At 46.6% G+C, this 144,179-nt stretch overlaps 3 protein-coding genes and 3 pseudogenes across 3 annotated transcripts; 1 reads left to right on the top strand and 5 right to left on the bottom strand.

Moving 5' to 3' along the window:
- Positions 1-875, top strand: part of LOC133747040 (NTPase KAP family P-loop domain-containing protein 1-like) — a 4,528-nt pseudogene extending 3,653 nt beyond the window's left edge.
- Positions 876-46,514: 45,639 nt separating this feature from the next.
- Positions 46,515-48,270, bottom strand: LOC133747041 (zinc finger protein OZF-like). Its single transcript, XM_062175174.1, has 3 exons — positions 47,176-48,270; positions 47,022-47,095; positions 46,515-46,857 (listed from the first exon to the last, which is right to left on the bottom strand). Exons 1-3 carry the CDS (start codon positions 48,268-48,270, stop codon positions 46,515-46,517), a joined length of 1,512 nt encoding a protein of 503 aa, XP_062031158.1.
- A 504-nt stretch (positions 48,271-48,774) lies between these two features.
- LOC133747042 (aldehyde dehydrogenase family 3 member A2-like) lies at positions 48,775-70,127 on the bottom strand. The gene is made up of 9 exons (XM_062175175.1): positions 70,073-70,127; positions 69,789-69,950; positions 68,925-69,156; positions 67,946-68,031; positions 65,826-66,034; positions 64,612-64,729; positions 51,720-51,846; positions 51,384-51,476; positions 48,775-48,974 (listed from the first exon to the last, which is right to left on the bottom strand). Exons 2-9 carry the CDS (start codon positions 69,939-69,941, stop codon positions 48,775-48,777), a joined length of 1,218 nt encoding a protein of 405 aa, XP_062031159.1. The 5' UTR covers positions 69,942-69,950; positions 70,073-70,127.
- Positions 70,128-81,227: 11,100 nt separating this feature from the next.
- LOC133747043 (leucine-rich repeat-containing protein 37A3-like) lies at positions 81,228-86,981 on the bottom strand (annotated as a pseudogene).
- A 2,126-nt stretch (positions 86,982-89,107) lies between these two features.
- On the bottom strand, positions 89,108-90,579 carry LOC133747044 (rap guanine nucleotide exchange factor 1-like; annotated as a pseudogene).
- A 33,077-nt stretch (positions 90,580-123,656) lies between these two features.
- LOC133747045 (developmentally-regulated GTP-binding protein 2-like) lies at positions 123,657-139,130 on the bottom strand. Its single transcript, XM_062175176.1, has 13 exons — positions 139,011-139,130; positions 134,837-134,997; positions 131,971-132,060; positions 131,614-131,674; positions 131,147-131,231; positions 130,707-130,779; positions 130,511-130,601; positions 129,395-129,492; positions 129,228-129,304; positions 128,161-128,249; positions 127,824-127,882; positions 123,877-123,999; positions 123,657-123,794 (listed from the first exon to the last, which is right to left on the bottom strand). The coding sequence occupies exons 1-13, from the start codon at positions 139,072-139,074 to the stop codon at positions 123,657-123,659; spliced, it is 1,209 nt and encodes a 402-aa protein (XP_062031160.1). The 5' UTR covers positions 139,075-139,130.
- Between the last annotated feature and the right edge of the window lie 5,049 nt (positions 139,131-144,179).

Consider the following 144,179-nt stretch of genomic DNA (forward strand, 5'->3'; position numbering starts at 1 on the left):
ACGGCCCCCCACCCCCACCCCGTCTCGGCAGAGCGCCCCGCCCCCTCAGGCACCGCCCCCTCCCCCCGCATTGCTGATGCAGCAGGAGGGGGCACAGCGGGAGGCCAAGGAGCTGTAGCACATGCGGTGGTGGCCCCTGGCCATGGGCGGCCAGGGCTTCCCGCGGCTGCTGTGGTACCTGGTGTTCCTGCAGCCCGCGATCACTGAGCTGCACCTGAGGCGCAAGAACGTGCAGTTCCTCTTCATCCGCTTCAGCACCTGGCAGTACGCGGGCATCGACAAGCTCTGGGCCGGCCTGGGGACCACGCTGTGCGAGGGCATCCACCGCCACTAGGGCACGCTGCCCTTCAGCGTGTACTGGGTGCTGGGCAACAAGCCGGCCAGCGCTGGGCCTCTGCAAGCGCGAGTGGCACTGCCGGCGCTGCTGGCCGCGCTCAGCCTGGGCGTGGGGCTGCTCTACCTGTCGCTGGGCGGCCACGGCGCCGCGGGCGGCAGCGTGCTCAAGGTGTTCTGCGGCGCAGCCACCACGCTGTCTGGCTCGGGGCTGCTCATGGCCGTGTACCCGGTGGGCAAGCACCTGTTCGTGAGCCAGCGCAAGAATATCGAGCGAGAAGTTCGGCAGCCAGCTGGGCTTCATGTGCCAGGTGAAGGAGGAGGTGGAGCTGCTCACCGACTTCCTGTGCTTCCTGGAGACCTACCAGCGGCACCGGCTGTGCTTGGTGGTCAGAGTCACCGGGCTGGACACCTGCTACCCGGAGCGCGTGGTGGGCGTGCTCAACGCCATCAGCACGCTGCTTTCCAACAGCCACGCGCCCTTCATCTTCATCCTGGACCCCAGCATCCTGGCCGCGTGCCTCGAGAGCGCGGAACAGTGATTTTTTTTTCTATTTACTATTTACTGAATTCTAAGGTACAGGGTTAAGCTTGGGATTAAAACATAAACTGAAAGCATATCATGGTAAAATTTAAAAGAAAAATAAGAAAGGAAGGAGGGAAAGAGGTTGGAAGCATGGGTAGGAGAGAGATTAGGGTGGGATGTATCACTATGCTCCTAAACCTATATATATGAAAATCATGAAATTTGTTCACCCTATTTAAATAAAATACTTTAAAATTAAAAATGAAAAGAAATAAACAGATCAATTGGATTTTCAATAACCTCAAAAGGAATACAGTGTTTAGCACTAAACTTAACCAAGGAAATAAAATATTTAAACACTGAAACTATAAAGGATTACTGACAGGAATTAATGATCACACAAATAAATGGAAGTATTACCTGTGTTCATGGATTACAAAATGTGTATAAGAAATCAACATGTTCCTAAGTGATCTATAGTTTCAAATCTTTCTTTTTAACACCCCTATAGTTTGTTTTAGCAGAAAATATTAACAACTATACAGAAAACTCATATGGAAAGTCAAAAGATCCAAACACCCAAAATATAGTTGAAAATAAGTTCAAAATTAGAGGACTCAGATTTCTTTAATTCAATAGGAAGAGTAATCAAAATGTATAGTGTTAACATAAAAACAGAGACACAGAACAAAGGCATGGCATGGAGAGGCTAGGGTGGGCATTTGGCCTCTCAGTTAAGATGCCCATTAAAGCTGCCCGCATTCCATATTACAGTGTTTTGAGTTCAATCCTCAGTTCTGGTTCGTGACTCTAGCTCCCTGTCAATGAAGAACATGGGAGACAGTAGTGATTGGACAAGTGATTGTGGTCCCTACACCCACAATGGAAGCCAGGGCTGTGTTTTTGGCTTTTGGCTCTGGTTCCACTTCCAGGCCAGACCTGGTCATGGCAGATATCTGGTCAGTGAACCAGAAGATAGCAGCTCACTCTCTCTTTCTGTCTCTAAAATAAAAAAAAGCTTAATGATCAATATTTAATACAATAACGTAGGATAACAAAATATCAAGATTTGATAATGTCATCGATAAAACAAAATTGACTAAATTCAGTTCATGATTAATCCCTAAACAAAATTAGTTGAAGAGAATTTCCACCACAGGAAGGGCACCTATGGAAAATCTACAGTAAACTCCTATGCGGTGTGAACAAGGCAGATACTTTCATCATTGTAATTGAGAGTGTAGTGGAAGATTCTGCTAAAGAAATCACCTAAAGGAGAAAAATCTCCAGATTGCAAACAAAAGAGCAATGCAAACAAAGTCATGTTTATGACTTGTAATGCCTAAGACATAATCTTGTAAGTAAAAGACTTCCAAAGAATTCATTAAGAACTCAATGTAAAATTCAGTAATTTTGCAGAATATAAAATAAAGTTATAAGTATCCATTATATTTCTGTATAGTAGCAACGGACGTGATGAAAATAAATTAACATTCAAGGTAGAATCAAAGTGAAAATACCACTAAGAAATTTAAGAGAAAAATCTTGGATTTTGTATCAAAAAATACAAAAGATAAGATCAAGCACATGATTTTAAAAATGAAGCAGTGATTTCCGTAAGACATTTTGATATTTCAAAAAGGATATGATTAATAACAGTCATTGTGGAAATGCTAATGAAAACCTCAGGAAAATAACACTTCACACTCAGTGAAATGACCGATTCAACCATAGATAAACACTGACAGAGTCATGGAGATCATGGGATCCTCACACAATTCCAGTAACTACTGCAGCCACTGTGAGAGGTAATTTAGCAGTTTCTCGGCAAGTTCTACGTGGGACTGTTTGTTGCCTCCGCAATTATCCCACAAGGGGACACAAAAAGGTTCATGACAAATTAGATTAGCAGATCATGTGAATTTTCCATAAACTTTTAAATGTCTCCTCACATATCAAAGCATAGGGTTGCAGACCTTGAAGATATAAAAATTTTGTTAACTAATATCCAATATTCATGAAATATTATCCTATATTAAAATATAAATTAAAAATAGCGGAATCTAGGCTTGTATCTACATGATTGGGAAGGTTATCCTATAACAGAAACAATATTTAAAATCCTCATAAATGTGACTAGCTAAAATTTGTACTTTTAAAATTCAAAGACAAATGACAGTCTGTCGACCAAGTACCAAATTACAGTGTCCTCCTGTTCCCCCACAACTTGGACAGAATCCCTGAGCCACATAAAACTGTTTAGTCTTTAACTTACCTAGTCCACAACACTGCTGTTGGCATCAGAAAATGAGCTCAGAACCCCCAGAAAGAGCTAATGTTGAGAGGTCAGGGTCCATGATCTGAGACCCTGCTTCCGACACATTCATGAAACGGGGTCGGGTAACCCTGGGGAGAAAGGAGGCACCGAGGACCCCAGAAACGACAGTGCCTCATCTGCACGAATGCCATTTGCACAGCCCGGATTGTCCCCAGAGATTACCGGGTCCCCGCTGCACAATGGAGGAAGACGCGAGGCTGCCGCCACACAGCTGCCCAGAGAAGGCTCCTGGGCTCCCAGGCCGAGTCCCTGCCTGGAAGGGGCAGGACTCCTGGAGTCCTGGGTGCCAGTCCAGCCGCACACTGTGGACTGGAGGGAGCCCAAGGACGTGCCGGCCGTCGGCAGCGAGATGGGGCCGCAGATTCCAGAGACCTCTGGGAGGCTGCTTCCCGCCAGCCTGTTTCACCGCCAACACCGCCTCCCCATCCCTGCAGCCCGCCCTACACTCACCTCCCAAGGCCTCTGAGGTGTGCGGAATCCTGTGGGAAAAGGCGGTCAGAGGAGAGTAGACGAATTATTCCTTCAGAATCTCCAGCACCAGGTCCTCTTTGGACCTCTCCCCGCAGAACTGGAGGAGGATTGTGGCGTCACGATTCCCTGTGATTATGAGGCACTAACGCCGCCGCTCCTGACTGGACAGTTTAGCTGGCCGTGAGAACTTCCTCCACTGCGCTGACGCATCTCTTCGTGTCTTCCAGATAGGAAAATATAAGAGGCCAGTCCTGGGTGCTGTACCAAAACTGCATTCTCCAGGTGCCACCATCCCTGGGGCAGGAGGGCTGTTCACCCCTGGTGCTGCCCGCTGCTGGGCTCCCTCCTGCCTCCCCGGTTCCTGCTCCTGAGAGGATCCTACCTGCACAGTGCCCTAACCTGCTTCAGGTCAGTTATGACTCAATGGCTGTTTACTGGCTTCAGAGCCTTACATTTTCACCAGATATGTGATGTATTTTTCTGTTGAGTCATTTGTGTTTTTTTAATATTGATTTTAAAATGTTAAAATGTTAAAAGATATCACATAATGTAATCAGTACTCTTGCCATTTTTTTCTCATCTGCCTATTGCCCCTAAATATTTCCTATTTGTTTCTTGCTAGTATGTAGTGATATACATTTAATATTGACCCTTCTGATAATCTCATTTATCACTTGTATTTGTTTTTACAGATCACAGATATCTTGGTAAATATGTGTGTGGACAGAGAAAAGGAAATATACATTTGTTTAGTTGCCTAATTTCTTCTAAATGACTTATTTAAAAGGCAGAGTTACAGAGAGGGACACAAAGAGCAAGACCTACAGGCCAGTGCTGCAGCTCATTAGGCTAATCATCCCCCTGCAGTGCTGGCACCCCAGGTTCTATTCCCAGTTGGGGCGCTGATTCTGTCCTGGTTGCTCCTCTTCCAGTCCAGCTCTCTGCTGTGGCCGAGGAAGGCAGCGGAGGATGGCCCAAGTGCTTGGGCCCTGCACCCTCATGGGAGACCAAGAGGAAGAACTGGCTCCTGGCTTCAGATCAGTGCAGTGCACCAGCTGTAGCAGCCATTTGCGGAGTAAACCAATGGATGGAAGACCTTTCTCTCTGTCTCTCTCTCTCACTGTCTAACTCTGCCTGTAAAAATAAAAAAATAAATAAATAAAATAAAAAAAGAGCAAGACCTACCATTTGCTGGCTCACCCAAAAGTGGCCACAATAGTGAGGAGCTAAGTCAGACCTAAGCCAGACCTTTCATCTGGGTCTTCCACGTAGATGACTGGGGCCCAAACACATAATGCATCTTTTCCCAATTTCTTGGGCACGTTATCAGGGGACTGGATTGGAAGTGGAGCAGCCAGGACTCAAGTTGGTGTTCAAACAAGATACGAGCATCACAGGCAGTGGCTTAACCTGCTGTGCCACAATGCTGGCCCATATTCTTTTATTTCTTTAAATTATATATGATTTAAAGCAAAACTATCACATCATGTCATATATTCATAAGTTGATTGCATATGTATACACACACATATAGGATGGAATTTAAGTGGTCATACATAAAATTATTCTGAAAATTCTCCTTATTATATGTCTTCCAATAGTACCTAAATTATGCTGTGATACAGATAAACATATATTTATGTTTTATATATTTTATCTTTTTTAAGAAATATTTTATTTATTTATTTGAGAGTTAGGTTATAGACAGTGAGAAGTAGAGACAGAGAGAAAGGTCTTCCATCCACTGGTTCACTCCCCAAATGGCCGCAATGGCCAGAGCTGTGCTGATCCGAAGCCAGCAGCCAGAAGCTTCCTCTGGTCTCCCATATGGGTGCAGGGGCCCAAGGACTGGGCCATTTGCTACTGCTTTCCCAGGTCACAGCAGAAAGCTGGATTGGAAGAAGGGCAGCCAGGACTAGAGCCAGCACCCATATGGGATGCCAGCGCCACAGGCAGAGGATTAACCTAGTGCGCCATGGTGCAGGCCCCTTATATATTTTGTCTTAGGGGAAATTGCTACACAATGGATTACGCTGTCACTTGGGAGCTCTGCATCCCATTTTGAGTGCCAGTTTGAGTCCTGGTGCCTCTTATGATCCAGTTTTCTTCTGATGCACATCCTAGGAAGCAGCAGGTGATGGCTCAAGTTGTTAGGCTTTTGCAACCCATGTGTTAGACCTACACTGATACCCAGGCTTCTGTCTTTAAACAGGGCCAGTCCCAGATTTTGTGGCATTTGGGGAGTGAACCAGCATTTCTGGTGTGGCTATGAAAGCATAGAACCAATATAGAAATTAGTACTGAATATCCTAGAAAACAGAAACCAAATTACCACACTATCCAGAATTTATCGTAAATTCTCGCCCTAGAAATTCACCTGAAGGAGGTAAAATAGGTGCTGGAAGACATATTCATACATCCATATTCATAACAGTTTTACTTACAATAAATAAAAGGCTGAAGCAACCCAAGCTTCCAGGAAGGGATGCGTGGATAAACAAATGGGTATTTATATATGCATTATTTTCTCTTTTCCCAATACCACCATGTAAGACACTGAGCAAGTTAAAGAGAGAAGAGGTGTATTCTGGCTCACAGTTCTGGCTGAAGCATATGGAGCTTCATCTGTTGATGGCCTCCTCCTTGCTTGCAGATCCTCAAAGCAGTGCATGGCACTGCATGGCAAGAGACAGGGAGCATACAAGTGTCTCCTTAGTCTCTGTCTTTTCTCTAAACCCAAGTACTCAATCATGGGAGATTTCCTTGATTACCTACCTAATTCCAATAATCCCCCAAAGGAACCACCTCTAAACTCTATAAAGTTTCAACCCTCTCACTATTCCATAATAGGAATTAAACCTCTGTAAATTATTTTCAAACCATAGTAATGCTGATGGTAGCAATGCAGTCCCCCAGCCCAGGGAAAGAGTGGTGTCTGTTGGTTTGTTGGTCAGGTCCTGGGGCTCCTGTTCCTACACTGTCACAGGAACATCTGGGAATGACTATGATATAATGGCTCAGACAATCATTCGTGGGCTCTCAGTTCCAGGTGCCCCACAGCCCATTGCATGACTCTTCTTTGCAGAATATACAAGCCAGAACTATCCAGCCACAGTCCATGGTGCCCTGCTGAGTGGGCTAAAAGAATTGCAGGCCAGTTCTTAGGGGCCATGTACAAATCATCTCACCAGGCTACACTAGGCATGCCTGCTCAGCAGTGCCCAAGTATATGAGAGACATGCCCCAAGGGCAGAGACTCTGGTGCCAGTCATTTGTTGCATCAGCAAACCTCTTCTAGCAATACCAGATTCCACCAAGAACCCCTCACACTGGAATCTGGGATAGTGATTAGCCAGTGGAGGGAGCTTCTGGTTTCACAAAAGGAAGCTGCCTCCTGTGAGTGGCTTGGAGCAGAGCGAGGAAATTGCCCTTTAGTTTGGGGTTGTGTTGTTCACAAAGACTGAAGCGAGCAACTTTTATGAGATAATATCCCAGTTTCATGGCGAAAAAACTGATTTTTAAAAAGAAAATCTGGACAAATTCTCCAAATAAATGAACCTGGTAGACATTATGCTACATTAAATAAGCCAATAATAAGAAAAAATATTGTATGACTTGGCTTATATGAGGCACTAACATAGACAAATACATAGATACTGAAAGCAGAGCAGGAGCTGATGCTGTGGTGTAGCAGGAAAAGCCATAGCCTGCCGTGCCAGCATCACATATAGGTGCCGGTTTGAGTGAGTCCCAGCTGCCACACTTCTTATCCAGTTCTCTGCTGTGGCCTGGGAAAGCGGTGGAAGATTGACCAAGTCCTTGGGCCCCTGCAGCTGTGTGGGAGACCCAGAAGAAGCTCCTGGCTTCTGGTTTCAGATTGGCACAGCTCCAGCCATTGTGGCCAATTTGGGAGTGAACCAGTGGATGGAAAACCTCTCTCTCTATCTCTCTATGCCTGCCCTTCTCTCTCTGTGTAACTTTGATTTTCAAGTAGATAAATAAATCTTTAAAAAAGAAACTAGAGCAGTTATTGGTTAGATATATTGTTGAGGGGTGGGGACAGGGAATTACTGACTGATGGTTAAAAACTTCTTTGGGGGATGGTGCTGATGTTGCAAAACAATGTTATGTATTTCTTGCCACTTAATCATGCACTTAAAATGGACTGTTAGATTTTAGTATATATCCCTATAGAAAACAATAAAAACTTTGTTATCTACAGCCATTCTAGTACATAATCATAGTTATGATTAATACATATATTCATTGCCCCATGCCCATGTAGAAATGACCAGATGATTGTAGGATAATTTTTATAGTTAAGAAGCTTTCCAAGAGGGGGGTGATGTGGTACACTCAGTAAAGCCTCTGCCTGTGATGCCAGCATCTCACATGAGCTCTGGTTCATGACCCAGCTGCTTCGTTTCTGGGCCAGCTCCCTGCCAATTTCCTGGTAAAATGACTGGAGGATAGCCCAAGTGTTTGAGTCCCTGTTACTCACATGATGGATAAGATGAAGCTCCTGGCTCCTGGCTTCGGCTTGGCCCAGCACTGGTTGTTGTTGCCATCTGGTGAGTAAAATAGTGTATGGAAGATACCTCTCTGTCTCTTCTTTTCTCTGTGTAATTTTGACTTTCAAATAAATAAATGCAGCATAAAATGTTTTTACACATGAATCCTTTCTGATGGTTTGTGTGTTTATAATACAAGCTCAATTTGCAATTATTACCCATTCTCCTAACATCATAGTTGTATTCCACAATGTGCAAAGAATGATGTAATTCTGCTATGCTGATATAAAGAATTTCTTCATTAATATGGTAATGTGCTATTTACTAATGATGCTACATTTTAATGAGTAATTTTTGATACCAAAATTGAAATAAACACATTTTCATCATTTAAAAAAAGTTTCAAAGTAAAGTTTACTGGTTTGGCAACTTTCATCTATTTCATACTGTTGCAACCCAAAAGCACAGGACAAAAAGCAAAAATAGACAAATGTGAGCAAATCAAACTAATAAACTTCTGCATCATGAAGAAAGCAACAAATAGAAAACTGACAGAATTGGAGAAAATATCTGCAATCTGCATCTGGTAAATGATTAACATCCAGAATAAATTATGAGCTCAAGAAAGATAACAGCAGCAAAACTGACAATCTAATAAAGAGGTGGGCACAGCTGTGAATGGACATTTTTCAGAGGAGGAAATACAAGTGACCAACAGACACATGAAAAAATCTTCAGGTACCCTAGCCATCAGGGAAGTGCAATAAAAATATAACAAGATATCATCTCACTATCATTAAAATGGGTATCTATCCTCCAAAAATCAAATAATTACACATGCTGGTGATGTTGTAGAGAAGAGGATACCATAATACATTGAGATGTGGCTGCAAATTAGTATAACCATTAGGTAAAACATTATTAAGACTCCCCCAATAGGGAGAAATAGATCTACCATAGGATTCAGCTATCCTGTTTCTGGGAATATATAGATAGGAAATAGAGTCAGGGTACAAAACACATACCTATGCTCCCATATTTATAACACCCCCAATTCACAATGGAGAAGATACAGAATCAAACTAGATGTCCATTAACTGATAATGGATAATTAAAATTTGGTATATATACACATATGTGCATGCACATATACACATGTATGTGATGGAATATTATTCATAAATATAATTAAACTCTGATATGTGTATCAACATGGATGGAAATGGAGATAATTATGTTAATGAAGTAAAAAAGATGCAAAACATAAATATCATGTTTTCTTCTTTGTAGAAATTAATATAGAGTATAAAATTGTGTGATGGCATGTTATTTGGTATATACATAGTTATAAATTTGGCCTTCACTGAATTATACCATCTATATATACCTTTCTTTTCACTTTACAATAATTTAATGAATACTAAATTATATAACATTAATATTTCAATTTTAACACAAAAATGGTATGCATGGATGCATATATAATATTTTCAGATGAAATGAAAATGACAAAATGTTAAAAATATTGAATCCACAAATAAATTTACAAAAATGCTTCTAGGATCATGAAGAGAAAAATAAATGTCACAATGTACCCCATACATGTGTTTCATTGTTATTAATAAAATATTAAAAAATAAAAAAATTAAAATGAAGGAGGACTTTATTCATAGAATGGAGGAATGGCTCAACATATAAAAATAAATGTATGAGAGGGCTGGCGCTGTGGCACAGTGGGTTAAAGCCATGGCCTGAAGCACCAGCATCCCATATGGGAGCCAGTTCTAGTCCCGGCTGCTCCACTTTCAATCCAGCTCTCTGCTATGGCCTGGGAAAGCTGTAGAAGATGGCCCAAGTCCTTGGACCCCTGCACCTGAGTGGGATACTAGGAAGAAGCTCCTGGCTTCTGGCTTCAGGTTGGAGCAGCTCCAGTCATTGTAGCTATCTACAATGAACCAGCAGAAGGAAGACCTCTCTCTCTGTCTCTACCTCTCTCTATAACTCTGTCTTTCAAATAAATAAAATAAATTAAAAAAAAATGTATGCATCATGCCCATAGAATCAAGAGGAAAGCACATACATTACCATATCAATTGATGCAGGAAGAAAATTTATAAACTGTATCATCCATTCCTGAAATAAACTGGAAATTTCTTCAAACAAATAAAAGAATGTAGAAAATAACTATAGTTAACATCATACTTCTTCTTAAATAGTGAAGTTTTACTGTTAAGATTAAAATCAATAAAAATATTTGTTTTCCTTGTTTGCTATCAACATTTCAGTATTATGGCCAGAGCTAGTAAAACAAAAATGTTCCTGTACAAAACAAACAAAAAAATTCAGTGTCTTCACAGATGGAATGGTATTGTTTGTAGAAAAGCCCAATTTATTGATCACAAGATAGTTAGACCTCACAATTCATTCAGAAAAATTCATGAAGGAAAGGAACATGAAAAATCAGGTATATTCTTATTCATTAATATATAATGAACAATCTTAAAGTAAAATAAATAAAATAATTTCATTTAAAATGACACCAAATATATATGATACTTAGAAATTAATTTAACCAAAGAGATTAAAGATTTGTTCATTGACAACTATAAAACTAGGTTGAAAAAAATTAAACATCAATAAATAGAAAGATATCCCACATCCATGCATTGGAAAATTAACTATTGTTAAGATAGTAATACTACCCAATATAATGTACAGATACAAAGTGGCTGTCAAAATTCCAACTGAATTTTGAAAGAAGGGAAAAGCTCATTCTACAATTCATATAGAATTTCAGTTTGCCTGGGCTTCAGCAGAAGTCAGCTTGTGAAGAGCCCTGGCAGCTCTGCCAAGAGTTGGATCACTGGAAATGGACCTGCCCTGGAGTCGAAGGATGCCCAGGTCAGAGCTACAGATCTTATTGGCTCTAAGCTGAAAAGCCCTTCACTCAGCCCAACTTCCAAATTGACCATTGCAGCTGAGGGTATGGTCAAGTAGGGTCAGCAACATTGCAGGCAGAACTGTAAATTTCTTGTTAGAGATGCCCCCTGCCTTTACCTGGCCAGCTCTCCTCCCAGGCCAGCCAAGTAATGAAAGTCAACAGAGTGCCTTCCCCCAGGAGGTTCACACCTCCCTTAGGATATACCCCATGTGAAGAGATAGATAGGCCTGTGTCTCTGAATTTACAAGGCCTAAAGCCCACCAGATTATTATCAAGCCCCTTCTATCAGGTTCTATTTGCCTCTCAATCAGAAAAATTACTTGTAGCTTAGACAGCACCTTTCTTAGCTCCTCTAATAATGACTCTGTCCTTTGTTCTAGACCCTGTCTAGCGTACTTGGGCCTCATTCCTTTGTAATCATAACCTCTACTCTACCTCCAATGGCTCTACTCCCAATCTGTGTGTACTGATGGTCCTCTTCCCCACTTAATGCTGTATAATTGTTCAAACCTGGTAAATGCCACTCTTAGGATCATTGGTTACTATCCTCACTCTGTCTTTTATGACCTTGTCTAAATATGATCAGAGTCAGCAAACTTGGAAGGCTTCCATAGCCTTGGCAACTCATGACGACAGCCTAGGATGGTTACTCGTGCCATATACTAGAGTGTCAATTTGTTGGGTCAACAACAGGAGCCACTGTGCACTTGCTCCTGATGTGGGATCTCTGTCCTTAATGTACTGTACATTTTGATTTAATGCTATAACTAGTACTCAAACAGTATGTTTCACTTTGTGTTTCTATGTGGGTGCAAACTGTTGAAATCTTTATACTAAATTGATCTTCTGTATATAAAGAGAATTGAAAATGAATCTTGATGCAAATGGAAGGGGAGAGGGAGCGGGAGAGGGGAGGGTTGCGGGTGGGAGGGTAGCTATGGGAGGGAGAAGCCATTGTAATCCATGAGCTGTACACTGGAAATTTATATTCATTAAATAAAAGTTAAAAAAAAAGTAAAAAAAAATATCAAGGGAAATTGAAAGGAAAAAAAATAAAAGAAAATGAAATATCATTTTTAAACTGAAAAAAAAAAGATAGTAAGAACCAAAAAAAATTTTAAAATTGAGGTCCTATCTATCCAACACTCCCAACGTGGTAAAGAAGGCACTAAATAGTGGCGTTGGGAAAGAGAAGAAAGAAACAGCCCTGCTTTGTTTTCCGTAAGACAATTTTTTCTAATGTCCTAATGGAAGCAGCAAGGAAGTGTCAAAGTGACTGAGACGTCAAAGAAATAATCTCACAAAAGAAATGCTGCACTTGAAGCAAGAAGCCACTTCCCATTAATGTCTGCCCGCTAGCAATGGTGGGGTCAGGTGCACACACATTCTCCAAAAGCGCTTTCAGTGGGAAGCCAGGGATTCACAAAGAACGGGAGCGCAAACAAGTTACATAACTATGCGGAGCAGTCACTGAAATGTTTAAACTAAAACGATCTCAGGGGTAATTCATCTGGAGAATAAATGTTTCGGGCTTGAAAAAGAACATGGAGTTGAGGTTCTTTTATTGCGAACGACAGGAAGGACTTAACCGGAGGATAGCTAATGACATCAGTGGCCTGCGGGAACACTGCCTGTGGAGTCGAGGGAGTGACGCTTTAAAACGGCCAGGGAGAAAGGCTGCGGAAAAAATGAGGGGCTGCTGTGGAGGGGGCTTCTACAGACGTGGGCGAGCACTGCCGCCTCGGAGCACAGCCGGCACTGGACTGAGCCTCTGGCCGCGACGCCAGGCTCTTTGGGAAATATTTGTTCCCTGCTCATTCCTTTTAATATTCTCCTCGATTTCTATTAAGTGTAAGCAAGCCTTCCCCAAGAAAGCTAAGCCATCAGACAAGTGAAATGCCTTTGGTGACTTGGGGTAATCAGAGGCTCTTTGTTATCTGGGTAGCGGAATCTTAGAGCAGCAGAAGCCCCCTTTGCCCTCCATGCTGCACTGTCTCTCCCTGAGCAAGGATGTGCAGGCTGGCCTTGCTCTCTGGGGGCTCCACACTCTCTCCACACTTAATTCAATAAATGTTTGTTCAGAGTGAGGCTTCATGTTAGATCCGAAAGGATAAACAGCTAGCGGGGAAGTGTCTGGCTAGTTGTCAAAAAGCAACTGCTGCAGCCCTTCTTGCCCAACCGAAATCAGGCAAATATTTAATGCTCCTAAGCTTTCCTCTCAGGATTGTGGTAACCATGAAATATGGTGATTGCTTTGTAGCTTGCAAAGCAAAATGTAAAGGAAAAATGTTAGTACTTATTAGAATCCTGTCCTCTAGTAGCTAACAATCTAGCAAAGTGATTCTTAGATAAGAGTAGCAATACACTTTATTTACACAAACCACTTAGTTTTTAAGAGTAAAATTATGGGGCAAGCATTTGGCACAGCACTGAAGATCATGCTTGGGGTGCCTGCATCCTATATCAAAGTGCCTGGGTTTGAGTCCTTGTTCTACTCCTGTTTCCAGCTTCCTGCTAATGTGTACACTAGAAGGCAGCAGGTGATGGCTCGGGTGTTTGGATCGCTGCCACCTACACAGGAGACCTTTACTGAATTCCTGGCTATTGACTTGGGACTGACCTGGCCTCTGCCTTTGCCAGGCATTTGAAGACTGAGCCAACCAATTAAAAAATCTCTGTCTATTTGTGTCTCTCTGCTTTTCAAATAAATATCTTTAAAAAAAAGAATTTCAGTTTGATCTAAATAATCAAAAACAATCTTGAAAATGAATAAAATTAGAGTACTGTTTATTTTCCAGTTTTACAAAATGAAGGGGTAGACATTATGGCACACTGGATTAGCCTAGTACTTTCCGTGTCTACATCCTACATAGGAGTGACTGGTTCAAGTCTTGACTACTCCGATTCTGATTTAGTTTTCTGCTAATGTGTCAGGGAAAACGTCAGATGATGGCTTATGTACTTACATCCCTGCAACTTGTGGGAGACCTAGATGGGATTTTCTCAGTGCAGGTAAAAGGACACTGAATTTTAAACCAAAGACATATAAATATAGAAATTTCACCAGGAAAGATAAATAAAAAGATATAAACATCAGTATTATTGAAATTTTGGTTTCTAACTCCATTTTCATTCTTCTGGGTTATAAAATTTAAATCATAAAATATTATAAATCTATATTAATAAGTATATGGTATACAAAGAAATAATCTGTGATATTAAGAACAAACATTAATGATGTAACATTAATTATCATAAATAACAAACTACTAAGGACTGGAATATTTGCATGGATCTGAAGTTAAGTTGGTATCAGTTTAACATGAATCATTACAACTTTAGAACAATATGAATAATCCCCATAATAACCATAAAATATTTTTATGTATAAAAAGAAAATGAAAAAGTAATAAAAATCAACTAAACATAAAGTAAACCAATAATGTAGGCAACACAGAAAAAGAAAATATAAGACTTAGAGACATCAGAAAACAAAATAGCAAAACTAAGCACTTTATTATCATAATTAATTTGCCAGTACATGGATAAAATTTATCAATAAGAAAGGTATCCTGAATGTATAACTGACAGAAGCAAACTATATAGTGTCTATAAGAGACTCACTTCAGGGGCCGGCACTGTGGTGTAGTGGGTAAAGCTGCTGCCTGCAGTGCTGGCATCCCATATGGGGGCAAGTTTGAGTCCCAACTGCTCTACTTCCCATGCAGCTCTCTGTTATGGCCTGGGGAAACAGTGGAAGATGGCCCAAGTCCTTGGACCCCTACACCCACATGGGAAACTCAAAAGAAGCACCTGTCTTCTGACTTCAGATTGGTGCAGTTCTGACCATGACAGCCATTTGAGGAGTGAAAAAGCTGATAGAAGACCTCTCCTCCCTCCCTCCCTCCCTCCCTCTCTCTCTCTCTCCTTCTTCTTCTCTCTCTGTGTAACTCTGACTTTCATAAATAAATATATCATTTAAAAAGGGACTCACTTCAGATTTAAACATATTCATATTTTGAAACTTCAAGGATGGAGGAAAGCTATTTTATGAAATTAGCAATCAAAAAACAGAAGAGATTTTATCATTATTAGAAAAGTAGGATTGGTGCCAGTGCTGTGGCATAGCAGGTAAAGTCACCATCTGCAGTGCTGGTATCCCAAATGGGTGCTGGTTCAAGTCCTGCCAGCTCCACTTACCATCCAGCTCTCTGCTATGGCCTGGGAAAACAGTGGAAGATGACCCAAGTCCTTAGGCCCTTGCACATGCTTATGAGACCCAGAAGAGAATCCTGGTTCTTGGCTTTGGATTGGTGCAGTTCCAGCCACGGCAGCCATCTGGGGAGTGAACCAGCACTCCCTCTCTCTCTGCCTCTGCCTCTCTGTAACTCTGCCTTTCAAATAAATTTAAAAAAAAAACTTTAAAATTGAAGAAATAGGAAAAATAAAAGCAGGATTTATGACAAAAACTGCTACAAGAGATAAAGATAAAATATGACAAAATGGTCAATCCAGTAATAGCTATAACAGTTGTAAAGTTATATAATATTTGCACCTCTAAGTACAGAAATCAGGCATGGATGAAGATAGAGTGAATACATCCTATATTCAATAGTAAATATAACAGAGAGTAGTTCAATAAGGAAAAACAGTACTAGAATACTACTTTAGACTAAGTGGAACATATATGTAGATATACTCATGTGTGTATTCCACATAGGAACAGCAGAATAACAATTGGTAGAAGTGCAATACAAAACATTTTCTAGAACAGAGCATGTTAGGATACAATACTAGTGTTGATAAATTAAAAAGCCTGTAGTCATTGTTTAGGGTCGCCTCGAGCAAAATAAACCAAAAGCAATGGAAGTGGGAAAATTTGTTATAAATATATGTATATTAACTAGTGGATTAACAAAAAACAATCATGAAGGAAACTAGGAAATGTCCTGAGAAAAAGGAAACATGGTGTACCTAAACCAATGGGATCCTGCAAAAGCAAAGCAGAAAGGAGAAATATATAGCTCTATCATGCAAAAAAAAGAAACAAAATTTGCAAATAAAATACCTTTTACCTTATGCAGTAGAAAAAGAACCCAGTGAACTTAAAGATACCAGAAGGAAGAAAATAATATAGTTTAGAGCAGAGATACACAGCACAGAGAAAAGAAAAACAGTCCCTGCGCTGTGGCTCAACAGGCTAATCCTCCGCCTTGCAGCACCGGCACACCGGGTTCTAGTCCCGGTCGGGGCCAGCCCTCTGCTATGGCCAGGGAGTGCAGTGGAGGATGGCCCAAGTGCTTGGGCCCTGCACCTGCATGGGAGACCAGGAGAAGCACCTGGCTCCTGGCTTCAGATCAGCGCGGTGTGCCGGCTGCAGTGGCCATTGGAGGGTGAACCAACGGCAAAGGAAGAGGGTGAACCAATGGCAAAGGAAAACCTTTCTCTCTGTCTCTCTCTCTCACTGTCCACTCTGCCTGTAAAAAAAAAAGATAAAAAGAAAAGAAAATACAGAAAACCAATTAAACTAAGATTTGATTCTTCAAAATAGTGAACAGAAGGTAAATGTTAGCATAGCACTTAATACATCACTTGGGGAAGCATATCACACATCTGAGTGCCTGGTTTGGACCTATCTCTTCTGCTTCTATCACATATCTAAGTGCCTGGTTTGGACCTATCTCCTCTGCTTCTGATCCATGTTCTTACTAAGTCACGTCTTGCACACCTGTGAGGCAGTAGATGATGACTCAACTGCTTGCATTGCTTCCACCTATATTGAGTTCTGTGCTCCTGGCAAGAACTGACCCAGTGATAGCTGCTGACGGCACTTGGGGAGTTAACCAGGATACCACATCTCTCTCTCTCTCTCTCTCTCTCTCTCTCTCTCTCTCTCTCTCTCTCTCTCCCTCTCTCTCTCTCTCTCTCTCTCCCTTTCAAATAAAAATGAAAGTGGTTTTAATGTAAATAATTTTTAAAAATGAGCATAATTTATAGCATGCAGGAGAATTAAGAAAAAAGGGAAAACAAATAGCAAAAATTAAAAAAATCAAGTGACTAAATAAGTAAAAAAGGGGGCATTGCTATACTTTTACACAAATAAAAAGAATTATGAGAATTATGAGAGTAGCCAGGACTCTGACTGATGCCCATATGGGATGATGGTACTGCAGGCAGTGGCTTTACCCACTATGAAACAGTGCCAGCCCCATAGAAGCACAGTCTTTCAAAAATATGTTACAAAGAAACTGAAAATTTCAAATGAATCATAATTAATGATAAAATTGAAAGGCGATATTAGATTATAAGAGATATTAAATAGACATTAATCAATATTAAAATGACAGAATAAGGACAAATCAAAGGACAAAATGCCTTTATTGGTGAATTATAAAAAAAAAGTGCAATGCTCTAGCCATTGGGGCCAGCGGGGGAGTGAACCACTAGATGGAAGACCCTTCTTTTTCTCTGGCTCTCTCTGCCTTTCCTTCTGTCTCTGTGTAACTCTGACTTTCAAATAAATACATACTCAAAGGGTATTTTTCACTTTGTGTTTCTATGTGGGTGCAAACTGTTGAAATCTTTACTTAATATATGCTAAAGTGATCTTCTGTATATAAAGAGAATTGAAAATGAATCTTGATGTGAATGGAAGGGGAGAGGGAGTGGGAAAGGGGAGGGTTGTGGGTGGGAGGGAAGTTATGGGGGGAAGCCATTGTAACCCATAAGCTGTACATTTGAAATTTATATTCATTAAATAAAAGTAAAAAAAAATAAAATAAACAAATCATTAAAATTACAAAATAATTAATAATTTCTAACTGATTATTATGAGACAAGCAATACCCTGATAAGAAAGTCTGGTAAAGCTGCTAGAAGAAATGGGAAACCAATAATCAATACTTCCTATGAATATTGATACAAAATGCCTGTACAAAACAATACCAAAATAAATAGAACAGTTTGTTTAAAAGATTTTACACAAAAGCTTTATTCTCGGAAAGCAAGGTTAGTTAAACATGTGGAAATGTATCATTGTAATAATGCCACATTATCAGAATGAAGAGAAAAACATGACCATTTAAACTGATACAGAAAAAGATTTGTCATAACACCCCTTCATGATAAAGAGATTCAAAAAATTAGTACTAGAGGGAAAGTATCGCAACATAATAAAGGCCATTATATGAAAAAAATTATCATCAACAATAATGAAGTAAATTTTTCTAAGATCAGGCACAAGGTAAAAATACTCTCTTTTTCTTAGAGGAAAGGTTTATTGTCAGGTAGGGGATGCTCAATGGACAGGAGACAGAGAGTGAGAGGGTAAGAAAGAGTAGGAGAGCTGAAGAGAGAGAGCACGTGTTTGGGAACAGCTACTGGTAAACCTTTGCTGGGGGTTGGGCAGGGAGGTATCAGTGAATCCCATTAGTGTGGGGGTGGAGCTGACATCTGAGGTTGGACCATGTGGTCACCTGGCTTCCAGCAATGGCAGCAGGGGTCTAGAGCATAGGATCGTGTCTGGGGCATAGATTGCACCAAAGGTAAGACTGCACCATATTACTAACATTCCTCCTTTTTGATTTGTATTAAGCAAGAGCTGTATGGGATTACATCAGTCCTAAAGTCCAGGAGGGGTGGAGGAACAATGATCTGCCTTTAGAGCTACTTCCTGCTGACATGTGGCAATGAGTTACTCTCTGCTAGCACAGGGCAATGTCTAAAGCCACTGTCTCCTGGGTGGGGAGCTACGTATATCCCTTTAGCAGCATTTGGTTAACCACCTGGTTAGTGAAGGCTTTGGTTCATTCCATTATCACCACCTCTAAACACTTAAACAGACACAAAAGGTACTCACTTTCAACATTTGTAATCTTCATAGTCCTGGGAGACCTGACCAGAGCAGTTAGTCAAGAAAGAACACATTCAAACTGAAAAGGAAGGGGCTGGCACCGTGGCTCACTTGGTTAATCCTCCGCCTGTGGTGCCAGCATCCTATATGGGTGCCAGGTTCTAGTCTTGCTTGCTCCTCTTCCAGTCCAGCCCTCTGCTGTAGCCCGGGAGGGCAGTGGAGAATTGCCCAGGTGCTTGGGCCCCTGTACCTACATGGGAGACCAGGAAGAAGCACCTGGCTCCTGGTTTCAGATTGGCATGGCGCCGGCCGTAGTAGCCATTTAGGGAGTAAGCCAATGGAAGGAAGACTTTTCTCTCTGTCTCTTTCTCTCACTGTCTATAATTCTACCTGTCAAATAAATAAAAAAATTAAAAATAAATAAATAAAAAAACTGAAAAGGAAGATGCTTTTATCTACATATGCATGCACACATATATTTGCATGCCCACATATATTTGCATGCCTATATTTATTAATCTGGAAATTAATAAGTGATTAACATGTTCATTAGAGTGTGCAGAGTGCCTTGGATCCCATGGGGATTGTGTGGAAAGACCTGGGCTGAGGCTGTGGTGTCAGCCTCATGGGCTATGGAGAAAAATGGCACCTGGTGGTGTGGATGTCAGGCTGTGTGTAGTGGCAAGGAGGACGTGCACATATGCATGGAAAATTTTCTGAGTGAGGTACGTGAGACAGACCTAGAGGACTTGTTCTATAAATAGGCTGTATCCAGGGGACCAAGTTCAAGAACTCACACTCCCTGTACCCTTCCTCTTCATGAGCTTTGAGGACCCCCAGGATGCAGAACACACAATTTATGGGAGGAATGATTGAGATTCTGGTCAGTGTCAGATTCAGCAGCAGTTCCTCTGCTTGCCGATATCAGGGTGGGTGGCCCCATTGTGAGAGGAATGGGCTGTTTCTAAGATCTGATGAGTTCTTGATTTAGGAATATCAGGCAGTTAGGACCAGAAGGATGAAATGCAAGAAGAGGAGCAGTCTGTTATGCAGATGTTCAGAAGGCTGGACTGGGGATGATTAAATGTCTTAGAAAAGAACAAACACAGAATATGTCCTGGGTAAAATGGACAACACTAAATTCTGTCTCATGAGTGTGTAACTTCCTGCATCTGAGTTGATGCTGAAAGAATGGCTACTCACTGTCTCATTCTGGGACAAGGGGCTGTAACTCTCCATACAAAAGCAGGCATCCCTCACAGTATTTCTCTCCTTTAAGGCTCTACCGAAATAGGGTATTTTATAGTTTTTAGGTGAACTGAATTGCTTTGTGTTCTGAATGTACATTCCAGGTTGATGATTTAGTGTTGTATGATTTTTTTAGCATTTTAAGGAAATAAATCAGACCTGCAAAATCTCTACAAGGGCTGTATTGGCAGTGAAATAAACTTGCAGAAATTGTGGTTTTAATTCAGAAACAAGTTGTATGTTATTCACTCACAATTACAAGGGAACCTAATCAGTGCTATGTATTTTGTGGGTTGCTCTGCTAAGGCTAATCAATATTGCTGTGACTGAGTTGGCACCATCTTTCCCCATATTTCTACCTTTTTTATTTCACCAGGTTTTCAAGGCATTTTTGGTCTTACAAATTCTCACTATTTAATTTGGATATTTTCCTCATACTTCATACTTTTCTTTCTTACTGTTGTACTATACATTCCCTAATATATAATTTAAATAATCTGTGACCACTTGCTCAGGTGTATTTTCTTCAAAGCATGTAACCACCTAAAAATAACTGAATGCAGAATTTCTCTGGAAAAATAAATATTGATAAAAGGAAAGGTTAGAGGGGATTCAAAGATGAATAGGAAAAGGAGGTGCTGATCCTGACCATGGGAATATAGCAGAAGAAAAGTGGAGGAAGTGTATTCCCAGAGGAGTGTTGGAGAGAAATGTGCAGTGGAAATTGAGTAGAAAGAAGAAGAATGCTATGGAGCAGCATGGAAACTTCAGATGTGCAGCAGCAAGCAGGACACCACACACGAACCCCAGAGTCATTGGCTGGAAGAGACATCAGATTCTCAGAGCAAGGGGAGGGCAAACTGTGGTAGCCTGTGCCACAGGTGATACTTCATGAGGGAGAACCTTGTCCATTCTTGAGCCCTAGCAAGGGACAGGGCACTCACCTAATCCAGGGAAGGAAAAGCACATTGTTCTCTCCCCATCCCACACAAAGGTACTGACAACCATTGGGGAGAAAGTGCCATTGTGACAACAGTAAAGACTGTGGTGGATCTCTTGGGGATTTTTTATTTTATTTAATTTTATTTAATTACCAGGGGATTTTGCCAGAGGGGAAAAGCTGTATTACCTGCTGACTTTGGGCAGGCTGACGGGGTGGGCATGACTTAGGATTGAGAGGTACCCCCAAAATCTCAACCTACCACATGCTCATGTGCTCAAAATGCCAAGAGGAAGTGCCCACAGGAAGGTGGCTCTGGAAAGACTCTGCTCTTTCCATGGACAGGGAAGGCTCACATGGCAGAGTGGGGATCCTCTGCATCCCATGACTGTGGGAATCATGTGACTGCAAAATGTGGAATGGGGCCTAGCTGGCTTGTTGGGCAATCACTGGGTCTGGCCTAAGAGGCTGAGTTCTTTGACTGCCTGGCCTGGTTTCATGCTGACTGAGCTCCCTAGCCTTACTCAGTACACACATCTGAGTATTCAATGAAGGAGCAGACACCCCACTAAACCACATAGGCATAGGTTGAAGATAAAGAATATCAGTGGAGAAAACCAACAAGTGTTTTCACAAGTGACTAAAATAATTACAAAAATACAAAAAACAAGAACAATAAAGGCAATGTGACTCCCCCAAAGGAACACAAAAACACTCCAATATTAAAATGTGAAGAAAAGGGCTGGTGCTGTGGCTTAACAGGCTAATCCTCCGCCTTGCAGCGCCAGCACACCGGGTTCTAGTCCCAGTTGGGGCGCCGGATTCTATCCCGGTTGCCCCTCTTCCAGGCCAGCTCTCTGATATGGCCCGGGAAGGCAGTGGAGGATGGCCCAAGTCCTTGGGCCCTGCACCTGCATGGGAGACCAGGAGAAGCACCTGGCTCCTGGCTTCGGATCGGCATGATGTGCCGGCTGCAGCAGCCACTGGATGGTGAACCAACAGCAAAAAGGAAGACCTTTCTGTCTGTCTCTCTCTCTCACTATCCACTCTGCCTGTTAAAAAAAATGTGAAGACAAAGAGATCAATGACATACCTGAAAAGGAATTCAAATGAATGATAATAGGATTACTTAGAAGCAATGAGAAGCAAAATCGTGAATTAAAGAAATCCATACGTAATATGGATGAAAAAAATTTCCCCATGATATAGACACTTTTAAGAGAAATTATACTCAAATGTTAGAAATGAATAAATCAATATGTCAAATAAAAATACAGTGGAAAGCCTTAACAACAGACATAGTGAGGCAGGAGAAAGACTATCTAAGCTAGAAAACAAGTCTGGAAATACTTCAGGACAAAAAATAACAGATAACAAAAATTAAAAACAATGTTCAAGATTTAGATAATACCACCAAATAACATCACATACAAGTTTTAGAATTTCCTGAAGGCATGGAAAGAGAGAATAGATTAGAAAGCTTATTCAGTGAAATCATTACAGAAGACTACCTTAATTAGGAGAAAGAAAAGGGCAGCCAAATACAGTACACGATACTGCTGATAGACACAAGCAGAAAGGATCTTCACAACACATTCTAGCCAAACTTTGAACAATAATGCTAAAATGTTCAGGAGAAAAACACCAGGTTACCTTCAAAGGATTTTCAATTAGACTGACTGCCAATTTCTTTTTCTTTTTTTTGTTTTTTGACAGGCAGAGTTAGGGAGAGAGAGAGACAGAGAGAAAGGTCTTCCTTCTGTTGGTTCACCCCCCAAATGGCCACTACAGCCAGCGTGTTGTGTGGATCTGAAGCCAGGAGCCAGGTGCTTCCTCCTAGTCTCCCATGTGGGTGCAGGGACCAAGCATTTGGGCCATCCTCCACTGCCTTCCCAGGCCACAGCAGAGAGCTGGACTGGAAGAACAGCAGCTGGGACAGAATCTGGCACCCCAACCGGGACTAGAACCTGGAGTATTGGTGCCACAGGTGGAAAATTAGCCTAGTGAGCCATGGTGCTGGCCTGACAGCCAATTTCTAATCAGAAACTCTACAGGTTGCAAGAGAATGGAGAGACATGGTCTTAAAAGAACCTGTTGGGGGAGATAACAAGATGCCAGGTTAAGGAATGACACACTGTGCTAGGCCAGGTATAATTAGTTAAAAAAAGTGTAAGAAATGCACTCTTTGGGAGAATTAGAGAGAAAACCCATTGGAAATTCTACAAAAGTTAGAAGAACATCCTGGAAGGTGTGGACATAAACACAACACACAACTGCAGCCAAGAACCAGAATGGGCTGCAGCAACCCGTGGTGCTATAGCCTGAGGGAGAACATGGCGTAGGTCCAGATTGCAGCCCTAGGAGTTAGCAGTTACTGCCATTCACCCATAGATACAGTAGAATTAAAAGGGGTACGTTTATCTCAACACAACTTCTCTGTAACAGTGCCCACTGCCCAGCTGAGAAAGGGTGGGTAGCATTTTGGGTTTGGGCAGCAGCTACTGAAGCCTTTGTACATGTTCTCAGAAACTGGCTGAGACAGAACACCATCTTCTCAGCAGTACTGGTGACAGTGATCGGGAGAGAGAAACATTTGGCCAGGGGCTTATGGCTTATGTGTGCATGTGTGATCCAGAGATGCAGTCAGAGGGAAAAATCCACAGTCCCCACTGACTTTTAGCCTGACTGGGACTGTGAGGTTCCTGAAGCCTCCCAATATACCACAGGCTCAGGGGTTCAAGCTTCTTAGGTGGAGCTGGCTTGGCAAACATCTGCCTGCCTATTAACTGGACAGGCTGGCAGGGCAGAGCAAAACCTCTATGCCCAGTGACTGGGAGACTTGTGTGCCGAGACCATGGTGACTTGAAGGCTACATGAAGAGGTGGAAGGTGTATCTGGTTCTATTTGCAATCACTGGGTGTGGCTCCACATACTCCTAGCTCCTTGGTTGCTTGGGGTGGTTCTTTTCAGTGAAAACTACAGTGAGGACAGTGCAGATCATTTGTGCAGTTCATTTGGTGGCACAGATGGGTGTTGAACACAATGGGGGCTAACACTGGAGCATTTCTCAGCCTTGAGAAGAGGAGGTGAGGGGGTAATCATACCAACAGAGGTGAACATCCCCTCCTTCTGTTAAGAAGAGGGGCTCTACCATGCCCAACTTGGGTGTTACCCTGGATACTCACCCACACTGCAGCACTGTCCAGAGAACCCTTCCCACACCCAGCACACACCTCTAGGAATTTATTGGAAGTGCAGACATTCCAATAATCCACAGAAACATAGTTTAGAGATAAAAGCCCATCAGAAGAGAAAACCATGAGTAACTCCACAAATGCCTAAAAATAAATGCAGAAATACAAGAAATAAGAATAAGGAAGATACCATGACACCCCAGAGAAACATAATAACATTTGAATATTAGAATATTAGAAGATGAAGAGATAGATGAAATGCTGGGAATGGAATTCAAAAGATTAATCAATAACTCAAGAATCTCTAGATGCTATGCAAACACATGGAGACTGCACAACATGTACATGAGTGAACTATGGGTAATACAAGAAATTAAAAGTGAAAACAAAAAATATCTGGAAACAAATGAAGATGACAATACATAATATCAAAACTTAAGGGATACAGCAAGAGCAGTGCTAAGAACAAAATTTATAGCAATTGCGGCCTAAATGAAAAAATGTCAAGGATTAGAACAACAACAACAAACCAAACCCCAAATTAGTAGAAAAAATGAAATAATTAAAATTAGAGAAAAACCAAACAAATTGAAACAAAAAATCCATTTAAGTGAAATGAAGAGCAAGTTTTTTGAAAATATAAATAAAATTGGTAGACATTGGCTCAAATAACCAAAGAGGGAGAAGACCCAAATCAATAAATTCAGAGATGAAAAAGGAAATGTACCAATAGATACAGAAATAAAAAGTCATCAGGAATTGCTACAAAGAGCTGTATGCCAACAAATTGGGAAACTAGAAGAAATGGGCAGATCCTGGATACGTACAATCAGCAAAAATTGAGTCATGAATACACATAACACTTAAATAGAATAATAACCAAAACAGAGATTGAATCAGTAATAAAAACCTTCCCTACAAAGAAAAATCCAGGACTGGATGGTTTAACTGCTGAATTCTACCAGACATTTTCAAAAGAAATAATTCCAATTTTTCTCCAGCTTTTCAAAACACTTGAAAGAGAGGGTAGCCTCCCAAACTCCTTCTGTAAAGTCAGCATTACATTAATTCCTAAACCTGAAACAGAAACACCAGCGAAAGAGAACTATAGAACTTATTCCCTGATAAAAATAGATGTAAAAACACTCAACAAAATTCGTGGCAATCAAATCTAACAACACATCAGAAAGATCATTCATCTGGGCCAAGTGGGATTTCATCCCTGGTAGGCACATTTGTTTCAATATGGGCAAAACAATAAATGTGATACATAACATTAACAAACAAAATTTGATGTTACCTCAGTATATGGAGAGAAAGCATTTGAGAAAATACAACACCGTTTTATGATAAAAACCTTAAGCAAATTGGGTTTAGAAGGAACATTCCTCAACACAATCGAGCCAATTAATAAAAACCCATGGCCAGCATCTAATGAATGAGGAAAGGCTGATACACCATTGACCCAAGTAATCAAAAAATATAACACTCAAATCTATAAAATCAAGAATAAAATGAATCATCCATATTTAATATAAATAGCTATATGCCAACAAATTGGAAAATCTAGAAGATATGTACATATTCCTGGACACATAAAATCTATGAATGCTGAGGCATTAAGACAGTGAAAATCTAAACTGACCAACAAACAAGATAGAGATTCACCTGGTAATAAAGACCCTTTGAATAAAAAGGTCCAGGACAGGATGGAACCACTGCTGAGTCTTATAAGACTTCTAAAGAAGACCTAATTCCCATTGCTCTGATTCTATTGAAAGTAATCAAAATGAAGGGGGATCCTTCAAAACTCCTAAATGGTGGCCAGCATCACCTGAATTTCAAAATCAGAAAAAGGTACAAGAATGAGAACTATAGACTGATATCACTGATGAACATGTGATGGGTTTTCAAAAAAGGAGACAAAACACAAGAGCCTCCATCAGAAGAGAGTGCTGCTTGATAACCCTTGGTCAGCACTTTTTATTAGAAGGTATAGACAATTTTACAAGATAGCAAGCCTATAGGTACAGCAATTCATTAACCGAAGCTCACTGTATGAACAGAAAAAAATTAAACCTTATATTCCGGAACAAGGGACAGCAAGGTGATCCATATCATGAAGTATATCATGAAAAATGTCAAAAGGACGCAGAATCTTATTTACAATCCTGAATTCTCAAAACCAATATTCATCATTAACTACAGATTACACACCCTGCTGCCTTCTGACACCACATTCTATTGGGAGGGTGTGCCATCATCCAAACTGCATATGCAGAGACAAAACTGCTGCCATGCCCTATCTCAAGGGGATGTGCTCCCCTGAGAACATTTTGGCAGTATCCTCTACAAACATAGATGCAAAATCTTCAACACGATACTGGCTAGCAATTGGGGCCTACAAAATGCTAATCGAATCCAACAATACTTCAAAAAAATCATACACTTGGACTTAGTGGGCTTTATCCCTGATATGCAGAGAAGGTTGAACATTCGCAAATCAGTAAATGTCATACATCACATTAATAAACTAAATAACAAATAATTATCTCAACAGATGCAGTGAGTACATTTGATAAATTACAATGTCCTTTCTTTCTTTCTTTTTTGACAGGCAGAGTTAGACAGTGAGAGAGAGAAACAGAGAGAAAGGTCTTCCTTCCATTGATTCACCCCCTATATGGCCACCGTGGCTGGTGTGCTGTGCCGATCTGAAGCCAGGAGCCAGGTGCTTCCTCCTGGTCTCCCATGAGGGTGCAGGGCCCAAGCACTTGGGCCATCCTCCACTGCCTTCCTGGCCACAGCAGAGAGCTGGACTGGAAGAGGAGCAACTAGGACAAAATCTGGTACCCCAACCAGGACTAGAAGCCGGGGTGCCAGCGCCGCAGGCAAAGGATTAGCCAAGTGAGCCGTGGAACCTGCCAATTACAATATCCCTTCATGATTAAGACCATAAGCAAATTGGGTACAGATGGAACATCCCTCAGCACAATCAAAGCAATATATGACAAAACCACAGCCAGCCTCATACTGAATGGAGAGAGGTTGGGAGCATTTCCATTATGATCAGAACTAGCACCACTGTCATTAAATATAGTCCTAGAAGATTCATCCAGAGCCATTAAGGAAGAAAAATAAGTCAAAATGATACAAATTGGAAAAGACAAATTATCCCTTTAATGCAGATGATGTTTCTATATACAGGGAAACCAAAAGATTCCACTGAGAGACTATTGGAACTCATTACAGAGTTTGGTAGTTTCAGCACATAAAATTAACACATAGAAATCAGCTTTTGATTGCAGAGGCAATGTCATGCCTGAAAAACATCTTGTAAAATCAGTCCCATTCATTCTAACTATAAAAACTTGGGATAAATATAACTGAGGAGGTAAAATGTCTCTGAGAAAAAAATGTATAAAATATTTAGAAAGAAAAAGAAGAAACAAAAAAATGGAAAAATCTGTGTATGTGGATTGGAAGAATTAATATCAAAATGTCCAAACTACCAAAATAATTTACAGGTTTAATGCAATTTCAGTGAAAATAACAATGATATTCTACTCTGATCCAGAAAAAAAAATGCAAAAATTCACATGTAAACACAAATACCCCCAAAGAGCTAAAGCAATATTAAACAACACAAATAAAGCTAGGGTATCACAATGTCAGATTTTAAGACATGCTGCAGGTCAGTAATAATCAAAGTATCTGGCACAAAAATAGACATAAATGTAGACCAATGGAATGGAATCAAATCCTCAGAATTCAATCCATGCAATCTACAAGGAACTTATTTTTGACATAGAAGCTAAAATCCATCCCTGGAGAAAAGAATGTCTTTTCAAAAAGTGGTGATTATAATTGGATATCTATGTCCAAAAATTTGCAACTTATACAAAAATCAACTCAAAGTGGATCAAGGATCTAAATCTATGACCTGATATCATAAATCTGGAGTAGAACATTGAGAACAATCTGCAAGACATTGGCATTGGCAAAGGCATCTTGGGAGAGACCCCATAAATACGGGCAATCAAAGCCAATACTGAAAATGTGATTTCATCAAATTAATAAGGTTCTGCACATCAAAGAAAACACTTAACAAAATTAAGAGGCAACCAACAGACTGGAAGAAAATATTTGCAAACTATGCAACTGACACAGAACTAGTATCTATACTCTATAAAGAGCTCAAGAAACAAACAGAAAAAAAAACAATCAATCAAGTTAGGAAAGGATGTGCAATGTCATTTTTCAAAAGAGGAAATTCAAATGGCCAACTGATACATGAAAAAATGCTGAAGATCACTTGCCATCAGGGAAATGCAAATTAAAAAACAAAGTGAGGTTTCACCTAATCCCAGTTAGAATGTTTCTCAAACTGAAATTTTAAAAAATGCTGTTGAGGATGTGGGGGGAAAGTTTCCTAGTCCATTGTTGTTGGGAATGCAAGCTAGTATAGCCATTGTGGAAGTCAGTATGGAGAAATTCAGAAACCTGAAAATAGATCTACTATATGACCCAGCCATATCATTTTTGAGATTTTACACAAATGAAACAAAATATGCAAATAAGCATATGAATGTGTTGTCTGTACCCCCATGTTTATTGCAACTCAATTCATAATGTCTAGGATTTGGAATCAACCCAGATCAGATGTCCATCAACAGATGATTAGATAAAGAATTTGAGATATATCTGTGTATGATATATATATATATATATATATATATATATATACATAAATACTATGGTATACTACTCAGTTGTAAAAAAAAAAGGAATCCTGTCTTTCACAACAAAATAAATCCAACTGCAAATCATAATATATAGTGAAATAGATTAAAACCATAAATTTCCCCTGATCTAAGGTAGCTAATGTAAAAAATGTAATTTAATTATTTGCATTGCAATCTGCATAAAAATATTCCTGAGCATAGACTGAGAAGAAATGGCTTACAGTCTATAGAGCAAACTTAATTATTATCATGTAAGCACATAGGAAATAATTAGATGTTACATTTTCACTGGTTCTATTTCATTGAATGAAACTGTGAATGACTAGCTGACAAAAGTGCATATGGTCATTTTTCCATTCAATTATTGTTTAAAACCTTTGTGTATATTCCCATTAAATTAGAGTCTTTCCTTTGTTACTTGATAAACTTATTTAGTGAAGTATTGAGCCATTTTACTGTAATGTAAACTTAAAATGTACTATCTCAAAAACTAAAATGAAAGAAATATTGATTCTATTAGTAATTAACTAAAATTAAAATGAAAGGTGGCTAGCTCTGTGGTGCAGCAGGTTAAAGCCCTGGCCTGAAGCGCTGGCATCCCATATGGGAGCTGGTTCTAGTCCCAGCTGCTCCTCTTCTGATCCAGCTCTCTGCTATGGCCTAGGAAAGCAATGGAAAGTGGCCCAAGTCCCTGGGCACGTGCACACACGTGGGAGACCCAGAAGAAGCTCCTGGCTCCTGGCTTCAGACTGGCGCAGCTCTGGCCATTTGGGGAGTGAACCAGCAGAGGAAGACCATTTTTTCTGTATCTCCCTCTCACTGTCTGTAAACTCTACCTCTCAAATAAATGAATAAAATCTTTTAAAAAAGAAAAGAAAAAAGATAGGCTGATACTAGAAATTCAAACTCCAAACTGACAATATTTTATAATAAGAAACTAAATCACATTTAAGACAACTACATAATATACATGTTCATGCCTTTAATGGCTTGATTCTGACTTAATTTAGATAAAATAATGACTTTACTTTTATATATGGTATATGGAAGTGACAACATATAAAGCAATAAGGATAACATAGGCTGCTTTTCCTGGAGATCTAAAGCATGATGGTCATTCATGTCAATATCATTCACATTTCTCACACAATTATTTAATTTTCATGACATTCTATATCAGAGTGAATGTTTTTCTAATGAATCATTTTTTCATAATGAATAATTTTTTTCATAGTCTTTTAAACAATTTCTGAAGCAAAACTAGGTGCAACTGTACTCTACAGGAGTTGCATCAGCTATTGTTGGTGAAAATCAAAATGTAAAAATAACAAATGATTTATATTGACACAGGGAGTCAGTATAAATAGGCAACCATCACAATAAAGAATCACCAAATGGATGGAACTAACCAAATTATGGGCCTCAAATGGAATCTCAAGCTTCAGAAGAAAATATATTTTACCAAAGTCAGCAGCTAAGAAGAAAAATACAAACATTTTTTTATTCCCTTCAAACATCAAAATTGACTAAATGGTGAGGCACATGACTGCAAAAGAACTGTGCTCTGAGTTAAATTCAGCTGTTTCCTGAGTTATACATGAGCTAAGATTTAAAGCTAGATAGATGTTCGATAATAGGAGGCATTCCAGGCTGGCACTGTGGCTCAACAGGCTAATCCTCCGCCTTGCGGCGCCAGCACACCGGGTTCTAGTCCCGGTTGGGGCACCGGATTCTGTCCCGGTTGCCCCTCTTCCAGGCCAGCTCTCTGCTGTGGCCAGGGAGTGCAGTGGAGGATGGCCCAAGTGCTTGGGTCCTGCACCCTATGGGAGACCAGGAGAAGCACCTGGCTCCTGCCATTGGATCAGCGTGGTGCGCTGGCCGCAGCGCGCCGACCGCAGCGGCCATTGGAGGGTGAACCAACGGCAAAGGAAGACCTTTCTCTCTGTCTCTCACTCTCTCACTGTCCACTCTGCCTGTCAAAAATAAAAAAAAAAAATAGGAGGCATTCCAGAAATGAAAACAGTGAGAAGAATTATACAGGGTACAAATCAAATTTTGCAAATATGCATCCACAGTCTCTTCAAAATAAGTCCAGTTTATAGTTGTACTTAAACTATAGCCAGTTGATTCTGTTGATTGAAGTCAGATGCCATGCCGAATGAGCAAGATGCGGAGGATACCTGGCAAATGGCACTGGGTAAAAGAAATTGAGAAAATCTACACACTGACCCCAAAATAAACTTGAGTCCTCAGATCCAAGAACAAAGTTATTCAAATAGCCGTACTATATATAAGACACATTATTGGGGGCCAGCACTGTGGTATAGCAGGTAAAGCCACTGCCTGCAGTGCCAGCATCCCATATGGGTGCCAGTTCAAGTCTTGCTAGCTCCACTTCTGATCCAGCTCTCTATTATTCCCTGGGGAAGCAGTAAAAGATGGACCAACTTCTTGGGCCCCTGCACCCACGTGGGAGACTGGGAGGAAGCTCCTTTATCCTGGCTTTGGATTAGCTCAGTTCCAGCCATTGGAACCATCTGGAAAGTGAACCAGCAGATGAAAGAACTCTCTCTCTCTCTCTCTCCCTCTCTCTCTCATTGTGTCTGCCTCTCTGTAGCTCTGCCTTTTAAATAAATACATTTTTTAAAAAACACAAATTTTTTTTTATTTTTGACAGGCAGAGTGGACAGTGAGAAAGAGAGAGAGACAGAGAGAAAGGTCTTCCTTTTGCCATTGGTTTACCCTCCACTGGCTGCTGCAGCCTGCATGCTGTGGCCGGTGCACCGCACTGATCTGAAGGCAGGAGCCAGGTGCTTCTCCTGGTCTCCCATGGGGTGCAGGGCCCAAGGACTTGGGCCATCCTCCACTGCACTCCTGGGCCATAGCAGAGAGCTGGCCTGGAACAGGGGCAACTGGGACAGAATTTGGAGCCCCGACTGGGACTAGAACCCGGTGTGCCGGCACCACAAGGTGATGGATTAGCCTGTTGAGCCACAGCGCCGGCCACAAATATTATTTTTTGCTAAAGCACAAGTACATTTCCCCAATAAATAATATATTCCTACTTTTCATATTCAAAGAAGAGGACGGTATTCTCAAAAATATTGTACGTACTTTTCTAAGTAAAACTTAAACCATATGGTGACTGTGATAATGCATACCTCTCATATATCAAGAATAATAAAAAGAATCCAAAAAATTTAGAAATAGAACAAAATACAGTGCCAGAAAAGAACTATCAAACTGATATAATTGGGTATTAGCCACTACTAATGAGAAAGCTACCAAAAACATCTAGAGAGAATTTTGAGAAACTTTGCCATGTAAAAGTAAAAATCTGAGCATGATATTTTACTTTCAGTGAAAGGATTTTTTTTTTATTTTTTGACAGGCAGAGTGGACAGTGAGAGAGGGAGAGACAGAGAGAAAGGTCTTCCTTTGCCGTTGGTTCACCCTCCAATGGCCGCCGCGGTCGGCGCGCAGCGGCCGGCGCACCGCGCTGTTCCGATGGCAGGAGCCAGGTGCTTCTCCTGGTCTCCCAAGGGGTGCAGAGCCCAAGCACTTGGGCCATCCTCCACTGCACTCCCTGGCCACAGCAGAGAGCTGGCCTGGAAGAGGGGCAACCGGGACAGGATCGGTGCCCCGACCGGGACTAGAACCCGGTGTGCCGGCGCCGCAAGGCGGAGGATTAGCCTGTTGAGCCACAGCGCCGGTGAAAGGATTTTTTGATGAAAGATTAAATTTTTGTGAGAGATAAAAACTCTACAGATAGGGAGAGGAAAAATATAAGGTAAATGATGCACAAATTTCTGCAAAAATGACACTTACATGAAATAGAAAAAGCTGGTATAGAGGAGCTCATTTTCACATTAACCCAGAAGAGCTTCCCAGTGACCTGTACTGCTACCATCATGGGAAGATGTGGCTACATAACACAAGATGCTATATATCCCCATTAGGTACTAAAAATGGTGATCTATGTATTTCCTGTATAATCAGCCTCCTGGGAATAGAGTGATTGCAGCAGAACTCAGGTCTACATATATGACACCCGTGAGGGATTCTGATTATTTATTAATTGCTGGTTTGATCAGTTTGTGTTTTTAAAAACTGTGCTATAATGGATAAATTGAAATTCAAGGACATCTGCAGCTTTATTTTTTAATTCTTCTGAGTGCATTGTGGTTATAGAACCCACATTTACTCATGACATACTTTAGGAGGGTAAAAACCAAAAGGACTCCATTTGAAAATATTTTAAAAACTAATATTTGTTTGGGAGCTCCTGTATGATTATTTAAAATGATGCTTGATCCCATTAACTAAAATAACTTGTTAGCCATAAATGAATAATATTCTACATATAGGCAAAGTATTCTAGTGGAATTATTCACATAATATACCTGGGTAATAAGGTGTGTGTTTTCCAAAATCATTCTGCAAATTTAAATTTGCACTGTCTGGTATTTGCTTATCTAGAAAGTTTTTAAATCCATGTGATCATCTTTCCACCTGTTCCTCTGTCCATACATCTAAGAAAAAATTAATTACATTTATAAGATCTGGACTGAAACTTTATTTTCCCCTTGCTGGTTTCTGCCATGAACTAAGTAGAGGTGAACTCAAGGGTTTCATAAAGCTTCTGCTCTTACTCTTGTTCCTATCAAATGAGGGTGGACATCGATTCTGTAATCAGGTTGATGCAAACTTGTGTGGTAATATCATGGGGAAGCTGATTCTTGGCCCATAGGTGATCTCACATTTACTCTCTGCAAAAGGTATGAATTGACCAGCTCCTTTAGGTTTTCAGCTTCTGTAATTGTCCATCAATGACATTCAAGAGACTTCCCAGCCCAAGTGCCTTTATTTCAGACCACAGAAGTAATTGTACCACCAATACTTAGGTCTCAGGGCCTATAAATTTAAATAATAAATGAAATTGTAGTGATCAAACAACTAGATTAACATCAAGGAATTATGAATACTCATCTCCTTTCCCAAGAATTGTTTTTTCTTGTAGTGGTGGTCACATACCTCTGCCATGATGATTTGTTCATTTTGCAATTGTAGATATATATTCCATGGAGAAACTTTGAGAGGAGAAAGCTTAACTCTCAGGCACTCACCATTATAAAGAATGGTCAATAGAATCTGCTTTTATGAAAAGACATACCTTATTCAGCTTTGAAATCTGTTTTTAAGGGTAAACTGGGCAATCTATAATCATCTTTTAAACTTTTATTATTCATATAAAATATTCATATTTATAGTACAGAGTGATTATTTCTTATCAGTGAAATCTTACTTTCAATGAGTGTAAGGTATTATTTACTAGTACACATTTATCAGCACCCACATAACCATACTTCTGATGATCCCTCCTTTCTTTGTCATATTCATGTTGCTTGACATGTACCAAAAGTAATTCATAGTTATTATGTTTTAATAGTCCAAAGAAAATGGTAAACCTCAGGTAGCTGCTTTTGCAGAAGTACTAAATAAAGCAAATATTTGGTAACCAAGATGTCTTCTGTTAACATATCCAAGAAGAGGAACCTCCTGAGAATTTAGATGGAAGCACTCAATGCCTAGTGTTGGCTAACAGATTCTACTTTTCTATCTCACTATCCTTTCTCCATTGTTTGATTGGAATACATGTTTTAATGGGTAGTGATCAGGCTTCTCGGATCATACCATAACCATGATGACGTGTGGTTAGCTTTTGGGATTTCCATGACCCCACTACCTGGAATGAGTCCCAGTCAAATAGGCCTTTTCTTAATAGCTGTCATGCCTCTCCTTATATACTTTCTTTTGCTTGTCCCAAATCACAGCAATGAATCTGGAAATTAGAAATAAATTATTAATGTCCAACTTTTCACCAAAATTTAGGTTACCGGATATTTAAAAATGCATATCCATAAGTATTTAATGTGTTGAAATAGTTCCTACACTCCTATCCTGATGTATTCCATTGTCATGGCATTGACACTTATATACATTTACTTCTTGAAGAAGTATTGTATTGGTGATGTGGAAAATAATTGACACTATTTTTTAAATATTATTATCTTGTCTGCCTCTAGAATTCTGCAGTGTACAGGCAAATTTACTTTAAAAACCTGTATTCTATTTGTCTTATTGTTGTACAAATATGTTGTAGTATTTTAACACAGTCACTTTTTCATTAAATCTTTGTGATTTGGTTAATAAGAAATTCCATTTTGTAATCAAGTGGATTGACCAAGACATGAGCTATGAGGTGAATGTATATATTTCCTTTTGGGTGGAATATTCCACACTGTGTTTAGTAAATTCTTTTTGGTTCTTCAAAAAAGAGTAGGTTTTTGCAAGCCAACCTTATAAAAGAATACTGGAAACTTCTAGTCAGTTTCCTCTACTTGGTGTGTGTGTGTGTGTGTGTGTAGATAATAGATATTTATATTACATGTATTTATACATATATATATATATATAGCATGTAAAGATTTATTTATTTATTTGAAAATCAGAGTTACACAGAGAGAGAAGAGGCAGAGAGAGAGAGAGAGAGAGAGAGGTCTTCCATCTGCTGGTTCACTCCCCAATTGTCTGCAACAGCCAGAGCTTTGCTGATCTGAAGCCAGGTGCCAGGAGACTTTTTGGGGTCTCCCACTTGATTGCAGGGGCCCAAGGAACCTGGGTGATCTTCTACTTCTTTCCCAGGCCATAGCAGAGAGCTAGACTGGAAGTGGAGCAGCCAGGTCTTGAACCAGCTCACTTATGGGATGCTGGCACTGCAAGGACCATCTTTACCCACTATGCCACAGTGCCGGCCCCTTGGTATATTTATAATGGACCAGCACAAAGCTATTGTTCTCCCAATTACTGCTTATCTCCCAAGGTCTTTAGTGCCTAGTTTACTTATGTCACTGAAACTCTGAAAACTGAAGAATCTCTTCCACTGTCCATCTTAGGCTTCATGATTGAAAATTTCTGTTGGTGAGTAGAAAATAATCATGAATACATAAACTGTGCAGATGATGGAACTGTTGAAAGTTCCTTAGAAAGCCAGTGGTATACCATTGGAGACTGTACACAGGAGGCTTCTTCTCTAGCACTGTATTATCTCATCCTAGAAATGAGCCAAAGTAGTCTTCTAACCAGATGATAGCATATATATATTACTGATTTTCCTCATCCTATTAAAAGTTCATAAAATGAACAAATTCAAGATTTAAACAGCCACAGAAATACTTTCATAATACTTGATTTGTAAATATTTTGGATAAAGTGTTCTGAAATAATATGAAAAGCTTCCTGTTGAATTGATCCCTTCATCATTATATAGTGCCCCTCTTTGTCTCTCTTAACAGTTTTTTTTTGTGTTAAAGTTTATTTTCTCTGATATTAAGATGGCTACACCAGTTCTTTTTTTTTTGGGTTTCTGTTGGCATGGAATATCTTTTTCCAACCTTTCACTTTCAGTCTCTATGCACTTTTGTTGGAAAGATGTGTTTCTTGTAAGCAGCAAATAGATGGGTTTTGTTTTTTAATCCATTCAGCCAGTCCAAGTGTTTTAACTGGAGAGTTGAGGCCATTTACATTCAATGTGACTATTGGTAAGTAGTGATTTTGCCCTGCCATTTTTTCCAGATATTTCTAATATATACTTTGAACTTCCTGTGATCTTTTACTGAGAGATTTTCTTCCTTTACCTTCTTTTTGTATTGATGACCATGTTTCTGTGAACTATGAAGTGAAGTTGTTTCTGTGAAACAACTAGGAAGCCAGTATCACCTTAATTCCTAAATATGAAAAGCATACAACAGGGAAAGAAAACTATAGAACAATAACCCTGATGAACATAGATACAAAAATCCTCCCCAAATACTAGCTAATCGATTCCAACAACACATCAGAAAGATCATTCTCCTAGACTATGTGGGATTTAGTTCTGTAATACAGGGATGGTTCAACATTCACAAATCAATCAGTGTGATTTGTCACATCAACGTACTGAAGGAGAAAACCATATAGTTAGTCAATAAAGCATTTGATAAAATGTAATACCCTTTCATGATAACAACCTTAAACAAACGAGGTATATAAGGAATATTCCTAAACACAATCAGGGTAATTTATGACAAGTTCACGGCCAGTATCTTATTGAATGGAGGAAAAGTTGGAAGCATTACCACTAAAATCCAGAACCAGACAAGGATGCCCACTCTCACAATTGTTATTCAATATAGTCCAGGAAATTTCAGCCATAGCCATAAAGCAAAAAAGGAAAAAAAAAACAGATCAAAAGGATGAATATTGGAAAAGAGATATTCCATCTATCTGTATTTGTGGACAGCATGATTCTATATATAGGAGATCTGAAAGACTCCACTTAGAGATTTTTGGAACTCATAAAACTCTTTGGTAACGTGGCAGGATGTAAAATCAACACAAGAAAAAAACCAAAAGTCTTTGTATACGCAGACAATGACATGTATAGAAAGATCTTCTAAGATTAATCCCATTCACAATAGCTACAGTTACTTTGGAATAAATTCAACCAAGGATGTAAAAGAGCTCTATGATGAAATTAAAAGACATTAAATAAAGAAATAGAAGACACAAAAAATAGAAGAATGTTCCATGTTCATGGATTGAAAGAATATTATTAAAATGTCCATACTACTAAAAGCAATTCAGATTTCCAAATCAAAATACCAATGACATTTTTCTCATACATAGAACAAAATTATGCTAAAATTCAGATGGAAACACAAGAGACCTCAAATAGCTAAGCTCTTTTATACGACACAAACTAAGCCAGAGGTATCAAAATACCAAATGTTAAGGCGTACACAAGGTAGTTACCATCAAAACAGCCTGATATTGGCAGAAAAACAGACCAATGGAACAGAGTATTATCTACATAATTCAATCCATTCATCCACAATAAACTTATCTTTGACAAAGAAGCTAAAAAAATCTCTTGAAAAAGGAAAAAAAGTTCTTTAAAAAATGGTTCCAGGAAAATTGGATCTCCTTGTGGAAAAGTATGAAGCTACTTTACAACTTACACAAAAATCCACTCAAAATGGATCAGACATCAATATACAACCCAATACCTCTAAGTCATTGGGAAATCTCTGTAAAATATTGGAAGAGGCAAACACTTCTTGAGAAAGACCCCCCAAAACACAGGCAATCAAAATCAAAGTTGACAAATGGAATTACATCAAGCTGAGATGCTTCTGATTGGCAAAAGAAACACTCAGCAAAGTGAAGAGGCAACAGAATAGAAGGAAATATTTTCAAATTATGTAAGTGATAAAGGGTTAATATCTAGAATCTATAAATATATCAAGAAATTCAACAACAATACAAACAATACAATTAAGAAATGGGCAATGGACTTGAATGGACATTTTTGAAAAAAATTCAAATGTCCAACACACAGTTAAAAAATGTTCAGGACAGGATCACTAACCATTTTGGAAATGCCAATCAAATCCCTAAAGAGGGCCCCTCACCCCAGTTAGAATGGCTCACATACAGAAATCAACAAACATCAAATGCTGGCAAGGATGCAGAGAAAAATGTATCCTAATCCATTGTTGGTAGGAATGCAAAAGGTCCAGCCACTAAGGAAGACAGGAAGATACCTCAGAAATTGAATAAAAACCTAAAATAGGATCCAGCCAACTCACTCCTTGGAATTTCCAAAAATCAGAAGAAATCAGCATATGAAAGAGTTATATGTATCCCCATGTTCACTGAAGCTCACTTAACTATAGATAACATATGGAATCAACCCTGATGCACATCAGTTGAAAACTGGATAAAGAAATTACGGTATATATACATTATGGAGCACTACCTAGTAGTAAAAAAAAATGAAATCCTGTATTTTGCAATAAGATGAATGCAACTGGAAACCATTATACTTAGTGAAATCAAGCAGTCCCAAAAAGACAGGTATCATACATCTTCCATGATCAGTGATAACTACAATAAAATGTATTTGAGTAAAATGGAAATTTTGAGATTTTTTGATTTGTTAAAGCCCTTGTATGCATTGTTAAACAGCAACATATTTTTTCTTCATACGATTTGCTGAGCTTTTATTCAGTGTAGGGTTAAATGATTTAGTATAACAACCTTTATGAGTGAGTATAAAGTAAACTGAAAAATGATCTTTGTAAAAATTAAGTGTGGGAATAGGTGAGGGAGGAGGAAGAGTTGGAGCAGGAGCAGGAGGGAGGGTAGGATGGAAGTGTCACTATTTTTCTTATTTCTATCTCTCTCTACATATATATGAAATACATGAAACTTGTACAAATTAAATAAAATTTTAAAAATTGTTTGGAAATTTAAAGGGTACAATCACATGACCCAACTTATGGGTCTTAGGAGTTCTAGAAGGAGTGGAGAGAATGGTTTAGAAAGCATTTCCATAAAATAATTACAGAAAAATGCTCCAATTTGGAGAAAGAAAAGAATGTCCTAGTACAGGAAGCATACAGAACTCCTAATAGTCATGACCAGAAAAGATCTTCACCGCAGTGCATTGCAGTCAAACATTCAACAATAAAACATAAAGAAAAGTTGCTAAGTTGTGCATGAGAGAAATGCCAGATTATTTTCAGAGACATTCCAACTAGACCCACCGCTGACTTCTCATCAGAATCTCTATTGGCTAAGGAAGAATGCAGATACATAGTCCAATTATAAGGTACCTGGTAATTTAAAATAATTTAAAAAGAAATATTAATGAGTTCAAAGAGAAGCAAAGACTACATTAGTAATGGAGGACTTTGACAAGCCACTTTCATTAATGGACAGATCTACTGACAGAAAATCAACAAAGAAATGACAGTTAATTGACACCAGGGACCAAATGAATCTAACTGAAATCTGCAAATTTTTCATTCCTTAGTTAAAGAATACTCATTCTTTTCATCAGTCTATGGGACTTTCTCTAGAATAGATCATATGCTAGGCAATAAAGCATATCTCAACAATACCATACATTATCTCATACCACAAAGGAATGGAGTTGGAAATCAAGAACTCAAGAAACTCCAGAACATATGTGAATACATGGACAATGTGTAGTATGCTCATGAATGAATAGTAGGTAACAGAAGAAATTTTAAAAATCAAAAAAATCCAGTAACAAATGAAGATGATAATATATCAAAACTTATGAGATGTAACAAAAGCAGGGTTAAGAGAGAAATTTATAGCAATTGGTGCTTACATCAATGAATTGGAAACATACCAAATAAATAAGCTATCAATGCATCTCAAGGACCTAGTAAAGCAACAACAAAACAAACTCCACATCATTAGGAGGAAATAAATAATTAATATTAGGGAAAAATAAACATGATTGAAACCAAAAATACAAAAGATCAGTGAGATGAAATAAAAACAGCCTGGTATTGGTAAAAAAAAAAGGGAGATAGAGAGAGAGAGAGAGAGAGAGAGAGAGAGAGAGAGAGATGTGTAGACCAATGGAAGGAGTAGAAACTTCAGAAATCATCCATGCATCTACAACTAACTGATCATTGACAAAGGAGCTAAAATAAATCCTTGAATCAAGAGCAGTCTCTTCAACAAATGATGCCGGGAAAACTGGATCTCCACATACAGAAGTATGAAACAAGACCCCTACTTTACACCTTACACAAAAATCCATCCAACATGGATCAAAGACCTAAATCTATGATATGACAAAATACTATCAAATTACTAGAGTATACATTGGAGGAACTCTGCAACACATTGGCAGAGGAAGAATCTTATTGAAAAAGATCCCAAAAGCACAATCAAAGCCAAAATTGACAAATGGGATTACACCAAGTGGAGAAGCTTCTGCCCTGCAAAGAAAAAACTCAGCCAAATGAAGAGGCAACTGACAGAATGGGAGAAAACATTTGCAAACTAGTAATCAGAATACACAAAATGTCAAGAAATATAACAAGAAGAAAACAAATAATCTGGTTAAAAAGGGGACTAAAGACTTGGACAGCCTTTGTTTCAAGAGAGGAAATTCAAATGGCAATAAACACATGAAAAAATGTTCAGGATCACCAGCCATTAGAGATGCAGATCAAGCTACAATGATGTTTCACCTCACTGCAGTTACAATAGCTCCAATACAGAAATCAGAAACAACAAATTCTGGCCAGGATGAAGGAAAAAAAAATCGTAATCTATCCTAATCCATTGTTGATGGGGATGTAAACTGGTGCAGTTACATTAAAACAAATCAGTATATGAAAAATTTATCTGTACCCCCATGTTCAATGCAACTCAATCCTCAAGAGCTAAGATATCTACCCAGATGTCCATCAATTGAAATCTAGATAAACAAAATGTGGTATATATACACCAAGGAATACTACACATTGTTAAAAAAGTGATATCTTGCTGTCTGAAAAAAAGGATGCAACTGGAAATCATTATACTTAGTGAAATAAGCCAGTCCCCAAAAGAAAAATATATATTATTTCCGATCTGTGGTAAGTAATAGAGTAACTAAAAAGTAATCTATAGGAATGAAGTTGACATTTTGAATTCAGTGATTTTTCTTCAAGAATTGTTTTATTTATATGAAAGACAGATTTAGAGAGATAGAGCCAGAGAGAGAGGTCTTCTATTCCACTGGTTCACTCTCAAAATGACCTCAATGGGCAGAGCTGAGCTGATCCAAAGTCAGGAGCCAGGAGCCTCTTCCAGTTCTCCCATGCAGGTACAGTGGTCCACGGACTTGGGCCATCTTCTACTGTTTTTCCAGGCCACCAGCAGAGGGCTGGATCAGAAGAGGAGCAGCTGGGACTCGAACTGGTGCCCATTTGCAATACTGGCACTGAAGTCTAGGGCTTTAACCCGCTGTGCCACAGTGCCAGCCCCTTGCAGTAATTTTTAAGTCTTTGTCTCTACTGTTCAGGTTCAGTGTTCTTTTGTGTTTTTTCTTCATACTATTTGTTGAACTCTTTACTTAGAGGATGGTTATTTTCATGAGTATAACAAATTGAAAATAGATGTTTGTAAAAAAAATAATAATGGGATGGGGGGAGGGAAAGGTTGGGCACATGTGCTTATGGAGGGCAGGGTGGAAAGTATCACTATGTTCCTGAATCTATATATATGAAGTACAGCAATTTGTATATTTTAAATAAAACATTTAAAGACTTCTATATGTGATCCTCATTTTTACTCTCATGATAAAATATTTTATGCACATAGAAACTTAGAGAACACGGTATAAGTCTATACTAGTATTCAAGCCCCTCAAATATCCCAAATGGATTAGTCCAAATCTGATGTGAAAATTTGATGGGTTAAATTGTTATATATCCTTTTGAAAATTCTGTATTTATCCAATATCTAGTCCCTGGATTTATGGTTGTACAATGCCATTCCTGAGAATCCATGGTTGACCCCTCCCAGAGAATCTTCTCTGTTGGGCCCTCAGAACTGCCCACCCGGGGCAGACACATAAGAAATCATGGACTGATATTTTATCTTAATGGGATAGGAATTAATAAACTTATGTAACCATCTGGTTTTTGTAAAGTTTACTTATTCATTTGAAAGAGTTACAGAGAAGGACAAGGCAGAGAGACAGAGGGAGCTAGAGGTCTTCCATCTGCTGGCTCATACCCAAATGATTTTAATCGCTGGAACCGAACTGTTCTGAAACCAGGAGCCGGGAGCTTTCTTTGGAGTCTCCCACATGGATGCAGGGTCCAAGCACTTGGGCCATATTCTGCTGTTTTCCTAGGCATATTATAGAGTGCTAGATCAGAAGTGGAGCAGCTGGGACTAGATTCAGCACCACTTAAAGTCAGGAGGCTAGAACTCAATGTGGTCTTCCACAAGATCCAAATATTTAAACCATCACCTGGTACCTCCAAGTATATGCAGTATCAGGCAACTAGAATCAGAAGTGAAGCTGAATCTAGGTATTCAGACACCCCAAGTGCTTTATTAAACACTACACCAAAGATCTTTCTCCAAATCAACTAATTTTAAACTTGAATCCATAATATAATGTTTGTTCACAACATTTCATTCCTCCAGTCTTGTGGCTGTGTTTCTGTTAAGTGGCCCTGTATGACCTGTTCTTCATCACCAGGCACTTTTTGCTATAACAAACGCACAAAGCTTTCATTCATCTAGATTGACTATGCCAGGCTTTCTTAAAGCTCACTCAAGTTAACAGGGCTATAAAAAGTTCAAAGACAATATCCAGTATACATAATGGCCTCAGACTCCAAATCTTAGGACATCAGTTGATAGCAAATTCTTGGCTGGATACAGTTCAAAGTGATATGGAGACCAGCTGGCTCACCTTAGCTACCAATTCACCTGCATTTCTTCTGTAAACTTGCTTCCCCTTCTCACATTTTCTATGCCCTCACTCTTCATCTGGCATGAGGTTCCAAATAAGACCCTCATGTATACTCCTATCTCAGCCTTGTTTTGAAGGAAAACAAAACTAAGATGGAAAGAAATCCAAGGAGGTCAAAATATCTCCCACCCTGATCAAGTCATAGATAATGAAACAAAGCCCATAGGGAAGAAGACTCCTTAAGTATAGAGGAAAGCAAGACTCCAAGCCAGAAAATGTGCAATTAATTGACATAAGAAATTATTCCATCATCAGTCAGCAAACTAACCAGTGCCTCTGTCAATAGAACCTATAACACATGTAGGAAATGAACTCCAAAACAAAAATTCAAAGAAATTAGTGGATTTCTGACAATAAAAGTCCTCTCCCTGTCCCTGAGGATTATTTGTAAATAACATATATCACAATGAACTTTAGAAGAAAGAAATTTATTGAGGCATCAGTGATTAGAAACATTGGAAAAGCAAAAATGACACAAAACAAATAAACCAAAAGAATCATATTCCATCCAGACTTAAGAAATGGCTTCCAGAGGCACACCACATTATTTATATTCCAACAACAATAATTATAAGGAAATAATTTTCATGTATTAATACTTAGATGTGGATCAGGGAGCTCATTGATCCATCTATTGCTGACCCTACTAGCAAGTTTCTGTCAAGTTTCCCAGATATGATCAGTTTTTTGACTTCTACCACCAGATTGTTCTCATGTTTCATGAAATTTCAGTCACCTCCAGGTTGGTAGCAAGAGAATCTGGTTACCTATTGTTACTGTCAAAAATGATCACAAGCTTAATGACTTAAAAAAAGGAAAATGTATACTGTCACTATTTGAAGGATAAAAGTGAAATCACTCTCTCTGGCTCAAACTGAAATGCAGGGAGTAAGGTCTGTGCTCCAGCCGGTATCTACAGAATAATCTTTTTATTGCCAACTCCAGCTTCTGGTAGCCTCTGTCTTTATGACTACATCACTTTTATCTTTGCCTTCATGATGACATTAATTTTTTCTTTGAGTATCAACCTCCTTTTGCCTTTGGATTGTGAGCACACATGTGATTCTAGCCAGGACTACATGGAAAACCCCAGTAACACAATCCAAAGGTCTTTAATACAATCACATATATAAAGTATTTGGACATAATACTCCCACCTTCCATGAGAAATGCACCAACTTAGTTGGGGGCCTGGAAAAAGTCCTCAGCCATACAATATTATGGAAAATTAGTTCTGAGTAAGATGGAAGCCAACCCAGACAAAACAGCAGTCCAGCAAATCACTTTCACTGAAACTGCCAACCATTCACTTTCTTTTAAATTTCTGATTATACTAAGATTTGATTTGATGAAGACTTGAAAGAAGCTGAAGTACTTGGACAGGGACAATGAGCTTTTTCCAATGTGCAGTAATGGAGGTGGAAGGATGATATACAGGATTGTCCTCCAGGTGGGAAATAAAAGGGACATTACAGTTAGATGATCATCATAGCATTTGTAGCCCATTTATCATGGAATGGTCATGCAACTTATGTAGACTGTCCATCCTAAGTATATCCTGAGGTCTGAACTGAATGTAAATCTGATTAAAATCCAGAAAGGACTGTGTAAATTGGGTAAAGATAAAGACACACATTCTCAATAAAACTGAGGGTCAATTTTAGCAGTAGGGAGTAATACAACCCAACCCAAATTCTTGTCTCTGGTCAAGAAATTAAAGGAAGAAAAGTATAAAATAGGGGATCATAAATGAAATATTTAAAATGGATTGCACACTCAGTAATACAGGAAAACTTAGGAGATAAAGCCTTGCAATTTATAGGATTTGAGATACTCCCATTATAGAGTGAGGGTGATGTGTGCAACAACTCCTACTTGAATATACAAACAGACGGCAGGTAGTATAGTATAATCCAGAAATGCACACAGATAACTTGGAAGTTCATATGAGTATACAGGTGACCACAGGCTCATTCCATATACTGGATGAAACACTCATCACCCAGGGCTGGAGTACGGAATTATGGCTGGAACATGTGTCAGTTCACATGCCTGTGGTCATATCACTTATTTGTACTACAATACTACAATAATGTGGAGAAAGAATCCTAGGCAGGCAATAACACTGCTATACAACAATAACTTTGTAATTGGTGAAGATATTCCAAGTAACTGTTACAATAACTGTTGAATTAACTGTTGCAACTGTTTACACTTGGAAGCATGGTTAGCCCATCTCCATCACAATTCATGATGTGAATTGCCTAACATTTGATGAGGTGTGGTTGTATCTAAGAATTCTTCTAGACACATGACATTTTCAGAGAATTCTCCCTGTAATCTTGCTAAGTTTTGCAGAAGTTTGCCTTACAGTAAAGGTTTTTCCAATTGCATTACAGTCAAAGGATTTTCCCTTTGGTGAGTTCTCAGTCAACTACTGAGAGATGACTTATGGTAATCTCATTTCTGAGTCACTTCTTGAGAACTGAAGACTGATTTATAGGAGATGATGTTTTTAAGCATTCCTTACATTTTTTTTCTTTATGGATTCTCTGATGTCTACTCATATCTAATTTCTGGCTGAAGGTTTTCTCACATTTACTGCATTTGAAGGATCCTCTTTTTTGAGTTCTGTGTCAATGTAACCATGAATCCCAGGAAAATACTTTTTCTACATTCATTACACTTGTAAGAAACCCCCTGTGTGAATTCTTTGATTATAACAATTGATTTCTGATGAATGGCTTTTTTTCACACTAATAACTTTCATTAGCTTTCTCCCTTACATGAGTCCCAATTGTATGGGGCATGGTTTCTAACAAAAGGCTTTGTCACAAAGATTACATTTATTTTGGGAAAAAGCTCTTCCACATTCAGTATATTCTTAAACTCTTTCCTTTATTTGAATTCCATGATGTGTTGTGAGGCATTACTTCTGACAAAAGGATCTCTTACATTTATTACATTCAAAAGTTTCTACCTTGTGAATTCTCTGATAAGGCGTGATTTTATCAAAGAGCTTTCCAACATTCATTACATTCATAAGGTTTTTCCCCATGTAATGTCTGATGTATTAAGAGGTATGACTTCCAGGTAAAGGCTTTTTCACATGCGCTATATTCAAAAGGGTTTTCCCCTATATGAATTTGTTGATGTGCAATTAGGGCTGAATTATAGTTAAAAAGTTTCTGAGTCATTTCATTCATAAGTTTTCTCCCCCGTGTGAATTCCCTGGTGCATTGAATTCTCTTATTGCCAAAGTCTTTTCCACATTCTTTACATTCATTAGGCTTCTCCCCTGCATGAATTCTCTGGTGTTCAATGAGGTCTGATTTTTGGCCAAAAGCCTTTCCATTAGTCATTAGCTTAATGAGGTTTCTCACCTGTGTGAATGCTCTGGTGTGTAGGAGTTGTGCTTTTTTATAAAAGGCTTTTCCAGTCATTACACTCATGACATTTCTCTCCTGTGCTAATTCTCTGACACATTGAGTTGTGACATATTTCCAAAGGCTATTCCTCAGTCATTACATTCATAAGGTTTCTCCCCTGTGTGAGTTTTATGATGTATTACTAGGCTTGCCTTCAGGAAAAAGTATTCTCCAGTCATTACATTAATAGGGTTAACCTCTTGTGTGACTTCTGATGTCTTCCAAGGTTCGGCTGATTGCCAATGGCTTTTCTACAGTCACCACATTTATAGGGTTTTTCACCTGTGTGAGTTCTTTGATGTGTTATGAGGTTTGACTTCTGGCCAAAGGTTTTTCCACAGTCACTACATTCATAAGGTTTCTCACCTGTGTGAGTTCTCTGACGCATTCTGAGGCTTGACTTCTGGCCAAAGGCTTTGCCACAGTCATTACATTCATAAGGCTTCTCCCCTGTGTGAATTCTCTGATGCATTATTAGGCTTGTCTTCTGGCCAAAGGCTTTCCCACAGTTATTACATTCATAAGGCTTCTCCCCTGTGTGAATTCTCTGATGTCTAATGAGGTCTGGCTGATTTCCAAAGGCTTTTCCACAGTTATTACATTCATAAGGCTTCTCCCCTGTGTGAATTCTCTGATGAATCATTAGGTTTGATTTGTGGCCAAAGGCTTTTCCACAGTCATTACATTCATAAGGTTTCTCTCCTGTGTGAATTCTCTGATGCATTATGAGACTTGATTTCTGGCCAAAAGCTTTTCTACAGACATTACATTCATAAGGTTTCTCTCCCGTGTGAATTCTCTGATGCATTATGAGACTTGACTTCTGGCCAAAGACTTTTCCACAGTCATTACATCCATAAGGTTTCTCCCCTGTATGAATTCTCTGATGCATTATGAGGTTTGACTTCTGGCCAAAGGCTTTTCCACAGTCAAAACATTTATAAGGTTTATCCCCTGTGTGAATTCTCTGATGCATTGTGAGGTTTGACTTCTGACCAAAGGCTTTTCCACAGTCATTACATTCATAAAGTTTCTCCCCTGTGTGAATTCTCTGATGCATTGTGAGGTTTGACTTCTGACCAAAGGCTTTGCCATAGTCATTGCATTCATAAGGCTTCTGCCCTTTGTGAATTCTCTGCTGATTACTGAGGTCAGACTTGTTCAAAAAAGTCTTTTCCATAGTTATTATATTCATGAGGTTTCTCCTCTGTGTGAATGGTTTTGGGAAAAAGGCTTTTCTACTATCAATACACTCATGAGGTTTCATCTGTATGTGAATTTTCTGTTGTTTAATGTAATCTGACTCCTGATGAGTGGTCTCTCCACATTCAACACACATATTGGGGTTTCCCTGTGTGTGAGTACTGTGATGGATGCTATGGCAGGAATTACAACTGAATGATTTTTCACAGGGTTTACCTGCATAGGGTTTTTTCTCTAAATGTGGCCTCTGATTTATGGCAAGATGTGATTGGTAAATAACAGGCTCCACATACCTAACATATCCATAAAATTTCTCTCTTATGTGGGTTTGTTGACGTGCACTGAGGTTAGCGCTTTCATGGAAAGCATTTACTATTTGAGTTGCCTTTCCAACAGTGATAGTTGACTTATTACAGGTTTCTCCCTTACAAACCCTCTCAGATTTACAGAACATCTTCCTTGTGAAGACTTCACTTTGTCCAATATGCTCAGATGTCTGGTTCACAGTCTGAATCTTGTGACATTGACTAAGAGGCTCATAGAACTGGAGAGAGTTCCCAGGTACCTTAGTGGCATCAAATTTCTCTTCAGCTTGTAGTTGATCAGACCCACTTTGGGGATACACATTGTGACATACATTTCATTCTTTGGGTTTCATTCTTGAATAATTTCTCTTTCTGATAATTAGTTTGGGAATATGGCTTGAACTTAAATTAAATGTTTTTCTTAATTCAACTATCTTTGGAGTTGATGTCTTGTTATTTTTCTTAACATTAAGATTCAGACTTTTGTCCTGACATTCCTGGTTGGTCCTAACCAGGTCATCCCTTTTCACAGCAACTGAAATGAGAAAAAAACAAACAACCACTTCACTGAATCACATATAACTTTCTCCTTGCTAACTTATGTAAATGGAATTAAGTTACTTGGTATTCAAATGACATAAGATATTAACAAAATTAATATGAGAAACTTAGTTATGGTCATTATATGGTTTTTCTCCTTAATATATTAATATATTAAATTGCATCAATAGGTCTCCAAAAGTTCAATCATGATCGTGTTCACTACCTGAATTCTATTCAGGTATGGCAGAATGGCTTTTGCAGTAAGATGTATTAACTCATTGCTTGGGATGCCTGCATCCCAAAGCAGTGCCAGTTTGAGACCTGACTCCTCTGCCTACAATACAGCTCTCTGCTTTGCATATAGCTCTCTGCTTCTGTAACCTGGGAGGCTTCAGATGATGGTTCATGTGCTTGGGACCCTGTGGTGCACCACAGAAGACTAGATGGAATTCCAGGCTATTGGCTTCAGACTAGTCAGACCTAACTGTTGCAGTCATTTGCAGAGTGAGTTAAAAGATCTCTCTCCTCTCATTGTCATTCTGCTTTTCACACAGATGAACAACTACACAAGATTTCAATGAATGGACAAATATTTAGCAAAAATTTTCACCCATTGCCTAGCAACAATTTTTTTCCTTGTGCTTTTGCTCCAGTTTATATTTATAAAAATTGTGTATTTTGTGCTTCTCTAATATTTCAGGTAGAAATATGAGAAAGTTTTACTGGATCATTTACTTTAAGATGAAGAAGAATGAAATGTGTTTGTGTTCTAAAAAGGACCACATTTAAGGAGCAGTATTTGAATGTATGATTGCCTCATGTTCAGCCTTCCCTAGGAAATAGCATTTGTAGGACTTTTCAAATGAAAAACTCTTTTGTTTGCACTTTATGGCAGCTTCCCCATATTCCTAAGTAAATCTGACATCTTCAGCTTCTCATATTTGCAACTGGTAGAGAAAAGCCACAGTACACCATCTTGGGTATAAACTCCCTACCAGTTTAAGGAATATGTTTCTACAACAAAGGATGTGTTTACTTTATTTGAAATGTCTTTTCTGACTCATTCTGAAAACACCAGCTGTGGTTATCTCCTCTCAATTTTTTCTTCTGTTTTTTTGACAGGCAGAGTCGATAGTGAGAGAGAGACAGACAGACAGAATGGTCTTCCTTTTTGCCGTTGGTTCACCCTCCAATGGATGCTGTGGCCAGCACATCGTGCTGATCCGAAGCCAGGAGCCAGGTGCTTGTCCTGGTCTCCAATGTGGATGCAGGGCCCAAGCACTTGGGCCATCCTCCACTGCCTTCCAGGGCCATAGCAGAGAGCTGGCCTGGAAGAGGGGCAACTGGGATAGAATCTGGTGCTCCGACCGGGACTAGAACACGGTGTGCTGGCACCGCAAGGTGGAGGATTAGCCTGTTAAGCCACGGTGCCAGCCACCTCTCAATTCTTTCTATAAACATTCCTCTGTAATAATTTGAGTTTCTGGAGGCTTTTGATTAGTTGTCTCCTATTTCCACAGAGAAATTCATTTCCTATGCTGTTTTGACAGTTTCTTACTTTTCAATGACAATGAAAAATAAGAATTCATAATTCAAACTCTTCTCCCAAACAAATCTGAGCCATTCAACATGAACCTATGAGGTTAGTTGACCTTGGGATTGAGAAACTCATGAATTTCTTGGTGAGTCTAGTATCACTTATTTTCATGTTCCTATACAAGTTCATGCTTAGCTTTATGATTTTTGATGTCACAGCACAGAGGCTTACTCCTGACCATCTTTTAGCATTTACTCATTTATTTACTTACTTCAAAGCCAAAGAGACAAAGATTGAGGCACAAAGAGAATAAAAGAGAGGGTTGCCAGCCACAGGCTCACTCCTCAAATGTTTCCAACAACCTATCATTTTCTTATTTATTTGAGAGGCCTAGGGAAAGAACAAAAGGAAAAAGAGGCAAAGAAAGAGAGCACATAATTATTGGTTCAGTTATAAGATGCTTAAAATAGCAAGGTCTGTGCCTGGCCAAAACCATGAGCACTGAGTAAGAACAAAATTTGTATAACTGTGCAATTAACAACCACTGAATGAATTAATAAATGCATGAAGGAAAAGGTATGAAAGTGTGGAGAATGACAAGTTAGAATTTGTAGAATGAATCTAACCTGGAAAAAAGCCTTAGTAATATCAGAAAAGCATTGGAATTTTTTTTAATTCAAAGAACATCTTCACCAAGAAAAAAAGAGACAGGCATTGGTATCCCTAGATATTCTAGAATACCGGATATACAAATCCAGCTGTCATCAGGAGAAAGATTTGAGAAAAATTCATGGAAGGAGCATCAGTCAACACCTACTGCACTGCTCCTACTTTGGCCTCCCTGCCCATTATGTGCAGACTGACCTGGAAGGCTCTGAGGTAGGCATTCTTCCCCCATCCATGGCTCTGCTCCTTGCTCCAACTTCAAGATCAAGTCAGGTTTGGTCATACAATGCCCTATTAATGGAAACAATGTCAGATTTTGTGAACTCACAATCTTGGGTTATTTAAAAGGCTGCAGCTTGGTCCAGGTGCTCTGCAATGAAGGTACCAATTTGAATACTTTCTTGATGCTAGAAATTCAGATTATTCATGTTCTCAAATTCTACACCTTCCAAATATGATACTTTATAAAGTGTTTACTTATTTGTCAAAGAGCAAAAAAATATTACCATTGGGAATGTGATGGGTGTCACTCACCCGAGGAGAACAGGATGCTGTAGGTCTCCAGCATCACATCTCTGTACAAGATTTTTTGAGCATTGTCCATGTTCTGCCATTCTTTCCAGGTGAAATACACAGCCAGGTCTTCAAATCTTATCATCACCTGCAATAGAACACCTCTGGTCAACATATGTACTCTGTCACAAAACAAACACTGAAAGTTGTGTATCTTGTACACAGGTATGAAGGAAGAAGGAAGGATGCGGTTTCATTTTAGACTTGAACATTTGGACAACCACATTAGAAGCATTAAACAGCGAGTCAAACTATTGTCTGAAAATTGTGAAAAATGCCCAAGCTAGAGGGAAAGAAGAGTTTCAGATCAAAAGGGCTATATCTGTCAAGGGGATTACATAACAGGCTGAAAGGGAGATAATACTGACTTTTGAGTGAGCAATGTTAAAGTGAGGAATTTAGAAGTATGTTGGGAAAAAGACAAGGTCCTATCAGTGAAGCTTTAATGAGAATAAACACAGAAGAATTTCCAGGAAAACATCATCCACAGTCACTTCAAATATGGCAGAGGAGAAATATTTTAAAGAGAGGGCAGGTATTTAGTTTAGTGTTTATGACACCAGCTGAGAAACCCTACTTCTACTTCAGAGTGCCCAGGTTGGATTTCCAGTGCCCGTTCTAGTTTACAGCTCTCAGCTAATGAAGACCTGGGGAAGCAATAGTGATGCCATCAATGAGGCAGGCCTAGACTCTATTCTAGCTCCTGGTTTCCATCCTGCCCACCTCTGCTTGGTATGGTTATTTAGGGAGTGAATAAATGCATGGGAGCTCTCTCTCTCTCTCTTTCTGTAGGCAGCCCATAAACAAGTCATAGACAAGTCAAGGTCAGTCTTGGCTTGTGGAATTCCTGGGAGGAGAAAAAGTCACCTGTTCCCATGCTCCAGGAGAATGATCAAACAAGAACACTCCACCAAAATTATCTATGTTATGACTGTGTTGCAGAAAGCCTGATATGTTGCTTGCTTTTGTTGTTCACTTCTGTGGCCTTGAGCTGCAGCTGGTTATGTATAAAATATTGCTGAGACGCTGGAATAAATGAGCCTTGATCAGACTTTTGTCTTGGCTCCATTCTCTGTGCCCTTGTTCCTCTTTTCATTCCCACTCCCTCCTTCAGGTTCCGTTCGACAGGTGCGGCTGGCCCACATCAAACTTCTTCCCCTATCAAGCTCATAAATATTTTTAAATAAGAGAGAACATTCATTTAAGACAGACAATGGAAAATAGCTTTTGGCTTTGTCTATGACTATTCTACTGATGAAAATTTGAAGAACTAAAATAACATTACATCAAATTAAAGGAAAACAATGGAATTATTTACCCAAAAACAGTACTTGGGGAAGTCTGTACTACAATCTGCATTTCTGACTAATTGAGAGAAATGCATAAAGATTTGTTTTAGAAACTTCAGTAGGCACCAGCAATGTGATGTAGCAGGTTAAGCCTCCATCTGCAATTCTGTCATCCCTTGTGAGCTTACAATTTGAGTCCTGCCTCTCCATTCCAACCCAGCTCCATTGCTGATATACCTGAAAGAGTACTGAAAGACAGCCTGAGTATTTGGGCCCCATCCCCTAATATGGGTGACCAAGATGGAGTCCCAGGCTCTTGGTTTAGCCTGACCCAGTCCCAGCCACTGTGGGCATTTGGGAAATGGAGCAGAAAGATGGAAGATATCTCTTTTTCTCTCCACCCAGTCTCTCCCAATCTCTGGAACTTTTCCTTTCAAATAAATAAATAAATAAATCTTAAAACTACAAAATAGAAAGAGGGAGCCAAGATGGCAGATAGTGAGGACGTGTGCCGTAGTTTGGGAAAATAAAGTTTCATAAAAGTGGAATTACTGTAGCCTCAGGAAAAGACTCAAAAAAAAAAAACTGCATAGGAAACGCTTCCGGATCTAGTGGATGGGACACAGAGGACCTATAGGGAGCCCACCGCGTGCAAACCCAACCGCAGGAGATGAGCCGCAGAATCTCGCCAATGCGGGAACGAACGGAAGGTAAGACAAAGACGTCAGAAACTGAGATATTGAGGGGGAAAAGCAGAGGCCTCTCTCTTCACTCACTGAGCAAAACAAAGAGCAAGCACCATTTTACATATGTAAAGCGCCACCAATGAGTCCACAAACTCAGTAACTTTGGAACTTTGGTGAAAATTGAGAACACATTGAGGGCTGCATAAACTCTTTGTGTGGTCCCAGGGGTAGATCAAATGAATACTGACAGAGGCCAGATTTCAACTACCCTCAATTTCACTCACCTGTGCCAAACTACTTCCCAACTGAGTCAAAAAAAAAAAAAAGAGAGAGAGAGAGAGAGAGCTATCCAGCAAGGAGCAAGGGAGAGAACAATCTGGGTGAGTCGCTTTTTGCACAGCCTTAAACCTGAAGAATCAAGCGGAGCTCTCTGGCCACACCCATCACAGCCTCTAAGGATCCATCAAAGCAGACAGCCCACTTAGAGGAATAGTATAACGAGAAAAAAAACACCACAGCAAAAAAAAAATCATAAATTATCTCCAACATGCCAAACAACAAACGTAGAAACTGAGGTAACAAGAGCAAGGAAGACACTATGATGCCCCCAAATGAACAAGACACCCCAATCCAAGATTATGAAGATGAAGAGATAGAGGAAATGCAAGAAGCGGATCTCAAAAAATTGAAAAGAACATTAAGAAGTTCTCAAAAACAAATTCTTGAACTACAGAAATCCTTAATGGACAAGATAGAAAATCTCTCTCATGAAAATGAAATATTAAGGAGGAATCAAAATGAAATGAAACAACTAGTAGAACATGAAACTGAGATAGTGACAAAAAACCACAATGAAATGAAGAACTCAATAGATCAAATGACAAACACATTAGAGAGCCTTAAAAACAGAATGGGTGAAGCAGAAGAGAGAATATCAGACTTAGAAGACAGAGAACAGGAAAGGAAACAGGCAAATCAAAGAAAAGAAGAAGAAATCAGAAATCTAAAAAATACTGTCAGGAATCTACAGGATACTATTAAAAAACCCAACATTTGGGTTCTAGGAGTTCCTGAAGGCATGGAGAGGGAGAAAGGATTAAAAGGCCTTTTTAGTGAGATACTAGCACAAAATTTCCCAGGTTTTGAGAAGGACAGAGACATCCTAGTACAGGAAGCTCATAGAACCCCTAATAAACATGACCAAAAGAGATCCTCACCACGACACATCGTAATCAAACTCACCACAGTGAAACATAAAGAAAAGATCCTAAAATGTGCAAGAGAGAAACGTCAGATTACTCTCAGAGGAACTCCAATTAGACTCACAGCTGACTTCTCATCAGAAACCCTACAAGCTAGGAGAGAATGGCGAGATATACCCCAGAAAAACTGCCAGCCCAGAATATGATATCCTGCAAAGCTCTCATTTGTGAATGAAGGTGAAATAAAGACCTTTCACAGCAAACAGAAATTGAAAGAATTTGTCACCACTCGTCCAGCCCTGCAAAAGATGCTTAAATATGTGTTACATACAGAAACACAGAAACACGGTAACAAATATGAAAGAAGATAAAGGAAGGAAACCTCACAGCAAAAGATCACAGGAGTCTCAAACCAGATATTAGAAAAAATATTTGGCAAATGACAGGGCAAAGTTACTCCTTCTCAATAGTCACAGTGAATGTTAATGTCCTGAACTGTCCAGTTAAAAGACACCAATTGGCTGATTGGGTTAAGGAACAAAACCCATCTTTTTGCTGCTTACAAGAAACTCATCTTTCCAACAATGATGCATACAGACTGAAAGTGAAAGGCTGGAAAAAGATATACCATGCCAACAGAAATGAAAAAAGAGCAGGCATAGCCATCTTAATATCGGACAACATAAACTTTACCACAAAAACTGTTAGAAGAGACAAAGAGGGGCACTATTTAATGATTAAGGGATCCATTCAACAGGAAGATATAACGATTATCAATGTATATGCACCTAATTGCAGGGCACCAGCTTATTTAAAAGACTTGTTAAGGGACTTAAAGGGAGACTTAGACCCCAATACAATAGTACTGGGGGACTTCAATACTCCACTCTCAGAGATAGACAGATCAACAGAACAGAAGATCAACAAGGAGACAGTAGTTTTAAAGGACACTATAGCCCAAATGGATCTAACAGATATCTACAGAACATTTCATCCTACATCTAAAGACTTTACATTCTTCTCAGCAGTACATGTAACCTTCTCTAGGATTGACCACATACTAGGCCATAAAGCAAGTCTCAGCAAATTCAAAAGAATTAGAATCATACCATGCAGCTTCTCAGACCACAAAGGAATGAAATTGGAAATTGGCAACTCGGGAATCCCTAGAGCATGTGCAAACACATGGAGATTGAACAACATGCTCCTGAATGAACAATGGGTCATAGAAGAAATTAAAAGAGAAATCAAAAATTTTCTGGAAGTAAATGAGGATAAAAGCACAACATACCAAAACCTATGGGATACAACAAAAGCAGTGTTAAGAGGAAAGTTTATATCAATAGGTGCCTACATCAAGAAATTGGAAAGGCACCAAATAGATGAGCTTTCAAGTCATCTCAAGGATCTAGAAAATCTGCAGCAAACCAAACCCAAACCCAGTAGGAAAAGAGAAATAATTAAAATCAGAGAAGAAATCAACAGGATTGAATCCAAAAAAAATTACAAAAAATCAGCCAAACGAGGAGCTCTTTTTTTGAAAAAATAAGCAAAATCGACACCCCATTGGCTCAACTAACTAAAAGAAGAAGATGAAGACCCAAATCAATAGGATCAGAGATGAAAAGGGAAACGTAACAACAGACACCACAGAAATAAAAAGAATCATCAGAAATTACTACAAGGACTTGTATGCCAGCACACAGGGAAATCTATCAGAAATGGACAGATTCTTGGACACATACAACCTACCTAAATTGAGCCAGGAAGACATAGAAAACCTAAACAGACCCATAACTGACACAGAAATTGAAACAGTAATAAAGGCCCTCCCAACAAAGAAAAGCCCAGGACCAGATGGATTCACTGCTGAGTTGTACCAGACATTTAGAGAAGAACTAACTCCAATTCTTCTCAAACTATTCAGAACAATTGAAAAAGAGGGAATCCTCCCAAATTCTTTCTATGAAGCCAGCATCACCTTAATTCCTAAGCTGGAAAAAGATGCAGCATTGAAAGAGAATTACAGACCAATATCCCTGATGAACATAGACGCAAAAATACTCCATAAAATTCTGGCCAATAGAATGCAAAAACACATCAGAAAGATCATCCACCCAGACCAAGTGGGATTTATCTCCGGTAATCAGGGATGGTTCAACGTTCGCAAAACAATCAACGTAATACACTACATTAACAGACTGCAGAAGAAAAACCATATGATTCTCTCAATAGACGCAGAGAAAGCATTTGATAAAATACAACACCCTTTCATGATGAAAACTCTAAGCAAACTGGGTATGGAAGGAACATTCCTCAATACAATCAAAGCAATATATGAAAAGCCCACAGCCAACATCCTATTGAATGGGGAAAAGATGGAAGCATTTCTGCTGAGATCTGGTACCAGACAGGGATGCCCACTCTCACCACTGCTATTCAATATAGTTCTGGAAGTTTTGGCCAGAGCTATTAGGCAAGACAAAGAAATTAAAGGGATACAAATTGGGAAGGAAGAACTCAAACTATCCCTCTTTGCAGATGATATGATTCTTTATTTAGGGGACCCAAAGAACTCTAAGAGACTACTGGAACTCATTGAAGAGTTTGGCAAAGTAGCAGGATATAAAATCAATGCACAAAAATCAACAGCCTTTGTATACACAGGCAATGCCACGGCTGAGGAAGAACTTCTAAGATCAATCCCATTCACAATAGCTACAAGAAAAATCAAAAACCTTGGGATACACTTAACCAAGGACGTTAAAGATCTCTACGATGAAACTACAAAACCTGAAAGAAAGAAATAGAAGAGGATACCAAAACATGGAGAAATCTTCCATGCTCATGGATTGGAAGAATCAATATCATCAAAATGTCTATTTTCCCAAAAGCAATTTATACATTCAATGCAATACCAATCAAGATTCTGAAGACCTTCTTCTCAGATCTGGAAAAAATGATGCTGAAATTCATATGGAGACACAGAAGACCTGGAATAGCTAAAGCAATCTTGTACAACAAAAACAAAGCCGGAGGCATCACAGTACCAGATTTCAGGGCATACTACAGGGCAGTTGTTATCAAAACAGCATGGTACTGGTACAGAAACAGATGGATAGACCAATGGAACAGAATAGAAACACCAGAAATCAATCCAAACATCTACAGCCAACTTATATTTGATCAAAGATCCAAAACTAATCCCTGGAATAAGGACAGTCTATTCAATAAATGGTGCTGGGAAAATTGGATTTCCATGTGCAGAAGCTTGAAGCAAGACCCATACCTTTCACCTTACACAAAAATTCACTCAACGTGGATTAAAGACTTAAATCTACGACCCAAAACCATCAAATTATTAGAGAGCATTGGAGAAACCCTGCAAGATATAGGTACAGGCAAAGACTTCTTGGAAAAGACCCCAGGAGCACAAGCAGTCAAAACCAAAATTAACATTTCGGATTGCATCAAATTGAGAAGTTTCTGTACTTCAAAAGAAACAGTCAGGAAAGTGAAGAGGCAACCGACAGAATGGGAAAAAATATTTGCAAACTATACTGCAGATAAAGGGTTGATAACCAGAATCTACAAAGAAATCAAGAAACTCCACAACAACAGAACAAACAACCCACTGAAGAGATGGGCCAAGGAACTCAATAGACATTTTTCGAAAGAGGAAATCCAAATGGCCAACAGACACATGAAAAAATGTTCAAGATCACTAGCAATCAGAGAAATGCAAATCAAAACCACAATGATGTTTCAACTCACCCCATTGAGAATGGCTCACATTCAGAAATCAACCAACAATAGATGTTGGAGAGGACGTGGGGAAAAACGGATACTAACACACTGTTGGTGGGAATGCAAACTGGTTAAGCCACTATGGAAGTCAGTCTGGAGATTCCTCAGAAACCTGAACATAACCCTACCATATAACCCAGCCATCCCACTCCTTGGAATTTACCCAAAGGAAATTAATTTGACTAATAAAAAAGCCATCTGCACATTAATGTTTATTGCAGCTCAATTCACAATAGCTAAGACCTGGAACCAACCCAAATGTCCATCAACAGTAGACTGGATAAAGAAATTATGGGACATGTACTCCATAGAATACTATACAGCATTAAGAAACAATGAAACCCGGTCATTTGTAACAAGATGGAGGAATCTGGAAAACATCATGCTGAGTGAAATAAGCCAGTCCCAAAGAGACAAATATCATTTGTTTTCCCTGATCGGCGACAAGTAACTGAGCACCAAAGGGGAAACCTGTTGAAGTGAAATGGACACTATAAGAAACAATGAACTGATCAGCTCTTGTCCTGGCTCTAGATGTACAATGTAATACTTTATCCTTTTTAGTGTTTGTTGTTGTTGTTGTTGTTCTAGTACTAGTGGTTGAACTTAGTAATTAATACACAATTATTCTTAGGTGTTTAAATTTTAACTATAAAGTGATCCCTGTTAAATTTAAGAGTGGAAAAAGAGAGGAAGGAGATGTACAATTTGGGACATGGTTAATCAGACTTGCCACAAATGATGGAGTTAGAAATGTGCCAGGGGATTCCAATACAATCCCATCAAGGTGGCATGTACCAATGACACCTCACTAGTCCAAGTGATCAATTTCAGTTCACAATCGATGGCTGATAGGTCTAAGAATCAAAGGGATCACACGAGGAAGACAAGTGTCTGCTAATACTAACTGATAGAATCAAAAAGGGAGAGAAAGATCCAACATGGGAAACGGGATACACAGCAGACTCATAGAATGGCAGACGTCCTAAACAACACTCTGGCCTCAGAATCAGCCCTTAAGGCATTCGGATCTGGCTAAAGAGCCCATGAGAGTATTGTAGGCATGGAAAGCCAAGATACCATGGAAAAGAAAAAAAAAGAAGAAGACCTAAATGAAAGATCTCTGTGAGTGAGATCCCAGTGGAAAGAACGGGGCCATCAGAGAAGGAGGTACCCTTCTCCGAAGGGAGGAGAGAACTTCCACTTTGACTATGACCCTATCGGAATAAGATCAAAGTCAGCGAACTCTAAAGGCTTCCATAGCCCTGGCAACTCATGACTAGAGCCTAGGGAGATTACTGATGCCATGAACAGGAGTGTCAAATTGTTAAGTCAGCAACAGAAGTCACTGTGTACTTACTTCCCATGTGGGATCTGTCCTTAATGTGTTGTCTAATGTGCAGTGATGCTATAACTAGTACTGAAACAGTAATTTTTACACTTTGTGTTTCTGTGTGGGTACAAACTGATGAGATCTTTACTAATTATATACTGAATCAATCTTCTTAATATAAAGATAATTGGAAATGAAAAAAAATACCCTGGTGTTAAATTGGAAATGGCATAGAAAATTAATTAATTTTTAAAAAATATCATGTAGGATCTCTGTCTTTAATGTGCTGAACACCCTTATTTAATGCTATAACTAGTACTCCAACAGTATTTTTTTTTTCACTTTGTGTTGCTATATGGGGCAAACTGTTGAAATCTTTAACTAATATATACTAAACTGATCTTCTGTATATAAAGAGAATTGAAAATGAATCATGATGTGATTGGAAGGGGAGAGGGAGCGGGAAAGGGGAGGGTTGTGGGTGGGAGGGAAGTTTTGGGAGGGGGAAGTCATTGTAACCCATAAGATGTACTTTGGAAATTTATTTTCATTAAATAAAAGTTTTAAAAAAAAAGAAAACTGAAAAGACTACAGAACTCTTAAAAAAAAAAAAAAACTACAAAATAACCTGCACTAGATTCCTTTTCCCACATTTTGGATCCTATACCTGAATCAAGTTCAGCTCTTCAAAACTATTAATGATTGCATTACTCTAAATATTCAGAAATGAACTTAACTGATTGGTGTTTTAATACCAGGCAATTTTTACCTTTGTAGAATGCTAAGCATTTATTTTCAGGGTAGCACTAAAACATTGACCACTACATCATGTATGTGACAATAAAAACAGTTTTTGACATCATGATCCAAAAAATTTGGATATTTTGCATTGAGGTTTAACTCAAACATGTAATATACATTTTGCCATGGCAACAGAAAGAACAGAGACCAAATTGTCCTATCTTAGATGAATGCAATGTTTCATAATCATGCCACATTTGCCATTCATCTTATTTGTGGTTATTCTCTGAGAACAAAATTATGTTTATTTTCCTTTTTAATTAATAAATAATTATAGATGTCCTAAAATGAAAACTGACTAAAAGCTGAGGAATAATTAAGAAATCCACTTAGAGGTGATGTATTTTCTTTGCTCTTGGTAATATGTGAAGGTGCCCAGAGTCACACCTGGAAGAGAAAGCACTGTCTATAAATTTTGTAAAATTATGAGATAATAGTAAAAAAAATAAAACTATAAGGGTGATTATCCAAATAAAGGTGGTTATCAAAGAGATAAACATCATGTTTTATTTATTTGATGAATGCATTTTTACATAGATACAACTTTAAGAGTACAGAGGTTCTTTCCCTCATGTCCCCCACCCTGCTCCCTTCCCACCTCTCATTCCCTCTCCCATCACCTTCATTATGGATCATTTTTAGTATGACTTTATATATAGAGGACCATCTCTATGTTAATCATAAAGTTCAACAATTTGCCCCCATGCCCACACACAATATATAGAATACAGTTTGGGGAGAGTATCTGCAATTGATTCTCATATTGCAATTCATTAGGGACAGATGTCCTACCTGGGGAGCAAGTGCACATTGATTACTATTGTTCCTTCAACAATTAACACCCTTTTTTATGACGTCCGTGATCACCCAAGGCTCCTGTTGTGCGCTGCCATGGATATGGAGGCCTTTTGTGACCATAGACCCTGACACAGCCATAAGCAAAGAGGATGTTCCCCTCTCCTTTCAGAGAAGAGTGTCTCCTTTGATGACTCTTCCTTTCCTCTGAGGTCTTGCAGAGATCCTCCATGTAGTTTTTTTTTTCTTTTTCTGCAGAGTCTTGTCTTTCTATGCCTGAGATGCTCTTGCAGGCCTTTCAGCCTTTCACTAAAGTTTACACTAAAGAAATTATTTTGAATTTACTCTTTTTCTATGATTTCAAAAGTACCATACAGGACTCCATATATGTGTGTACCTAGAAAACTTCTTGTATTTTTAGACCTGAAAGTCTATAGAAAGTATGTAACTTACATTTCATATTTTTGGCCAAAATTGCATTGGAACAACCATACATAATATATATTTAATGTAGTATACTTTTCCAGTAATGATTTCAAATAACATCATTCCCTGTATCCATCCCTTCACAAGACCTTGGATTTCACCATTTCACTTCCTTCACCTATGAGACATCAGGACATGTGAGAGAAACACACATTGTAAAGCATTTGCCTTCTCAGGTTTTCCTTATTTGACACAGTTATCTTCTGGAAAACCCTGGGGCCTGCTTGTGGAAGAGGTAAGATCTAGCCAAGATTCACTACAAAGTACCATTTGAGTGACTGCTCCCCTCCTGATTCAATTCCGACTTCCTGCAAAATCACATACTGAAAAACACCTCCAAAGAAGCAATACCTCAAGTAGGTGAAGGCCTTTGAGCCATATCAGAAATTTGAAATGAGTTATTTTTTAAACAAAATTACTTATTTGAAACACACACACACACACACACACACAGAGAGAGAGAGAGAGAGAGAGAGAGAGAGATCTTCCTTATCCCAAAAACTTCCAACCTAAATTCACCTGGAGTCAGAACAAATGAGCATGCCTTGCCCTTCAGTTGGTGGCAGAGAGGAGAGGGATCCTAATGTTTCCATTTCATTGTGTCACGACAGGGGATAAGAAAGCAGACCAGGTTTCAAACAGCACCAAGCCTCTTTGCTCTTACTTTCTGTGGTATTTCTTTACTTCCTGTATGACTTTGGGAGTTTACGAGAATAGATTCTTATTTAGATTTTAAGTAATCCTCATCAATACTAAAAAATGTGGTGCCACTGCTACACACTGTCATTTCCAAATTCTATGAATCACTCAATTTTAATGCTTATATGCTTAATTCTTAATTATATTTGTAATTGCCATATACTAACGACAAATTAGCTTAAAAGAATTGAACTCAATCAAATGTAAGTCTCATAACTAATCCCATTATATTATTTCTATATTTTGGAGGCTTTGCAGGTGTTGATTACATATGCCACTAAAATGCAATTTCATGTTCACTAAACTGGTAAAATGCAGTGCATGTTTTGAAAAACACACATAGTGATAAATTTGGAAAAGCTGTAAAGTACTATAAGTGGTTGTCAAAGAGCTGAAAAATCCACAATGACTCACTATGTCATTAATTTAGCATCTAGTGCTGAGAAAATCAGAAATATTTGTCAAAATTTTGCTACAATGCATTACATTTATGATTTTCAGAATCTGTCTTTTCTATGTATAATATAGTCCCGTGCTAGCTTTCAGTAACCAAAATTTAAAACGTGAAGATTTTTAAATATTTTATAAAGATTTATTTTTTATTTGAGAAGCAGCTATGGACATAAAGAATGAGAGATGGAAAGAAGGGTCCTCTATCCACTGGTTCACTCCCCAAATGGCCACAATGGCTGGAGCTGGGATGATCCAAAGCCAGGAGATAGGAACATCCTCTAGGTCTGCCACATGGTTGCAGGGGCCCTAGAATTTGGGCCATCTTTCACAGCTTTCTTGGCCATTACCAGCAGCAGAACTGGAAGTGCAGCAGTTGGCACTTGAATTGGCACCCATATGGGATTCCAGTGCTGCAGTTGAAGACCTAACATACTATGCTACAGCATTAAACCAGTGAATGGTTTTGGGAAGACATTCTTCATGTAGCATAGTCTGTAATAATGAAAGGTAAGATTTAGGTTTTATTTTCCACACATTAGTATTTATCTTTTACCAATTATAAATATTGAATATCATATATATATACATATTTTTGTAGTTGCAGATTTTGTTGTCATTTTTTCCAATACTCTTTTTAATGGTTTGCTAATTTGTCACCTTATGGTTATTGTATTGATGTTACCTATAGGTAGCAACCATTAGGCATTTCCTCTGTAGTATGTATTTATATGTGCAAGTATCTTTATTTCTGTGTGTGTGCATGCATGCACAACTTTCAATGGAGTTAGTAATGAAAGTAATACTGTAAGAATCCTAACACTCATTTCAAAATCTCTATCCTTCCCAGAGATGGCTGTCTGTGAGTCAGATCATGTAGCCTCTTCAAGTGTTATGGATTGAAATGTGCCTCCCTAAAACTCATACCTTTAAGTGCTAACTGCCAATGTGACTCTGCGTGGAGAAATTGCTTTTGAGTGGATCGAATAATATCATATATGTGAGGTCCATTGGGAGAAAAGCCTCTAGAAAAAATCAAGCTTGTTATGACTTTGACCTCGTGTCTCCAATCTCCACAACTCTGAGAAGTTAATTTCTCTGATTTAATACCAACTGAATCTTGCTTCCAGCAGACATCCTAGGGAGCTGCACAGAACATTTTCAATTAGCCAGTAAATTGATTCAGTCACAGATGCTACTGGAATTCTCCCAGGTGGAAGAGGGCACGGAGACGCTGCCTGCAAATCATTAAGTCGATTCCTTGTCTTGCTGAAATCAGTGGGCTCGGGTGTGTGGAGCACAAACCTGCACGGTTTCCTTGATCTTCTGCACAATCTGGTTCTGCAGGGATGCTTCACAGAGAACATAGTCGGGAGCAATGCAGGTCTGGCCACAATTCATGTACTTCCCCCAAGTTATGCGCCTGAGGGACAAAAACACAAAGCCGCCCGAATATTCATTTGTTAGGCACGTTTGTGGTGTTTAAATGGTGTGCAACTGAAATGCATTCCTGTTTTTACTCGATTCTCTTTATTAAAAAAAAAAAACTAGTCTCGACATCAGTCAGTTGGAACTTAGGTTAATTTACATTTTCCGGCTGAGGTAGACGATTCTAAGGAGCAGGAAAGTTCTGAAGCCAGCTCAGGCGAAATGGTATGTGCAGTGATGCCTCTGCCAGCTATAGGCAAAGAGCAGACACAGCGTTCCGACAGCCCCTTCCTTCTGCTCCCGCTCCAGCCAAGGGCGTCTACTGCATCACAGGACCTAGCTGCACACTCTGCCTCTCCGGATTTTGGCAAGATGTTCAGGGCCAAAGCAGCATGAGCACCAGCCTCTCAGACCATTCCCCTCCAAGAGGATCCTTCTCCACTACGGCAAGCCCTCCCTACATAGGGAACGCAGCCCAGAATCTCAACATCCACTCACTCACTCAGCGTCTCTCGTGCGAGCCATTATACTTTACCTAAGACACCGTGACCTAACTCCCTCCCGCCTCCTTTGCTCCCTGTCCGTTACAGGGAGAGAAAACCCCACCATTCAGAGCACAGTGATAGGTCTACGTCCTGGTACCTCCTGAAGGCTGAACTTGACTTAGCAGAGGGAATCTGAAACCTTGTATGTCCTAGTTCTCAGGCGCAAGATGCTATTCACAGCTACCAAATCAGTAATACTGGTGTTTTTCAAGAGATCAACTTCCAGCTGCAAATTGAAAGATTGCCTTAGGCACACACAATCCTTGGATTATCTACTTCCTGGATCATCCACAGGAGAGCATTCAAGTTTCTTGCCAGACTTACCTGTAATCTGGAGAACAGAAATTCCTAAGGACAACCACGTGATGCCAGCACCTACGGTTCCTGACTTCTCCCAATGGCACCAAGAGACAGTCTGTGAGAGCCCTAGCTGTCTTGACAACCCCTTCATGATGTTGTCTTTGTGCCATCAGGCACAGGGTTCAAGCACAGAGGATGAGGCGGCACTACTGCTAGGAGCTGGGAGAAGCGGAGAGGCAGCCTCACCTGCAGACCGTGTCCAGGTCACAGTCTGTATCGATGTAACACGGACTTTTCCCGCCCAGTTCAAGAGTCACCGGGGTCAGATGCTTGGCAGCGGCTTCCATGACAATCTTTCCGACGGCAGCGTTTCCCGTATACAGGATGTGGTCAAAGCGCTCCTTCAGGAGCTCCGTGGTTTCCTTCACGCCACCGTTCACGACAGCGTACAGGTCCTGGAAGAAAGAGAAACGGAAACTCCTGCATTGCCAAGGTCACTGTAACGCCAGCACCAGCAGTTCCTTCAACGTAAACGTCCAACATTCAGGAAAACCCGGAGAGCGTCAAGAACAGTGAGGGAGGGGACGGATGACGTAAGAGAGGGCTGACCAAGGACAAGTGCAGGATGGAGCCGTGGGCATGCGGGAACCGACAGCCTCGTTGGGATGGCCCCAGAGAGACCCTAGTTTCCTACCTGAGTTAGGCAATCGAGACACGGGTGAGGGCAGATGGTTGGACTTAAGCAGGGAAATGCAGGAGACGTGTGTGTATGTGTGTGTATGTGTGTATGTGTGTGTATGTGTATGTATGTGTGTGTATGTATGTGTGTATGTGTGTGTGTATGTGTAAGCCGAGGATTTTGGTGAGAAAGTGGCTGCTGCCAATGGCCACACGACAGGTGTGTGTCTTACACTGAATGTTTAAACGGAATGTTCTCTTCTCTGCACACCCAGCAGGGCTCAGCCCCCGACACGATGCTGAACGAGTGGTACACAGCACGGCTGGGAGCGCTTGCTTTCAAAGTCCATCTGGGCTGAAGCTGGGCTCTGCCACTTGCTGATTTATGTGACATCAGGCAAGCTAGGGGACTCCTCTGGCCTCAGCTTCCTCCTCTGCTCCTGGAAGAATCCGCCCGGCCCCTGGGAACTGAGCCCCTGTGAGCACTGGGCTTTGCTTAGCAGCTGTTCTGTGAGAGAACACCTGGACAGGGCAGAGAACAGAGGACAAGGAAGGGAGACCAGGGAGATGTCCAGAGGATTCTGAGGGGAGCATGAAGTAAGGCTGGCTTGTGGGCCACATAGTGCCATGAGGTCTGCTCTTTGAAAGACTAATTAGTTCTCACTACGCTGTTTAACAACCCAACCCATGTTTCTGGTTTTAACTTTTCTAAGGCTTTGTCTACAGAGCAGGTGTGAGTGACGCCTCCTTCCCAGTAAGCTAACAGCAACAGGTACTGTCCTACCCCCAACTGGACTGCTGAAACATGTACACCTGCTTAAGGGCAGAGCAGGCCCCTACTCCTCCAGCTTCAGATTCCAAGTTCCTACACAATCCCTGACCTCTCCCTTGCTTTCAAGTCACCCTTCCTGGGGGAGGGGAGGGGATAGCCACACCTATTGGAACACAACTGCTCTCAGGGCTGCCCTAACACTGATAAGAGCCAGCCTTGGCCTGAGGCCATTGCAAATTAACTGGTGAGATACCGGTAGGAATTTTAAAGTTGTCTTTTGATGAAAACAAAGCGAGACTTCTCCCTGCGGCCAGTGCACATGGAGCCGCAGCTCCCAACCCCAATTTCATGGTGGTGTCACAGATTTCCTCCCTACCAGGGAGCTTTCAATCCTCTCAAATGCCAACACCTGAACCCCAGGGGCGGGGCTACACCCTCTCGCTCTCCAAGGCCACTTTTCTTTCTGGCTCTTCCTGCCACATACATCCTATTTTTTTTTTTTAAAGCAGAAGTACTCTTTCGTAATCACACAGATTGCCAAGTTGTTAGGATAAAAGAGATGGTCAGAGACAAGGGGCACCTAGCACACTACCAGTCTCTCATGAATTAACTCACTAAATGAATACATCTACAGCAATGTGGTAGTGCAAACAAGGATTAATCCAACACGTCGCACGGTGGAAGATCTGTAAATAACAAGCGTGCCCGTGAAGCCAGGGGCCTAAACACATGCAGCCGTCAGAGCTGGGCCATTCCACAGTGTATTTGGGAACTTAATTTCTTATAGGAAGCCAACTGTTGGGCACTCGGGGAAACTGCAGATGCCTGGCCAGCAACAACATGGATCAGCCAGAGGATCTAATGTGCATCTTCCACGATGAACCGCTGTGTTCAAGATGGGGCAAGATATTCTTACCTGGCCTAGATACTGAGGGAGCAGCTTGGCCAAGATCTTAGCCGTGTGTTCACTTAGTTCAGAAGGCTTGAGGATCACGGCGTTCCCTAGACAAAGCACAAAGCAGAAGAGACTGGTAGTTGGGTCACTTTAATAACAGCTGTCAGAATGGTGATTGCGTAGGGAACCCAATTACTTCCGCCTTCCTCACAGTGAGCATCATCTTTCTCTTCCGTGTCACCCCTCCTCACACGTGCACATCTCACTGGCAACAGGCTCCAGATTTCTATCACTTCTCTCCCTCAGCCCTCGGGTTTTCCTCTCTACCCTGGAATCACTGGGCAAATAGGTTATGCTAACATGAGCTGTTGATCTGGATCCTGCGAAGTGAGAAATTCTCTTGGCATTGGCTCTACACCCAAGCCAGTGTTACTCACAGAGCCTTTATCTGAATGCAGAAACTGGTCGGGCAGAATCAGGTGTTTGTCCAAGACCAGAGTCAGCAGCTGGAACCACAGCAGAACACAGATCCTGACTCCAACCCCTTACAGGTACATCCCCCAGGCACTTGGAAACTTAGTTATGCGGAGGTGGGCGCTGTGTTGTAACAGGGTAAGCCAGTGCTTGGGATGCCTACAGCCCATTTCAGAGTGCTGGTTCTAGCCCTAGCACCTCTGCTTCTGAGCCAGGTTCCTGCTAATGCATCCTGGGAGGCAACAGTGTTGGCTCAAGGGCCAGGCCCCTGCCACCCACACGGGAGTCCTGCAAGGAGCTCCAGGCTCCTGGCTTCAACCTGGCCCAGCCCTGGCTGTGGTGGGCATTTGGGGAGGGAACCAGCAGATGGGAGATTCTCTCTCTCTCCCCTGCTCTGCCTTTCAAGTAGATGAAAATAAATGAACATTAAAAAGTAATCACACATATCCCAGCAGCCCACTTAAACATATAATGAGAGAGAATAAACCCTTCTAAAGAGGCGTTCGGACACAAAGTGGCACCAGACCTGCAGCGATGGCTCCAATCAGCGGCTGAACGGTGAGAACGAACGGGTAGTTCCAAGCTCCGATGATCAGGACGACTCCCAGAGGCTCCGCCTGAATGTAGGCCTCGTCCATCATGGTGAACAGGTTCTTCTTCACCGGCTTAGCGCTGATCCACTCGGGAAGATTACTCAGCATAAAGTCAGTTTCCCCAAGGACGGTAATGACTTCCTGACTGTATGCATTCAATTCACTCTGTTGTCAAGGAATCACAGTTAACCCTTCGCAGTGATACGCTTGGCCCAGAATGTCAAAAACCCCAGGTGGCGATGGCTGGTTTGCAGTCCAGACTCCTTCAAACCTTCGTAAGCACCTGCTAATCCCTTCCTGCTACAGCCAATGCCTCTAAACCCTTCTCCAGCCTTCTCAAACTCCAACTGAAACACTGCCTCTTTCAGGAAGACCTCCCTGATTAAGGGTGGCCTGCCTCGATCACACTTCTAATACCTTAGCAAATAGGCTTGTGATCTGTATCTTAATATTCTACCCTCAGCAAGCTGATGTTTAACTCTGTTTACATTTTACCTGTGCATGTTCTGATTCTTAAGTTTAAAACCCTCAGGGGCAGGACACTGATGTCTCCTGTAATCCTGCATAACACATGCTCACACACTGGATGCTTGCAAACAAATGGTTCCACGGGAGAGGAGCTACACGCACGGCCCCAGAGCGCCCGCAAACGCACGCCAGGGGCTCCTGCTTTATTGACATCGCTGGCGACGTCACTCCCACGGGGACCGCGTAACCCCAAAGCAAAGCAAACAGAATAAAGCCCCGAGCTGCGGCAGAGCGAAGCCCCCGAGCGGCGCCCCGCGACCCCCGCCCACCTTGCACAGGTCGGCGGCGATGGCCGCCAGGATGTCCGCCTCGCGCTCCTGCACCATCCTCCGCAGGGCCTCGAGCTGCTGCAGCCGGAACCGCAGGGGCCGCGAACGGCCGGATCGGAACGCCCGGCGAAGCCGCTGCACCTCACGCTCCATGGCTTCGACCTGAGGAGAAAGACGAGAAGTCGGCGGCAGCCGCGGCGAGGGGGCGTGGCGGGCCCCGCCCCGCTCCTCCTCCGCTTCTTCCCTCGCGGGGCGCCCACCGCGGACCCCGCGCCGCCACTCACTGCCCCGTCAGTCCCCGCGTCCGGACCGGACTTCAGCCAAGGCCAAGTGCAACTGGCCGACCGCGGCGCGGCAGGGCTGGGCTTGACCCCGAGGCGCGCGCCCATTGGCCCGGGCGGCCCACGTGACCGCCGGATCGGGCCGCGGCCACGCCCCCTCCCCGGGGCGCGGCCCTCTGCGGAGCGTGCAGTCCCGCGCTTACTTGCCCGGCTGCTGGGGGGCGCTGTCCCGGCGCTCGAGGCTGCGCGTGGCTTGTGGGGGGGATGTCGGGGTGTGCGCGGCTGGAGCGCCGAGGTGGCGGGGTGCGGAGCGGGGCCGCTGGGAAGCGAAGCCTCCGGGTGGCTCCAGGAAGCGGGGAGAGGCGTCTTGGAGCAGCGGCGGGGCCGAGGCGCGGCGGTGGGCAGCTGGCTGAGAAGCTGGAGTCAGGCAGGAAGCGCCCAGACCCCGACGGGTCGCGGCCCGCGCCCCCCGAAGCGCTCTGTAGAGGCGTGCTCCCCTTCCTCTTCCATGTTGTGGCTCTTCAGATGTGGCCGGATGCGCGGCGGGCAGCGCTGGGCGTCGGGGTCCCGGCACCCACCTCCCCACCCTCGCCCTGTCCCCCGGGCTCCGGCTCCTCCCTCCGCGGATCGGCCGCCCCCACCCAGGCAGCGCCTCAGTTCCTGCGAGGTGGCTCCCCTACCCCCTCTCCCCCGGGGCAGGGGGCCGAGACAGCGGTATGAGTGGGGTCAGAGCTCGTGGAAAACTGTGCACGGGTCGCAAGAATTCTTTGCATGAAAACAAGCTTATCTCTCTATCCCATTTCTCAGGAGCTTGTTGAAGTATCCGAATGCATGCATTATCCTCTTCCATCCTTGCATGAAAGAATTCTTTCGGCCGCAGGTCACCTGCGAGCCCCCACTCCCCGTGTTATAGCAGAACCCCCAAGAAGGAAACCCACCCGCTTCCTCGTTGCTAACCCAGTGGGGGAGTTCCCGGTTCTTTCTCCTCTGCACTCAGCGGCTGACCCTGACCCATGCCACCTTCTCCCCGCACCCTTGTGGTCTTTTAGCTCAGCAAGTCCTCTGGGTATTCCTTTGCTAGCTCTTTCGCGGTCGCTCAGTGTCGGAGAGGGCTCTAATCCCAGTCTTTCAACTCCCGAGGTACAATCAGCTGTGTCCTCTTCGTGTCCCTTTGAATGTTTGTAGAAAGGCTCAGTTACCCTCCTTCGTAAGCAAACAACACACGATGCGCCCTATCTTGAGAAGCGGCACTGTCCTTTGTCTGTTGTACTCCGGCGGGGGTCCTTGGACTCACCCTCGAGTCTTTGGCCCTGATCTCCAAAACAGGCCTCCGTTGAACCCAACCACTCTTATCTCAAATCACAGCCATTTCCTCCTGAACTGTCCACACCAGTGGTATCTGAGTGACCTCCCTTCTTGCGCTCCTGGCTTTGTGAAGGTGATTTATCTGGAAACCTCATCAGCGGGATTCCCATAAAGTTCAGCTGGCAAGGGGCACCCCCAGGAAATCAGCAGGCGGTTTCTGGCTCTTTCTATAGAGGAAGAGGAGGCAGGATTATGTCTTCCCAGGTCAAGGCAAAGGGCATAGGTGCTCGTCCGGCCTCTTGGTGTCCAGCCGAGGGTGTTGTAGCCGCTTCTGAACTCTCATACCGCCCCTTCTTCCTTTGACGTTTGATAATCTTAAGAGTCGTACGGCAAGGAATAACTGAGAGCGGTTTCTCTTTGATGACTGGACTCTCATGCACTTTGTGGAAGCCTGTTCTCCACCTGGCTGACAAGCCATCTCTTAAAACATACCCTGACCGTCGTTGCCCCCTGCTCAAAACTCGCCAGTGTCCTGCTAGCACATCTAGGATAAAACCCAAACCCCACGCTGAGTTCCCCAAATCCTACGACCAGGGCTGGGCCAGGTCAAAGCCAGGAGCCCACATGGATAGCAGGGGCCCAAACACTTGGGCCATCTTCTTCTGCTTTTCCCAGGCCATTAGCCGGGAGCTGGGTTGGAAGTGAAGCAGCAGGGACATGAACCTGTGCCCGTATGGGATGACGGTGTAGCAGGCTGATTTACTCGTTATGCCCACAATGCCCACCCCACCCCACCCTCCCTGCAGTGGTTTTTGGGCATTTGATGAGTGAACCAGTAGTTGGGAACTCTCTCTTTTCTCTCCCGCTCTCAAATTAATAAAAAATTAATTAAAATATCAGTCTCTACTACTCTGTCCCTTACCCTGTTGTACTTTTCCTAATAGTATAAATGGAGTATGAATTTGCTTATTTGTCTTAGATGTTCACTGTACTGTTAGAACCCCTAGTGGGCACTCGGTCTTTATTGAATGAATGGTACACTTCTACCTACTCTTGCCTGGTCTTGGCCCTGCCAACTTTGTGGCCCTTTCCAATAGCCTGTGTTTGGAGGTTTCTTTAAGGAGGTTCTTGGTGAAGTAAGGACATTGGCAAGGCTTCAGACTCTTCTTCACTCCTCGTTTTTGCTTGCCTGCTAGAACTAAGCCAAATCCAAACATCAGTCCATGTGGAGCATGTGGGGTTAAAGTAGAGAGGTGAGCGGGCTTTCTACATTTCAGGAAAAAGCAATAGCTTCCAACACATAGCAAGTCGGTAGAGAACTGAGGTTGGCTTGGGCATAGCAAGCCAGCCATCCAATGTCAATGTCTAGAACTGTCAAGATTTAAATTAGCTCGAAACTCATCACAGAGTGTTCTCAGTTATCTTCTTGATTTGACCCATCAGAGTCTCCAGCTAGAAACTCCGGGTTGAATAAGCCTTAAGCAAGAGCAACTTATCTAAGATAAATTGAGACAGGACTCATGCTACCAATCTTTTGGAAATATAAATAATGGGGACATGCATTTGGCCTAGAGGTTAAGATATCCACATGCCACATGGGAGTACCTGAGTTCAGTTCCCAACTCCCTCCTGGTCCTGATTCCAGCTTCTTGCTGAAACAGACCCTGGCAGGTAGCAGGGATGGTCCAATGGGGAGACCTGGATTGAGTTCCTGGCTCCTGGCTTTCCAGTTCAAGGTTGCTAGCTATTGTGGGGCTTTGGAGAGTGAACCAGCAAATGGAAGAACTTGTGATCTCTCTCTCTCTCTCTCTCTCTCTCTCTCTCTCTCTCTCTCTCTCTCTCCTTCTCTCGCTCCCTGCCTCTCAGATAATAAATATTTTTAATGTAAATCAGAGAATAGGAATCAGTATCACCTAAGATGAGGTCATCTTCCAGTAACAAAGAGCTGCTTCTCCTTCTGAGAATAAGATGTAAGGATTTCTAGAAAGAGTACCTAGGGTTCTGATGTCACAATCACCCAGAGTTTGACTCTTTACCAACACTTGGACATTATTTGTTGGAGAAATTAATGGATAGTGTTTTGTTTGGCATACAGGTATTAAAAAAAAAACACATCCAGGGGCCAGTGCTGTAGCACAGTGGGTTAACACTCTGGCCTGAAGTGCCGGCAACCCATATGGACACGGGTTCTAGTCCCGGCTGCTCCTCTTCTGATCTGGCTCCCTGCTATGGCCTGGGAAAGCAGTAGAAGATGGCCCAAGTCCTTGGGCCTCTGCACCCGCATGGGAGACCCAGAGGAAGCTCCTGGCTTCGAATCGGCACAGTTCCGGCCATTGCGGCCATCTGGGGAGTGAACCAGCAGATGGAAGACCTCTCTCTCTGTCTCTACCTCTCTCTGTGTAACTCTGCAAATAAATAAATCTTGAAACACACACACACACACATCCAAACACTTTAATAGAATAAGGTGATATATTTGGGAATTCTTTTTTTTTTCTCCTTCAAGATTTACTTGTCCTAAAGACAGAGTGACACAGTGAGAAACAGAAACAGAACAAGAGAGATCTTCCATCTTCTGGTGCACTCCCCAAATGGCTTCAACCACTAGGGCTAAGCCAAGCAGAAGCCAGGAGCCAAGAACTCCATCCAGGTCTCCCACATGGGTAGCAGGGGAAAGTCCTTGGGCCATCATCTAACGCTTTCCCTGGTAGAGCAGCAGGAAGCGGGCTGGGAATCAGAGCAGCAGGACTAGAATTGGCACTGTGATATGGGATGCTGGCCTCGCAGGTGGCAGGGGGCAGAGATGGTGCTTGACCCACTGCGCCACAACACCACCCCCTTGAATATTACTTCTCTCAGAAATGTGGTAGATTATGGTCATTTTAGTATGCCTGCCCGTGTTTCTTTCCAACCCCCCTTTTCATTTCAAAAGGGCACAGTGGGTTAAGCTGCCACCTTCAATGCCCACGTCCCGTGTGAGCACCAGTTGGAGTAGCAGTTGCTCTGCTTTGGATCCAGCTTCCTGTTAACCTAGGAAGGCAGCAGATTATGCCATCCACTGGTTTACTCCCCAAGTGGCCAGAATAACTGGAGCTGAGCTAGCTGATCCAAAGCCAGGAGCCAGGAGCTTATTCCAGGTCTCCCACATGGGTGCAGGGGTCCAAGGACTTGGGCTATCTTCCACTGATTTTCCAGGCCATAGCAGAGAGCTGGATCAGAAGTGGAGGAATGGGGACTCAAACCAACATCCCATATGGGATGCTGGCACTGCAGGCAGTACCTTTACCCGCTACACCACAGCGCTGGCCCCCACCATATACATCTTTAAATCCTCCTTTTGTTAGGTTATTACATTTTAGGCACTATACTAAGTACTTACACAAGTGAGATAACATGAAGACTGCACAACAGTGCTTGGAAAATGGTACATGATTATACAGGTGCTTCCATCTTCCCAACAACTCTTGCCATTTAGAAATGATGACCCCTATTGTGTGGATGAGGGAGATTAAACTGAGTAACTTAGTTACTTAGTTCATGCTGTTAATAAGTGATACAACTACTTAGGAACTTTGTGAGAAATTGTCTGTGCAGCTCTTTGTTCCCTGGTGAACAAGAGCTGAAGGAGGGCAACTTGGCCTTTTTGTGCATTCTATCTTTTTTTTAAAGATTTATTTATTTATTAGAAAGTCAGAGTTACAAAAAGAGCAAAGGAAAGGCAGAGAGAGAGAGAGAGAGAGAGAGAGAGAGAGAGAGACCTTCCATCGATGGTTCACTCCCAAACTGGCCACAATGGTGGGAGCTGTACTGACCTGAAGCCAGGAGCCAGGAGATACTTCCAGATCTCCCACGCAGATGCAGGGGCCCAAGGACTTGGGCCACCTTCTACTGCTTTCCCAGGACATAGTAGAGAGCTGGATCAGAAGTAGAGCAGGGGGGCAGAGCCAAGATGGCGGATAGTGAGGACGTGCGCCTTAGTTTGGGAAAATAAAGTTTCATAAAAGTGGAATTACTGTAGCCTCAGGAAAAGACTCAAGAAAAAAACTGCAGAGGAAACGCTTACGGATCTAGTGGATGTGACACAGAGGACCTACAGGGAGCCCACCGTGTGGAAAACCAACCGCGGGAGATGAGCCGAGCCGCGGGAGACGAGCCACAGAATCTCGCCAGCGTGGGAACCAACGGAGGGTAAGACAAAGACCTCAGAAACCCAAGACATTGGGGGGGGGGGAACAGAGGCCTCTCCCTTCACTCACCAAGCAAAACAAAGAGCACCGCCATTTTACATATGTAAAGCACAGCCAAACTCAGTAACTTTAGCAAAACAGAACACATTGAGGGCTGCATAAACTCTTTGTGTGGTCCCAGGGGTAGATCAAACGAATACTGACAGAGGCCAGATTTCAACTACCCTCAATTCCACTCCCAACTGAGTCAAAAAAAGAGAGAGAGAGAGAGTGATCCAGCAAGGAGCAAGGGAGTGAACAATCTGGGAGAGTTGGTCTTTGCAAGGCTTAAACCTGAAGAATCAAGCATAGCTCTCTTTCCACACCCATCACAGCCTCTAAGGATCCAACAAAGCAGACAGCTCACTTAGAGGCATAGTATAACGAGAAAAAAAAAAAAAAACACCAGAGCAAAAAAAAAAAAAAAAAAAACCATAAATTATCTCCAACATGCCAAATAACAAACATAGAAGCCGAGGTAATAAGAGCAAGGAAGACACTATGACGCCCCCAAATGAACAAGACACGCCAATGCAAGATTATGAAGATGAAGAGATAGAGGAAATGCAAGAAGCGGATCTCAAAAAATTGATAAGAACATTGAGAAGTTCTCAAAAACAAATTCTTGAACTACAGAAATCCTTAATGGACAAGATAGAAAATCTCTCTCGTGAAAATGAAATATTAAGGAGGAATCAAAATGAAATGAAACAACTAGTAGAACATGAAACAGTGATAGTGACAAAAAACCACAATGAAATGAAGAACTCAATAGATCAAATGGCAAACACATTAGAGAGCCTTAAAAACAGAATGGGTGAAGCAGAAGAGAGAATTTCGGAATTAGAAGACAGAGAACAGGAAAGGAAACAGTCAAATCAAAGAAAAGAAGAAGAAATCAGAAATCTAAAAAATACTGTCAGGAATCTACAGGATACTATTTAAAAACCCAACATTCGGGTTCTAGGAGTTCCTGAAGGCATGGACAGGGAGAAAGGATTAGAAGGCCTTTTTAGTGAGATACTAGCAGAAAATTTCCCAGGTTTGGAGAAGGACAGAGACATCCTAGTACAGGAAGCTCGTAACTCTAAACTTTCAAATAAATAAATCTTTAAAAAAAATACTAGCAGTTTTGGATGTGTGACTTTGGGCAGGTCACTGCCATGCCTTGAGCCCTGTTTCTTTATCTGTCAAATAATGTTAAAGGCATTTGCTCCCATGGATTGCTGGGATACGTGATACAAAAATTTAAAATGCTTGACATAGAGCCTGGCAAAAAGTAGGAAAATCCTGAATGGCAGTGGCTGCTGCCACTGCCCATTGGTTTTTGTTTTAAAAAGATTTATTTATTTATTTATTTTAAAGGCAGAGAGAGAGAGAGAGAGAGAGAGAGAGAGAGAGAGAGGGAGGGAGGGAGGGAGAGAGAGAGAGAGAGGTTTTCCATCCACTGGTTCACTCCCCAGTTGGCTGCAATGGCCCGAGCTGAGCCAATCCAAAGCCAGGAGCCAGGAGCTTCTTCTGGGTCTCCCACATGGGAGCAGGGGCCCAAGGACTTGGGCCATGTTGCACTGCTTTCCCAGGCCACAGCAGAGAGCTCGATCAGAAGTGGAGCAGCTGGGCCTTGAACCAGCTTCCATATGGGAGGCCAGCACTGCAGGTGGCAGCTTTACCCGCTATGCCACAGCGCCAGCCTCTGCACATTGTTATTAGTACCATTTTGTCTCAGGAATATTGGTTGCTTGCTGAAGTGTTTCTCAATCCCAGTGAAGAACTTTGGACAGTGACTTGGGAGGTATTATGATCCAAATATTCTGACCACCCCAAGACCCTCCGAGACCGACCAGAGGAAGTGGGTCCTCTGTGAGCCGGAGGTCTAGTCCCCCTCTGTTGACTGGTTCTCAGTGATCCAGGGGAGAGAAAGCACCAGAACACCTGGTATTTGATTTAAAAGTCTGTGCCTTGAGGATGTGTTTTCGGGTTCTTGGAGACTGACAGGTTTAAATAGATGAGTTCTCAATACTCCTCTACTTCATGGAGGAAGAGAGGTGAGAGTTCTTGCTGGTGTTGTGCCCCTGTGGAGGGCTTGACTCCCTCCAAGGCTTCTAGAAGTGGTCCTGCTTTTCTTGCCTGTGGCCTCTGTTACTGCATATAGTAAATATTTGACAACATTTTAATTTCTCGCCACCTGGCTTGAATTGCTTATGAATATCACACCCATGAATGTAAGAAAATAAGTATTTTATAAGCACCACTGAGGTGCCAATATCAGAAAATAGGACTTGCAGGTGACAGAGGCGGGTCACTCCATGTTTTCCTCGGGGGCTTCGCTCTCTTCACCTTCTGCCAAGGACTCTGGAGGTGGCGTCTTCTCAGCAGGGCCCTCGCTGAGCTCCCTGTGAGAAGAGAGCAGAGCAAGGCTTCCCCTCCTGCCGCTCTCCCCGCCTCCCCAAGCTCGGTACGGTGAAGTGGCCCTGTCACGTACCCTGCGTCCTTGTCGAAAAGCTCTTCCTTTATGGAAGGCTCCTTGTACAGGGGCAAGTCCTCGGCTTTCTTGCATGTGCCACCGAAAGGACTGAGCAGACGCCTCAGCCAGAGTGGCCACCTCAGCCGGAAAAAGCCCTAGGAAAGAGAAAAAGACATGTGAATTGTGCATTTTCCCTGCTGTCTCTGGCCACAGACTGCAGCCTCCTCCCATTTACCTGAGTCTCATCTTCCAAACACTTTTTAGGCTCTTGTTCGTAAAAGCTCCTTGGGGAAAAACACACACAAGACCATTAGAGACTAGTGGCATTGTTCACTTCTCACAGTGTGCATCTCCGGTCTTCCTGGGACGACACATGCACCTCAGCCATCACTGCAGTGAGCAGTCACTACAAGCCGGGGTCTCAGACACAATTCCCAGGGCGCTGGGCCAGATGCCCACCAGCAGCAGGAACAGCACAGCCAAAGCCCCTCCCTAGCTGCTGTGTCTCAGAAGGACCCCTGACAGCACATGTCTCCATGCTGGCCCTGTCTCCCCAGCCGTGCCTGAGGACCAGTTTTGCTGGAATCAGGCAAAACATTCGGATGGGTAGTCTTCTGCCTCTGGCAACGTCCTCATTCTAAAGTGAGCAGGTTTAAATAGAGGAGTTCTAAGTACTCCTCTACTTCTAAAATTCTAATGTAACAATTGTCAGACTGATACTTACGTTGAAGCTTTTTCTATGTCTTCTCTTCATCTTCCTCTATGAGAGTAAATCTGTTTTGTAAGGAAAAGCAATCATTATTCACCATAATGATACTATCTCCAAATTGTTTACCTTCCCTTTCTTTCTCTAAAAGTCTTCCCTGCCCAATAAGATAACTTTTTTTGAGGACAGGAATTCTGTCTTGTTAATAGTTCTCACTCTTCCACAGTCCTTGGTCTTGAATGCCTCTGGGTCATAATACATTCTATTGAGAGCCATTCATCAATGAGTCCTCTTAAAAGTGGAATGGGAGTGCAACGTCATGCATTTAATATATACAAATTTGGGAACATGGAAGTTGTAGTCCTTAAACAAAATAAAAAAAATCTGGAAGAAAACAAAGTGGAGAAGAAGGAAACACCCTTAACCTGCTGAAAGTATGGACCAGAAACCTAAACAATGGTGTTTTAAAGGCAAAAACAGGAGTAGGATACTTATTAGACTGCTACTAGTCATCATTGTTGAAAAGGCTGAAATCAATGCAATAAGAAAAATAAATGGGGTATAATTACTACAAAGGAAGAGACAAAACTGTCAACATTTGCATAGGAGATGGTGGACAACCTAACAAAAAGCCCAAGATAATCAGCTGGCATTTTGTTGGACAAAACGTGTGGGTCTGGGGAGGTGACTAGGTGCTGAGTCAGGAGAGCAGTACAGTGGATCTCCTGTTTGTTTCGACCCACCAGTGACTAGAGGGAAAATGGAGTACAGAGCCCTTCTGTAATAGCAATAGAAAGTAATAAACTGTCTTGGAATAAACTCAACGAAAGTTCTATAAGATTTATATGATGAGGATGCTCTTCTGAAGCCCATAAAATGTCATGTTTCTAGGGTAGCATAAAGAAGCCAGTTCTCAAATTAATCTACAAATTCAATGCAACTTAACTCAAACCCCAAGAAAACTTTTTACAAAAACCAAGAAGCTGCCATCCTTTAGGGAAAAATATATGAGAAAAACTACTAAATTTATGAAAAAGATTAGAGAGCAGGAGCTTGCCCTGCACTGAAACTGTGTAGTGTTAGGGTGGGCACTGCCCGTGCTGGTCTCTTTCTCATCTCCTCTGTGCTGTTATCACTTACTTCTTGAGCCTAGACATGTCTTTTAAAAAACTTTCATTGAAGATATACAGATTTCATGGATACAGATTCAGGAACATAGTGATCCTTTCCACCTTACCCTCCCTCCCACCCACACTCCCATCCCTTATTCTTCCCCCTATTTCCATTCTTATTTTTTATGAAGATCTATTTTCAGTTAACATTATACTCCTAAGATTAACCCTACACTAAGTAAAATGTTCAACAAATAATATGAAGAAAAAAATTCACTGTTCTTCAACAGTCCAGACAAGGGCTATTTAAAATCATACATCTCAGGGATTTTTCAGTATGGTGGCATAAGGAGGCAGCTTGCTTCTCTAGTCTAGGGGTGGATAGTTTAAAAAAAGTGGAAGGAGGGCAATCTCAGGGAAGGTTTAGGGGGAAAATGGTAGAGGAAACTCCATGCAAATTGGATGGACACTGTGGACCTATGTGGAGGGTGTGGACTTGCACAGTTTGAGATCCCAGCAGCTGAGAGCCTCAGCACCAGCTTTGGAATGAGGTGAGACCATACTGCAGCAGCTCAAGCCACTGGCAATAAAGCTGTGCGAAAAGCCTGGCATGGGTCTGGCTTGGAGCCCTGTGGAGGTGGTGCACCTGCCAACCTAGAGCAAAAAAAAAGAGGGGGGTTTCACGTTTCTCTCTCCCTGACCACAGGCACTGGCATGCTGTAACTAGCCAAGAGAGGCACCATTTTGGAGATACGTAACAACTGCTCGAGCTACTGACCACGAACCCAGCAACCAACCTAGAGGAGATGCCGGACTCTGGGAGAATTGACAGGGGGCTGGGTGCTTGTGACTGTGGGAGCCTTGTGTGGTGGGACTGTGAAAACACTGGGCTGTGTGGGAGGGTGCAGGCAACCTCCACGGAGGGAACATATTTAGAGTAGCTTGATGCAGGAATCAGCTGCAGTGCATCAGCTGAACTTATTTAGACAAAGTCTTAGACATTGGAGCAGTAGGATGCTACGTAGATCTAATGTTTCTGTAAGATAATACTTTTGTCTTTTGGCTGCGTCCATTCTCCCAAGGGCAGTGACAGTTCCTAATCTCATCATTTCAGCAATGAGGAAAGAGTTCAGTGGTAGAAGAGAGTACATCAAATCCCTGACATAATTTTGGAGAACTTCTACCACTTTACTCTGGCTTTCTTACACTTAACCTCTCCAAATGTCCAGTCCCTTGTTATCTTGGTTCCAGTTGCACAGAGATTTCCTGAGAGTGCGGTTCCTTTAAAAAATCTGTGGAATGTGCTTTTCAAGGAAAAGAATAAAGCGCATCTCAGTCTTGGTGACTAAAGAGGAAGGTCAGCTCGTGGTATGTGGAAAGTGGCTTTGATGTTCGGTCTGTGGATTCCGAATCTATTACAAAGGAAGGATGCACTCTGGAAATCTGAACGAGTCGTCCTTACCTCAATGAGACAGAAGATGATAACCAGCATCATGACCACTCCGTCACAGATATTGCCACGATGAGCTTGTTGTGATAGCCATGATCTTGAGCTCCTTTTGCGAGCTAAGAAAGAGCACAGTTTAAAAAGACAGAATAAAGCGCTAGAAAATATGAATGCTAAATATTCAGATCCCCATTCTTCCAGGTGAGTGGCTTAAAAGATCTTAAAAGACCATACAAAATCTACTGTAATATTATAATCTTGGTATTACTCATTTTCTTCTACAGTGTGTTAGGTCTGCCTCCTTCCCTAAAGGAACAAAGTGTCACCGTCTTGGCTAAACTTACATTACTGAGACAAGATCTGGACTGGGAGCCCCTGGTCTTCCCGTGTGGGGTCTCCTAAGTGATGGAAAGGTGCAGGTCTCCTGTCCTCACCTTACTCGACTCCTGCTCTTTCTTTCCACTCGGGGCTTCTGTACTCTCATTGATATAGGTCTCAGTCCTCCACTGCTCTGTATCCCATTCTTCCTTGGCTATCTTTTCTTCCTGCTGCTCACTGAGGAGCTTCATCAGGATGCCTGTTTTGGAGATGAGCTTGGCACAGGGCAGTTGCACCTGGGCCTCAGAGCAGTCCATTTTCAGAGTGCGGATGACGTGAGAAATGAGCCTTCTCACGTCAGTGTTGGGGATGAGGGGCTGTAGCTGCTGATTCAGCTGAATTTCCAACTGTTCCCCCTGGGACAGCATCACGGGGTAGGTGAAGCCTGCAGGTGTGGTGGGGGCTTCAGTGCCCTCACTGGGGTATTCCCACTGTGTTTCCTTGGTTTGGTCCACAGTCGGCATTAGGTTGAACTCGGTCCCAGCAGAATCTGTAAAAGACCTGCCCAGGATGTGTTTCTTCAGGAAAGAGGAGGCTGCAGCCTCATGTTCCTTTCTGAGCAAGCGCTCCATGTGCAAGGAGTTTCTGAGTAACTCCCTGGGCCTCTGAGCCACTTGAAGCTCCTTCAGCTCCCTGGAGCCTGCTCTCCCAAGCCTTCTTCCCCCCATGCTCTCCGCAAAGGGCCAGGTGCCCTGTCTCCTCCCGAGTCTCTTCCTCGTCTCCTGGAGGTGCCTTTTCCATAAGCCCTTTGGCCCCTTGATGACTTAGTTCACTCTCTGCAGCCTGTACCCCACACTGGGCATGGTTGCCAGGCTGTTCTGCTGTGACGGCGCAGTTTCTGATTTCTTTAGGAGGATTTGAGGGTTAAATTGAGGACCTAACAGGATAGGCTGCATAAGCATGGCTTTTTTCCTTCTTAACCTCACCAATTTTTCCTTGAATTTCTTCATCCAACAAATTCTCTAGGAAATAGAGCTTTCTCAACTTTTTTCTGTAAGGACGAGAGGGCCTTCTTATGTGGGTTTTCACGTAGCTCAGGGACTTATCTCTCTCTTGCACATTTGAAGAAAGCAGTTTAATGTATGGTAATAATGTTGATTCTACATTTTGTAGATTTTCCTCTGAGAAATAAGGCAATAGATAAATCAGTGCACTAATAACGTCACTTCCATCGTTGAAGTCCGGCTGTTCACTCATGTGGCTTGGGAAGTCCACGCTGTTTCTCTCTGATACTGGGTTCTCTGGCTCAATAGTCAGCTCCTTGCTGGTGTCGTTCTTCTGGGCTTGCAATATCTTCGTGAATGCCCCCTTTGGGGTCCCTATGGATGCTTCTTCAACTGTCAAAAAAAGAAGAGGCTGCTTTTTGGTACAGAAGACTGATGGGACAGCTTTATGTCAGTCCACAGCCCTACACTCTGATCAATTAAATTAGGAGTCAAATCCAATATTTGGGGTACCACTGAGACTTTAGAGAGAAAAGTAAAGCCAAACTCAAACCTACGAAATGGCAACAAAAAAGGAGAAAAGGATATTTTTGAGAGTGGCATTCAGAAGAGTTCGCAGTGTTAAAAAGCAGTAACTATGATCAGTATTATTTCATTGGTTTCCAGTGACCAACCACTCCAGGCTTAAAATAAGGCTGGAAGACAAATTTCCCCACCCAGCTGCCCCTTGTGTGGCTCTGCCCCTGCTTCTCAGCCACATCATTCCACAGTCCTGCCTCATGCTGAGGGAGCACAAGGCTTCCTGCCTGTTTCCCTCCCACTCTCCCTCCCTCCCTGTGGCACTGTGTTCTTGCTGCCATCACAGGTGTCCATGGCCAAAGATAGGCATGTAAGGGGAGTGAGGGCAGAGATGGTCAAGCCAAGGGGCCTTGCTCCTCACCTCAATGTGTTCTTGCCCACCTATGTAAAGGGAGATTAACTAAACTAATCAGATCAGGTAATGTAGGGTGCAATCCCTCATGGAACTGTTAAGAGGACATATCCCCCTTTAAAGAACGTGTTACTGAATTAAATTAATAGAAAACATGATCAGAACCCATAGGTGTGTGTTTTCCATAGCAACAAGCAGAAGAAGAGTAACCTTAGGCCTTAATCCTTGTGAATTTGTGTTTATCATAGGGACTATCTTGTTCATTCTGCCTTTTGACTAGCTCCTCAAAATTACGAACTCAAACTGTGGTGACCAGGATGCAGGGACGTGAAGTCACTTGCTTTATGTCAGCCATCTGCAAGTGGGCATGGTCCTCCCACTGTCCCCCTTCTGGGGGGTTCCCATGGAATCCACCTGTGCAGTCCCAGTATAAGCAGCTGCTGCTGGCACAGGTGGATGGTTACCAGCATCCCATATGGGCACCAGTTCTAGTCCCAGCTGCTCCACTTCTGACCCAGCTCTCTGTTATGGCCTGGGAAAGCAGTAGAAGATGGCCCAAATCCTTGGGCTCCTCAGGGAGACCTGAAAGAAGCTCCTGGCTCCTGGCTTCGGATGGGCACAGCTCTGGTCATTGCAACCATCTGGGGAGTGAACTAGCGGATGGTAGACCCTCCCCCACCTCTCCTTCTCTCTCTGTGTAACTCTGACTTTTTTTTTAAATATTTATTTATTTATTTATTTATTTTTAAACTTTTATTTAATGAATATAAATTTCCAGTGTACAGCTTATGGATTACAATGGCTTCCCCCCCCCATAACTTCCCTCCCACCCGCAACCCTCCCCTCTCCCGCTCCCTCTCCCCTTCCATTTGCATCAAGATTCATTTTCAATTCTCTTTATATACAGAAGATCAATTTAGTATAAAGATTTCAACAGTTTGCACCCACATAGAAACACAAAGTGAAACATACTGTTTGAGTACTAGTTATAGCATTAAATCACAATGTACAGCACATTAAGGACAGAGATCCCACATGAGGAGCAAGTGCACAGTGGCTCCTGTTGTTGACCCAACAAATTGACACTCTAGTATATGGCGCCAGTAACCATCCTAGGCTGTCGTCATGAGTTGCCAAGGCTATGGAAGCCTTCCAAGTTTGCCGACTCTGATCATATTTAGACAAGGTCATAAAAGACAGAGTGAGGATAGTAACCAATGATCCTAAGAGTGGCATTTACCAGGTTTGAACAATTATACAGCATTAAGTGGGGAAGAGGACCATCAGTACACACAGGTTGGGAGTAGAGCCATTGGTGGTAGAGTAGAGGTTATGATTACAAAGGAATGAGGCCCAAGTGCACTAGACAGGGCCTAGAACAAAGGACAGAGTCATTATTAGAGGAGCTAAGAAAGGTGCTGTCTAAGCTACAATGAAGTTTTCTGATTGAGAGGCAAATAGAACCTGATAGAAGGGGCTTGATAATAATCTGGTGGGCTTCAGGCCTTGTAAATTCAGAGGCCCAGACCTATCTATCTCTTCACATGGGGTATATCCTAAGGGAGGTGTGAACCTCCTAGGGGAAGGCACTCTATTGACTTTCATTACTTGGCTGGCCTGGGAGGAGAGCTGGCCAGGTAAAGGCAGGGGGCATCTCTAACAAGAAATTTACAGTTCTGCCTGCAATGTTGCTGACCCTACTTGACCATCCCCTCAGCTGCAGTGGTCACTTTGGAAGTTGGGCTGAGTGAAGGGCTTTTCAGCTTGGAGCCAATAAGATCTGTCGCTCTGACCTGGGCATCCTTCGACTCCAGGGCAGGTCCATTTCCAGTGATCCAACTCTTGGCAGAGCTGCCAGGGCTCTTCACAAGCTGACTTCTGCTGAAGCCCAGGCTTACCACATTGAAAGCCACTGCAGTGGACTGGCCTGTTGGGTCTCCTTGAGGGCAGATCACTGTACAGATCAGCCATTAATAGGCCTGCCACCCATTGCTTCTGATGCCGAGCTTTCTTTTCCTCCTGGTTTGTGTTAAAGCAGACCAGAGGATGCAAGTCAAGGGAGTGCCCGTTTCCCATCTCTAATCTTCGGTGGCCTGAACTACAAGTCTATAGTCACAGGCATGTTCTGTAGTAGTTTTTCTAAGGTAGACAATGCCCATGAGGAAAATTATATTCTCACTTTAAAACTTTCTTTCCCTTTGGTCTGAAAGGGAGGTTTTTTCTACTTACTGTATACTTCGCTGATGGCGAAGTGAATCTAGCTATGAGATTATTATTTGAGTTCTTATTTTGGCTATGCTATTGCAGAAAAATGTTAGCCATCTCTTTTATAAGGTCTAAAGATTAAATTGTGCATCCTACAGATTCCTTCATAATAGAGTTAGTTTCCTACCTTGAAGAGAATAGAGAAATGAAAGAACAAGTTGGGCTTAGAATAGAGAAATGAGGGAGCAAGTCCTAGATCGCTTGCTGACAATTTAAAATTATAAACTCATCAACCAACAAGAGGTACTTGCTTACTTCACAGTATTTTTGAAAGCACCTGTAGGATTTTACAAGTAACTCTGACTTTTAAGTAAATAAATGAAATCTTTTTTAAAAAAATATATGACTTTTATAGATTTGTGTTCTTTGCCAGCTGGAATTGCATGTGGCTTTTAAATTATGAAGTCTTATGAATTTAACTTACTTTCTGTACTTTGGTGAGATTTTACCTTTTAAAAATATAGGCAATGTGAACTAATCCAAAATGAGTTAGTCATTTTTAATGTCTGTAGACATTATAGTATATTTAAAATATTTTAGATCTGTTTACAATTATAACAGAAGATGTTTTCTCAAAACTTATGTTGAATTTTAGCAGATGAATGTGGAGAATATCTTATTTTGATACAGTAATTGTTAACAGAGGTTTTTTTTTCTGAATAACATAAAACTACTCAGAAATAGCACATTCTGCAATTTATCTGATATTTATAGGGTTAATGAGTGCCTCATATAAAGGGGACTGATATGAAGCCTGTGTGGAATCCTTTCAAAAACTCACAGAAATTAGAATTAAAAGGTATGTTTATTTCAGCCCCTCAAATTTCTAAGTCTGTGCATGTTTTTCATAATGCAATTTCAGAGATTCCTAGGTGGCGGGTTAGGGAATGACATACCGCACTAGACTAGGGAGAAACATTGAAAAAAAAAGTGTAGGAAGTGCACTCTCATGGGGAGGGGGAGAATTGGAGAGAAAACCACACCCAAAATCCTTCAAGAAGAGGAACGCCATGGACCTGTGTGGGGGGTGCAGATGCGCAGCATAAACACGGTCACTACAAACGACTGCCACAGCCTGGAGCCCGAGCAGGTGGCAGCTTGGAGATGGAATGAGACTTGACTGCAGCAACCCATGGTCGTACAGCCAGAGGGAGAGCGTTGCTTGAGTCCAGACAGGAGCCCTGGTGGCTGGCGGTTGCTAGTGGTCGCCCGAGGACCCAGCAGAAGTAGAGGGGGCACATTGATCTGGCGCCAACTTTCCCACAACAGTGCCTGCTGCCCAGCTGAGAAAGGGCGGGTGCCATTTTGGGTTTGAGTGGGATCTGCAGCACACTTTGTGTGCGCATACAGCAAGTGGCTGAGATGGGATGCCATCTTCTCGGCAGTACTGGTGGCAGAGCCAGAGAGAGAGAGCAACATTCAGCCAGTGGCTCTTGTATATGTGTGTGATCCAGGGATTCTGCTGCAGGGAACAGTCTACAGTCCCCACTGACTTTGAGCCTAGCTGGGAGGTGGCTGGGCAACTACATAGGATGCAGCCTCCCAAAATCAAGACGCCAAGGCAGAGCTGTCTTGGGGAACATCTGCCTCTCTGTTGTCTGGGCAGGCTGGCAGGGCAGAGAAACCTCTGTACCCAGCAACTGTGGGAGCCTTGTGTGTGCTGAGACCATGGGGACTCAGTGCAGGGTGCAGCTGGGTCTCTGGGCAATTACTGGGTGCGGCTCCACATGCTCAGAGCTCCTTGGTTGCCTAGAGCCGGTCATTCCAATGGGAACTGTGCTCACAGTGGGGACTGTGCAGATCATTTGTGTGGTTCATATGGTGGCATGGAACACACTGGGGACTAACACCTGGGCACTGAGATCTACCACACCCAACTTGGGTGTTACCCTGGCTACTCACCCTACCCTGGAGCACTGACCAGAGCTCCCTGGCCACACCCACCACACACCTCTTGGTGTGCACTGAAAGTGCAGATATTCCACTAAGCCACAGAGGCACAGCTGAAAGATGAAAGCCAGCAGAGGAAAAAAAAACCCCAAAAACCCCAAATCCACAAATGCCTAAAAACAAATGCAGAAATTCAAGAAACAAAAATAAGGAAGACAGGGGCCAATGTTGTGGTGCTGTGGACTAAGCCTCTGCCTGTGGTACTGGCACTCCATACGGGCACTGGTTCAAGTCTCAGCTGCTCCACTTCCCATCCAGCTCTCTGCTATGGCCTGGGAAAGCAGTAGAAGACGGCCCAAGTCCTTGGGCCCCTGAACCCATGTGGGAGACCTGGAAGAAGCTCCTGGCTCCTGGCTTTGGATTCTCCCACTTGTGTCCATTTAGCCATTTGGGGAGTGAACTGGTGGATGGAAGACCCCCCCAACTCTGCTTGCCTTTACCTGAGGCTCCCCAAGCCTGGAGCGGGGTGGCATCCACAGGTAGCCCAGGAAACACCTGCAAACACTGAGGTTGGGGACACTTTCTTATGTCCCACTTGCCTGATGCTTGGGTCCAGGATCACTGCCAAGTTCTCCCCAGGCCACATGACCTCAGATCTTCTGTGTGCAAGGGGCAGGATTCTGGGCCCCTGGGTGGCAGAGCGCCCCCCATAGGACACTCAATGAGAGGGTTCCACTCCAGACACTGGTGGCCACCGGCAGGGGCTCAGTGGTTTCTTTCTTCCTTCCTTCTTTCCTTTCCTTTTATTTCTTTCTTTTACATGGCAAACTTATAGTTGGAAAATAATTAAATCACAAATATTCAGAGTTTCAGCTCTACCTCAGGCCCTAATATTAAGGTGTCTGGTCCAAGAGGCATCCTCAGTACTCCTGCCGGGCATCCTCCAGCCCTTAGTCACCCTGCAAGAACTCTGTGCGCAGGGTCCACACACACACATACGGGATGGGGGACAGCCAGAGAGCCTGGGGAAGCTGTTCTGAGGGGCTCAGATGTCCATCTGACTTCCCGCAGGGGTCACTGCACTGCTGGCCTGCACACCACAGTGCTCATCCCTGGGCCATGTGTGTGCAGGCCAAAAGGTTAGCTGACTGCCCCCTAAAGGGAGAGGCACTCGGGCTCTGTGGAGACTGGATGTTTCACAGAGGCTGCACAGCGAGGCCGGCTCTCACTGAGCTTTGACAACATTCACCGGCCACAGCCCATGGCAGAACCAGGCTCCCCCAAGTGGCCATGAATCTGTGGTCCTGTCTGTTCTGAAACAGTGAGGCCACCGATTTGGCTCTGGGCTGAGGCTTACTGAAAACGTGCCACTACTTTAGGTTACAAACGCATTTGCTGACATCAGCTCTGTAAACGCTTACTGTGTTTTTCTTCTCTGGCTTGGGAAGTGGTTTTTCTGGGTCACCCGCGGATTCAGCAGCAGCAAAATCACCCACAAATTCCTCAGGGGCTAAGGACGCTACTTGCTGAAAGGGGAGGATCGCAGCGAAGGGCGTGCAGAGGGCAGGCTGGCCCCCAGGGGTACTGCTAGGAGTGCGGGTCATAGGACACCCTGCAGCCGGAGCTGACCATGGTCTGGGAGGCCGTGCTCCAGCACTTCTTCTCTGGCAGGGCGGGTGGCGTGTTGGTCTGCTGCCTCTCCATCTGGGGACAGCTGCCAAGAGGCAGCTGGAAAGGACGGCCAAGAAACGGAGACCCAGACTCCCCCAAGGACTCCGGCAATGGGCTAAGGTTACAGGCCACTTGCTGAGGTATCTGGTCTGCATTAGAGAGGTCTTGCTGGAGGAAATCATAGTCGGGATCGTAATGATCTAGTGTTTCACAGCTTGTGTTCCAGGAGCACTGCCCACTGTCCTCGCTCAGCTGCTCATCCGACTTGTTGAGCTTGCCGATGCTGCTGCAGGGGGCGGAGAGGTGGGCGACTCCCCCACCATAGGAGTGGCTGCCTCCTGAAAGTCGCCTCTGTGCATGACAGTCAACATCAAAATCCTGCCTATTAATTCCAACAGGCAAACTGGAGCCGCTGGTGGCTCGGCTCATGGGGGCGACCACAGCCATGTGGGTGGGGGATGGAGCCAACTGTCTTGGGTAGCAATGCCGTGGACTATCAACCAGCTGAACGCCAGGTAAAGGGGACTTGGGGGCATGACCTCTTTGTGGATCCAGGAGCAGCTCAGCTGACGGCAGCACTCCACTTGTCTTGCTCAGAATCTCCATCTCTCGGTCTGTCAGGGGCAGCTCAGACTGGCCATCAGGTTTGGCAGCTGGGGAACTGGGCTTCACTGGGCTTGTTGGAGATGGCCACTCCTGTCCCTCGATGGTCAGTGTGACCAGCTCCTTCACTCCGTCCAACACAGCCTTGATGACCCCCCTTCACAGTCGTCACCGTCTCTTTATCTTCTGAGTTCATACCTTCCAGTATCATTTCGTCAGACCAGTGAATGAGGTTGGTGAGCCTTTGTTACCCTTGGCCATAGCAGGGGGAGAGGGCTGAGCTGTGCTGACCGCAAAGGTCGCTCTGCACCAGGGGTAAGATGGCCCCCAGCTCCTTGCTGGCTGACCCCGGAAGGATCTCCAGGATCTTCTTGTCAATGGCCATTTTGTCCACAATGGTCTGAAAGCAGTGCAAGGCATTGACAACCTCCTGCTCCTTCTGTTCCAGCCAGCTCAGATCCTTGTTCCCAGGCTTCTCCGTGGTCTTTGCAGACACCTCAGCCGGCTCCCCCTTCTTTGATGGCGATCTCTTGATTTCGGGCGAGTAGAATTCATCCATCAGCTTCATGGTGATTTCTTGTGTGCTGGACACTGCCCTGTCTGTCCCTGCAGTCTCCTGGGCCCCAGGGTAAGCTCGCAAAGCCAGGTGGGAGGTCCCTGGTGGCTGCCTCTCGGGATGATGGGTCTACGTCGAGGATCTGACGATCTCTGACTGCCACACTGGCAGATTTTCTCTCCAACACAGAGGCCCAAGTCCTCCTGTTGTCCAAGCGGGAGCCACCTTGTTTTAGGGGGCTACTCTCATGCAGCGCCACCTTCTTCATTCCAGCCCTCTGCTCTCGCTCTCACCCTCTTGTGAACACCACCAGGTCAAAACAGGTTCTTTTATTTATTTATTTATTTATTTGACTTGCAGAGTGGACAGTGAGAGAGACAGAGAGAAAGGTCTTCCTTTTCCATTGGTTCACCCCTCAATGGCCGCTGCGGCTGGCACACCACGCTGATCCGAAGCCAGGAGCCAAGTGCTTCTCCTGGTCTCCTATGCGGGTGCAGGGCCCAAACACTTGGGTCATCTTCCACTGCATTCAGAGAGCTGGCCTGGAAGAGGGGCAACCGGGACAGAATCCGGCACCCCGACCGGGATAGAATCCAGGGTGCCGGCGTCGCAGGTGGAGGATTAGCCTTGTGAGCCATGGCGCCAGCCCAAAACACTGTTCTGTACCTGGTGTCCGCCAGCCTCTGGCTCAGTTGGGAACTGTGTCTTTTTTTTTTAAAGATTTATTTAAAAGAGTTGCAGAGACAGAAAGGGGGGAGGGAGGGAGAGAGGGAGGAAGGAAGAGCGAGAGAGAGAGAGAGAGAGAGAGAGAGAAGGAGGGAGAGATAGCTTCCATCCTCTGCTTCACTCCCAAAATGGCTGCAATGGCCCTGGTCTGGGCCAGACAGAAGCCAGGAGCTTCTGGGTCTCCCACGTGGGTGGCAGGGGCCCCAATATTTGGGATCTCTTCCTCTGTTTTTCTCGGGCCATTAGCAGCGAGCTGGATGGGAAGTGGAGCAGTCGGGACTCGAACCTGCCACGTCACAGTGCTGGACGGAAAACTGGCTCTTAAAACAAGATCTGGGTGACGCCACTGCCTAGGGCCCCGTGTCCTTGGGCTTTGAAAGGCAGCACATCCTCAGTGATGCTGACAGCAAGATTCTGCACAGCACTCTACTGGAAGGGCCAGCACCTGCGAGCAGGACTCTGGTGGCCACAAGGCGCAGGAGCAAGGGGCTCAGCGCTGCATTTCTGCACTTGGCCACAAGGGGCAGCAGAGCAGACCAGCGATGGTCCATATTTGCATAGGCGCGATCTTTGCTTTCTGATTGGTTGGTACTGTTTCGTTCCATCCAATCCGACTCCCTCTCTGAGCCGTCATTTGAATAGTGAGTCTATAAATAGGCTACTTAGCGTTGCAACGGCCGTTTTGTCTAATCGGCAACGGTTCAGGTGCTGTTTTCAGTTACAGCCCGAGGGCCGTCCGGATCCCCAGCCCCGACCCCGGACAGGGCGGCGAGCGAGCGGCAGCGGGTGTGGCCGGCAGGAAGGGCGGCCCGCGGTCGTGCGCCAGGTGAGGGCGCAGGTGCGGCCCAGGGCCCCAGAGCTTTCCCGCGTCCGCGCGGCGCCGTCCTCCCGGCTCCTCAGGCCTGGCGAGTCCCGGTGTCCGCGGCCGGAGCGGCGCCGTCGGCCCTGACGCCGTCCGGAGCGGGAGCCGGGAAGGGAGAGCGAGGGCCCCGGGCGTGCGTGCGTCGTGCCGGCGTCCGCGTGGCTCCTCTCGGCGCAGCCCCGGCCGGGCAGGGCGCCTGTGGAGACGGCGCCGGGCGGCCTCGGCCTCTGAGGAGGGAGCGGGGCGGCCGCCCCGGGGTCCGGGCGGTGCCCGCGGGGCGTGCACACTGAGGGGTCAGGAGGATCCGGGAGGAGGCGCCCCCGGGGCGGATGGTGGGGGACCCCGCTGGGCCTCGTTCTTCCGTGGAGCGGGGTGGGGTGGGGGTCACGATGCCCGCCCCGTGCTGAGAATCCTCGCCTTCGGGTGTGTCTGGTGTTGTGTCCGGGGTTCACGGCTCTACTTCGGACTCGTTTTCACTTCAGGGTAACAAATCCCAGCCGCCCTCCCCTCTCTGCGGAGGGCACATTCCAGGACCCCCAGGCGACCCCTGAGGACGCAGATCAGATTGTATGGAACCCTATGTATACCCTGAGTTTTAAATATACATCACGCAAGGTGCATTCGTCAGTTACCCGCAGTGCAGGTCAGGTGTTTAGACGAGAGGTTCCGATGCTGGTTCTGAGGTCCATGTCTCATATTGGAGTACCCGAGTTTGAGACCCGGCTCTGGCTTCCGGCTCTGCCCACTAATGCATAGCTTGGCAAACAGCAGTGACGGATGGATCGTGTCATTGAGCGGCTGCTGCCCACGTGGTAGACCCTGATGGAATTTTCGGCTCCACACACGTGGGTTGTGAGCCAGCAGATGTGAAGTGTGGCTCTGTTTCTCAAGTAAAATTAAATAAATAAATAAGGTACATTAGAGGTTTAAAGCACCAATCTCCTTATAAATATGGGACAGTTGTTATAATTGGTGAAGTGAAAGTAGTGACAGTGTTATAGAGGGCGAAAATAATTATTTTATTTGGAGCTACAATAATTTCTTGGTTCCTAAAACCAATGGGTTATTTCTACCCTTTATAGCTTAAGAAAGGCATATTATTATGTTTCTGAGCATGTTAGCCGTTTTTGCATACTTCCTCAGTGAATAAGGAGACTTAAGGTTCTGTTTTTACCTTCATAAGCTAATATTGTCTTTTTTGAAATTTGTTTTTATTTATTTATTTATTTATTTATTTATTTATTTTTGACAGAGTGGATAGTGAGAGAGAGAGAGACAGAGAAAAAGGTCTTCCTTTTGCCGTTGGTTCACCCTCCAATGGCCGCTGCGGCTGGCGCGCTGCTGCTGGCGCACCTCGCTGATCCGATGGCAGGAGCCAGGTGCTTCTCCTGGTCTCCCATGGGGTGCAGGGCCCAAGCACTTGGGCCATCCTCCACTGCACTCCCTGGCCACAGCAGAGAACTGGCCTGGAAGAGAGGCAACCAGGACAGAATCCGGCGCCCCAACCGGGACTAGAACCCGGTGTGCCGGCGCCACTAGGCAGAGGATTAGCCTGTTGAGCCACGGCGCTGGCCCTAATGTTGTCTTTAAACTCTGTTACAGTGCATGTTTCATGAAATGATTTTAGAACTGAGTGATAGGAAAGAAGGTGATGGATATGAGTGATTTCCTTGTGTGAATGAAAGAGGGATATTATTGATATAATATGGAAGTTTTCCTTGTGTTGTGATTAGTAAGCAGATCCAATGTATAGTGTTAATTCACAGGTTAGACTCTGTTAGGATGGTAGTAGGTTTGGACTATGAGAATGATGCCATTATTGTGAACAGCCACCTGATTAAATTCATGATTGGTGCTGAGGGCGAGTTAGTTAGGTTTGCCAGGGTTCATCATGCTGCTGCTAGAGGTGAAACTGTTTTGTAGTCCTTGGGAAAATAGTGAAGTTTGCCTGTGAATAGAGTTTGCAAGACAAAATAATATTGCTGATATTAGGCCATGGGCCAGTGTTAGAGCTGTAGCTCCTGTAAATCTTCATGATGTTTGAATAAAAACTCTCACAATCACCAGTGTTAATGTGGCTCACTAATGAACAAGTGGTTAGTGATTCTAGATGTGTTTGACAGAGCGAGATGGCGCTTGTTATGAATTTCCTCATAGGGATCCTCTAGGAAGTGAAAAGGCTCTCTGCTCTGTTTAAGGGATTTAAGATTGTAGTGACTCATGTTACGCCGTAGCCTCCTAGGTTTTTTTTTTTTTTTTTTTGACAGGCAGAGTGGATAGTGAGAGAGAGAGACAGAGAGAAAGGGGTATTCCTTTTTACCGTTGGTTCACCCTCCAATGGCCGCTGCGGCTGGTGCATTGCGCTGATCCGAAGCCAGGAGCCAGGTGCTTCTCCTGGTCTCCCATGCAGGTGCAGGGCCCAAGGACTTGGGCCATCCTCCACTGCCTTCCCGGGCCATAGCAGAGAGCTGGCCTGGAAGAGGGGCAACCGGGATAGAATCCGGCGCCCCAACTGGGACTAGAACCTGGTGTGCCAGTGCCGCAAGGTGGAGGATTAGCCTGTTGAGCCACGGCGCCGGCGCCTCCTAGTTTTAACAGTATGACTGCAAGGCATATTGATCTGGCAATAGTGGCCTCTACATGGGCTTCTGGTAATCATAGGTGAAGACCATAAAGGGACATTTTTGCTTTTTACTATCAAAGTTATTATGCATAGGTTTCCATTTAAATGCTATTTAGTTTCCTCAGTGGGTAATAGTTACTTGGGTTGAAATTACTGTTGATGAAAAGTATTTAGAACAAAATTACTTCTGTGCCTGTGAATGTCATAATTAAGAATAACTATAGATTAATATTTAAATATAGCTTTCATTCATGGAAGTGGTCCTTTAGAAAGGGGATACTCACTAGGATTATTAAGGGAAGCTGTGAGGTGGTATCAGCAGGAGGGTCAGAGAAGAAGCTGGTGAGAGACTGCTTATTTTACAATAGGTTTATTTATAATAAATAGGATTATGAGGTAGTGTATAAGCTCCGTGTTTTTGTTGATTCAGAGTATGATGTTTTTGAGTACATTGTTATGGGAATAAGTGTAATTGTAAGTTACATAATTTGTAGGAGAGGGGTTAAGTTTGTACATTATCTGACCATAAGTGTTGGATGCTATTAACTGTGTTTGGCCCACAGTGGCTTCATAGGCTACAAATACTAGGAGGCAATGAATATACATGATATGATAAAATGAGCATTCAGGATTTCAAGGATTCCTAAATTGAATGGATATAATATTGTGCCTTATAAAACAGAGAAGTGACCATATATCAGTATACTGATAGTATTCCTAGTAAGGATGCAATATATGCTAAAATATTTATACAGATTTGAAGGCATATTGATGATAATAGAATACCTTAACCTAATGAATTGAAAAATTTATTTTAATGATTATACTCATTCTAGTCCTTTTTGAATTCATTAATAGGCTATACCTAGGGCTAAAATGGAAATTATAATTAGTGCTATGGTAAGTGTAAGTGTTGGGTTTTTTATTTGGATACTCATGACAGGAGAAGATGGTAATATCCAAGCTGAATACAAAGGCTGTAATGGCTAAAAGAGAATTTATGGAGAGTAGTAGCTGGGCCGATGCTATAGGATCAAATCTATATGTTGTATGGACTTTATTTTTCTATGTAGATATTTAATTACAGCAACCAGATTATGGTGGTTCCAAGAAATAGCACTAAAGATATATTGATTGTCAGGGAGAGAGTAAGGTTGATTATTCTTTTTCAGGTTAAAACTGAAGATAGGCCGGTGCCACGGCTCAATAGGCTAATCCTCCGCCTTGTGGCGCTGGCACACCAGGTTCTAGTCCTGGTCTGGGTGCTGGATTCTGTCGCTGTTGCCCCTCTTCCAGGCCAGCTCTCTGCTGTGGCCCGGGAGTGCAGTGGAGGATGGCCCAAGTGCTTGGGCCCTGCACCCCATGGGAGACCAGGAGAAGCACCTGGCTCCTGCCTTCAGATCAGCACAGTGTGCCAGCCGCAGCACACCAGCCTCAGCGGCCATTGGAGGGTGAACCAATGGCAAAAGGAAGACCTTTTTCTCTGTCTCTCTCTCTCACTGTCCACTCTGCCTGTCAAAAAAAAAAAAACACAAAAACAAAAACCAAAAACCAAAAACCAAAAAACTGAAGATAATACATTGGAAGCCAGTAGCAGTAGTTAACATTAAAAGAATATGATCCTCATAAGTGAAGGGAGATGTGTCAGGGCCGGTGCTGTGACATAGCAGGTAAAGCCGCCGCCTGCAGTGCCAGATTCCCATATGGGCGCTGGTTCAAGTTCTGGCTGCTCCACTTCTGTTGCAGCCTCTCTGCAGTGGCCTGGGAAGGCAGTGGAAGACAGCACAAGTTGTTGGGCCCATGCACCCACATGGGAGACCTGGAAGAAGGTTCTGGCTCCTGGCTTTGGATTGGTGCAGCTCTAGCCATTGTGGCCAATTGGGGAGTGAACCAGTGGATGGAACACCTCTCTCTCTCTCTCTCTCTCTCTCTCTCTCTCTCTCTCTGTAACTCTGACTTTCAAATAAATACATAAATCTTTTTCTTTTAAAGAGATGTGTAAGAATAATCAGACTATGTCCACAAATTATGTCAGGCATCAGTTTCAATGCCAAAATGATGGTTTGATATCAAGTGAAATTTTAATTGTTATAAGGTGAGAGAGTAAGATTTATGATTACAAATAGGCTGTGCAATCCTGTGGCTGTAAAGAGTGTTGAACCATCCACAGCCTCAGAGATGGTAAAGGATATGTTGAAATATTCTGAAGTTTGTAGACTTGTAAAATCAGCTCCAAGTTTGATTGATTAGTGGAATTTGTATGGTATTTTTGGTTTCTTCTATGAAACTATGGTGAGCTTGGATAATTTATACTCCTGAGGCTAATAATTCTGATTGTTAGACACAATTCTAGTAGCTTTAGGGCACAGATGCCTGTTGGTAGGTAGCAGCCCCTTTGCTTTAGGACTAGCCAAGAGGGAGAGAATGGATAGAAGAATCCAGCAGAGGAAAAAAACTCCTGATAGAATGAAAAAGATAATTTCATATCATAATCCTGGCCCCTAGTTGTATGCTCTCAGACAAATATCATCATCCTTGGTATATTGTTAGTGTATTAGTTCCTAGGCCAGGAATGATAGAGTAAAAGAATTAAAATGGAAACCTATCACTAGCTGTATGTTAGAAACAGAGCTGACAAGGGGTTTTGTGGTGTAGCAGGCTAAGCCTCCACCTGCAATGCTGGCATCACATATGGGTGCCAGTTCATGTCCTGGCTGCTCCACTTCCAATCCAGCTCTTTGATTCTGGCCTGGGAAAACAGTGGAAGATGGTCTAAGGAACCCTGACTGGGTTAAGGAACAAAACCCATCTTTTTGCTGCTTACAAGAAACTCATCTTTCCAACAATGATGCATACAGACTGAAAGTGAAAGGCTGGAAAAAGATATACCATGCCAACAGAAATGAAAAAAGAGCGGGCGTAGCCATCTTAATATCGGACAACATAAACTTTACCACAAAAACTGTCAGGAGAGACAAAGAGGGACACTATTTAATGATTAAGGGATCCATTCAACAGGAAGATATAATGATTATCAATGTATATGCACCGAATCACAGGGCACCAGCTTATTTAAAAGACTTGTTAAGGGACTTAAAGGGAGACTTAGACCCCAATACAATAGTACTGGGGGACTTCAATACTCCACTCTCAGAGATAGATCAACAGGACAGAAGATCAACAAGGAGACAGCAGATTTAAATGACACTATAGCCCAAATGGATCTAACAGATATCTACAGAATATTTCATCCTACATCTAAGGACTTTACATTCTTCTCAGCAGTATATGGAACCTTCTCTAGGACTGACCACATACTAGGCCATAAATCAAGTCTCAGCAAATTCAAAAGAATGAGAATCATACCATGCAGCTTCTCAGACCACAAAGGAATGAAATTGGACATTAGCAACTCGGGAATCCCCAGAGCACGTGCAAACACATGGAGATTGAACAACATGCTCCTGAATGAACAATGGGTCATAGAAGAAATTAAAAGAGAAATCAAAAATTTTCTGGAAGTAAATGAGAATAACAGCACAACATACCAAAACCTATGGGATACAACAAAAGCAGTGTTAAGAGGAAAATTTATATCAATAGCTGCCTACATCAAGAAATTGGAGAGGCACCAAATAGATGAGCTTTCAAGTCATCTCAAGGATCTAGAAAATCTGCAGCAAACCAAACCCAAACCCAATAGAAGAAGGGAAATAATTAAAATCAAAGAAGAAATCAACAGGATTGAATCCAAAAAAACATTACAAAAAATCAGCCAAACGAGGAGCTGGTTTTTTGAAAAAATAAACAAAATTGACACCCCATTGGCCCAACTCACTAAAAAAAGAAGAGAAAAGACCCAAATCAATAGGATCAGAGATGAAAAAGGAAACATAACAACAGACACCACAGAAATAAAAAGAATCATCAGAAATCACTACAAAGACCTGTATGCCAGCAAACAGGGAAATCTATCAGAAATGGACAGATTCTTGGACACATACAACCTACCTAAATTGAGCCAGGAAGACATAGGAAACCTAAACAGACCCATAACTGACACAGAAATTGAAACAGTAATAAAGGCCCTCCCAACAAAGAAAAGCCCAGGACCAGATAGATTCACTGCTGAGTTCTACCAGACATTTAGAGAAGAACTAACTCCAATTCTTCTCAAACTATTCAGAGCAATCGAAAAAGAGGGAATCCTCCCAAATTCTTTCTATGAAGCCAGCATCACCTTAATTCCTAAGCCGGAAAAAGATGCAGCATTGAAAGAGAATTACAGACCAATATCCCTGATGAACATAGATGCAAAAATACTCAATAAAATTCTGGCCAATAGAATGCAACAACACATCAGAAAGATCATCCACCCAGACCAAGTGGGATTTATCCCTGGTATGCAAGGATGGTTCAACGTCCGCAAAACAATCAACGTAATACACTGCATTAACAGGCTGCAGAAGAAAAACCATATGATTCTCTCAATAGACGCAGAGAAAGCATTTGATAAAATACAACACCCTTTCATGATGAAAATTCTAAGCAAACTGGGTATGGAAGGAACATTCCTCAATACAATCAAAGCAATATATGAAAAACCCACGGCCAACATCCTATTGAATGGGGAAAAGTTGGAAGCATTTCCGCTGAGATCTGGTACCAGACAAGGATGCCCACTCTCACCACTGCTATTCAATATAGTTCTGGAAGTTTTAGCCAGAGGTATTAGGCAAGAAAAAGAAATTAAAGGGATACAAATCGGGAAGGAAGAACTCAAATTATCCCTCTTTGCAGATGATATGATTCTTTATTTAGGGGACCCAAAGAACTCTACTAAGAGACTATTGGAACTCATCGAAGAGTTTGGCAAAGTAGCAGGATATAAAATCAATCCACAAAAATCAACAGCCTTTGTATACACAGGCAATGCCACGGCTGAGGAAGAACTTATAAAATCAATCCCATTCACAATAGCTACAAAAACAATCAAATACCTTGGAATAAACTTAACCAAGGACGTTAAAGATCTCTACAATGAAAATTACAAAACCTTAAAGAAAGAAATAGAAGAGGATACCAAAAAATGGAGAAATCTTCCATGCTCATGGATAGGAAGAATCAATATCATCAAAATGTCTATTCTCCCAAAAGCAATTTATACATTCAATGCAATACCAATCAAGATACTGAAGACATTCTTCTCAGATCTGGAAAAAATGATGCTGAAATTCATATGGAGACACAGAAGACCTCGAATAGCCAAAGCTATCTTGTACAACAAAAACAAAGCCGGAGGCATCACAGTACCAGATTTCAGGGCATACTACAGGGCAGTTGTTATCAAAACAGCATGGTACTGGTACAGAAACAGATGGATAGACCAATGGAACAGAATAGAAACACCAGAAATCAATCCAAACATCTACAGCCAACTTATATTTGATCAAAAATCCAAACAAATCCCTGGAATAAGGACAGTCTATTCAATAAATGGTGCTGGGAAAATTGGATTTCCATGTGCAGAAGCTTGAAGCAAGACCCATACCTTTCACCTTACACAAAAATTCACTCAACGTGGATTAAAGACTTAAATCTACGGCCCGAAACCATCAAATTATTAGAGAGCATTGGAGAAACCCTGCAAGATATAGGTACAGGCAAAGACTTCTTGGAAAAGACCCCAGGAGCACAGGCAGTCAAAACCAAAATTAACATTTGGGATTGCATCAGATTGAGAAGTTTCTGTACTTTGAAAGAAACAGTCAGGAAAGTGAAGAGGCAACGGACAGAATGGGAGAAAATATTTGCAAACTATACTACAGATAAAGGGTTGATAACCAGAATCTACAAAGAAATCAAGAAACTCCACAACAACAGAACAAACAACCCACTTAAGAGATGGGCCAATGACCTCAATAGACATTTTTCAAAAGAGGAAATCCAAATGGCCAACAGACACATGAAAAAATGTTCAAGATCACTAGCAATCAGAGAAATGCAAATCAAAACCACAATGAGGTTTCACCTCACCCCGGTGAGAATGGCTCACATCCAGAAATCTACCAACAACAGATGCTGGAGAGGATGTGGGGAAAAAGGGACACTAACCCACTGTTGGTGGGAATGTAAACTGGTTAAGCCACTATGGAAGTCAGTCTGGAGATTCCTCAGAAACTTGAACATAACCCTACCATACAACCCAGCCATCCCACTCCTTGGAATTTACCCAAAGGAAATTAATTTGGCTAATAAAAAAGCCATCTGCACATTAATGTTTATTGCAGCTCAATTCACAATAGCTAAGACCTGGAAACAACCCAAATGCCCATCAACAGTAGACTGGATAAAGAAATTATGGGACATGTACTCCATAGAATACTATACAGCAGTAAGGAACAATGAAACCCAGTCATTTGCAACAAGATGGAGGGATCTGGAAAACATCATGCTGAGTGAATTAAGCCAGTCCCAAAGAGACAAATATCATTTGTTTTCCCTGATCGGTGACAACTAACTGAGCACCAAAGGGGAAACCTGCTGAAGTGAAATGGACACTATAAGAAACAATGACCTGATCAGCTTTTGTCCTGACTCTAGATGTACAATGTAATACTTTATCCTTTTTAGTATTTGTTGTTGTTGTAGTTGTTCTAGTACTAGTGGTTAAACTCTGTAAATAACACACAATTATTCTTAGGTGTTTAAATTTTGACTGAAAAGTGATCCCTGTTAAATTTAAGAGTGGAAAAAGAGAGGGAGGAGATGCACAGTTTGGGACATGCACAATCAGTCTTGTCCCAAATGAAGGAGTTAGAAATGTGCCAGGGGATTCCAATACAATCCCATCAAGGTGGCATGTACCAATGCCACCTCGCTAGTCCAAGTGATCAATTTCAGTTCACATTCGATGGCTTAGACAGGTCTAAAAATCAAAGGGATCACACAAACAAGACAAGTGTCTGCTAATACTAACTGATAGAATCAAAAAAGGAGAGAAAGATCCAACATGGGAAGTGGGATACACAGCAGACTCATAGAACGGCAGATGTCCTAAACAACACTCCGGCCTCAGAATCAGCCCTTAAGGCATTCGGATCTGGCTGAAGAGCCCATGAGAGTATTGTAGGCATGGAAAGCCAAGATACCATGGAAAAGAAAAAAAGAAGAAGACCTAAATGAAAGATCTCTGTGAGTGAGATCCCAGTGGAAAGAATGGGGCCATCAAAGAAGGAGGTACCTTTCTCTGAAGGGAGGAGAGAACTTCCACTTTGACTGTGACCCTATCGGAACAAGATCAAAGTCAGCGAACTCTAAAGGCTTCCATAGCCCTGGCAACTCATGACTAGAGCCTAGGGAGATTACTGACGCCATGAACAGGAGTGTCAAATTGTTAAGTCAGCAACAGGAGTCACTGTGTACTTACATCCCATGTGGGATCTGTCCTTAATGTGTTGTCTAATGTGCAGTGATGCTATAACTAGTACTGAAACAGTATTTTTACACTTTGTGTTTCTGCATGGGTACAAACTGATGAGATCTTTACTAATTACATACTGAATCAATCTTCTGTATATAAAGATAATTGGAAATGAAAAAAAAAAACCTGGTGTTAAATTGGAAATGGCATAGAAAATTAATTAATTTAAAAAATATATTATGTAGGATCTCTGTCTTTAATGTGCTGTACACCCTTATTTAATGCTATAATTAGTACTCCAATAGTATTTTTTTTACTTTTCTTTTCACTTTGTGTTGCTATATGGGGGCAAACTGTTGAAATCGTTACCTAATATATACTAAACTGATCTTTTGTATACAAAGAGAATTGAAAATGAATCATGATGTGATAGGAAGGGGAGAGGGAGCGGGAGGGGGGAGGGTTGTGGGTGGGAGGAAAGTTTTGGGAGGGGGAAGCCATTGTAACCCATAAGCTGTACTTTGGAAATTTATATTCATTAAATAAAAGTTTAATAAAAAAAAAAGAAAGAAACTAATGGTCATCTTGCTGAGATCCCATCTTGCTTAGTTCACTCTGCCCATTTGGCTAGAATCTGCCCAGGTGTTCTCTCTCCCCAAAATTCCTTTGGGTTAGTACTTTATGATTTTTGGGCCCATCTTGAACACTGTCCCTGTTATTTAGAGCCTTGGACTTATTAGGTTGGGATCCCTGGCTTTACCGCTTAGCTCTGCTCATTTACAATCCCAGGTGTCTTTGTTTTGTTCATTTAGAGTCTCGAAACTCTTATCTCCTTAATATTTTTTAGGTTCCAGGCTTTTTTGATTCTCAATTGCATGTCTCTTAAATGCAACCCTTTGCTTGTATAAGGCTTGCTCTCTGCACTTAATTTCAGTCGGCCTTTATGCAAAGTCTGCTTTAACAGCATGCAGGCTCAATGTTCATTAGAAACCCTTCTCCCCATCTTGTAGCCGCCTGCCTTCACTTTCCATCCAAGTTCAACCTAACCTAGCTGGCTTTTACTACCTGTATCACCACGACCTACAGAGCTGAAAGAATGGTGATTGTAACCCACTCTGTGTTTTTGGATGGTGTATGACATAGCGTTATTGTGACCATAGCTAACATTGATGAGGTTATAGGTTCAGGTGCTACAACAGAGACCCACACAAGGGTAGGTTAAAATAAAAGAGCAATTTTTGGCTCATGTGTCAGGGACCCAGGTACCTTTTATTGCTCTTCCTTCCTTGGGGGGGTGGCTCTCATCCACATGCAGATTTCGTACCCTTCATTTCCTTCCACACTGCAAGCCCAGACACCTACAGCGTGGGACAAACCCTCTTTCCAGCAGTACCCGCCAACACTTAAAGCTTCAGCTTGAAGCCCTGTTTCCGCTTCTGTTCCATCTTTGGGCGTCTTCCTCTTCTTGAATGGGGGTGCTGCTCTCTCCTGCATTCTCCAAGTCTCTGCAGCATCCCAATCCCACCAGGATGTCGGGAGCCACAGCCAGTGGAGCCTGTTGCCCTGGAGGTGGGAGGCCCTGGCTTTCAGGGTGGGAAGCTGTAAAGCAATGTTAACATTTTGCCTTCCAGACTTTGCGAGACACCAGTCCTCCTCACCCTGCTCTGTCTTTCCCACCCTCATCTCCCTGCTGACCTCTAGCCTTGAAGTAGCCAGAGGGCCTCTGCTTTTTCTCCCGGCCTTCCCTATAACACCTCAGGAGTGTAGAGAGCACACAGAGCCTTGTTAAAGTAGGTGCCTGTGTCTTGGAGATTGACTCAGGACAGCTGGCATAGGGGATCCTCCAGGTGGAGGCATACGTCCATGTGTTGGGAGGGTGGATCACCCTGACTCCATGGGAGCCTTCCAGACCATGTGGATGTGTGTCTCCATCTGGCTGCTCATTTGCATCCTTTACATCATTCTTTCTGATCAGTTGGCAAGACTAAGTGATTATTTTTCTGGATTCCAGCAAGTGATTGTACCCAAAGAGGGATGTCACAGGAATCCAGATTTACAGCTACCCATTCAGAAGCACAGGTGGCAGACTGGATTTTTGATTGGCACCTGAAGTAAGGTCAGCCTGTGCTTGTGTGAGCTGACACTAGCTGTGTCATAATTGAATTGAATTATAGAATGCCTACTTGGCATTCACAGAGAATTGCAGAACTGCTTAGTGTGGGAACTGCCCCCCGCCCAGCAGGGGTCTGAAGTGAAGTACTGAAGAGTGTGAGTAATAGTGGGGAAAATTGTTTTTACCCTATGTGCAAGAGGTTTTACTATATATTTACAAATTCTTTAACCCGTCTCTCTTCAAGAGATCGAATCATTGACTTCTTGACCATACTATTGGCAGAGATAATGCCCTGTACTTCTGAGGCTAGTTTATAAAAAGTATCATCCGTCTCTTTGTCCTCAGAACACTCCCTCCAAAAGGAGCCAGTCATCATGGTGTGAGGACACGTCACCAAATAGCATGTGGACAGGCCCCCTAATGGGAGACACTGAGGCATCCCTCCTTGGCCGGCACCAACTTCCCCTAATGATGAGTGGGTGAGCCACTAGGGAGGTAGATCCGCCAGCCTCAGTTAAGCTCTCTGATGCCTGCAGCTCTGGCTAATAGCTTGAGAAACTTTTGAGTGACCCAGAGCCAGAGCTGCCAAAGCTACCCCTGAATTCTTGACTTGGAGAAAATCTGAGTGGTAAATTTATATTGTTCTTACAGAGCATCAACCATAACTGTCTGACACAGGGTTAAGGCAGACAGACTTGAGACAAGCCTCTGAGATGGTGTATTAATTAATGATGTCTAGATCATGGTTGGGGACTTTGGCCATGGGCTCTAGGTCTCCTCACTACCATAATACTTGCTGTGCCTCCAAACTCATAGCTTTTCCTAGGTATAAAATTCCTTGACTCCTTGTCCCATAAAGGGGATGCTAGCATCACATTGAGCAGGGAGGAATTAGAGTTTTGGGGGAAGATGTACAAGCAGAGCGATACAAGAGCAGACTCAGTCTCCCTGGTTTTCAGACAAAGGTGTGTTAGGCTGGACTTAGCTTGCCTGTGTCTGCCATGGATAGAGTTCTATAGAGGAGACCTGCCCTGGAATGTACTACATGTTTAAAGAGGTGGCGAGGCAGAGGGCACATAGGCCATCATCAATGGAAACTGTCTGATGGTAGAAACTGTCTCACTAGAAAGGGGGAGCCTGTTTTCCCATTGTGCTCATGTGTCTTGAGCTATTTGTCTGCCAACAAGCTGAAAGGGGAATCCAAGCCCTGCTGCATTGCCCAACCTGTTAGATACCCAATCCCCAAGGTTGCTGCTGAGACTGGACCTCCCAGTTGATCTCTTGCTCTCTCCATTTCTAGGCTATCAGCACTTTTGTAAGACTGAAGCTTGGTCACGTCTTCTCTCTGCTTAAACTGTCAGTAGTTCATCTTGTTGGCCAAGTTCATGACCAGGTATGGTTCTCCGTCACATGTACAGCTTCATGAACTGTCTTCTACTCCTTGCACTCCATGTTCTAGAAGACTCACACAGTTTGATGCTTCTCTGCCCATGTGCCGTCCTCTGTTTAGAGTGCTTTTGATTCCTCCTGGCAGCTAAAACAACGCCTTTCTTTCCCAGCTACTTTACTCCTTCCACACCTGCATCCCTTTCCACTCAACCAGGAGCCTGACTACTTGTTGGTACTGAGCTACTGTCATGTGCCACACAACATGGATTCAGATGGTTGTCTTTCTTCTCAGTTTAGGAGCCCCATGAGTAAAGGGACTCTGCCCCAGTCAGCTCCCTCCCCAGCACAAGTTCCTCTTTCTCACACTGCCCTGGCCACCTATCTCCTCCTCTGAACCACTGCATTTCTTTTCTGTATCCCTTTTCCCTAGTCATCTGCTGCTGCTTTTCACCGTCTTTTTAAATGTGCTTCATTTCTGTCTTGCAGGTTTCATAGGAATCTGTGAGAACTTCATTGATGTAGTGGCATTGGTCTTCTGAGCTGGTTTGCCTGTCAGTAAGGTGGAGGTAGAAGCAGGTTTTGTGCCCCCTGGCCGTGGGTTCCCATTTTCCCTTCCCGGTTACAGCCAGCGGTGTGCACCTGACCCTAGGGGTGACAGGTCATCAACAGCTGGCCAGGCTCTAGGGTAAGATACAAACTGAGCAATCCAGGACAAGCTGGGCAAAGCAGACTCTCACTCTTGGGAGTTTTTGTTTAGGAATAACAATAGCCAAATTGAAGGCCAGAGCTGCGCCTCAGTATGCTAATCATCCACCTGCGGTGCCAGCACACTGGATTCTGTCCCGGTTGTTCCTCTTCCAGTCCAGCTCTCTGCTGTGGCCCGGGAATGCAGTGGAGGATGGCCCAAGTGCTTGGGACCTGCACCCGCATGGGAGACCAGGAGAAGCACCTGGCTCCTGGCTTCGGATCAGCACAGTGCGCTGGCTGCAGTGGCCATTGGAGAGTGAACCAATGGTAAAGGAAGACCTTTCTCTCTGTCTCTCTCTCTCACTGTCCACTCTGCTGGTTAAAATAAATAGCCAAATCGAGGAGAGAGTGCTTAGAAGAAACCAAATGCTACCAGCATCTTGATCTCAGACTTCTGGCCTCCAGATCTGTGAGAAAAGCAATGTCTGCTTTCAGTTACTTTATTATGGGAACTTTAGCAAAAATAATACAGGTAGTATACCCTCATATGTGTTCTTCCAATTATCTTCAAGTGTGTTCTTCAGATTATCAAGTAATACGTAAATAAAAAGTAATGTTGATGACATTGAAAAAGCTATTATATTAAAAATATGGTGGGCTTATTTTTTATTATTGAGACTAATAAGAATTACTCAATTTGAGACTGTATTACATAAAAACATTATCTAAGCCTCACATTGTGTACCATGTTGTAAATGCTGTAAGTAAGCCAAAATAGGAACCTGCAGCTGTCTGGAATCCCCATCCAGACTCCGGGAAGCCCAAAAGTCTCTATTGTGATTTCTCCCTGTTTATATCCAACACTCGCATTCATATCAACATCCCCCTCCCCCAGTTATAAAATGTGACCAGTGTGGGGGCATTTCTGTGACCCTACTGCCTAGTACTGTACCTGTGCCTAGCTGGTGCTCAGTGAACAGTAGCAGCCACCGTCTTTTCCCATCAGTGTGATCATCGCTGCTGTCGCCACTTTGGTGGCAACCCTGGTTGTTCCTTTCCTCCTCCTCCTCCTCCTCCTCCTCCTCCTCCTCCTTCTTTCTTCTTCTTTCTTCTTCTTTCTTCTTCTTCTTTCTTCTTTCTTCTTCTTCTTCTTCTTCTTCTTCTTCTTCTTCTTCTTCTTCTTCTTCTTCTTCTTCTTCTTATTTATTTGACAAAGTCACAGACAGAGCGAGGGAGAGAATGAGAGAGAGAGCTCTTCCATCCTCTGGCTTACTCCCCAAATGGCTGCAAAGGTTGGAGCTGGACCAGTCCAAAGCCAGGAGTGAGCAGTCAGGAGCTTTTTCCGGGTCTCTCACATGGGTGCAGAGACATCTTGGACCATCTTCTACTGCTTTCCCAGGCCATAGCAGAGAGCTGGATTGGAAGAGGAGCAGCTGGGACTAGAACCAGCACCCATATGGGATGCCAGCACCGCAGATGGAGGCTTAGCCTACTATGCCACAGCACTGGCCCTGGTTGTTCTTTTTCTATATCTAGTGCCCTACAGCAGGTCCCAGAGGCTTTGGAGTCTAACACCCCTGGGTTAGAATCCTAACTTTTCTCCTGGCTCCTGGCTTCAGACTGGCACAGCTCCAGGCATTGAGGCCAATTGGGGAGTGATGAAAGACTTCTCTCTCTCTCTCTGCCTCTCCTCTTTCTGTGTAACTCTTGACTTTCAAATAAATAAATCTTTAAAAAAATCCTAGCACTTTTGGATATGTGACTTTGGGCAGGTCACTGCCATGCCTTGAGCCCTGTTTCTTTATCTGTCAAATAATGATAAAGGCATTTGCTCCCATGGATTGCTGGGATACGTGATACAAGAATTTAAAATGCCTGACATAGAGCCTGGCAAAAAGTAGGAAAATCCTGAATGGCAGTGGCTGCTGCCACTGCCCATTGGTTTTTGTATTAAAAAGATTTATTTCTTTATTTATTTTAAAGACAGAGTTAGAGAGAGAGAGAGAGAGAGAGAGAGAGAGAGAGAGAGAGAGAGGTTTTCCATCCACTGGTTCACTCCCCAGTTGGCTGCAATCCAAAAGCCAGGAGCCAGGAGCTTCTTCTGGGTCTCCCACATGGGAGCAGGGGCCCGAGGACTTGGGCCATGTTGCACTGCTTTCCCAGGCCACAGCAGAGAGCTCGATCAGAAGTGGAGCAGCTGGGCCTTGAACCAGCTCCCATATGGGAGGCCAGCACTGCAGGTGGCAGCTTTACCCGCTATGCCACAGCGCCAGCCTCTGCACATTGTTATTAGTACCATTTTGTCTCAGGAATATTGGTTGCTTGCTGAAGTGTTTCTCACTCCCAGTGACGAACTTTGGACAGTGACTTGGGAGGTATTATGATCCAAATATTCTGACCACCCCCAAGACCCTCCAAGACCGACTGGAGGAAGCGGGTCTTCTGTGAGCCGGAGGTCTAGTCCCCCTCTGCTGACTGGTTCTCAGTGATCCAGGGGAGAGAAAGCACCAGAACACCTGGTATTTGATTTAAAAGTCTGTGCCTTGTGGATGCGTTTTCGGGTTCTTGGAGACTGACAGGTTTAAATAGATGAGCTCACAATACTCCTCTACTTCATGGAGGAAGAGAGGTGAGAGTTCTTGCTGGTGTTGTGCCCCTGTGGAGGGCTTGATTCCCTCCAAGGCTTCTAGAAGCAGTCCTGCTTTTCTTGCCTGTGGTCCCTGTTACTGCATATAATAAATATTTGACAACATTTTAATTTCTCGCCACCTGGCTCAAATTGCTTATGAATATCACACCCATGAATGTAAGCAATTAAGTATTTTATAAGCACCACTGAGGTGCCAATATCAGAAAATAGGACTTGCAGGTGACAGGCGGGATGGTCAGTCCGTGTTTTCCTCGGGAGCTTCGCTCTCTTCACCTTCTGCAGAGGACTCTGGAGGGGGTGTCTTCTCAGCGGGGCCCTCGCTGAGCTCCCTGTGAGAAGAGAGCAGAGCAAGGCTTCCTCTCCTGCCGCTCTCCCCGCCTCCCCAAGCTCGGTACGGTGAAGTGGCCCTGTCACGTACCTTGTCGAAAAGCTCTTCCTTTACGGAAGTCTCCTTGTACAGGGGCAAGACCTCGGCTTTCTTGCGTGTGCCACTGAAAGGACTGAGCAGACGCCTCAGCCAGAGTGGCCACCTCAGCCGGAAAAAGCCCTAGGAAAGAGAAAAAGACATGTGAATTGTGCATTTTCCCTGCTGTCTCTGGCCACAGACTGCAGCCTCCTCCCATTTACCTGAGTCTCATCTTCCAAACACTTTTTAGGCTCTCGTTCGTAAAAGCTCCTTGGGGAAAAACACACACAAGACCATTAGAGACTAGTGCCATTGTTCACTTCTCACAGTGTGCATCTCCGGTCTTCCTGGGATGACACATGCACCTCAGCCATCACTGCAGTGAGCAGTCACTACAAGCCGGGGTCTCAGACACAATTCCCAGGGCGCTGGGCTTCCAGGAGCCCTCTGTCTGCACAGACCTGCAGTGTCTCTGGGAAGACTTTGTCTGTCGTCAGTCCCAGTGCCTTTCTTAGCCAAGTATGCTTGTGCAGTGGACACACTGCACCACCACTCCGGGCAGAAGTATTTTCTCTCCCCAGAGGCATTTGACACCTGCCCCTTTAGGATTGAGCCTCACAAGCATCATTCACTGGGGTGTAGGGAGAACATTCTTGTGTTTCCATAGCTGCTCTAGTCGCCTATAAATTGAATCCTATGAAGCAATGCCCGAGTCCAATAGCAACGTTACCCAGCTCATAGATTTTTCTCACTGCAGGGTGTCTGTCACTGATGGAAGATGGAGTTGTGAAACCACTTCAAAGGACAAAACCAGCGTGGAAATACAAGGTGCCCTTTTTGAATATGATTAAAACAGAAAAACAGTGCATTGTTTTAGCAACTGCTTGTGTCTACAGAGTGTGTGGGTATGGATTTGCAATAGAAATTGTAGCGCACAGCCCAAGCTCACTATGACCAAGGGAGAAGTCCCTGACTGGGGAGGAACCATCCTCTCTGTGATACTCAGTGGCAGTGTGACTATGGGACTAGGTATTGTCCCTTTCTCCTTTTGTTTCCTTACCATAACAGGGAGAGACAAAAGGTCTGAGAAGGTGTGAATAAAAGACATAGGCAGTGGGGGTCTGGAAACAGTAAGTTGACAAGGTAAGTTTTCCAGCCACCTCATATGTTTTACTCTCCAGCAGCCTTGAGGGTGACTGTCCCCCTTCCCCCAGTGTGATGTGACTTTCCATAGCCCTTCTCTGAGCCTCTGGGAAGGCCTCTGGACTGGCCAGATGCCCACCAGCAGCAGGAACAGCACAGCCAAAGCCCCTCCCTAGCTGCTGTGTCTCAGAAGGACCCCTGACAGCACATGTCTCCATGTGGGTCCCGTCTCCCCAGCTGTGGCTGAGGACCAGTTTTGCTGGAATCAGGCAAAACATTCGGATGGGTAGTCTTCTGCCTCTGGCAGTGTCCTCATTCTAAAGTGAGCAGGTTTAAATAGATGAGTTCTAAATACTCCTCTACTTCTAAAATTCTAATGTAACAATAGTCAGACTGATACTTACGTTGAAGCTTTTTCTATGTCTTCTGTTACTCTTCCTCTATGAGAGTAAATCTGTTTTGTAAGGAAAAGCAATCATTATTCACCATAATGATACTATCTCCAAATCGTTTACCTTCCCTTTCCTCCTCTAAAAGCCTTGCCTGCCCAATAAGATAACTTTTTTTGAGGACAGGAATTCTGTCTTGTTAATAGTTCTCACTCTTCCACAGTCCTTGGTCTTGAATGCCTCTGGGTCTTAATACATTCTATTGAGAGCCATTCATCAATGAGTCCTCTTAAAAGTGGAATGGGAGTGCAACGTCATGCATTTAATGTATACAAATTTGGGAACATGGAAGTTGTAGTCCTTAAACAAAATAAAAAAAATCTGGAAGAAAACAAAGTGGAGTAGAAGGAAACACCCTTAACCTGCTGAAAGTATGGACCAGAAACCTAAACAATGGTGTTTTAAAGGCAAAAACAGGAGTAGGATACTTATTAGACTGCTACTAGTCATCATTGTTGAAAAGGCTGAAATCAGTGCAATAAGAAAAATAGGTATAATTACTGCAAAGGAAGAGACAAAACTGTCAACATTTGCATAGGAGATGGTGGACAACCTAAAAAAAAGCCCAAGGTAATCAGCTGGCATTTTGTTGGATGTAACATGTGGTTTTGGGGAGGTGACTAGGTGCTGAGTCAGGAGAGCAGTACAGTGGATCTCCTGTTTGTTTTGCCCCACCAGTGACTAGAGGGAAAATGGAGTACAGAGCCCTTCTGTAATAGCAATAGAAAGTAATAAACTGTCTTGGAATAAACTCAACGAAAGTTGTATAAGATTTATGTGATGAGGATGCTCTTCTGAAGCCCATAAAATGTCATGTTTCTAGGGTAGCATAAAGAAGCCAGTTCTCAAATTAATCTACAAATTCAATGCAACTTAACTCAAACTCCAAGAAAACTTTTTACAAAAACCAAGAAGCTGCCATCCTTTAGGGAAAAATATATGAGAAAAACTACTAAATTTATGAAAAAGATTAGAGAGCAGGAGCTTGCCCTGCACTGAAACTGTGTAGTGTTAGGGTGGGCACTGCCCATGCTGGTCTCTTTCTCATCTCCTCTGTGCTGTTATCACTTACTTCTTGAGCCTAGACATGTCTTTTAAAAAACTTTCATTGAAGATATACAGATTTCATGGATACAGATTCAGGAACATAGTGATGCTTTCCACCTTACCCTCCCTCCCACCCACACTCTCATCCCTTATTCTTCCCCCTATTTCCATTCTTATTTTTTATGAAGATCTATTTTCAGTTAACATTATACTCCTAAGATTAACCCTACACTAAGTAAAATGTTCAACAAATAATATGAAGAAAAAAATTCACTGTTCTTCAACAGTCCAGACAAGGGCTATTTAAAATCATACATCTCAGGGATTTTTCAATATGGTGGCATAGGGAGGCAGCTTGCTGCTCTAGTCTAGGGGTGGATAGTTAAAAAAAAGTGGAAGGAGTGCAATCTCAGGGAAGGTTTAGGGGGAAAATGGTAGAGGAAACTCCATGTAAATTGGATGGACACTGTGGACCTATATGGAGGGTGTGGACTTGCAGTTTGAGACCCTAGCAGCTGAGAGCCTCAGCACCCCTTTGGAATGAGGTGAGACCATACTGCAGCAGCTCAAGCCACTGGCAATAAAGCTGTGCGAAAAGCCTGGCATGGGTCTGGCTTGGAGCCCTGTGGGGGTGGTGTACCTGCCAACCTAGAGCAAAAAAAAAGGGGGGGCTCACGTTTCTCTCTCCCTGACCACAGGCACTGGCATGCTGTAACTAGCCAAGAGAGGCACCATTTTGGAGATACATAACAACTGCTCAAGCTACTGACCGCGAACCCAGCAACCAACCTAGAGGAGATGCTGGACTCTGGGAGAATTGACAGGGGGCTGGGTGCTTGTGACTGTGGGAGCCTTGTGTGGTGGGACTGTGAAAACACTGGGCTGTGTGGGAGGGTGCAGGCAACCTCCATGGAGGGAACACATCTTAGAGTAGCTTGATGCAGGAATCAGCTGCAGTACATCAGCTGAACTTATTTAGACAAAGTCTTAGACATTGGAGCAGTAGGATGCTACGTAGATCTAATGTTTCTGTAAGATAATACTTTTGTCTTTTGGCTGCATCCATTCTCCCAAGGGCAGTGACAGTTCCTAATCTCATTGTTTCAGCAATGAGGAAAGAGTTCAGTGGTAGAAGAGAGTACATCAAATCCCTGACATAATTTTGGAGAACTTCTACCACTTTACTCTGGCTTTCTTACACTTAACCTCTCCAAATGTCCAGTCCCTTGTTATCTTGGTTCCAGTTGCACAGAGATTTCCTGAGAGTGGGGTTCCTATAAAAAATCTGTGGAATGTGCTTTTCAAGGAAAAGAATAAAGCGCATCTCAGTCTTGGTGACTAAAGAGGAAGGTCAGCTCGTGGTATGTGGAAAGTGGCTTTGATGTTCAGTCTGTGGATTCCGAATCTATTACAAAGGAAGGATGCACTCTGGAAATCTGAACGAGTCGTCCTTACCTTAATGAGACAGAGGATGATAACCAGCATCGTGAGCTCTGCCATCACAGGTATTGCCATGATGATCTTGTTGTGACAGCCGTGATCTTGAGCTCCTTTTGCGAGCTAAGAAAGAGCACAGTTTAAAAAGACAGAATAAAGAACTAGAAAATATGAATGCTTAATATTCAGAACCCCCTTCTTCCAGGTGAGTGGCTTAAAAGATCTTAAAAGACCATACAAAATCTACTGTCAGTGTGACGCTGGGGAAGTTTGCTTGGAGAGCTACAATCTGAGGTGAGGATGGAGTGTGAAGTTGGTGATGCACTGATGCCTGACCTACTACTTCTGCAGTAGCAAATGGATTCTGAGCTGGGGCCTCCTGCTGCCATGGAGATGCTTCTTCCTCGGGCTGCTGTAGTTTTGGTACTGGGACCTCTTGCGGGGTTGAAGCAGGCTCATCGGTTTCAATGGGCTGTGGAGGCGGAGCTTGTTCTTCTTGCTGTGGGGAGGAGGATTGGATGGGCTCCTGAGTCTCTGGATTTGGAGTCTGGCCCTCCAGCAGGAATTGAGATGGTTCAGCCTGCTCAGAAGGCTGTGCAGGTTCCCCTGGGTTCTCCTGGGATTCCGTAGGAAAACCACCAGGATAGACCACATTGTCAGCCGGCAAAACTTGATTTTGACCCTGAAGCTTGGCCGCTTTGTCTGGAGTTCCTACACCAACCTTAGGAAGTCGTCTAAGCCGAGCTAGATCTTTCTTGGGGATCAGGGGTGAAACAATCAACTTGTTTCCTTGTGAACTCTGACTGTCTAGAGGCAGAACGAGTGCTTCAAATGACTGGTGAACCTTTCCTTCCAGTCGAGGAGGCAGAACTAGGGGCTGATCCTGATCCCTGTCTAGCACGGGAATGGCTTCTGGTAGCCTTTGTTGTCGAGTAAGCCTATTGAAATACTGGTACGGAGCAGCAAGCTGTTCTGACTCTGGGGGCAGCCCTTGAGCTGAATCCATGTCCAGAAAAGGAACAAAACTCACAGTGGACTCTTGAGGTGAGGCCAGCATCTGAGAGGGAGCAGAAGACCGCAGGTCATCAAAGCTGCCGGGGTCTGCCGGGAGTGTGAGCGCGTCAGGTGATTCAGGTGGGGCATTCGAGGAGTGGGAAGACCAGGGCTCAGAGAGCCAAGGGAGGCTGGAGGTCAGCTGGACCAGGTCCTGGGCCCTCTCCAGAGGCTGAGTCGCCTGGACTGGTAGCCACAAAGGCTGCCAGTTGAAGAGGAGCCATGTGACCAACAGGCACAAATGGGTCATTGACAGGGTTTTCAGGATACAGTAACTCAGGCTGCTGGGGCACATGCAGTATGCCCTGAGCATGAGCTAATGAATTTTCAGGATACAGTAACTCAGGCTGTTGGGGCACACACAGTATGCCCTGAGCATGAGTTAATGAATTATGGCAGCCCCTTAGAGGGCATGCCTTAGCAACTGTGAACCCCGCCCCACCCTTTATGACACCTGACCTTTATTTACACATTCTTTATTAGGCTCCGCCTCCAGGGCTCTTCTGCTTTGAGCCAGGGCAGCCTTTTTCTACAGCCACTGGGTCACAGACCCAGGTGGCTCCAGAACCCCAGCAGCCCACTAGTGTGGGGTGGGGCTGGGGAGGCGGAGTTTCCCAAGGAAGTAACAGGGCCGGTTTTTTTTTGGGGGGGGGTCTTCAGAGTTATCTGGTTCTTGTTGCTAGCTTGAAGTTTCCTCCTCCAAGTTCAAATCCAAGAGCAGTCTTTCCTCCCATCAGGGCTAGTTAGGGCAGAGGTAGGAGGACACATATTATGCTTATTTATTATGGAACAAGGCCATTTCCTCTAAAGTCTCAGTATCCTTGTTTCCATATTTGACAATTCTGTTAGGTAGGGGCTACAATGACATCAGTTCTTAGAAGATTTCTGTAGAGACATGGGCAATGCAGTGTGGGTGTGATGATTAGAACAGAAATCAATAACAGTTTACATTGGCATAGGAAAACTTCCCCCATTCTACCCTGGCTCAGTACAGCTGCTAACCTATGAAGGACCCTTATGGGGGAAGGGACAAGAAACTAGGCCTGGGCAAATATCGGGGGCTTCTTAAGAGGTTAGATGTTCCCCAGAGTCCAGCGGGCAGGACGTTCTCTGGGAAGGAAAAGTCAATCCCCTTCAGAGAATCTCTGGGCATGCCCAGAGCAGAACTGCCCCTCCCCTCCAGGAAACCTCTGGGCGCGCCCAGAGCAGAGCTGCCCCTCCCCTTCAGAGAGTCTCTAGGCGCGCACTTATGATGTCACTGCGACCGGCCAATCCTGTAACACCTCAGCACTCTCCCTCAGCACTCTCCCTCAGCATTCTCCGGTATGCTAATTGTGCCTCCGAACTAGCCAATCCCGTGCCACCTCTGCATTTTCCACCAGCACTCTCCACCAGCATTCTTCGCCAGCGTTCTCCCATATGCTAATGGTCCCTCTGAACTGACCAATCCTATGCATGCGCATTAGGAATATGCTAATTCGTTGCCTATATAACCTGTGTGAAACTGCCGCTCAGGGCTCCTCACTGCCTGAGGTGGGGGCCCGTTTGCGCAAACGTTCAATAAAAACCTCGTGCTTTTTGCATCAACTGGTCTGGAGTCTGGATCTTTGGGCGTCCTCCCGAGCAAGTGGGCATCTCTGCAACTGAGAGGTCCAACACCTAGAAGTAACAATGGCACTTTTTAGTGGTTTTGCACACACTCAAACCTCCACACTGGACCCTCCAGGGTGTGAATGATATTGGGGCATGAGTTAAAGCTCCGGTAAACTTGTTATTAAAACAAACAGGGGGCCAGCACTGTGGCATAGCAAGTAAACCTGCCACCTGCAGTGCTGTCATCCCATATGGACACCAGTTCAAATCCCAGCTGCTCCACTACCGATCCAGCTCTCTGCTATAGCCTGGGAAAGCAGTGGAAGATGGCCCAAATCCTTGGGCCCCTGCACCTGCGTGGGAGACCTGGAAGAAGCTCCAGACTCCTGACTTCAGATCGGCTTGGCTCCGGCTGTTGTGGCGTGAACCAGTGGATAGTTCTCTCTGTCTCTCTGTAACTTAGCCTTTCAAATAAATAAATACATCTCTCTTTAAAAAAAATGCAGCTGGGGCCCTGTTAGACATGTCTTGGGCACATGTGTTGGTGAACTCTTAAACTGATCTTGGCCGGCGCTGCGGCTCACTAGGCTAATCCTCCGCCTGCGGCGCCGGCACACCAAGTTCTAGTCCCGGTTGAGGTGTCGGATTCTGTCCTGGTTGCTCGTCTTCCAGTCCACCTCTCTGCTGTGTCCCAGGAAGGCAGTGGAGATGGCCCAAGTGCTTGGGCCCTGCACCCGCATGGGAGACCAGGAGAAGCACCTGGCTCCTGCTTCGGATCAGCGCGGTGCGCCGGCCGTAGCAGCCATTTGGGGGTGAACTAACAGAAAAAGAAAGACCTTTCTCTTTCTCTCTGTCCACTCTGCCTGTCAAAACAAACAAACAAACAAACAAAAACTGATCTTTAAAGTTTTTATCGGGGCTGGTGCTGTGTCGCAGCGGGTTAACGCCCTGGCCTGAAGCGCCGGCATCCCATATGGGCACCGGTTCTGGTCCCGGATGCTCCTCTTCCGATCCAGCTCTTTGCTATGGCCTGGGAAAGCAGTAGAGAATGGTCCAAGTCCTTGGGCCCCTGTGCCCACATGGGAGACTCGGAGGAAGCTCCTGGCTCCTGGCTTCGGATTGGCACAGCTCCGGCCATAGTGGCCATTTGGGGAGTGAACCAGCGGATGGAAGACCTCTCTCTGCCTCTCCTCTTTCTGTGTAACTCTGACTTTCAAATAAATGAATAAATCTTTAAAGTTTTTATCTATTTATTTGAGAGCCAGAAAGAGTTCTCATTCACCGGTCCACTCGCACAATGGCTGGGCCTGGGCTGGAGCCAGGAGCTCAATCCAGGTCTTCCACGTGAGTGGCAGGGGCCCACCTACTGGAGCCGTCACCATCTGCCTTCCAGGTCTTTATTAGCAGGAAACTGGAACTGGGAGCGGAGCTGGGACTTGAACCCATGCCCTCCAGATATAGGATGTGGGTATCTTTGCGGTTAAGCCAAAAGCCTGCCCTTGAGCTGAATTTTCAAACGCAGCTGTGTGCACAACCCCACTGACCTTAGGAACAGAGCTGAACCTGCAGCTTCTGGGGCAGAATCTGCCAGCCTGTGTGAGGTCACCCCCTGCCTTCCTCTTGCACCCTTAACCCACAGAAGGTGTCACTAACAGCAGCCACCACCGTGCACAGCCCGTGGAACACACATTCAGGACCTGCCTGCATCTTGTGTCGCTCACTCGCCACCTAAGAAGCCCCCGAGGAGCAGAAGTCTGTCCTTAACCGAGTGGATCCGGTCTTGGTGGAAACTACACACGCTCATTGCTACAACACGTAATGCATGATGCATCCCCAGAGGGCGCGCCCCGTGGCTGTGAGGGACAACGGAGACAGGCTCTGTGTCCCGCTGAGGAGGCCCCTCGAGGGTCTGCGAATGAGAACCGAAGACACGGAACCCCCTGTCCACAGAGCTCCCTCGGCCCTGCCTCTTGCAGGAGGTGTGTATGTGTGTAGTGGCGGGTAACACTATGAATTCATATCTTATCTACAAATGGAAATACTGCAGAAGGTACAAAAGAAAGGACTGAGAACGGTTATCTCGCCATAAACCTTCCCGTAGCAGCTGGAGTTCTGAACCACACAATGCATTTCTGAGCAAAGAAAAAAGTAAGAAGACATAAAAAATGGGAGAAAAAAGGAATTGGAAATAGCAGGTGGAGACAGCCCTTTATGGGGCTCCCAGGAAGCAAGTCAGGGTACAACCCCACCTCACCCCAGCCCCGCTGGCCCCAGCTCCAGGTGATGTTTGAGGAAACTGAGGCAGAAAGAGGTCAGGGACATGCAGGGTGGAGACAGGGCAGGGCTAGTCCTTCAGGCTCAAGGCCACCTCCCAAAGCCACACCCACTGCCTGCCCCCAGCAGGGACCCTTGGCTGTCTGGAGTTTGTCCAGGAGAGAGATTGAGAGGCTGCCACTGCCCAAGACCTACAGTGGACCCTCGGGCAGGCATCTTTCTGCCCCAGAGTTGCACCATCCTGAGGAAGAGACTGACGCTCAGGCAGGCCCGGCTGTTGAGGGTACACTGTGCTCAGAATGGAGCCAGGCTCCAGGTCAGGTCTCACTCCTATCCTGGACCTGAGCCCCAGCAAGTTATGTGGCTCCTGCACTGCCCCCCCATCTGTACGTGTAGGTGCCACCAGCGCCCCCTCCTGCTGGGGCTGATGGGCATCAAATAGCATGCAGTCTGTTTGAGCAATGGCTGTTGCCATGACGACTACTGTCGTTGTTATCACAGGCAGCAGTCCTGTCTGCTGTGTGTGTGTTGGTGACACTGGCAGCAAGGGCCGTCCACTTGACCCCTCCTGGTGTCTGGAGCCCAGGCTAGTAGCCAGCAGAGGCTGCTCTTTCTCTGGTGGGTTCCAGGTCCCCCTCCCTGTAGGGGTCCACAGCCTCTGCAGCTGATACAGAGTGGGTGTCAGGGAGCAAGTCTCTCATTCACTCATCCATCCATCCATCCATTCATTCATTCCTCAAAGACTGGTCATACACGTGCTATGTGCTGAGCATAGGGAAGTCACAGAGCTGAGAAGGGCAGTGCCGGACCCCAGGCAGGCGGGCACTGCCCTGGGGGGGCCCAAGAAGTGGCCCCTGAACCCAGATCCTAAAGGGTGAGGAGCCAATCACATGGAAGAGAGAGCGGAGTGCCGGGCAGATGGGCAAGCACGCGCAAAGGCCAGGTGGTAAGAGAGGCTTGAGGGGAAGTCTTGGGGCCACAGCAGAGCTGAGGGGCACACGTGTGGAATGGCAGGCAGCGACCGGCCCCCATGAGGCCGTGCAGCCTGGGACGGGACTTTGGTCTCCATCGCAAACTAGTGGGGAGCCACAGCAGGGTTTTAAGTTCTTGGAATACTGTGACCAGATTGAGGTGTGGAAGTTACAAGAAAGGTAACCAGCACTACTAAAGGGTCTACTACCTGCTCAGGGCTGAGCGCTTTCCTGGAGTAATTTTTAAGAGTCTCATATAAGATGGAGAATTTTCTCATTCTGCAGACACAGGGCTGGGTCTTTTTATTTTTTATTTTTATTTTTAACAGGCAGAGTGGACAGTGAAAGAGAGAGAGAGAGAGAAAGGTCTTCCTTTGCTGTTGGTTCACGCTCCAATGGCTGCCGTGGCCGGCGCGCTGCGGCCTGTGCACCGTGCTGAGCCAATGGGAGGAGCCAGGTGCTTATCCTGGTCTCCCATGGGGTGCAGGGCCCAAGGACTTGGGCCATCCTCCACTGCACTCCCTGGCCACAGCAGAGAACTGAACTGGAAGAGGAGCAACCAGGACAGAACCCGGTGTGCCGGTGCCGCAAGGCGGAGGATTAGCCTATTGATCCACAGTGCCGGCTACAGGGCTGGGTCTTAAGAGAGGGGAGACCCCCCTCCCCGCCCCCACCGCTCAGCCAGGAGCAAGGAAGGGATGGGCCTGGGTCTCTCTGACTGCAAGACCCTGTGTTCAGAACTTAGCAGCCCTTGCTATAATCTCCAGAAACTGCTACTGTTATTTATTTTCCCATGGAAAAAACAGGTCCAGAGAGGTTAGGTAAGTTGCCTGAGGCCACACAGCTTAAAACTGGGTTTAAGTCCAGGCAAGCTGGCTCTAGGGACCCCAGTAATTGAGCCCCCACCTGCTGCCTCCCAGGGTGCGCATCAGCAGGAAGCTGGAATGGAAGCTGAGCCAGGTCCGGAACCCAGGCAGCTGCTTAACCCTCTGCACTGAACTCCCAGCTCTGGAAGACAGCTCTTGGGCTACTGTGGGTGAAAAGTCAGGGATGGGACACATAGCGGGGCAGGGCGCAGGGACAGTGAGAGGATGGGAGTGCCGTGGACACATTCAGGACAAGGTGACACAGCCCTGGGGAGGGCAAAGCCATGTGGACTTGAGGCTGCTGGATGGGTAGAGGACTTCTCTCTGAGGTGAGGTGGGGTGGGGTGGGAATGTGGGACATGGCGGGGTTGGTGCTAGACAGCCAAGGAGGCTGAGGGGGAGGTCCGGGGAAGGGGTGTGGCCAGCCCTACTGAGCTTACCAAGGCCACAAAAATATGGGCTGAGTGGTCCCTGAGGGGGCTTGGCTGTGTGGCACCGTGGTTAAGCCACCACCTACAACGCCAGCATCCTATATCTGGGCACCAGTTTGCGTCCCGGCTGCTCCACTTCTAATCCTGCTCCCTGCTAATGGCCTGGGAAAGCAGAGGAAGACGGCCCAAGGGCTTGGGCCCCTGCACCCACGTGGGAGACCAGGTGGAATCCCAGCTTCCTGGCTTCAGCCTGGCCCAGTCCCAGCCAGCTACTGTGGCCATTTGGGGAGTGGACCAGTAGATGGAAGAGCTCTCTCTCTCTCTCTGCCTTTCAAATAAATCAACAAAATCTCAATAAATAAATACACGAGATGGCTGCTCGGCCGCACGTGGCATCAGGAGCTGGTGGGGTAGCGGGTTGGGAGTCAGTGAGCAGGTGGGCCTGGGAAGCTGAGGTGGCCAGAGCAGGGGACGCATCTGTGAGAACTTCTGTGGCTGGAGCCACCCGGGGTTGGGGCCTTTGTTACGGCTGTGGCTGCCAGAGCAAACGCAAGGTCACAGATCCCGCTGAGAGGGGGAGGGGCAGTCCCCAGGGAGCGAGAAGGGGTCCCTGGGGGCAGTTTTCCAGCTGGGACCCCACGGCAGGAGGTAAAGGAGCAGTGGGGAGCGAGCAGGCTTGGCAGAGCTGCAAGGGGAGCCGGAGGCGAGGCCCGGCCCTTGGGAACAGGTGAGTGCGGGCTTTCTGGGGGAGCTGCAGAATCTAAGCCGGAGAGGAAGGGATGTGGAGTGGACAGACGTACAGGCGCTGGACAGAACAACGGACCCTCTATCCCATGGCTCCTCCGTGCCTCAGCCTTCTGGGGTGCCAGGCTACCTGGGGACGACTGGCCCCTGGGGTCACCCATGGTCAGGAGAGCGATGGGGCTCCTGGGGCTGGCAGGGTGGTGTGGGGGCAGGGACTTTTGGGCCCTTGGGGGTCTCCTTGGCCCCAAGGGCACTGTGATCTGGCCCTCCACACAACCTGGGTGTGCACAGCCGCGACCCTCCTCTCGCACTCAGACGTGTAGACGCACAGGCATGCAGACCACAGACCCGCAAAGCCCCGGTGCAGGTCAGGAAACAATGCCATCCCCGAGCCCAGGGAGGAAGCCGTGGGCAAGGGGGCCTCAGGCCTGGGTCTGCTCTGCCCAAGGGCTCCAGATCCCACCCAGAGCCTGGACTCAGCCTGAAGCCCTGGGAGCACAGGGGCTGCCCAGCCCCTCCCCGGGCATGGGAACCACAAGCCCCAGGCAGGCACGGCCGGGCCCAGCAATGGGCGAAAGGGCTGCGGCAGGCTCATTTATCCGGCGTGGCATCCACCCCACCCACCCCACCGTGGCCAAGACAGGGACTGCATGGCACCCCCCCCCCCCCCATTTTACAGGGGAGGAGGGCGAGTGTGCCTGGGGGAGGCCCCAGCACTGCCGCTGCCCTGTCCCGTCTCACCTGTAACCTCAGGGGTAGGGGCACAGACCCCAAGGTACCCAGGAGGCCAGGCTGCCCTTACCTGGGTCCCTCGGCCTGCTCCCTGGCTGCATGCCGCCCACTGGGTGCTGGGGCCACTGGCCCCGGGAGCAGCTTGCTGTTGCGGGGAGGGGAGGCCCAGCCCACCACGCTGGCTGCCTGGGGCCCCATGCATATTTAATGATGTCTATTATTCCCATTTTGTCTCTGGAAAGGAGCGAGCGGCTGACAGCTGAGCCGGGAACAGCTAGAGAGCCGGGCAGGGGGCTGCTCCAGGCTCCAGCCTGGCCCCGGGGAGCTCCCTGTCCCTCCTGGCAACCTCGCAGAACTTGATCCAGTCTCTCCAAAAGCACACCTCCTCCAGGAAGCCCTCCCTGCCACTCAGGCCTCAATCTGGGCTCTGCACTCACCACCTGTGCAGCTTCTATGACGAGGTGGAGCCCTGCCATGCAGGGGTGCTTGGCTGGCACCCGGAAGTCCCTCCATCGCTGCTTCCAGGGCAACAGGAATACACATGGCTTTCACAGGGGAGCCTCCCGCCACCCCAGTAGGGTCATGAGGGCCACCTCTGACATCTGTCTGGCGCCGCAGACCCTGGCCAGCACTCTCGGGTAGAGAGCCATCCAGTGCCAGGCTAGCAAAGTCCCCACATTCCCTTGCCCTGCAGGTTGGGCCTGCCCACGGAGGGCCCAGGCTGAACCCCCTCCCCAATCGCCAGGCCCACTGCCGCCCCCCACCCCGCGCCCACCCCACCCAGATGGGGCCGGCTGACAAAATCTTCCTCACCCTGAACAGGAATCATTTTCGATCTTTTATTTCAGAAAGGAGAGCTGAGAGGTCAGGGCGCCTAGAGAAAATACGAGACCCAAACTCAGAAGTGATCCCCCCTGGTTGGGCAGGGCCAGGATCCTGGGGGTGTGGGCTGGGCAGGGCTGCCCTGCGAGGGGCAGGGGGGAGGCACTTGAGGACCCCACTTGGGCGGTGCAGGGACAGGCCGGGCAAGGGGGGCGGGCTCTTCCCAAGGGCCAGGGAAGCTGGTGGAAGCTGCGGGAACAATGTGCCCTAACAGTACCCACCACCTTCAGCGACCCAGACGGGCCCAACTCCCCACCCTGCACTGAGCCTGCCGTCGGCTCTGGGCCCTGGCTGGGAGGTAGGCCGGCAAGTCACTCCCTTGCAGCCTGAAGACGCAGGCCCAGGGCTCAACTCAGGACACCCCCAAGAAGGACCAGTCTCATGGGAAACGCTGCCAGGGAGCCAGGGCCGCCAGCCTCGCCCCTCTGCCCTAACACTTTCACCATCTGCCTACTGAAGAAGCTTCTGGAAACAGCGGAGACCCAAGGGGCCCCTTCCCGGGGTGTGGCTGTCTGGGCTTTTGTGCGTCCAGCGGGCCTGACTCCCCAGGGAGACGGGGCCGGGCAGGGTGGGCCCAGCAGCGTGCGGCTACTTCTTCACGATCTGGATGACGTCCTCGTGCTCCACGGTGTGGGAGAGGCCCACGCGCTGCGGGGCTGTACTTGGTGCTCGTGCCCTGGCAGGGGTGGGCAGAGAGGCCACGTCAGCCTCTGGGCTGGCGTGGGTCTGCAAACCGGGGGGACGTGGGGGCCCCTAGCACAACAACCCCCCCCCTCCCCGGCCTAGGCAGCAGGACGTACAGACATGCCTGCCGCGCTCGGGACAGGCAGACTACAGAGGGTGCGTGCCCACCGCCCGCCTCCTGCCCACACTTACCCACACGAGGGGCGTACTTGAACTGGCTGGCGAGCGATCGGTGGATGCGGTAGCACTGGAGGGAGTCACACAGGGAGATGAGGCTCCAACCCCTCGCCCAAGCTCAGCTGCAAACCCAAGGCCTGAGCAGGGGCCGAGCCGCAGGAAGCCCAGAGCAGGTGCTCAGACAGCCCGACCCTGGACCAGGACCACCCACCACACGCTGGGACGGCACGCCGCCTCCTGGTCACGGCTGCAAGGGGCTCTGATGCCCGCCTGGTCAGGAATGCTGCCGGTGAGCAGCCTCTGCCCGCCAGGCCTGAACGACACCCGGACATGCGCCTTCCGAATGTGCCAGCGTGGAGCCATGCCTGCTCTGTCAGTCCCAGCTGTGGCCACAGCCTCCCGCGTTATCATCCACCATCTCTCTCCCCGCCCCCAGCGGCCCACAGCCTTGCACACTCCAGCTGGGGCAGACGGTGAAGGTCCCGACCAACAGGGGCCCCTGGCTGCCATGGTGACAGGAGCAGGGCAAGAGGGGACCACCTGTGGCTCCTTCTCCCCCGTGTCCACGGCTCTGACGGCCCGGCTGGCCTGGCTTTTACTTTCTGTCTGGCTTGCTGTCACAGCAAAGGACACCCCCCGGCAGTTTAACAAGCAGGGGCGGGGTCACTCAAGTTCGGGGTCGGGGGGGGGGGAGGCACTGAGGCAGTCGGGGCAGGAGTTCTGCTGCGTGACGCAGGCCCCACTGTGCCCTAGTGCCCTGCCTGCCTCAGGAGGCTCCATAAGCCGTGGAACTCACTCTAGGGCTCCCCCCAGTGGGAGAAGGGAATCCCTGCACTCACATCTCTAGCAAAGAGGGTTGGGTGGGGATGGAAGGTCATCTGAGGCTGTGCTTTTCAGAAAAAGGGGAAATGGCTTTGGGGCTGGGGAGACTACTCCCCTGGAGCCCCAGGCCCACTCCTGCAGACCCTCACACATGCTCCTGTCTGGAGCCTACTGCCTGGAGCCTCTCACAGGCTGGGCGCTCACCACTGACAGCCCTGGGGTAAGTTACCCCAGACGAGGAGACCCAGGCCTAGGACTGGCTGGTCCGTCTGCCTTGGGTCTCTGTTGTCAGCACCCAGTCTGAAAGGGAGCCTGTGGGCAGGGCAGGCCTCTCTGCGACAAAGCCCAGGTCTCCTGGGCAAGGCCCCAAAGCCCCTCCTCACCGTGCGGTCCAGCACCTGTTGCCTGTGCCCCTGTGTCCCGCCCCCCGGCCCCCGGCCTTTGCACCTGCTATTCCACTGCCTGGGGCACCCTGCTCCTCCCAGTGTTGCCCCCTCTTCTTCCCACAGTGTGGCCAAGACCCCCACCCTCCTGGACAAGCAGCTGAGAGCCTGAAAGGGCGGGTGAGGACTGCTCTGGCAGCCATAGGCGGCCCAGGGAGGCCAGCTCAAAGCCTCTGACCTGGAGCTCCGTGTGAGGGACCACGGGGACTTGGGAGGGTCATCTGGGGTCCCCTTGCCTGCTGCCTGGCCTGCGAATTCTGAACCTCGTTTTTCTCAGAGTCAGGCACCCAGAGGCCTCAAGGCAGGCTTTGCTGATGGACAAATGCATGGGGCCAGACTGCAGGCCCGGCTGCCAGTGCCCTCCCGAGCGACTGCTGGGTCGCACAGCAGCCCTGCCTCCCAAGACAGAGCCCGGGAAACGCAGGGAAGGTGGCAAACAAAAATCCCGGACCCCAAGACGGCTGTGGGGCCTGGACCGCAACACTCACTGCTCCTGCGCGCTCCTGTGCAGGTGGCAGGGGCTGGGCGGCCTCTGTTCATTGTGACCCCCACGTGGATCCCCCCGTCCATCTTGACTACCACCAGGACCTCCCCCCCATCCATCCTGACCCCGTGTGGATCCCCCCATCCATCCTGACCCCCGTGTGGACCCCTCGTCCATCCTGACCCCCGTGTGGACCCCTTCATCCATCTTGACCCCTGTGTGGACCCCCTCATCCATCCTGACCCCACGTGGACCCCCCATCCATCCTGACCCCACGTGGACCCCCCCATCCATCCTGACCCCCGTGTGGACCCCCCCATCCATCCTGACCCTGCGTGGACCCCCCCCCCATCCATCCTGACCCCCGTGTGGAACCCTGTCCATCTTGACCCCCGTGTGGACCCCCATCCATCCTGACCCCCGTGTGGACCCCCCCGTCCATCCTGGCCCCCACATGACCCCCCTCGTCCATCCTGACCCCCGTGTGCACCCCTCATCCATCCTGACCCCGTGTGGACCCCCCATCCATCCTGACCCCCATGTGGACCCCCCCATCCATCCTGACCCCCATGTGGACCCCCCATCCATCCTGATCCCCGTGTGGACCCCCCCATCCATCCTGACCCCGTGTGGAACCCCCCACCCTGACCTCTGTGTGGACCCCCTCATCCATCCTGACCCCCATGTGGACCCCCCATCCATCCTGACCCCTGTGTGGACCCCCCCGTCCATCCTGACCCCGTGTGGAACCCCCCATCCTGACCCCCATGTGGACCCGCCATCCATCCTGACCCCGTGTGGAACCCCCTGTCCATCCTGACCCCTGTGTGGACCCCCCATCCATCCTGACCCCCGTGTGGACCCCCCATCCATCCTGACCCCGTGTGGACCCCCCATCCATCCTGACCCCCATGTGGACCCCCCATCCATCCTGACCCCCATGTGGACCCCCCATCCATCCTGATCCCCGTGTGGACCCCCCCATCCATCCTGACCCCGTGTGGAACCCCCCATCCTAACCCCCGTGTGGACCCCCTCATCCATCCTGACCCCCATGTGGACCCCCCATCCATCCTGACCCCTGTGTGGACCCCCCCATCCATCCTGACCCCGTGTGGACCCCCCGTCCATCCTGACCCCCGTGTGGACTCCCCATCCATCCTGACCTCTGTGTGGACCCCCCTATCCATCCTGACCCCCGTGTGGACCCCCCGTCCATCCTGACCCCTGTGTGGACTCCCCATCCATCCTGACCCCCGTGTGGACCCCCCTGTCCATCCTGACCCCGTGTGGACCCCCCGTCCATCCTGACCCCCGTGTGGACCCCCCATCCATCCTGACCCCCGTGTGGACCCCCCTATCCATCCTGACCTCTGTGTGGACCCCCCTATCCATCCTGACCCCCGTGTGGACCCCCTGTCCATCCTGACCCCTGTGTGGACTCCCCATCCATCCTGACCCCCATGTGGACCCCCCTGTCCATCCTGACCCCGTGTGGACCCCCCCGTCCATCCTGACCCCCGTGTGGACTCCCCATCCATCCTGACCCCCGTGTGGACCCCCCTATCCATCCTGACCTCTGTGTGGACCCCCCTGTCCATCCTGACCCCCTGTGGACCTGGCACCTGCTGACCCCAGTCGACACCGTTCTGCTGGGAACCACAGCCCGCTGCTCAGTGCTTGTGCTGAGTGCGGGAGGCAGTCACAGCCATTCCTGGTGGGGACACGCCAGGCTGGGGCCTGAGTGGGGGCCATGGGAGATGGGAACCTGAGCCACAGCCAGCAGTGCCACCAGGGATTTTGGGAGGGAGGGGCCTCTGCCACACTCACAGACCCGGTCCCCTGGAGAAACCTGGAGCACAACAGCTGGCTCAACACCTGCGGCCCGAGGAGCAGACATGCCGACGGCTGCCTGCTGACATCGTCCAACGCCAGGCAAAGCCCTTGTTCAGTGCCACTCTCCCAGCCGCCGGGGCGGGGGGCGTCGCCAGCCCATCTTACAGGAAACGGATGGAGGCTCCACAGCCAACCCGCAGAGGTGGTGTGCGTGCAGCTCTACCCTGGGCCAGGCTGGGCCCAACCCCCGCCCGAGAAGCCTGTGGCACTCCAACTCCGACCCCGGTCCACCAGGTCTTGCCGACTCACCACGTGCTCCACGGAGGCCCCCTTCCGCAGGATGATGGCATCCGTGAAGTCTGGCCTCTCTGCGGGGAGACGGAGGGCTGCGTCAACCGCACGGGCTGTGGCCGCCCTTCTTACCCCTAGCCGGTCTTCCAAGCAGCGACCGAACCCTGCCCCCTGCTGGCGAGCACGACCTCGGGCTAGACCCCTTGGATGATGGCCTCAACAGGGAAAAGCAAAGGGAACCAAAGCCCAGGCTTCCACGGGCCATGGTCTGGGTGAGGAGCAGAGGCCGGCTCTGGGACAGGCCGGGCCAGGACTGGCGGGGGGTCTCGTGGCCGGGGCGCCCCTCCCCACTCACGGCCTCTCTTCTTGGTGTAGATGCAGGTCAGGGCCAGGTACTCCCAGAGCATCTCCAGCAGGTAGTCCAGGTTCAGCTTCATGCCGCAGCTGCGGGGAAGGGGGCGGCGTCAGGCAGAGGCCCCACGGGGCTCAGAGGCTGCGGCCTCTGCCTCCCCCAACCTCCATCGGCTGGGCACGGCGGCGGGGCCTGCGGCCATCAAGCCTGCGACTCTGCCGGCTGCACGATGCCTCCCATCACCAATCGTGGTCTCAGCTGGCAGAGCTCCAAGTCGCTCCCGGGGGCTCGTGGCACCTGTGACTGCCGCAGGCTGGCCTTGGGAGACTGGGGGGGGGGGGGGGGGGGCTGTGGGCTAGGGTCTCTGTGGGGCCCAGCGAGGATTTCAGCAGAGAGGGGAGAACCCCACAGCTCTGGAGGCAGTCAGACCCAGGGCGGCCCCGGGCTCAGCTGTCTATGGGAGAGACACCTGAGGGGCATCCTGACCTCTGCCTAGACTCCGTGGTCGTGGGCAGGCACGCAGGCAGCATGTGGGGTGCACACGCTCATCACCCCTGAGGATGGATGCGGCCCCACATAGCCTCCTGCGGGCCTGTGACTCTGCAAGGGAGGTGCTGAGGCCACCCTGTGTCATGCACCCCCACCCGGCCTCCCTGTGAGGCAGGCCTCGCGGTCTGAGCCAGGGATCTGCCAAAGTGGGGTCAGGGGCACCCCAGGGCCCACCGTGCAGGGAAGGGCAGGAAGCAGGGGCCTGTCCAGCCTCAGCGTCACTTCTCTTTGCCTCCACGCTATGGTCGGACAGAAACCAACCATCCAGAGCCCCAGGAGGGAGACTTGCACCGGGGCTTCCTGGGATGGGCCGTTCACTACCGTGCTAAGAAGTCCCAAGTGCCAGCGAGGACTCCCCTGATGGCTAGGCAGAGCCCGGCAGAGGTGGCCACCCTGCCCGCGCCGAGTCAGGGCCGGGGCAGACCGGCGTCACTAGCAGCCATGGGAGGGGCCGCCTCCTCCAGCCCAGCTGGAGCTCAGGGAAGGCGCTCTGCCCCGAGACGCGGCGCCAGTGGCCTCACCTGATGACCACACTGTTAGGTTTTCGGGCCAGGCGGTCCACTTCTTCCATGGAGATCTGGTCGATCTTGTTATAAACCTGAGATGGGAAAGGCGGAGGTGGGAGCTGGGGAAAGCAGGCAGCCAGGAGGTCGGGGAGAGGCCCGACAGCCCCACACCTGCCACTTACATACAAGCAGGGCATGTACACCCGGTTGCCCACGATCACGTCGATGAACTCGTCTGGAGAGCAGTCTTCGCGGAACAGCACTTCTGCATTGAAGATCTCTGAGGGGCTCGGGTTAAGGGACTCGTGTGCCAGCAGCCCCCAGGCCCCCGCAGTGGAGGCCCCCAAAAAGCCACGCACGACACGCGGGCTGCAAGGGACCCTGGTGGGTATCTGCCTGTGAGATTTTACACAACTTTGAAGTTCGCAGCAAGCAGTGGGAGGGTCGGCATGGCAGCCAAAACACCCCTTATAAGCACCCCTTATCAGTGTTCCATTTCTGGCTCGAGTGCCAATTCCAGCTTCCTGCTACGGCACACTCGGGGAGACAGCAGGTGATGGCTCAAGTACTAGAGTCCCTGCCACCCACACAGGAGACCCACAATGAGCTCCCGGCTCCTGGTTTCGGCCTGGCCCAGCCCTGGCAATGACCGGAGCTATGCTGAACCAAAGCCAGGAGCCAGGAGCTTCCTCCAGGTCTCCCACACAGGTGCAGGGGCCCAAGCACTTGGGCCATCTTCTACTGCTTTCCTAGGCCAGAGCAGAGAACTGGATTGGAAGTGGAGCAGCTGGGACTAGAACCATGTGGGATACCGGCATTGCAGGCGGTGGCTTTACCCGCTATGCCACAGCACTGGCCCCTGTCTCTCTGCTTTCAAAAAAAAGTTTGGGGCCCTCTCCTTTCTTTTCCCCACAGACGCTACGAGACATACAACTGTCCCTCAGCGAACAATGAGCATGTCTTCGCTGTTAGGTAGGGGAAGTGTGCCACTTCCCCTGGCTACTCTGGGCGTCATCTGAGAGCCGGCCCAGGGCAGCTTCTCCCACACGGGACCTCCTTGGGGCCACGCACCACAGGGTGCCAGGGGCTCCCACACTGTCAGACAGCCTGCCCTGTGGAGCCCCAGAGCCCACCGAGCCCCCATCCTGCTGTTACCTGAGGCCTCTGCAGACCAGGGGGCCTCAGCACCGCCTCATCTTTCTCCGCGGTGGGCCTCTTTCTTGGGGGGGGGGGCTGCTGGGGGAGACCCAGTGCTGGGTGGACGCGGCCCCGCCCCGCCCGCCCCACGGGGAGGATACTGTACTCGTGTAGGATGAGCTGCACCAGCTTTTCCGAGCACTGGGTCAGCGTGACCGTGGAGTTAAAGGAGATGCCGCCTCCCTTCTTGGGCTGGAGGAAGAGAGGGCGGGGCGGAGCAGCTGCTGAAGAGGCGGGGCAGCCGCCCCGGGGGGGCCCCCCCCCGCTCCCCCCCCTCCAGCACACGTTGGGCCTCACCTTGAAGTAGATGTTGGGCTTGTGCTTGTTGAGGCGGATGCCCACGGACTCCAGCTCCTTCTCCAGCAGGCTCCTAGGCAGAGCCCCGCGAGCCCTCAGCTGCCGTCCAGGGGCTGCCGCTCACAGCTTGCCCCCTCCACAGACCCCCAGGAGGGGCTGGGTGACGGTGCCTCCTGGCCCATGAAGGCAGAGCCCTCGGCCCCCAGCACGTGTCTCCCATTCGGGGCAGGGCTCCTGGCCAGCTCTGGGCAGGGGCTGGGGCGCCGGGGCCTGGAGCCAGGCCACACTTCTTAGCCCCCTACCCTGGCCCAAGCTGCCCCAGGCGAGGAAAGGACGCGGGGGACCGGGCCAAGCTCCCCCCAGGCGGCCCGACGCGAGCTCGAGGACACCGAGGCTTTCCCCAGCCCGGCAAGTCTGCCCCCCAGCCCCACCCCGCGGACCTCTGCACCTCTCCTTTGTCCAGCATCATGATGACGACATCAGCCGTGCGCGCCACCGCGATCACCTGCCGGCCGCGGCCTTTCCCTGCGCAGGTGGGAGGGGCGTAGGCAGGACCCGCGAGCTCCCCACCCCAGCCCAGGGTGCCGGGACACCTGCCCTCCACACAGCCACCACCCACCAGGCTCTCTGCCGCAGCCCCCCCGGGCTGTGACTTCCCTGGTGCCTCTGGCATCCCCACTGTCAGCCGAGCAAGGCCAAACGTCTCTCCCACACCACCTCACTCAGCCCTCCGCACGGCCAGCACCAGCGCGCCCATTTTACAGACAGAAACACCCGATCACTTGCCCACAACCACAAAGCCAGCGTGGTGCCAGCATCTGAGCCTGAGCCTGCCCTTTCCAGATCTCTCCCAGCCACACCCGTTCCAACAGTCAGTGACCGCCGCCCGCCTGGCCCCAACACCCACCTTGCGCTGCGCCTTCAATGATGCCAGGCAGGTCCAGGAGCTGGATGTTGGCGCCTTTGTACTGTGAGGCAGGAGAGGGGTGGGGGGAGATGGTCGCCGCCGGGAAGAGCTGCCTGGAGCCCGGACACGGACGCCCCACGGCTCAGGGTCCCTTGTGGCCCAGGGAAGGCCCCAGCCTGGGTGCTGGAGAGCTGCCAGTCCCCAGAGCTGCACGGGCGGACCTGACCCGGAATCAGTCAGGAGTCCAGGCCCGGCCACACGCCTCTGGGACCCTCAGGGCCACGCAGCCACAGCTTCACCCACCCCAGCACACGCCCCGCCCCACCCCTCCCCACCCGGGCCGGCGCACCCGCTTACTTCGATGACCCCGGGGATACAGGTCAGGGTGGTGAACTCGTAGGAGGCGGCCTCACTGGCTGTGGAGGTCATCAGACTCAGGAAGGTGGACTGGGGGGAGAGGAAGCACTGCCTGAGTTCTCTCGGGCCCCGGGGCCACCCAGGTCGGGCAGTGAGAACAGGGCCTCAGGCCTGCCTGTCTCAAGTAGATAGGGGCCTGGTTTCTAGGGGCTTCCCCATATGACCGGGGGTCCTGCAGCCCCTGCTGGCCCCTCTGTACCCGTGGAACCCACACACAGAACGAGCTGCTCCCTTGAGAGGGCAAGGGGACAGGTGAGGAGGTGCCACCCTCTCACTGGGAGACAGACGGCTATGGGAGGGAGGTAGGGGTGGGGTGGAGGCTGAGTGCCACTGTACTCTGGGAGTGGGGGAGACCTGGCTTCGGATGTCACTGCTGCTTGGGGACCCGGGGCAAGAAAGGTCCCTGTGTGAGCTGCACAGTGGTTGCGTGCACAGCCGGCCTCAACCCATTCCCTCCATCGCAGGACCGCACCAAGGAGAGAGCCTGGGACACCCAGCTTGGAAGGTCACCTGTCACTGATGGCTACACCAGCAGGGGGCAGAGCCTGGAAGGGAGAGGCCCACCCTGTGAGCCCTGCCCCACCTAACCTGCAGGACCCTGGGGTTCTGGGCTACTGCAGTCCGCCCCTGCCCACTCACGGCCACACCCACACAAGGCGTGGGAAGGAAAGCCTCCAAGCCAGAAACTCAGCCACGGGGACCTCCGGGAAACAGAAACCCGGCAAGCAGAAAGGCATGGACAGACAAGGGCACCAACTGCGAGACACAGTAGGCTCTCCGAGGCCACCCGGGGACACCCTAGATCCCAGCCACGGTGCCCAAACCCCAGGCGCTCGGTAGCTCCAGTAGCTAGTTAAAATCCCCCACCCGCCTCTCTCTCTCTGCACACCCCCACCCTGCCTCTCTCTCTCTCTGATACACACCCCCACCCCGCCTCTCTCTCTGAGACACACCCCCACCCCGCCTCTCTCTGACACACACCCCCACCCCGCCTCTCTCTCTTTGCACACCTCCACCCCGCCTCTCTATGACACACACCCCCACCCCGCCTCTCTCTCTGATACACACCTCCACCCTCTCTCTCTCTGACACACACCCCCACCCCGCCTCTCTATGACACACACCCCCACCCTGCCTCTCTCTCTGATACACACCTCCACCCTCTCTCTCTCTGATACACACCCCACCCTGCCTCTCTCTCTCTCTGACACACACCCCCACCCCGCCTCTCTCTCTTTGCACACCCCCACCCCGCCTCTCTCTCTGACACACACCCCCACCCCGCCTCTCTCTCTTTGCACACCCCCACCCCGCCTCTCTATGACACACACCCCCACCCTGCCTCTCTCTCTCTCATACACAACCCCCACCCTGCCTCTCTCTCATACACACCCCCACCCCGCCTCTCTCTCTGATACACACCCCCACCCCGCCTCTCTCTCTGATACACACCCCCACCCCGCCTCTCTCTCTGATACACACCCCCACCCCGCCTCTCTCTCTGATACACACCCCCACCCCGCCTCTCTCTCTGATACACACCCCCACCCTGCCTCTCTCTCTGATACACACCCCCATGCTACCTCTCTCTCTTACACACCCCCACCCTACCTTTCTCTCTGACACATACCCCTACCCTGCTCTGCCCCTCCCTCTGACACCCCCCCTAGTCTCACGGACGGAGGAAGCAGCACAGAGCTGCACAGCCCGCAGCAGGCGACAGGAGACGGCAGCCCCTGCCCACCTGCCCTCTGCCAGCCCAGGAGCGTGGGCTCAGAAGCTGCCCCGCTGGCTCCTGCTGCAGCTCCAGCCCTGCCTGCTTGGCCTGGAACAGATCAGTGCCTCTGTCTGCCCTCCGCCAGCCCTGCCCAGCGCCCATCTGCCCATCCGCTGCACGGCGGCCAGGGCGATCCACTCAGAGGCCCGTCAGCCGTGTCTAATAGTGATGAGCATCTCCAGTGATGAGAACCAGGGCCCTCTGGGAAGCAATAGACAGGACGAGCCCCAAGTGTCTCCCAGTGCCGGGAACTGGGCCAGCATCAGGGAGGCTGCTCCAGCTTCCTGCTAATGGTCGGGAAAGGCATCGAGCGATGGCCCCTGCCTCCCATATGGAAGGCCAGCCGAGGCTCCTGGCTCCTGGCTCAGCCCTGGCCATTGTGGCCATCTGGGGAGTGAAGCTGAGGCTGGAACATCCTCTCTCTCTCTATCTCTGACTTTTGAATATATAAAGAAATCTTTAAAAATATTTTTAAAAGAATGGAAGAAATGAACACGGCTATGTGTACAATGCTGCCGCTGATTAAAAATAAACAAACCCCATGGATGTCGCACTGAAAAAGCTTTCAAAGGAAACCAAAACGAGAGCGCTCCTGCTTAACGCTCACCCCCAGCAAAGTCCTTCCCAAGCCGGGGCCCCCAGCCCCTGCCGTTCCCAGCTGGCTCCTAGCCAGGTGCCCCCGCTGTTCCCGCTGCCCACAGCGTCCTTGGCCAGGGCTCCACAAGCCCAGACAGGCCCTTGTCAGCACCACCCGCCCAGGACCCTGCCCTCAGCCGGCTCTGTTCGCTGTCCTTGCTCCCCGGAGCAGGGGGCTCTGCGCAGCCGGGGCCAGAACCCGACCTCCTCGCCAGCCATCAGGACCTGCGCAGTCCACGGCTACCGGGAAAGGAAGATGCTAGGGGCGGGGCCTCGGCCCGGGGGCGGGGCCTTCGGAGCACAGCAGACTGGCAGTGGCAGGGGCGGAGACGCCGTGTGTTTGGGAGCCGCCCGCCTGCCCCCCTCCCCCAGGCCACAGTGCCCATCGCTGACCTTACCCACAGAGGGGAATCCAATGAGGGCCACCCGGGCGTCACCCGACTTCATGACGTCGAAGCCCTCTCCTTTGGATGAGGCCGACTTGGAAGGCTCCAGGAGCTGAGCCCGGTACTTGGCGAGCTTCGCCTTCAGCAGGCCCAGGTGGTACTCGGTGGCTAGAGGAGGTGAGGCAGACAGTGGGTGGCCAGGGGCCCCAAGCCTGGGGGCCACCTCCTCCCGCGCCGAGCAGACCCGGAGAGGAGCAGCTGGCCCTTCGCTCCCACCACCCCTGCAGACCCCAGTGCCAGCCACGGTTCTCAGCGGGGCAGCGCCACTCCCTGGGGGCCCTCTGGGACTTGCAGGACTGTTCTCTGCCCCTCGGAGGCTCAAGTCCTCCCTGGCGCCTATCCTAGGCGGCCTGAGTTCAGTCCTGTGCAGTCAGTACCACGGGCTGTGTCACAGTCCCAAAGACATGCCCAGGGGTGGGAACCCTGGGGGAGGGGAACCAGGGCCTGGATCCCCGCTCTGTCCGCCCCCACAGGGCCTTTCTCAGGGCGTTCCTGTGCCCTGAACTTCCCAGCCATGCGCCTGCTGAGTTCCTGGAGCGGGGAACGTCTGAAACTCCACCACGCCGGGAGGCCGGCACCACACGCCTGACAGGTGCGCACTGCAAAGCCGCCCCCGTCCCCGGACTCCATCCAGAGCAGGAGGCACTGCTGCCTCCCTGTAACCCTGGCACGGAGGGACTGCAGCGAGCGCCTCTCATTCCCAACTCCTTCTCCCTTTCCCCTCCTGTGTGGTGCCCCTGAGGGCGTTACGGGCTTTTCACATTCCATGCCACGTAAGCCGTAGTGCACATGGTGCCCAAGGGAATTCCGGATCTTAGCTGCAGTAGGGGACTGGGGTTGAGGCTGAGGAGCAAGGACCCACGGGACTGGGCCGCTGGCTGTCTCAATGCCACCTGTCACCCCCTATCTGTCACTCCTCCCATCACCCCCTGCCTGTCACTCCCTCCATCACCCCCACCTGTCACTCCTCCCGTCACCCCCTGCCTGTCACTCCCCGTCACCCCCCACCTATCACTCCTCCCATCACCCCCCGCCTGTCACCCTCCACCTGTCACTCCCCACACCTGTCACCCCCTGCATGTCACCCCCACTTGTCACTCCCCTTCCTGTCACCCCCTGCCTGTCACCCCCCTGCCTGTCACCCTCCTCCTGTCACCCCCCTGCCTGTCACCCCCCTGCCTGCACCCCCCGCCTGTCACCCCCTGCCTGCCACTCCCCCGCCTGTCACCCTCCACCTGTCACCCCCTGCATGTCACTCCCCGGTTGTCACTCCCCTGGTTGTCACTCCCCCACCTATCGTTCCCCTGCCTGTCACTCACCCGCCTGTCACCCCCTGCCTGTCACCCCGTCTGTCACCCCCTGCCTGTCACCCCCCGCCTGTCACCCCCTGTCACCCCCTGTCACCTCCCCTGCCTGTCACCCCCAACCTGCCACCCCCCTGCCTGTCACCCCCCACCTGTCATCTCCCCTGCCTGTCACCCCCTGCCTGTCATCTCCCCTGCCTGTCGCCCCCCGCCTGCCACCCCCCTGCCTGTCATCTCCCCTGCCTGTCACCCCCTGCCTGTCATCTCCTCTGCTTGTCATCTCCCCTGCCTGTCGCCCCCCGCCTGTCATCTCCTCTGCTTGTCACCTCCCCTGCCTGTTGCCCCCCACCTGTCACCCCCCGCCTGCCACACCCCTGCCTGCCACCCCCCGCCTGTCACCCCCTACCTGTCGCCCCCCACCTGTCACTCCCCACACCTGTCACCCCCCGCCTGTCACCCCCTGCCTGCCACTCCCCCGCCTGTCACTCCCCCGGTTGTCACTCCCCTGCCTGTCACTCACCCGCCTGTCACCCCCCGCCTGCCACCCCCTGCCTGTCACTCACCCGCCTGTCACCCCCCGCCTGCCACCCCCTGCCTGTCACCCCCCGCCTGTCACTCCCCTGCCTGTCACCCCCCGCCTGTCACCCCCCACCTGTCACCTCCCCTGCCTGTCATCTCCCCCGCCTGTCGCCCCCCACCTGTCACCTCCCCCACCTGTCACCCCCCGCCTGTCACCCCCCACCTGTCACCTCCCCTGCCTGTCACCCCCCGCCTGTCACCTCCCACCTGTCACCCCCCGCCTGTCACCCCCCGCCTGTCACCCCCCACCTGTCACCTCTCCCACCTGTCACCCCCACCTGTCACCCCCCTGCCTGTCACCCCCCCACCTGTCGCCCCCCACCTGTCACCCCCTGCCTGTCACCCCCCACCTGTCACCCCCCGCCTGCCACTCCCCCTTGGCCGCTGTGTTCCAGACAGTGGCTTTCTTTGCTTTGCAGAACCTGCTGACCACATGACTGCCTCGGGACCTTGAGCTTGGGGCTCTGGGCATTTCGAGCGCATCTTCGCAGAGCCGGCCCCTTCTCACCGTGTGAGGCACAGCTCAGACGCCGCCTCCCGGAAGAAGCCTCTCGGGCCCTCCCTGGGGGTGCACGGGTGGTGCCCCGCAGAGGCTGTGAGCACCCTGCCTCACTGCTGGCTTCCTATGGGCAACTCACTCCTGTGCCTCAGTTCCTTCAGCCGCAAGCAGGGGATGTTAAAGAGTGAACTCCAGGGGGCTGGCACTGTGGCACAGCCGGTAAAGCCGTCCCCTGCAGTGCGGCATCCCATATGGTGCTGGTTCTAATCCCAGCTGCTCTACTTCCGATTCAGCTTTCTGCCGTGGCCTGGGAAAGCAGCAGAAGATGGCCCAAGTCCTTGGGCCCCTGCACCTGTGTGGGAGACCTGGAGGAAGCTCCTGGCTCCTGGCTTCGGATCGGTGCAGCTCCGGCCATTGCAGCCATTTGGGGAGTGAACCAGCAGATGGAAGACCTCTCTCTGTCTCTGTCTCTCTCTCTAACTCTGCCTTTCAAATAAATAAATATTTAAATATATATATCACTCATATATATATGAGTGACCTGCGGCCTCAGGTTTCTGTAGTGTGAAAGCAGCATAGAACATGGCTCAGCACACCGCAAGTGCCCAAGAACAGGGTCTGCAGGAGCCCCGCCCTCCCCGGCGTGTACTGGGCTCTCGGCTCCTATCCCGCCGTGGTGGACCGGCCTGCCCCCTCTTCCCTGCCTCTGACGGCACAGGGGGTGGGGCTGCCAGCGGCATCCCCAGCCGATGGCCATGAGAAATGGTCCCATCCTGGCTCAGAACATGCCGAGCAGCGCTGCAGGGACCTCACTGAGACCCTCTCAGCTGCTACTGCCAACGCAGTAGCCCCCTCCCCCACCCCGGGGCTCCCTGCTGATCCTCCACATCGCCAGCCAGCATCCGTCTCCCCCCACCCCCCGGGGACCCGGTCCACAGGCTCCTCCTACCCTTAGGACAGGAGCCGGGCCCGGAGGCCTTTCCCGTGACCTGTATGTACGGCTCTGTGCTGCCCGCACCTCCTCTCCCACCACTGCCCCAAAGCCCCAGACTTTGGATCCTTGATAGGTGCACCTGCTGCCCGAGGTCTTGCCCCAGCTCTCTGCCTGGCTGGGTCCTCCTGCTCATTCGGGTCTCATCCCAAATACCCCCTTCCCCGAGGTGGTCTCCTCGACCCGGCCCCCGCCCCCGCCCCGGCTCTGTCCTCACCCACTGCTGCCCGGCATGATGTTGTTTATTGGGCTTACTCGATCAGCTCCAGCAGGGCAGGGGTGCACCTGCTGTGACCACAAGTACCAGGCCCAGCTCCCCAGCCGCCAGACCTCAATGGGGCCGAGCGGGGAGAGGCCCCCGAGCCCGGCCCCCGAGGGCTCCCTGCCTCCCGCGAGCCCACAGCACCGCCCGGGGAGTCAGCCGGGCCAGTCCTCCCCCACGATCCACACTGGTCTCCTCGCCGTCCCAGGAACACGCCAGGCCTCTCCGCCCTCCTCCTGGCGCCACCATCTTTCTCTCCAGCCCTGACAATCCGAAACCCAGACTCGGGCACCTGGTCCAGCACGGGTCATTTTCCTTTGGGAACCTTTGCTGACAGAGCGGGGCGTGGGGCCCTGGCCCTGCCTCCAGCCTTGGCACGCCCCTGGCGCTTCGCCCTGGTCTACCGCTGGAGCTGCTATCCCATTTTGCAGACAGGAAAACTGAGGCGGGCACAGCACGCAAGGCCCCGCCGCGTCGGGCCCTCACCCTTGTTCTTCTGCGTCCGAGCGATCTCCTTCTCGATCTCCGAGAGCTTCTCCAGGATCCCCATGGCTGCGGCAGAGATGGACACACCGGCAGCGACGGAGATGGCACGGGCGAGTTCCGGTCGCACGGCGGCGGCGGAGCGGCACGCGACCGGAAGTCCGCGGAGAACCGCGTCCTCGTGGGCGCCCGGTGCGCCACTGTTCAGCGTCCGGGCGGGCGACGTCGAGCGGAAATGCCCGGACACTATCGGTTCCGCCCGCTGCGCCGGCCCCGAGGCGGAGCTCCAGGGGCGGGGCGGGGCCAGGTGGGGCGGGGCCAGATAGAGCAGGGCGGGGCCGGCCGGAGAGGGCGGGCGCTGGATGGAGCGGGCGGGGCCAGACTGAGAGGGGAGTGGCCGGCCGGGGAGGGAGGGGCCGGATGGAGCGGGGCGGGGCCAGACGGGGTTGGGCGGGGCCAGACGGAGCCGGGCAGGGCCAGGCCTCCCGCTGGCCCGGGCCCGGACTGGAAGAGAAAGGGAAACCTTGAGTGTTAAAGCCGACCTTGACAGTGAAGGCAGAGGTGCTGAGGTGGAAGGCTGGTGCCTGTCATTTTGTGGGCCCCCCCCGGATCACCTTAGACAAGGGCTGCAGCTTGGCACTGCCCGCCGTCAGATACCCCCTTGAGGCCGCGCGGTGTGGACAGCGTCTCCTATGTGACATTCTTGACAGGAACAAACTGTGCCTGGGTTTAAACACGACACCAGACACGGAGAGTGGGTCGTCCTACAGGCCAGTGGCCGGCCAGTGGCTGGGGGCTGGAGGGTGGGCTGGGGTAGATCCAACATATGAAATTCACGGTGTGGCAATTTGTTTCTCACAGCCTGGGCACTGGACGTCTCAGAGCCCAGGACCAGTGTGGACGGGGGACCGGGAGGGCTTAGACGACACAGCCTCACACAGCCGGTCCTGGGGGCGTGCTCTCTGGGACAGCGAGCCTGCTGGTCTCTCTGGGAAAGGCACCAATCCCATTTTTTTTTTTTTTAAAGACAGAGAGAAAGCAAGGAGAGAGACACAGAGAGATCTTCCATCAGTTGGCTCCCTCCACAGATGGCCTCAACAGTCAACAGCTGAGCCAAGCCAAAGCCAGGAGCTGGACTGCATCTGGATCTCCTACAAAGGTGGCAGGAGCCTGACACTGGGGCCATCTGCTGCTGCTTTCCCGGGGGGAGCAGAGACTGGATTCCAGCCAGTCTCCATGAGATGCCTGTGTTGCAAGCAACAGCCTAACCCGCTGGGCCACCATGCCTGCCCCACTAATCCCTCCTCCTCCTCCATTTATTTATTTATTTATTTGAAAGGCAGAATTACAGGGAGAGGAGAGGCAGAGAGAGAGAGAAGTCTTCCATCCGCTGGTTCACTCCCCAGCTGGCCGCAATCAGTAGAGCTGGACCAATCCGAAGCCAGGAACCAGGAGCTTCTTCCAGGTCTCCCACATGGGTGCAGGGGCCCAAGCACCTGGGCCATCTTGTACTGCTTTCCCAGGCCACAGCAGAGAGCTGGATTGGAAGTGGAGCAGCCAGGACTTGAACCGCTGCCCATATGGGATGCCGGCACTGCAGGCGGCAGCTTTACCTGCTGTGCACCATTTCAAAATGAATAACAAACCCTCAGTGTATAGGCAGAGGTGGGTAAATCACCATGCCTGTATCGTATTCTCAAGTAGTTCAAAACATGCATATATTCACAAAATGCATGCTGAAGTAAGAGTGGCAGTATGCAAGGGTTGTTGGCCCTGGGGGAAGAGTATGAGGGAGTTTATTGTTAGTCCTTCAACTTCCCTGTATCGTTTCAATCAGAAGTTGGGGCACTGGGGAGCAGGTCCTGTGTTCAAATCTCACGTCCCTAACTGGGTGATCTTGGCTACATTTCTTTATTTTTAAGATTTTTAAAAATTTATTTGAAAGACAGAGTTATAGAAAGAGGAGAGGCAGAGAGAGAGAGAGAGAGAGAAAGGGGGGGGGTCTTCCATCTGCTGGTTCACTCCCCAGCTGGCTGCAACGGCCGGAGCTGCACTGATCCGAAGCCAGGAGCTGGATCAGAAGAGGAGCAGCCAGGATTAGAACCGGCGCCGGCCCACGCCATGGCTCAACAGGCTAATCCTCCGCCTTGCGGCGCCAGCACACCAGGTTCTATTCCCAGTTGGGGCGCCGGATTCTGTCCCGGTTGCCCCTCTTCCAGGCCAGCTCTCTGCTATGGCCCGGGAGTGCAGTGGAGGATGGCCCAAGTGCTTGGGCCCTGCACCCCATGGGAGACCAGGAGAAGCACCTGGCTCCTGCCTTCGGATCAGTGCGGAGCGCTGGCCGCAAGGTGCTGGCCGCGGCGGCCATTGGAGGGTGAACCAACGGCAAAGGAAGAACTTTCTCTCTGTCTATCTCACTGTCCACTCTGCCTGTCAAAAATTAAAAAAAAAAAAAAAAGAAGAAGAAGAAGAAGAAGAACCGGCGTCCATATAGAATGCTGGCCCTTCAGGCCAGGGCTTTAACCCGTTGCGTCACAGCGCTGGCTCCTTGGCTACATTTCTTAAGCTTTCTGAGCCTGTTTATACCTCCTGATAGGGTTGTTATAAAAATGAAATAAGGAGGGGGGGCACTGCTGTGGCGTAGCAGGTAAAGCCGCCGCCTGCAGTGCCAACATCTCATATTGGACGCCAGTTCGAGTCCCAGCTGCTCCTCTTCCAATCCAGTTCTCTGCTATGGCCTGGGAAAGCAGTAGAAGATGGTCCACGTCCTTGGGCCGCTGCACCCACGTGGGAGACCCGGAAGAAGCTCCAGGCTCCTGGCTTCAGATCCGCACAGCTCCAGCCATTGCAGCCATTTAGGGAGTGAACCAGAAGATGGTGGACCTCTCTCTCTCTCTCTCTCTCTCTCTCTCTCTCCTCTCTGTGTGTAACTCTGACTTTCAAATAAATAATAAATAAATCTTTAAAAAAATGAAATAACGGGTGCGTGTTGGTCAAGTGGTTGGGGTGCCTGCATCTCCCACCTGTGGGCTATGTAGGCCCCTTTGCAAGCTTTGAGTTTGCCACACTCACCCACATTTTACTCATTTTTAAGAAGACTTTTATTTTATTTATCTGAAAGCAGGGAGATTTTTCAGGTCCACTTTCCAGATGGCCACAGCAGCCAGGGCAGGGCCAGGCCAAAACCAGGAGCCAGGAGTTTCTTCTGGTCTACCACGTGGGTGCAGGGGTCCAAGCACTTGGGCCATTGTCTGCTGCTTTCCCAGGCGCATTAGCAGGGAGCTAGATGGGAAGTGGGGCATCCAGGACTCGAACTGATGCTCATGTGGGATGCTGGCTTTTTTTTTTTTTTTTTGCAGCTTAGCATTTTACAAATTAAGGTGTGAGTGAGTGAGCCGTGCAAAGTTCCTGGCCTGTTGCTCAAGCTGTTCAATGGCCAGGCTGAGCTCCAAAGCCAGGGCTTCCAATTCCAGGGCCAGAGACTCCAAAGCTGACTGTAGACTGTAGGGGGAATATATCATAGACAGGTGTTACGTCTACAGCGTTTACGGATGGTAGGAGGTGAGAGCACTTAGGGAACTGGGGGGTCCCTGCAGTCCTCTCGGCCTCCTTCTTCCATGGGATGTGGGTCTTGGGGCCTCACTGTGGCCACTCTTGTGCCCACGGAAGCACGTTCATAGTCTACACTTAGGAAAAATGAGTCTCTTTCCCAGAGTCCTGGCGTCTGCTGGTGTGTCTGCTCCCACGGAGATCCTGTGGGGCTCGGTTTCCTCATGAATGCAAGGGGCTCGTGCTGACTTCCAGGCTCAAAGGAGATTGACGGCACATCAGGCTTGCTCCAGGCGAATGGCCTCTCCTGCCTGGAGGGTCTGTGTCCCACCCATCCCCAGCCTGGGAAGCCAACCATGAACTTGATGTTCAGGCTGCCAGGGACCCCTTGAGGTGGAGTTTCTGTGCTTCCGGAAAGGCTGCTACTGGCAAACACCTGACCTGGGCACCAACAGACCGAGCTGATACTGTGAAAGGTAACCCATGGAATGAGGAGGACAAATAGCCCTGCAACTCAGCACCAATAAAACGGGCAACCCGATTAAAATAGGTAAAGGACGTGAACAGGCACTGCTGCAGGGAAGATGTACAAATGGCCAGCCATCATGTGAACATATTCTCTGCATCACCAGTCATTTCAGAAATGCAAATCTATAGGCTAATCCTCCACCTGTGGCGCCGGCACACCAGGTTCTAGTCCTGGTTGGGGCACCAGATTCTGTCCCGGTTGCCCCTCTTCCAGGCCAGCTCTCTGCTGTGGCCCGGGAAGGCAGTGGAGGATGGTCCAAGTGCTTGGGCCCTGCACCCACATGGGAGACCAGAAGCACCTGGCTCCTGGCTTCGGATCAGCGTAGTGCACCAGCCGCAGCTGCCATTGGGGGCTGAACCAACAGAAAAGGAAGAGCTTTTTCTCTGTCTCTCTCTATCTCTCTCCTACTGTCCACTCTGCATGTCAAAAAAAAAAAGAAATGCAAATCAGGGGCCGGTGCTGCAGTGTAGTGGGCTAAGCCTCTGCCTGTGGCGCTGACATCCCATATGGGCACCGGTTCAAGTCCCAGCTGTTCCTCTTCCCTTCTGATCCAGCTCTCTGCTAATGGCCTGGGAAAGCAGTAGAAGATGGTCCAAGTGCTTGGGCCCCTGCACCTGCATGGGAGACCCAGAAGAAGCTCCTGGCTCCTGGCTTCAGATTGGCCCAGCTCTGGCTGTAGCAGCCATTTGAGGAGTGAACCAACAAATGGGAGACTTCTCTCTGTGTCTCTCCCTCTCTTTCTGTCTCTAACTCTACCTCTCAAATAAATAAATAAAATAAAATAGAAATGCAAATCAAAACCACAATGCGATACCATTTCACAGCATTGGGACACCTGTTATAAACAACCAAACAAGGCTGGCACAGCGGCTCACTTGGCTAATCCTCCACCTGCTGCACTGGCACCCGGGTTCTAGTCCCGGTTGAGGTGTTGGATTCTGTCCTGGTTGCTCCTGTTCCAGTCCAGCTCTCTGCTGTGGCCCGGGAAGGCAGTGGAGGATGGCTCAAGTGCTTGGGCTCTGCACCTGCATGGGAGGCCGGGAGGAAGTACCCGGCTCCTGGCTTTGGATCAGCGCAGTGCACCGGCCATAGTG

The sequence above is a fragment of the Lepus europaeus genome, chromosome 18 (assembly GCF_033115175.1).
Source record: "Lepus europaeus isolate LE1 chromosome 18, mLepTim1.pri, whole genome shotgun sequence".
Lineage (NCBI taxonomy): Eukaryota > Metazoa > Chordata > Mammalia > Lagomorpha > Leporidae > Lepus > Lepus europaeus.

Coding starts and splice junctions, on each gene's coding strand:
- LOC133747041 (XM_062175174.1), bottom strand. CDS start 48,270: ATGTGTGTTGAATGTGGAGAGACCACTCATCAGGAGTCAGATTACATT. Junction 47,096..47,175: donor GTGGTGACTGTAGAAAAGCC/ATTGGCAATCAG, acceptor ACTGGAGAATAC/TTTTTCCTGAAGGCAAGCCT. Junction 46,858..47,021: donor CCTTATGAATGTAATGACTG/AGGAATAGCCTT, acceptor GCTAATGACTAA/TGGAAAGGCTTTTGGCCAAA.
- LOC133747042 (XM_062175175.1), bottom strand. CDS start 69,941: ATGGAGCGTGAGGTGCAGCGGCTTCGCCGGGCGTTCCGATCCGGCCGT. Junction 69,157..69,788: donor TCGCCGCCGACCTGTGCAAG/GTGGGCGGGGGT, acceptor CCTTGACAACAG/AGTGAATTGAATGCATACAG. Junction 68,032..68,924: donor GATTGGAGCCATCGCTGCAG/GTCTGGTGCCAC, acceptor TGCTTTGTCTAG/GGAACGCCGTGATCCTCAAG.
- LOC133747045 (XM_062175176.1), bottom strand. CDS start 139,074: ATGGGGATCCTGGAGAAGCTCTCGGAGATCGAGAAGGAGATCGCTCGG. Junction 132,061..134,836: donor GATTCCCCTCTGTGGGTAAG/GTCAGCGATGGG, acceptor CTCTCCCCCCAG/TCCACCTTCCTGAGTCTGAT. Junction 129,493..130,510: donor GCTCATCCTACACGAGTACA/GTATCCTCCCCG, acceptor CGAGCCCCTCAG/AGATCTTCAATGCAGAAGTG.